This window comes from Dromiciops gliroides, chromosome 2 (assembly GCF_019393635.1).
Source record: "Dromiciops gliroides isolate mDroGli1 chromosome 2, mDroGli1.pri, whole genome shotgun sequence".
NCBI classification, from domain to species: domain Eukaryota; kingdom Metazoa; phylum Chordata; class Mammalia; order Microbiotheria; family Microbiotheriidae; genus Dromiciops; species Dromiciops gliroides.
Window position 1 is genome coordinate 612,765,462 of NC_057862.1, and position 144,179 is coordinate 612,909,640.

The 144,179-nt window shown below is 35.2% G+C and overlaps 1 pseudogene; it reads right to left on the reverse strand.

Annotated features, from left to right (window-relative positions):
• Positions 1–90,653: 90,653 nt before the first annotated feature.
• Positions 90,654–91,301, reverse strand: LOC122739377 (annotated as a pseudogene).
• Positions 91,302–144,179: the final 52,878 nt, after the last annotated feature.

Genomic DNA, 144,179 nt, shown 5'->3' on the forward strand with positions numbered 1-144,179 from the left:
AAGCATTTATTAAGGAGAATAAGAATTTGGTAAAGAGAGAGAAAAAGGCCTAGATTCCTATCTATTAAAGGGAGAGCACATTTCTAGCTCCCTTCTCCGCCAGAGTCCAGAGGAAAGAGCCCCAGAGTCAGTGCCAGTCTCTTCCTTCCTCCCCCCACTAGTCCGCGTCACTTCCTGACTCCTGAAGAAAAGACTCCTGGTCTTGCCCTCAAAGACCTTCCCTTCATGGGCAGAACTCTTCTACAGTAAGTATCCAGCAGGTGGCGTTATTCCAATCGTTACATGAGTAAGAATCAAAAAAGAGCCCTCTCCATTGAGAGCTTCTGTATCAATAGGGAAGAAGCCAACACAAACTCAGATGAGGACAATAGCCTCAAATTGCCTACATCTGAAGCCTCACAAGGGAAGGTGAATTGGTCACAAGAAGAAAAAGCCTTCCTGGAAGAGGTCAAAAAGGATTTTAAAAATCAATTGCAAGAGGTAGAAGAAAAAATGGGGAGAGAAATGAAAGCTAAACAAGAAAACTATGAAAAAAGAATCAGCAGCTTGGAAAAGGAAGCACATAATTTCATTGAAGAAAACAAAGCCTTAAAAAATTCATTTGGCCAAATGGAAAAAAAGGTACATAATCTCACTGAAGAAAACAAGGCCTTAAAAATTAAAGTGGGAGAGTTGGCAGATAAGGAATCCATGAGACACCAGGAATCAGTCAAGCAGAATCAAAAGAATGAAAAAATAGAAGAAAATGTGAAATACCTCATTGGAAAGACAACTGATCTGGAAAACAGATCGAGGAGAGACAATTTGAGAATCATTGGACTGCCTGAAAGCCATGACCAGAAAAAGAACCTAGACACCATATTCCAGGAAATTATTAAGGAGAACTGCCCTGATATCATAGAATCAGAGGATAAAATCATCATTGAAAGAATCCACTGATCACCTCCTGAAAGAGACCCCAAAAGGAAAACTCCAAGGAATATTGTAGCCAAATTCCAGAATTATCAGGTGAAGGAGAAAATACTCCAAGCAGCCAGAAAGAAGCAATTTAAATATCATGGAGCCACAGTCAGGATTGCTCAGGACCTGGCAGCTTCAACATTAAAGGACTGCAAGGCTTGGAATATGATATTCCGGAAGGCAAAGGAGCTTGGATTACAGCCAAGAATCTATTACCCAGCAAAAATGTGCATTTTCTTTCAGGGGAAAAGATGGACATTTAATGACATTGGGGACTTTCAATCTTTCCTGGTGAAAAGACCATAACTGAATAGAAAATTTGATCTCAACATACAAGACTCAAGAGAAGTTTAAAAAAGTAAACAGAGGGGAAGGAAAAAAAAAAGGTCACCTTATTAGGTTAAACTGTTTATATCTCTACATGGGAAGATAATACTCATAACTCTTAAGAACTGTAAATGTATTTGGTCAGAGAGAAGGACTTTACACAGAGGGTATAAATATAAATTGTCTTTGATGTGATGATACAAAAAAAAAGTTTAAGGGGTTAAAAAGGGAGTCTATGGGGAGGAGAGGAAAGGGGAGGTGGAAGGGGATGAATTATATCATATGAAGAGGTGAAAAAAAACTATTACAATAGAGGGAAAGAAAGGAGGGGTGAACATTGTTTCAACCCTATTCTCATTAGATTTGATTCAAAGAGGGAATAACATATACGTTCATTGGGATAAAGAAACTTAACTCATTCTTTAGGGAATCAAAAGGGGAAGGGAAAGGGGGGACTGATAGAAGGGAGGACAAAAGCAAGGGAGAAAAGGGTAAAGAAAAGAGAGGGGGGGTGATAAAAAGGGAGGGCAGATTGGGGGAGGCAGGGGTAAGAAGTAAAACATTGGTGTGGAGGAATAGGGTGAAAGAAGGGGGGGAAAGTACAAAGGGGGTAAATAGAATGCAGGGGAATAGACAGTCAGTAATAATAACTGTGAATGTGAATGGGATGAACTCTGCTATAAAACGGAAGCAAATTGCAGAGTGGATTAAAATCCAGAATCCTACAATATGCTGTTTACAAGAAACACATTTGAAGCAGAGAGATACACACAGAGTAAAGGTAAAAGGCTGGAGCAGAATATATTATGCTTCAGCTAAAGTTAAAAAAAGCAGGGGTAGCAATCCTTATCTCAGACAAAGGACAGGCAAAAAAAGATCTCATTAAAAGAGATAAGGAAAGAAACTACATCTTGCTAAAAGGTACTATAGAAAATGAAGCAATATCAACATTAAATATGTATGTGCCAAGTGGTTTAGCATCCAAATTCTTAGAGGAGAAGTTAAATGAGTTACAAGAGGAAATAGACAGAAAAACTATATTAGTGGGGGATCTGAATCTTCCCCTCTCAGAATTCGACAAATCTAGCCAAAAAATAAATAAGAAAAATGTTAAGGAGTTGAAGAGAATGTTAGAAAAGTTAGACATGATAGATGTCTGGAGAAAACTAAATGAGGATACAAAGAAATATACATTTTTCTCAGTGGTACATGGCATATATTCAAAAATTGACCATGTATTGGGGCACAAAAACCTCATAGTAAAATGTAGAAGAGCAGAAATACTAAATGCATCCTTCTCAGATCATGGTGCAATGAAAATTACATGTAATAAAGAGCCATGGAAAGGTAGACTGAAAAATAATTGGAAACTAAATAATCTCATTTGAAAGAATGAATGGGTCAAACAACACATCATAGAACCAATCAATAACTTTATCCAAGAGAATGACAATAATGAGACAACATACCAAAACTTATGGGATGCAGCCAAAGCTGTGCTTAGGGGAAATTTTATATCTCTAAATGCTTACATGAATAAAAAAGAGAAAGAGGGGATCAATGAATTGGGCAGGCAACTAAAAAAAAAAACTAGAAAAAGAACAAATTAAAAACCCTCAACTAAATACTTAATTGGAAATCCTGAAAATCAAAGGAGAAATTAATAAAATTGAAAGCAATAAAACTATAGAATTAATCAACAAATCTAAGAGCTGTTTTTTTTAAAAAACTAACACAATAAAATAGATAAAACATTGGTTAATTTGTTTAAAAAAAGAAAGAAGAAAATGAAATTACCAATACCAAAAATGTAAGGGGTGATTTCACCACTAATCAAGTGGAAATTAAAGCAATAATTAGGAACTCTTTTGTCCAACTGTATGCCAATAATTTTGATGATCTAAATTAAATGGATAAATATCTACAAAAATATAAATTGCCTTTGGAATTATGCCCAAAGGGCTAGAAAGATGTACAAACCCTTTGACCCAAAGGTCCCACACATACAAAAATATTTATAGCTGCTCTTTTTGTGGTGGCAAGGAATTTGGAATTGAGAAGATGCCCATCAATTGGGGAATGGCTGAACAAGTTGTGGTATATGATTATAATGGAATACTATTGTGCTTTAAGAAATGATGAGCAGGCAGATATAAGAGAAACCTGGAAGGATTTACATGAATTGATGCTGAGTGAGATGAGCAGAGCCAGGAGAACATTGTACACAGTATCAGCAACATTGTGTCAATCAACTGTGATATATTTGAGAAGAGTCTCAGCAATACAATGGTCCAAGATAGTTCCAAAGGACTCATGATGTAAAATGCTCTCCAAATCCAGAAAACATGAACTATGGCATCTAGATGTAGACGGAATCATAGTATTTCTATTATTTTTGTTTGTTTTTCTTTTTTGAGGTTTTTCCTTTTTGCTCTGATTCTTTTTTCACAGCATGACTGATGAAGGAATATGTTTAATGTGATTGTACATATACAACCTATATCATATTACTTGATGTATTGGAGAGGGGTAAGAGAGGAGAGGTCGGGAGCAAAATTTGAAACTAGGAATCTTATAAAAACAAATGTTGAAAACTATCTCTACATGAAACTGGAAAATAAAATATTTTTATGGAAAGCAAAAAAAAAACAATAAATAAATGGGTGGTCACAAGGAAAGCTGCTATGAATATTTTGTGCATGTGGGTATTTCCCCCCTTTTATGTTCTCTTTGGGATACAGACCTAGTAGTGATATTGCTGTGTCAGAGGGTATGCACAGCCCCATGGCCCTCTGGAGATAGTTCTGGATTGCTTTCCAGAATTGTTAGATCAGTTTAGTGCTAACATTTTAGTGGGGTTATGGGGAGGAAGAAAGTTACAGGTTGTCCTTTAGAACCTTAATGTCTTCAGAGAATGTTGGAGGTGTTGGATTAATTCTAGTTTTAGGGTTTGAAGAGTGATAAGACCAAGGGCAAGTTAAAAAAAAAAGTGTAGTAGAAAGAAAAGGTGAATCTTTATTTCTCATAATTGGCATACTTGAGAAGTATATATAAATACAAGAGATTGATCATAGATGTAAAAATTTTTGGTGTAGAAGTATATAAAATTCATGGTTAATGAGAATGAAATTTCTTAAATTCAAATGGTAACAGGGAACAGTTCATTAGGAAGGCTAAAATACTGGGGAGGTAAGTGTCATAAAAGAAAAAATATATCCTTATCCTAAAGTGGGGACTAAAAGTTAAGTAGTACCTATGATGTTTTAGATAGCCTTTTAGATAATTGGGAAAATTGTTCAACAAGTGGTGATCTGTGAATGTAATGGGCTATTATTCCACTATTGGATGTGATGAGAGGTGATTTCATAGAATCCTGGGTAGTATGAACTGATTGATGCAAAATGAAATAATCAGAGTCAGATGAATTTAAACAAGTATTTAAGGACAACATAAAGAGAAAACAATTTTGAAACTAATGAATACAATCAAAGAACCAAGTCTCCAGAAAACCTGGAAATACTCAAAAAATGTTAACCTTTTTCAGACAGAAGGGATGAACACCAGATAGAAAAAGGAGCATTTTTAGATGTGGCCATAGTATGGATTAATTTTGATTGTTATAACTTTCCACCCTCACCTCCTCCATTTGTGTTTTTAATTGGGGAGGAAAAAAGGTTAAAGGGAGTTGTAGTTAGTAATAATGTAATAGTAATGTCTTAAGAGGTCATTGTAATATTTCAAATTCACTCAAGGGAAGATCAAATATCATGACAAGCAGAACTTTAAAAATGAAAGTATAGAAATAAATACTTAGATCAACTGGTATGAGATAGAATTCATAATTTAATATACAGTCCTATTTTTTGCATGTTTTGATTTATGTATGGGAATTCTCCATACTTTTTAAATGCAGCAATAAATTAAAAAAAAAAACAAACAAGTCATAATTTAACTTTTGTGGAAGACCTTTAGTGATTGGGAACCTACTGGTTTCTAAAGCATTCTCTTTTGTCATGTTACTATAATATTTGTTATTTTCTTTACAACAACTGATGTGCTCTCCTAAATTTGGGTCCATGGTTTCTGGTTCTGTACTACTGCTTCCCAATTATTTTTTAACGTTAAATAAAAATGTTTATTTAAAAAAAGAATAAATGTATGGGGAATATGATGAAATAATGGGATTTAGCAGATACTCAAAGACCCACCTGGAGATTAATCTATACTGATTGAAACAAGTGAGAGTGATTGCCCGCTGATTAAGCCTACTTCAAGTTAATTGGATTATAATCACACCTGGCTATCCCTTAAAAAGGTATTGTTCTCAGAAACTAGACTGTGAACTCAACTTGAGAACACCTTCAAAGCCAATGGATTTCGATGACACCAACCAATCACCTTGAAGCAGTGTGTAAGGACCGCCTCTGTTCCAGATCTATAAAAAGCTTCCACAAACAGCTTGGTGTGTTGTGTTCCTGATTAAAGCAGGCTCGGGAGGAGGACTTCAGGAAGAACCCAACCAGGCTGGAACTCTAGGCTAGACTGGTGCTGAAGCTTCTGATTTAAGGTGACCACAATCTAGATTTTAAACATCACAGGATGTAGGAGCAATATCTATTAAAGTCACTGCCACATAGACCAAGTTAGGTTTTCCTCTAAATGAAGACAAAAGCATCATTGAGTAATATTTTGTCCAATAAACTTAAGCCTTAAAGGATTGGCATAGTTCAGGTTTCATAAGTACAAAAGCTCAGTGCAAGATGAGTCACTGGCATGTCAAGATTCACACATATACATTTCTGATGTGTTGTGCTTCCACAATAAATGTGGAAGCAGTCAATCATGCAATTAAAATTCTTTATATTCTTACTATGTTACAAGCAATGTGTTATTCCCTAAGGATAAAAAGAAAATTAAAAACAGCCCTTGACCTCAAGGATCCCATTTAAGACTCAGCGGATATTCCACTCCATACAAAATGCCTCCCCCAACCTTGACCCCAGAATGAATGTTTGCCTCTGAGATTACCTCTGACTTACTCTGTATATATATATTTTTATGTAAGTACTAATTTGGATGCTATTTTCCTGATTAAATCATGAGGTCCTTCAGTGTGGGGACTATTTTTGTCTTTCATTATATCCCTAGCTCTTAAAACAGTGCCAGACATATAATAAGTGCTCCTTTATCTTGTTATTCTTGCTATTGGTTTAATGGAGGATATGATGTATGAATAATTAGGTGTGTGTATATATATATATACATATATATATACATATATATATATATATATATACATATGTATACAGATACCATAACTAGGTATCTAATACAAAGTAGATGACAATAATATCAGAGACAAAGGCATGAGCACTTGAGAGCACTACAACTCATACCCACAGAAGGCAAAATTTAAGCTGAGACTTGAAGGAAGCCAAGGAAACTAATAGGGAGAGGCAAGAGAGGTAAAACCTTCTAAAATGTATTTTGGAATTGGATTGCATAGATGAAGTATGTGAAAAATAGCAAAATTTGGAAGAGTGGATACTCACTGTTAATATCTATGGCAAGAATGAACAATCAACAAAAGAGACTGATAAGATGTCATCAGAGACACTGAATCTGCTCCCAAGTGAAATGATGCAGTACCCTTAATGATGACACTTTCCATGCTATTATAAAAGATGCTTTTTAGATGTTAAATGATATATTAGCATCTCACTTCCTTCTATTCTTAGCCTCAACCCTTGACATGACTTAGGAAGGTCTGATTCTAAAAAGTGGAAGACACTAAATGTGATAAATAAAAATGTGATAAGCAATTTAGGAAGCTGTGTACTGAATCACTCCAAAAAAATTTCACTGACTTAGGAATTGAGAAATTCTCTCTAACTTGAGCACTTTAGACATAAGCTAGGTAATCATTTTATGTGTATATTGTAGAGGGACTTCTCTTTGAAATAAAACCTTTGCCTTCCCTTCCAACTGTGAAACTCTGAAGTAACCATAAAAATAAAGCCAAATTAGATGATTTCTAAGATTTCATTAAATTTTCACATTTTGTGATTCATATCAAGTTATTTGTTGATAAAAAGCTACTGAATCTGCTGCTTTATTTCTCTTTTCTCTTAGCTTTTCTATATTAAGAAAATATATCTTGAACTTCCATATGTAATAAGGATACTGGCCCATGAGGGCTCAGTTTATGCATCAATCCAATACATGGAATTTTGGACATCAATTTTATTCATGATAATTCAAAGTTAGTGTTAGTTGAGGCGGAAAACCATCTAAGTGGTGGGAGAGGATGGAAGGAAAGAAAAAAGGATGGATGGATGGATGGAAGGAAGGAAGGAAGGAAGGAAGGAAGGAAGGAAGGAAGGAAGGAAGGAAAGAAGGAAAGAAGGAAGTTATTAAATGCCCACTGCATTCCAGGTACTATGCTAAGCACTTTATGAATACTGTATCTTCTGCTGCTTACAATAACCCTGGTGAGTAAATACTATTAATTAATTAATTAAATACTATTAATATCCTCATTTTACAATTGCACAAACTGAGACAGGCAGCAGTTGTGTTTTGCTCAAGGTTACACAGCTAGTATCTGGGACTTTGAAGGATTTTAATTCGGGCTTTAATAACTCTAACCCAAGCACAATATCTACTCTACCACCTAGCTACTTCTGCAAATCCAGAAGAACTAATTACTCAAGAAAAGATGAGTAAGAAACTGAGTATGCTTAATACTCTGGAAATCATTCATGTTCTTCTACAACATATTTTAAATGAGGAGACTTCTGGGATCTTCTAGAAAAGAGATGTGAACTCAAAACTTAGGTCTCCAAAGCAACAGACCACTGTACCACGACACTAATGCTGCCAGCCTTCTCATTTTACACATGTAGAAAGGGAGTTGATGGAGTTAATGTATGTCCAAGGTCATAAGGTTAATAAATGTTGGAACTCATGCTTTTATAGGCCAGTGTTTCTTTACAGTACATTTTGATGGCTTCCAATTAGCCAAAGCATTATTCAATGATGAAAAATTAGTGCTTAATGTATACTAGTTTCAATAAGTTTCCTAGAAACAAACAAACCCAATACCTCCTTTATAATAGCTAATACTGGAATCAGAGGACTATCTAATATTTTTTTTTCATGTGGTTGTGAGAGGAATTCAAAAGATGGTCAGACCTTGGGGCAAGAGGATAATGCCTCATAGAATAGTGGCCTGTTGGGATTAAGCACATCCCTCACAGAGAAAAAAGTGTACTTCCTCAGATATCAGCACAGGAGGTAAGGAACTAGGGAAGTACTTCCTTTTCACCCCACTCCCCTATTAATGGCTTGTGGAAATAGCAGAAAAATCACATAGAGGGATTTACTAGAGAATATTATTTTTTAATCTGATAAATAAACATATGTATATGTGTGTACATATGCGTGTGTTTGTCTCTCAAATGCTACTGTACCATTAGGGGGGAAAAAAACAATCTGAGAGGAGAGAAAATATAAACCAATTTGTGGAGAAAAAAAGTCACATATAACCAGAGACAATATTTCAGGTTTTTTTTTTTTTACAAGTAGTGATTGCTTCACAAAAAAACAAAGGCCATTTTTTTCTTCCCTGAATTTCTACTTTAGAAAATAAATGCTCAGATTGAATGCAACGACCAAGGTTGCTGGTGGATTTTGCCAGAGGTGAGTTTCTGATTGGCAGATAAATGGAGATAGATTAGATCATTCTGTTGCTACATTACTGTTGACAGGAAACTGCAGTCTTGTTATCAGATCCCTAATTCAGTACCCCAGGCCTTGAAGAGTTTGATGGGTCTGTTTCTTTGACACTTAATGCAATAAAACAAAAATAACAATGTAGGGAATAGAGTTCCTGGTATATTTCATCCACAAATCTTCATCAAAATCTATTTGATTTTATATGATTTGAAGGAGAGTAAGGATGTAGATAAATTGTTTTTTCTTCAGCCAAGAGTAGATATTTCAAGGAATGAAAGGAGCTATGTAGGAAGATGCTTTGGCCACACTTGAATGTGATTCATATTGTATAAGATAGGTATTAATGTGGATTTCATGCCATAATTAGATATAATGAAAATAACTTTTAGATTATTACACTAAGACAGAAGTAGTGAGAATATATTCTGTCCATCAAGAAAGTCATATCATTTCAGAAGAAGTAGATATATTAAAGCAGGATTTAAAATAAAAGTTTTATTCATATCCTGGATTAATTTCACCTATATCTTCCATTACATATCTATTTCCCATTACCTCCCAGAAAACTGTCCCTCATAGTAAGGAAGGAGAGAAATGGGAGACAGGCAAAAGATCTATGAAAATAACAAAGAATTGAAGAGGGGGGTTAACAGTTAAATGATATGGATATTTTCACCACTTTTTTTGGATAACCCCATAGTGCTTGGCAGAATGATTGGCTAAATTCACAGCTTGACTAACTATATATTAGTTGTGCCTATCTTTCAACAACCTCATCCAATATTGACTAGTCACATATTTTGTCATGTTTATCAATTTTCTATAGGTAAAGTAAAAACTGTCATTTTTCTTTGTATTTCTCTTATTGTTAGATATTCAGAACACTCTTTTAGGTGGTACTGTTTGTGGATTTCTGGGCTTGGAGTTAGTAAGATATGAGTTTGAATCCCACCTCAGATACTTGTTCTCCATGTAACCCTGGGCAAGTCACTCAACTTGTTTTGTTTCCTCTTTTTCTTCATCTATAAAATGGGCTTAATAATGGAGTTTAACTTCCTAATTATTGTGAGGATCAAATGGGCTATTTGCAAGTCACTTAACATAGTACTTAACACATAGTAGACATTATATAAATTCTAGAGGCTGCTGCTAATGCTGTTACTTCATTTGAAAATTGCTTATTCATAGATTTTGACCACTTCTTTATTGGGTAAAAGTTTTTTGTCTTCTATATTTTTGTTGATTATCTATATAATTTGGATACCAGTTTCTTAAATAATACAAATATATTTTCAAAGTCAAATATTCCCCTTTATACATAGTTGTATTGGTTTTTAATAAAAATATTTTTCTAAACATATATACAGTTTTATCAACTTTATCTTCTGTAGTGGATTACATTTATTTTTCTTAAAGAATTTATTCTCACAGAAAAAGGAATTCATTCACTACTCAAAACTGTAAATATTATGTAATTTGTTTCTGTTCTAATGTCTAAATAATATGTTTAATATTCTGGTCATTTATGTTGAAATCATTACATAATATCATGTAATTGGTTGATTTAAGCCTACTTTCTACTTTCCATCCAGTTCTTAATAAATGGATTTTATGTTTTGGGGTGGGGGTTATTGAACACTTCCTTATGGAGTTCAATTATTTCTAATTGTCTTCTGATGCATTACTTCCATCTTCTTTATTTTGTTGTTATTGGGTTTTTTTATTTTTTAATCAATAACAGATAGTTCTGATGATGATTTTTTATAGAAGAGTCAGGTTTGGAAATGCAATTTCTACTTCATTAATAACTATGATATTATTTCCATTAATATCCTCTCTTTATTTTATTTTGCAAAAATCATAACTATTATACCAATGCTATAAAGTGTAGATTTTGTTGTTTAAATTGCATAATAACTAATATGAAAATTAATTTAGTATAAATGTAATTTGCATTATTTTTTATAAGTTAGCTTTGATCACTGAATATTACTCCAGCTATTCGTATTATTGGTGTTGTTTTTTAATATCACCTTGTAGTTATCTCCATTCTTGATTTGAGTTTACTGGAGTAGGTTTATTGCAAGGTATTTATTGGTAGCAATATTAAATTAGTCTTAACTTTTTGTTATTGACTCCTGAAATTTGTTATTCTTCTATATAATGCTGTCTATTATTGGGGGTTAATTCCCTAGCCTACAACTATGGTATAAATATTATCTCAATTGCTTTCTTTGCTGACTACCTGAAATTATCAAAGTAAACTACCATGTCTTCAAAAAATCGGGGCAGTTTTTTGCCTCCTCTTTCCCTATCCCAATACGGTTTATTTAAATCTCTACTCTTGTTGTTATTGCTTGCATTTCTTCAATTATGTCAAACAATGATAGAGAAAGAGGACATCTCGGATTTACTTCTGTAATTATTGGAAAAGCTTCTATGATTTTCTGATTTCTTATAATTTACATTTTGATTTGATAAATTATTTTATCATATCCCACAATATCCTTCATGCATTTTCATTTTCATGAAAATAATATTTAAAACCAAAAGCTCTTTATATATTTTCGATATTAGGTCTGGATCTAATAAACTATCAATAAATAAACATTTTCCCAATTTTCTGCTTTCCTTATGATCTTGGCTTTTATTATATTTGTGCAAATGCTTTTTAATTTAATATGATCAAAACTATGAATTTTATACTGAATTTTGTTCTCTATCTCTTCTTTATTCATAAATTGCTCACCTATCAATAATTCTGATAAATATATGTTCCATTTTCTTCTAATTTTGTTGTAAAATCTCTCCTTATAAGATATTGCTCTATGCCTTCTTTCTTCCATGCTGTTTTCCATTTTTCCCAAATAATGAGTTCTTATCTACAAATCTTAAGTCTTTACACTTGTCAAGTACAAGGCTATTATGGTTATTTGTTGCTGTAAATTGTATGTCTACTCTATTCCACTGATCTACCTTTCTAATTCTTAGCTAGTACAAGATAATTTTGTTAATACAGTTTAATATCTGGTACTGCTAAACTTTCTTTTTTTTTTTCATTTTTCCTTTGATATCCTTGACTTTTTGTTTTTTCCAAATGAATTTTGTTATTATTTTTCTCCAATTCAGCAGAAAACAGTGATTTAATTTGAATGATATTGAACATATAAATGAGTTTCTGTAAAATTGTTATCTTTATTATATTTTCCTTTCCTACCCATAACCAATTAATATTTCTCCAATTATTTAAGTCTGATTTTATTTGTATAAAATTTTTAGTAATTTTGTTTATATAGTTTCTTGGTTTGTTTTGATAGGTAAACTCCTGGGTATTTTATACTCACTCTGTAGAGTTATTTTAAATGGGGTATTTTTGTATCATTTCTTCTTGCAGAGTTTTGTTTTTGACATATAGCAATTTTGATGATTTTTGTGGGCTTACTTTATATCTTGCTACTTTGCTAAAATTCATTAATTCAACTAACTTTTAGTTGAGTCTTTGGGATTTTCTAAGAATATTACAATATCATCTGCAAAAAGAGATCATTTTCTTATTCCTAATTTCCTATTCTGATTCTTTCTATTTCTTTTTCTTCTCATTTTTATTGCTAGAATTTCCAATATACTATTGAATAAAACTGGTGACATTCATCTTCCTTGTTAAATATCTGATCTTACTGGGAAAGTGTTCAGTTTATCCCCATTACAAGTAATGTGTGGTGATGGTTTTAGAATTATTATTCATCAGCATCACCACCATAATCATCATCCCTCAATTAATAAATTGCCAAAGGATAGATACAGGCAATTTTCAAATGAAGAAATAAAAATATTATGTCATTATTGATTAGGTACATTCAAATTAAAAGCACATTCAGATATAATTTTACACCAACCAGACTTTTTAAAATGTTAGAAGAGAAAAGTGAGAATACTTGGTAAGTATGTGGAAAAATTTGGACACATTCATTATTGGGGGGATGCTAACCTGATACAACCATTTCAGAGAGCAGTCTTAAATTATTTCACAAGTGACCCATACTTTGACTCAGTCATATCATTGTTTGGTCTCTTTCCAAAGGTAATTGGGAAAAAAAGGAAAAACAAACAAACTATATGCTCTAAAATGCAGCTCTCTTTGTTTTGTCAACAAACTGTAAATTGCAGAGATGTCTATCAATTGTGGAATGGCTGAATAAGTAGTTCTATGATTATGATATAATAATGATGTACTATAATAAATCATTAGTTCAATGGTTTTAGAAAAAGTAGGAAAGAATTACATAAAATAATAAAAAGCAAAGGGGACAGAACCAAAAGAACATTGCATACAGTAACAAAAATATTGTTTTAAGAATGACTTTGAGCAAATCTGTTATTTTTCTATTATAAATACTCAAATTAAGTATAAAAGACATATGAAGAAAAACACTACATTCAGAGAAAGTGATAAATACAAGCATGCATAGAATAATATTCCTTATCTATATGTATATATGCACATATGCATATACTTCCATTCATATACATTCACATACACACATGTATGTATGAGTTTGTACTACTAAACATCCTTTTTCATTTTTTCTTTGATATTCTTGATTTTTGATACTTTTTCCAAAAGAATTTTGTTATTATGTTTCTCTAATTCAGTAAAAAACTGGAATTTAGTTGGAATGATGTAGAATATATAAATGAGTTTGGGTAAAACTGTCAACTTTATTTTATACATGTATATGTATATATGTATGCATAAAATTTGTGTCTCATGGTAGCCATGTCTTGGGCATGAAGGGAGAGGGAAGAAAAAAAGAGATAAAATACTTCCTGATCTTCCTGTATATTTGAAAGGTATAGCAAGCTGTGCATGGTAGATTTGCAGTTTTGTGAACAATTATCTTTTTTATTGTACTAAGTTATAAAAATTTGTTTTATTACATAAACAAAGGAAGGAAAGAACCAACAAAGGAAGGAAGGAAGGAAGGAAGGAAGGAAGGAAGGAAGGAAGGAAGGAAGGAAGGAAGGAAGGAAGGAAGGAAGGAAGGAAGGAGAACAAAGAAGAGGAAGGAAGAAAAAAGGGGGAATTTTTTTTTTTAGGTTTTTTTTTTTTTTTTTTAGTGAGGCAATTGGGGTTAAGTGACTTGCCCAGGGTCACACAGCTAGTAAGTGTTAAGTGTCTGAGGCCGGATTTGAACTCAGGTACTCCTGACTCCAGGGACGGTGCTCTATCCACTGCGCCACCTAGCTGCCCCTAAAAAGGGGGAATTTTTAAAAAAATGGTCTCTATTCAATGGGCATCTAGGTGACACAATGGATATTATGGCTGGCCTTGAGCATATTAAAACTAGAAAATGAGATTTCAAATCCTATTATATAGACCCATTCATTTTTTCTATTTTCCTCCTCCATGACTTTGAAGAGGTCACTTTATTTACCATGGCCTTAGATTCTTTGCCCATTACAGCAGGGCATACATACAGGAACTTTAAAATGCCTTCTAGCAGAATCATTTTGTAATTCCTTGGCAGTTTGATGGTAATTCATTGAGAATCATTTTAGCAAAACACTGTGGGAATTAGTCCAGTGTCAATCAAAGGGACTAGATCATTTGATGGAATTTACAATTATTAGATTTTAAATCTTAATTTATTAGGTAATAAATACTTGGATATACATATCTGTTCCTTAACAATTAGAATTTGGAAGTAATGGATCAGAAAAAGAAAAGGATAGTTAATATTTAAAACATCAGATTTAGAATACATTTTGCAATTTATCTTGAAAGCACACAACTCACAATTTTTATCCAGGTGCTGAGTGAAATGAGCATAACCAAGAGTACATTGTACACAGTATTAACAAAATTTTGTAATGATAAACTGAGATAGACAACTCTTCTCAGCAATACAATGATCCAAGACAATGATGAAATAATTATGATGGGAAATGCTCTCCACATTCAGAAAAAGCACTATGTAGTCTGAATGCAGATTGAAGCATACTATTTTCACTTTTGTTTTGCTTTTTTGTTATTATTCTTGTTTATAATTTCTTATGTTTTTTTCCCTTTGTTCTGATTAATGTGGAAATATGTTTAACATGATTATAATGTATAACCTAAAACAAATTGCTTGCTGGCCTTGGGAGGGGTGATGGAACGGAAAGTAGGAAAAAAAATTTGGAACTCAAAAAATATCTTTACATGTAATTGAGAAAAAATAAAAAAAATTAAAACAAATTTTAAATAAAATTATCAAGGGCAGAGGAGAAAGATTGGGTTTTAATACCTTATTTCAAAACAAATACTTACAAGGTCTGTTTCTACCCCAATGCACAATGATATACTTAGGGTTATTTACACAAATATCCTCAAATTATCTAATGGATAAATGATGAGGCTTCTACATGGGATGGGCATGAACCCTCCAATCGACTATGTTGAGGAATGCTGTCTCTGCAAGCTATGTAAGCAGCAAAAAGTGCAAATATTCTGAGGAGAGTTTCCTGTTGATTTTGTTCATGGAAATTGGCACAGGTGGATAATCTCACCATCTGTTTCAGTTGGCCAGTTTATACTTGGTCAGGAATCAGTAACGTGAAATATGTGTTTATTTGCCCAATAAATAAAATACATAATGGGTAAGTCTCCTGAATTATTCACAATCAAAGAATTATAGAGTTAGACCAGAAAGGACACCTGTGATCATTAGGTAAACTTCACTCTGCCCATTTTATAGATAAGGAAACTGAAACCTAAATAAGCTAATTGAATTGAGCAAGTTCATACAGGAAACAAGGAAAAGGAATAGATTAAAATTCAAGTTTTCTGAATCCAAATACAGTATGTTTTTAACTGCAGTGAACCATATACTTAATCATCAATTACCCTATACTACTCAATTAGTAAACATTAATTAAATACCTACTATGTGCCAGGAACTGTACTAAACCCAGGAAATAGAAAGAAAGACAAAAGGTATACATCGTCCAGGAGGATTTCATGATCTTATGGGAGAGACAATAAGTAGACAAATATGTACAAACAAGTGATATAGTGGAAAAATAGGAAATTATTAATAGAGGGAAACACTAGAATTAAAACGGATTGAGAAAGGCTTTCTATGGAAGGTGCACTCTTACTTCAGACTTGAAAGTAGTGAGGGAAGCCAGGATTTAGGGATGAGGAGGGAGAAGATTTCAGGGACTGGGGACAGACAGAGAAAATGCTTGAAGTTGAAAGAAGGGTTATGTTCTGGAACATCCAGGACTCCAATGTCACTGGTTTGAAGATTCTGTGATGGGGAGTAAGATGTAAAAAGAATGTAAGGGTAGCAGAGAGAGGGGAGTATGGTATGAAAGACTTTGAGCCAAGAGGTGATAGGGAGCCACTGGAGTTCACTGAGTTGGAGGGAGGGGGAGTTCACATGGCCAGACAAGAGCATTAGAAAAATCACTTTGGCAACTGCCTTATATCTTTCATGTACTTGTTTTGTGTATCCTTTGTCTCTATAACCAGATTATAAGCATCTCCAAAGTAGGAACCATGTTTTATCCAACTTTGTAATCCTAGTACTTATTCCGGGTTTCTATACATAGTAGTTATTCTATAAGTGTTTCATATTGATTCTAAATGCAGTGGAAAGGAATAGAACTACATTTTATGACTATGCAGTTTAAAGGGAGAGTGTTCTGGATGTTTCTTCAAAAAAGGTCTTTGGAGAGAATCTTCTGTTTATTTGCTGCCCAAGGTATCCAAAGGGAAAGTGGGGAAAAAAGATGTCATGGAGAGAGGGATGAGTGTGGGGATGAGAAAGAAAGTGTGTGTGTGTGTGTGTGTATGTGTGTGTGTGTGTGTGTGTGTGTGTGAGAGAGAGAGAGAGAGAGAGAGAGAGAGAGAAAGAGAGAGAGAGACAGAGACAGAGACAGAGAGAGACAGAGAGACAGAGAGAAAGAAAGAGACAGACAGAAAGACAGAGAAAGAGACAGAGAGACCAAGACAGAGAGAAAGAGAGACACACAGAGAGAAGATGGGGGCTGGACATTTTGAGTAGGATGCTAGGTCCTAAAGTGTTTTAGCACTTAACATGAGTAGACAAGATTTTCTAGAACACTTAAGCAATAAGAAATTACAAGGAGGGAGGGAGGGAAGTGTATCAACCAGTTGTAATTAGATATTTAAGAATAGTAGAAAAGGCAATTACCCCCAAAACAGCAATAAAAGAACCCCTGGAGCAGCAAAACCCACACAAAAGACGGGCCGAGATTATTTTCCAGCCAAAGATAAACTAAAGTGGACCATGCTGGGCTGTGAGCAAAGTCCTACTCTTAGATCTACCCAATACATACAACAGGCATGCTGCATCAGAGTAACCTATCCCCAAGCCCCAAATCAGCTGTACCAAGAGCATCTTCTGGAACTAAGATTAAAGTAGGGTGAGAGGTCTGAAGGGCTGGGTGGGGAAGGGGGGGATAAAGGGGTGTCTTTGGGACCCAAGGAAGAATTTGGCTATCTCACCCCACCATGAAACCAGGAAGAAATCTTGAACAGGCCAGAGGCCCAGGTAGTGGAGGGATGCAGGATTTTGAAGCTAAGAACCACCCCAGTAGTCTGCTTTGTGGTTAATTAGCAAGTTGGCTTGAGGTTATCTTCAGACCATAGAACAGGCCAGGTGAGAGATAAACCTGCCCTCCCTCAAACCAAAACACCTGGGACACTCTGAATCTTGGGACAGCATAGCTTGAAAGTAGGGCTCCACTGTAAAAGGGAATTCAAAGTCAAGTAAAAGATTGAAAGATGAACAAGCAAAGAAAGTTGAGAACTATCAAAAGTTTCTTCAGCAACAAGGAAGATCGAGGTACACCTTCAGATGTGGATAACAATCTCAGGGCACCTATATCCAAAGTTTCCAAGAAAAAATATGAATTGTTCTCAGGCAATGGAAGCCCTCAAAAGGGACTTTGAAGAGAAAGTAGGAGAGATAGAAGGAAGATTTAGAGAGGTGGAGGAAAGAATGGAAAGAGAAATGAGAGCAATGCAGGATAGTCATAAGAAAAAAGACAACAGCTTAAGAAGCCAAATGGAAAAGGAAATGGGAGGGGGAGAAGAGGGGAAGGAGGGAAGGGCAGATTGAGAGAGGGAGTGGTAAAAAGTAAAACACTTTTGAGGAAGGTGAAGATATTCTGCATAACTGCACATTTATGACTTATATTGAATTGCTTGATTTCATAGGGATGGTTGAGAGGGAGAAAAAAAATTAGAACAGAGAATTAGTTTAATGACCTTAAACTCATCAGAGTGGGCTCAAGGAGGGAATAATATACACACTAATTTGGGAGGAGTAACCTATTTAATCCTACTGGAAAGTAGGAGGGGAAGAGGATAAAGAGGAAAGGGGGAAAGAAGGGAGGGCAGAGTGGGAGGGGGGAGTTAGAAGTAAAACACTTTTGGAGGAGGAAGAGGGTAAAAGAAGATAGAAAATAGAGTAAGTATCATAGGAAGGGAAACAGGATAGAGGGAAATAGTTATGATGATTGATTATAGTGGCCAAACATATGGTACTTACTCTGCTGGGCTATTGTGAAGAAAATTCTTTCTCAAGCTTAAGGTATTATATTAAAGTTATGATTAACAGGATGCAATCAGAAAAACCTGGAAAGACCTACATGAACTGCAGCAGAGTAAAATGAGCTGATGGGAAGCACATGTTTATTCTCAGCAAGGTAATGATCCAATATAACTCAGAAGGACTTTTGAAAATTGCAGTCCATCTACAGATCCAAAGACAGATTGAAACACATTTTTTTTTGACAATTTCTGAATCTGAAGTTTTGTTTTTATCTGCCTTCTCTCACAACTTAGCTAATGTGGAGATGTTTTCCATGACTACTCGTGTTCAACTTATATTGAATTTCTTGAGTTCTTGGGTGTGAGGGGTGGGAAGGAATGGAGGAAGAAAATTTGCAACATAAAGTTTTAAAAAATTGATGCAAAAATTAAAAAAAGAATAGTAGGAAAGACTAGAAGGGTAAGTAGCCTAAAAAAGGTAGGGTCAGAATATCTTTTCTTCGATAAATGCTCTGCTATCTTGAGAGGCATTTTACTCCAAATAATTGACCATTGACTAGGCTAATCAATTCATTGGAGTGACAGAAAAAAAGAACAAAATTCATAGAAAGTACCAGTAAGCATACTCTTCTTTCACCCCATAACCATCTAAGGAAGGTATGAAATGATACATACCATATTAGGGAAAGGGAAATGCAGAGACAATATCAAAAGTATATTAAACTGGAGATTTATGAGAAAAATTATAATATGAGTGTCCACAACATAGAATATATCTTCAGATTCTTCCTCAAAAAAGAAGGAACACAGAAAATAAAATCATATTTTAAAAATATTCTCAGATAAACATACAAAAGAAAAAATGGCACAATAAATGAAAACCTAAAAGAAGTCAAGGCCAAAACCCCCAGAAGTAAAATATCTTAAAATGGTTCTACTTTATTATAGTCTCAGATGAAGAATGTATACTTTTCCCTGTAAAGCTAGTCTATCTATGTGTATACTTGATCATATTTCCTCATGTGTCCTCCAGTAGAATGAGTCCATTATCATCTCCTTACTGCCTCTATTCTTCAGTCTCTCCCTCTCCAATGGATCCTTTCCTGCAAAATAAATCTATGCCTAATTCTCTGTCAATCTCTGAAAATATCCTCAATAAAATCCTGCTATAATCTCAAGCTATGAATCTTTCATCCTTTTCAGTGACAAATTCCTAAGTGTGGGGGGGAACTCTTCAGTTGATATCTATATTTCTTCTCCTCTCACTCATCAACTATTTGCAGATTTACTTTTGATCTCATCACTTAATTGAAACTGCTTTCTTCAAAGTCACCAATGATCTCTTAATTCTCACATCCTATTTTTTTCTCAGTCCTTATCCTCTTCAATTTCTCTGGAGCTTTTGACATTATTGACCAAGGTCCCTTCCTGAATAGTCTTTTCTCTCTTGGTTTTTGTGACAATGTTCCATGTTGATTCTCCTCAACTTGCTCAAACATTCTTGCTCAATATCTTTAGCTAACTCATAATTTGTATCACTATCTTATGGTAGGCATAATAAAAAACTCTTTCTTGAGAATTCTTCTCTGTCTCTATCTCTAAATACCTATTAGGCATTTCAAACTGGAAGTATTGTCATGGTTTCAAATTAGTATGTCCAAAACAGTATATATCTTACCACCTCATAAAATTTAGCCCTCTTCAAGCTTCCCTATATCTGTAAAGGAGTCCACCTGCTAAAGCAGTTTCTCAAATTAGTAATCTCAATGTTATAGTGACACCTCAGTATCGCTTCCTCCACATAAATTTTTTTACAAATATTGCAATTTCGGGGCAGCTAGGTGTATACACTCATACATACATATATAGGTACATATGTGTATATGTATATATGTATGTGTGTATATACACACACACACACACACACACACATATATATATATATATATATATATATACATATATACATATACATGTGTGTGTGTGTGTGTGTGTGTGTGTGTGTGGTCATTTCTACTTCCATAACATCTCTTTGATATGACCCCTTTTGTGAGACAGTTGGCATTATAGTTTAGTCTCTTATGACTTGTTGCTTAGAATATAGTAATAGCCATCTAATAGGTCTCCCTATTTTAAGTCTCTTCTTCACTTCAATTAATCTTCCACATGGCTACTAAAATGATTTTCCTAAAGTTCAAGTCCATCAATTTTATTCTAGAGGCTTCCTAATGCCCCTAGCATCAAACTGTAATGATTGGAATGATGCCACCTGCTGGAGACTTACTGTAGAAGAGTTCTGCCCATGAAGTGAAGGTCTTTGAGGGCAAGACCAGGAGTCTTTTCTTTGGTATCAGAAAGTGACGCCAGCTAGTGGGAGGAGGAAGGAAGAGACTGGCACTCAGTCTCGCGCTCTTTCCTCTGGACTCTGGCGGAGAAGGGAGCTAGAAATGTGCTCTCCCTTTAATAGATAAGAATCTAGGCCTTTCTCTCTCTCTTTATCAAATTCTTATTCTCCTTAATAAATGCTTAAAAGTCTAACTCTTGCTAAAGCTTATAATTTATTGGTGACCACTCATTAGATATTTTAGACAGTTTAGCTAGAATTTTAGCCCTAAACAAAACTCTTCTTCATAGCTTGACCCTAAATGACATTTACAATTTAATTAAACAAATCCCACCCCTTACTGTACTCTACTACAGTCTATCTGTTCCTATCTTTCTTTATTTTCCACATTTCCAGCTTCCAACTCTATACTTTTGCTCTTACTGTATCTTATTCTTTAAACACATTTCCTCTGTACCTCCACTGTGTACAATTACTGATTTCATTAAAAATTCAGCCTATGTATCACTTATCATGGGAATCCTTATCTATTTCACATATCCATCAGTACTCCCTTTAGAAAATTAACATTTATTGTTTCATAAATATTTGCATAGGTTTCTGAGTAGTATGTAGACAAGATATACATATGCAAACACACACGGGTAAGCATGGAACTATTAATGTAAATATACACCTACACATATAATATTCCAAAATTCATTTCACAGTCCTTAAGGGCAAGTAATTTTGCGTTTGTTTTTGCATCCTCAGTGCTCAGAACAGTACCTGGCACATAATAGGTGTTCAATAAATACATAGTGATTGATCATTAAAACCAGCAGTGCAATAAACAAAGTAAGATGATTCTTAAGATAAAAAAATAGATAATTAATAAACTAAATGTTGAAAGTATAATTGAAATTAGGAAAAAGAAATGATGAGATAAAATAAATAAGATAACAAGCATTAAAGAAGAATATCGGGAAAGATACGATGAAACTAATTAGTTATATTCTTTTCCCCTACATAGTCACACAAATTCTGTAATCTCTAGTAATTTCCCTATTACCTCTCTGAGCAAATATAAATTCCTTGGTTTTCTTTTTAAGCCTTTTATAACTTGGCACCTTCCCATTTTCTGTCCTTATACATTACTTTGATGAATTCTACAATCCAAGATTACTGATCTACTTTCTATTTCTCTCACACAATGTACCATGGCTCCATCTCATGCCTTAGCACGAGCTATCCCCCATGCCTAACATGACTATTCTTCTCAGCTCCTCTTCCAAGAATCCTTGGCTTTTTCAGCAAAATCTCAAATGCCCTTTTCTACAGAAGGTCTTTCCCATTCTGCTAGCTTCAAATACATTCCATTTTAAGGGTACCTTCCTAACATTCTGTATTCATATTGAAAATAATTATATATATTTACACTAAAGTAAATATAAATTGATAATACATTAGTAACGAAAGAGCATGTGCCTTCTTTCTCATCTTGAATCCAGGGCTGGTGCTTTATCCACTGCACCACCAATTAGCCCCATTTTTTCATCTTTATTACAAAAGTATGCTTGAAAATATAAGAAAAGAACACAGGCATTTATACATTATTGTCTACCGCAAACCACAGCTTTACAATCACAAAAATTACCAAATTCTATAGAGAATCAAGGATCCCACTGTGTTTATAATTTGTTTATTACAGAAAATTATTTGAATCAGTAGAGTAAAATGTAGTTTTAAAGGTTCTCATTCAAAAATAAGTCTATTTTTCACATAAAGATCAGAAAAGATTTATTGATAAATTTAGCTATGAAGTTCTAGAGCTCTGTTAAATCACTACCTGATTGTTACTACCAAGCATAAAATAAAAGCATGCATTGTTTGTCAAGGGTTCAGGAAGGATGCTGCAGAGGATGAAAAACACAGGGCCCATTTGAAAATGAGGGTCCTAAAGATCATAAAATTGTACATATGTTCCCATTTGTGATAAAATAATGGAATTTGGCAGATGTCCAGGGACCCCACCTGATTGATTTAGTATTGTTTGAATTGGGTGAGAATGTGACATGTTGGCGTACTACTGGTGTCAGCAAGAGACCACTCTCAACCAAACAGCTTGAAGGACCTCCCCTTTAGGGGAGGGAGAAAGGAACTAGGAAGTGGATGCTCACTCAAAGAAAAACTCTCTTTTTGGTGAGGAAGAGGTGGGTGGTGAGAGAGGGAGAACAGGAGTCCCCCTTGTCGTTTGGGACATTGGTTTGATGGTGAGAGATTTCACGTCGGCTGCTAGGAAAGAAAATTGATTTCTTTCTCTCTGGCTATACCGAATTAGATCTAAGCTAGGACTTCCATGCCATAAGGAATCTTTTCTCAAACTCTCTCTCTCTCCCTCTCTCTCTCTCTCTCTCTCTCTCTCTCTCTCTCTCTCTCTCTCTCTCTCTCTCTCTCTCTCTCTCTCTCTCTCTTCACTAACTTATAATATATATTTAAATAAATCCTTAAAAGCCTAAACTCTTGCTGAATTTATCAGTGATTTTAGCCAGCTTCCCGCTTCTGCCCCAAGACTGGGGTGCAGTTTAGGACCCACATTTTAGGTTTTAAACAACACAATTTTTGTGGATGATACTGTATTGGTTGTATTAAGTCCCAGAACATGAAAAAAGACCTCCTCAATGTAATCTCTCAGAACTCATCAGAAAGTGCTCTAACAATCTATATCAGACAATAAAATGAGGTATGTATGTCTATTGTTCAGATAATGATTAGCAATTGATGCCCTGTCAAGTAATTTGGAAGAACAATCCAAATAGCTTGATAGAGACTCCAGGTATTCCGTGAGTTGGAGCAAGTTATATAACCATAATGAAACTGTGAGTTTTATTCAGTGATTAAGGTTCTTGAGACAAAAGTCATTCTTTAAACATTCAAATACAAATATTATACAATTGAGGATCACATTACAATTTCTGAAGGACCCCAAATGTGGTTGACCAAAAAAAGCAGTACAGAGACAACTAATAGACATAAAAATGATGTAACATATTTCAGATGGTACCTATTAAAGAGAAGTGATGTAAAGAATATAAGCAAGGAAAGATATAGTCAGAAAATGGGGTTATATTCATAATATAGAAAAGGGTGGGATAAATAAACCAGCTCATAAGATTCACTGGAATGAGTGAAAGATTAAGGGATCCAGAGGGAATCCTCTAGAAGTTTGGCTAGGCTCTTTGTGAAAAATCAATGAGATAAAGGACAAGAATTATAATGAGGACCATCAGTTATGTGTATCAATGGAAAAAAATACCTGCATGTTGCACAGCAGAATTGACACCTGAAATGTCATGGTGTAATTGCAAAACTACTCATGTCAGAGAGTTTAGTATTATAGTGATCAAAATGAACTAGCTTCAATTAAATGAATTAATTCATCAAATTTGATCTCAGTCTTCTTAGGGACCAGGTCCACTGTTATCATTTAAATTTGTTCATTTTTCTTGACAATGATTCTGACCAGATGAAAATACACCATTATGAATTGCCATGCTGATTCACAAAGGAAAATAGAACTATGATGGATTATGCCTACTTCACATCCCAAGGAGCAGGGGATAGAGAGAACATAGATGACTGGCTATCATAGAAAAGAGGACCCCACTGAGAATAAAAAGATCCTTATGTATCTAATATGTTTTTGGTCAGGTTTTTGTTAATGTAGTGCTTTGGGTCATATATATTGCAGTGGTTTTGATACTACATTGGACCACATAGTAAGGCTTTAATGAAAAATCAGAGATAACATCCATGAAGATGTTTAAGTGTCACAGTTGATGGTGTGCTAGACTTGGAGTCAGGAATACCTGATTTCAAATTCTTTCTCAGGCATTTATTAGCTATGTGACTCTAGGAAATCCATTTAATCATCCTAAGCCTCAGTTTCTTCACATGTAAATTAAAAATGATTATAACATATCCCTCACAGGGTTGTTGTCAGGATCAATTAAGACAATGAATGCTAGACATGATGATGAGGGTGATGAAAAGGATGATGTGGAAGAGAAAGATGAGGATAATGATTTACTAATTAAGGTTTACAATATCTTACAAACCCTAATGTTTAAAAGGACAAAGTTAACAGAAAGCACACCTAGAACACAGGGTTGAAGGCTAACAGAAAAGAAAATTATAATTAAAATGGCTCATTGAAAAATATTTATTAAATAACACCTTCCAAATAAGAATACACTGTATTGAAATTATATTAATATAAATTCAGCGTATCAAAATTTATGGGATGAAGCACTAAGCAGTAGTTAGCATCTAATTTATTTTTGAACATTTGTATTAAAAAGAAAATTAATGATATATTTAGTTAAATAGAAATTGAATAAATTAATAAACCACAAGCAAACATAAAACAAAGGAGGAGATTAAAAGGAGAATTTAATAACATGACCAAAAAATAAACATTTTCTAAAGTTAACAATAAACTTTTTTTGTGTGTGTGAGGTAATTTGGGATAAATGACTTGCCCAGGGTCACACAGCTATTAAGTGTCAAATGTCTGAGTCCAAGTCTGCATTTGAACTCAGGCCCTCCTGACTCCACGGCTGGTGTTCTATCCACTGTGCCACCTAGCTGCCTCTACACTAAACTCTTTTTTTTTTTTTTTTTAGTGAGGCAGTTGGGGTTAAGTGACTTGCCTTGGAGCCTAGACAGAGCTAATAAGTGTCAAGTGTCTGAGGCCAGATTTGAACTCAGGTACTCCTGAATCCAGGGCCAGTTCTCTATCTACTGTGCCACCTAGCTGCCCCTTAAATAATGTATTTTCAATCACCAGTATTTACTTAAGTGGTGGAGATGAGGAAAGATCTTATATATTAATAAATAGAAAAAATATGGGAAAAATACATTTGATTAAAGAAAAAAAATTGTTTTTACAAAAAAAAATCATCCAGTGCAAAAATCAAAGAAAAAAATTAGGAAAAAATATCATTAACATTTCAGATTTTAAAATATTTAAGCTGATACAAATTCAGAAGATATTTTTTTCATTTCCCAGTTGACATATGATCAAAGGATATGATGAATCAGTTTTGAAGAAAAACAAAATATTAATATTGATATAATATGAAAACATGTTCAAAATCATTACTAATAATAGAATTCCTATCAAAACAACTGTGAGATAATCTTTTACAATTATATGACAAAACTTTCAAAAATAATAAATGACATTTATTTTATATATATTGGGGACAGGAGCATAGAGTTATAGCCATAGGGATGTTTTGAATAAATGGGATATTGTTTATAAAGCAACATTGTAGTATATAATATGAGCCATGTGTTGTTTGAAAATTTATGGGAGTGACTATCTCCCAAGATTTAGGGAATTTAGCTGGGATTTCTAATATATTGTTACTTAGAAATTAGAGGCTATAGCACCTGTTTTGTATTAAGGCATATTAAATATTAGTTAAAAGGGAGCACATGACTCAGAAAGATCAGGAGGTGAGAGAGAGTCAAAGTACTTCTGCTCCCTTCAGAGTCCCAGGCCAATAGAGCCTTTGAGTGATTGTAAGCTCACTGCAGTCTGGAGGGGAGGTGGCCTTACACACTGCTTCAAGCTAATTGGCCAGCATCATTCAAATCTATTGGTTTACTGAATTTGAGGGTGGTCCATGAGCAGTAGGTGCTGAGGTCAGATTCCAGAGGACAGACCCTCTGAGGGGAAGGCTTTCAGGTGTGTTTGGTTTTAATCCCTAATTGTCTTTATTTGCAGTCCAAGGTCCAACTTGACTGACTCTGGGCTGGCCTTAAAAAAATCAGGCAAGGCTCTGGAGTTGGGGGGGGGGGGGGGCGGTGGCCTCCGGGAGCTCCAAAACTCCATTATTTTCTTACAGCTGCCAAAGAACATGCCATAGTATTGTTAAGGGCTAAAATTCTAGCTAGTCTGTCTAAAATATCTAATGAGTAGTTGCCAATAAATTATAAGCTTTAGCAAGAGTTAGACTTTTAAGCACTTATTAAGGAGAATAAGAATTTGGTAAAGAGAGAGAGAAAGACCTACATTCATCTGTCTATTAAAGGCAGAGCACATTTCTAGCTCTGCTCTCCACCAGAGTCCAAAGGGAGGAGAGAGAGAAAGAGCACCTGGCTCCCCCTTCCTCCTCCCACCAGCAATCGTCACTTTCTGACACCAAAGAAAAGACACATGGTCTTGCCCTCAGAGATGTTCACCTCATTTCTACAGTAAGTCTCCAGCAGGTGGCGTCATTCTAATCATTACAGTATCAACAATAAATCTACTCACTCATCACAGAAAATAATAATCAAATTCCATATTTAAGGGATATATTAATAAATGAAGGTGATATGAAATCAGAGATATAAATTGAAATCCATTTAAAATATTAATAAAAATATATGGTAATATTATTATTATTATTAAAATAAATAAGTAAATCAATTATCTACCACATTCACTCAGTGCCTAATATGTATCAGACACTGTGCTACATTCTTTTTTTTTTTAAGTGGGGCAATTGGGGTTAAGTGACTTGCCCAGGGTCACACAGCTAGTAAGTGTCAAGTGTCAGGCCGTATTTGAACTCCGTTCCTCCTGAATCCAGGGCCAGTGCTTTATCCACTGTGCCACCTAGCTGCCCCCTCACTGTGCTGTGTTCTAAGGATACAAATGCAAAAGGAAGATGTTTGCTGCCCTCAAAGAGTTTACATGTTAATGGACAAGATAAGGAATACATTATTATATAAGGAATAAATGTATAAATAAAAACAAAGAAATACTTTCTTAAAATATCCCTGTAATGTATGTGAAGCATGGAGAATACAAAGATGAAAACCAACAGCCCCTGTCATCAAAGAACTTACATTTTAATGAGCGGATATGCACATTTATTATTTTTTATTAAAAACATAAATTAAACTGGTTCTCTCTCATATAGTCATATAGTTGCAAGCATGTTTGATGCAAGAGGTCTCAACCCTTGCCTCTCTTCTGTTGAATTAAGAATTTAGGATCCAGTTACTCTTCTTACTCCATCACTGCTACCATTTCTTGGACCAAGTGGCTGTTCTCCTGCCTCTTTACATTTTTCTTGGGGGAGGGCTATTTGAACATACAGTTGTCCTCCCCTTCCCTGCAGGATCACAGTTTAACCTCTCCATCTCTCTCCAGATCTCTCTGAATTAGTTCACTGCAGGTTTATCATCTTACTTTTGTAAAACTAGCACAACGATTTTCGCTCTGACCCAGCTGAATCAATAATACATCCTGGGTGGCTGAAGCAATCACTTATCTTCAATGAATTTCATATAACTCCATTAGCACTGAGCCCCAGAAGATCTTAGGAGAGCCCAAGTTCTCTCATTGATTTGCCAATGGACATATATACCCCATCCATAGGAAGATATATTCAAAGACTTAACAGAAGGCTCATCTTCCTATAAACTTATCAGATGAAACACAGTTCTGCATTTGCAGACATTCTCACTGTTAATTTCATTAGAATTTACATTTTCATAGAGACATCAGATAAAGACATAATGGAGCTTAAACATTAAAATATATTTCTGTATTTCCTTGAAAACAACTATTAGATGATTAGTGCAACAGAATAACAAGTAGCATTTCAGTTAAAAGTCAGTATGAAGTGGAACAGATTTGTTCCTTCTAGTTTTAACTGCTCTGGACTTTGTCCCAAATTAAGGAGCAGAGTTATTTCTACATTTTCTTGGTCTCCTTCCAAAACCTTCTCAAAGGCATGGTTCAAACCAGAGCCCAGTTCAATCCAAGTGATTTCTGCCATTCTGAGATTTTCCTTTTTTTCTTCTTCCCTTAAAAAAATAACATTCTTTTCCAGCCCAAGGAAAAGACCTCAATTTCCCCATTGTAATTTTCTCTAGATAATTGTTCTCTACCCTGGAGCCTAGTCATTCCAGGAAGTCAGCCATAAATTATCTTATGTTTCCAAAAGACTAGATATGACAACTGGGGAGGAGGGATGGTGAGATAATGGAGAGACTGTGATAGAGAGGGGAAAGAAAATGGCATAACTTGGAAATTATTAAGAAAGAGGGGCAAGGAAGTTCCCCTATGGATTTTAGAAGAGTCAAACAATCTGTGAGCCTCAAAGAAAGATGAAACATAAGCTGAAGATATAGTGGAATAAATGTCAGTTTTTAATACACCAAGTAACATCTGCTAGCTTAATAATTATTCAGATGTTTAGAAGATATTTTATTCAATATGTTCCCAATTTATTATATAATTCTAATTTTATATAATTTCCAAATATATGACTTCATGGATATGGCAAAATTTAAATATTACACACAAAATGAATTCCAAAGGATCTACTAGCTAAAGAGCTTTTGTGAAATTCTAAAAGCCAGGAAACCTAGTGACATTCATTTATCTCTTCAAGACTGAGATCAAGTGGCTATTAGGGATTGATGACTATTCAAAATTAGTTAACTGTGGTATGAGGTCTGGGTCTCAAAACAAAGGTCAGATTCAACAGACATCAGACAATTTGACAGGTAGAATTAATTAATATGACTGAATAAAACAATAACACATATACATATTTTAGATATGTGTATATATTTTATAACATATATTCCACCTCTGTATATTTTACTCATGTACATATATATGTATTAATATCCATAACTATCTATATGTATTATATAATTTCTATAACTGTTTGCAATTTTAAGTAGTTTTTCTTGCTTACTGGTACACGAGGAAAGGAAGGGGGAAGTAATAATTCAGAATATAAAATGAAACAAGTTTCATGGAAAAATATAGAATAAACCAAGTCAGTGCTATGCTGGAACCAGCCAAATTCACTTTTGAAAGCTGATTTTTAAATTTTCACTGTGACTATTTATACCACAGAAATTACAAACTACAAATCAGAGTTTAATTTATTGTTTAAGAAATTGTCTAGACTTAAGAAAATTATAAAAATATTAATAATTTGAATAAAACTTTTATAAAAGGGAACATTTCTACATATTTTATGTTTAATATATTTTTTGAATAGCAAACATAATTTTTCTCTGTCTTTTACCCCCCCATATTGAAAAGGGAAAATTTTAAAAATAGAATTACAATCCTCATAATAAATATGCATGTCTAAGTAAAACAACATATTGTCATCATCCAAAAATTATCGTCTTAATATTCATCTTTGGCCTATCATTTTTCATTTATTTCCTGACTGACAGACAACACTTTCTTCATCAGTTTTCTAGGATTAAGATTGCTGTTTGCAATGATCAGAGTTCTTAAGTATTTCATAGTTGCTTTTTTTTAAATTAAAGTCAAAGAACAAGCATTATTTATTTACTTATTTGTGTGTTTGTTTGGGGGTTATGCTATAGTTTTCAGATTTTTTTTTCATTTATTTAAAATTTTTTCTCCCCCAATTACATGAAAAAACCTTAATGTCCATTTTTAAAACTTTGTGCTCCAAATCTTCTTCCTCTTTCCCTCACCAAGCCCCACCTATAACAACAAAAACAATTCAATCTAAATTATTATACATATTTATACATTAGTCAGGTTGTGAAAGAAAACAGACCAAAAAAAACTTAAATTAAAAAAAAAAACAAAACTAAAAAATATGCTTCCATCTACATTCAGACACCATCAGTTCTTTCTCTGGAGATGGATAGCATTTTTCATCATAAGTCCAGAGTTTTCTTGGATCATTTTATTGCTGAGAATAGCTACGTCATTCACAGCTGATCATCTTACGATATTGTTGTTACTTTGTATACAGTACATTTCATTTTTAATCAGCTCACTTAAGTCTTTCCAGGTTTCTCTGAAAGCATGCTGCTCATCATATCATATAGGAAAATAATGTTTCATGATAATCTCTTCCCACAATTTGCTCAGTGTGAGAACTAGCGTGCCACTCCCTGCTGAGAAAGACATTGTGAGAACTGGGGTACCACCATCCTGATGAGAAACTCAATCAATGCTACTAGCCAATTAGCTGGGAGCTTTGTGAGGGGCCACTCCTCTTCCAGTCATGCAGGAAGCTTCTGCTGGAACAGACTGAGAAACTGTCTCTTTAGTTCAGAAAAGAGCTCATTGTGGCAGAAGAAGGAAGAAGGTAGCCAGGTTTCCTAACTTTCAGAAGTTCACTCTCTTGGATAGCTAGGTGAAGGCAGATTTCTCTCTCTCTCTCTGCTAACCCCGAATATACTTTAATAAATGCTAAAAAACATAAATTAGTTCTGAATTTATAAGTAAACCCTGGTTGGGGGCAGGTAAGGACACACACATTAGATTTTAAACATCACATCAGCCATTCCCCAATCGATGGGCATCTCCTCAGTTTCAAATTATTTGCACTAGAAAAGAGTTGCCATAAACATTGTTGTACCTATAGGTCCTTTAAATTTTTGCTTTTTATCTCTTTTTTTGGATACCTACCTAACCATGGCACCAAGAGGGCAAGGAGCATTCATGGTTTTATAGCCCTTTGGGCATAGTTCCAAATTTCTCTGCAGAATGTTTGAATTAGTTTACAACTTCACCAGCAGTGCATTAATGTCTCATTTCCTCCATAGATCTTATAGCATTTCTCATTTTCCTCTGCTGTCCTATTATCTAATCCAATAGGTATGAGGTAGTACCTCAGAGATGTTTTGACTTGCATCCTTCTAATCAGTAGTGAGTTAGAGCACTTTATTTTCACATGGAGATAGATTGCTTTGATTATTTCATATGAAAACTGTTCATTTTTGATCATTTATAAATTGGGGAAAGGCTCTTATTTCAATAAATTTTACTCCATTCTCTATATGTTGAAAAATGGAGACTTTATCAGGCAAACTTGTTTCATATTCTTCCCCATATAAATATTTTATTATTTTGCAGTTACATGTAGAGATAGTTTTCAACATTTGTTTTTATAAGATTTCTTATTTTAAATTTTTCTCCCTCCCTCCCCCCTCCCCAAGACAGGAAGTAATCTGATAAAGTTATATATGAATAATCACATTAAACATATTTCTGCTTTAGTCATGTCATGAGAGAAGAATAAGAGCAAAAAGGAAAAAAAACCTCAAAAAAGAAAACAACAACAAAAGCAATAGAAATAGTATGGTTCAATCTGCCTCCAGATTCAAAGTTCTTTTTTTTCCTGGATTTGAAGAGTATTTTCCATCATGAGTCCTTTGGAACTACCTTGGGCCACTGTACTGCTGAGAAGAATCAAGTCTATCACAGTTGACCAACACACAATGTTGTTGATACTGTGTACAATGCTTTCCTGATTCCGCTCGTCTCACTAATCATCGGTTCATGCAAGTCCTTCCAGGTTTCTCAGAAATCTGCCTGCTCATCATTTCTTACAGCACAATAGTATTCCATTACATTCATATAACACAACTTGTTCAGCCATTCCCCAATTGATGGGCATCCTCTCAATTCCAAATTCCTTGCCACCACAAAAAGAGCAGCTATAAATATTTTTGTACATGTGGGTCCTTTTCCCTTTTTTAGGATCTCTTTGGGAAAAAGTCCTAATAGTGGTATTGCAGGGTCAAAGTGTATGCAAAGCTTTATAGCCCTATGGGCATAGTTCCAAACTGCTCTCCAGAATGGTTAGATCGGTTCACAGCTCTACCAACAATGCATTAATGTTCCAATGTTTCCACAGCTTCTGCAACATTTATTATTTTCCTTTTTTCTCATATTAGCCAATCTGATTGGTGTCAGGTGGTACCTCAGAGTTGTTTTAATTTGCATCTCTCTATTCAATAATGATCATATTATGTACAATTACTATTACTAAGTGTATTTCTCTCCATACTATTGCCTCCCCGTGCCATTTACTCTATTCTCTATCTCCTTTCAACCTTTCCCTCCTCAAAAGTGTTTTGCTTCTGACTGCTCCCTCTCCCAATTTTCTGTCCCTTCTAACACCCCCCCCCAACCTTCCCCTCCTACTTTCTTGCAGGGTAAGATAGATTACTGTACCCAATTGATTGTGTATATTATTCCCTCTTTGAACCAATTCTGATGAAAGTAAGGTTAACTAACTCCCCAGCACCTCCCCCATTTTCCCCTCTACTGGATAAACTTTTTTCTTGCTTCTTTTATGTGAGATACTTTATCCCATTGTACTCCTCCCTTTCCCTTTCTCCCAGAGCATTCTTCTCATGCATTAATTTTATTTTTTAAAGATATCATCCCTTTATATTCACCTCACACCTGTGCCCTCTATTGAAATATAGTAAATCCAGTTGCCCTAATAAAAAGGAAGATGTTATGTGTTACAATATTCATATGCAGGAATAAAAACAGTTTAAGCCTTTAATTTCCCTTATGACTTCTTTTTCTTGTTTGCCTTTTTATGCTTTTCTAGTGTCTTATATTTGAAATTCAAATTTTGTATTCAGCTCAGGCCATTTCATCAAGAATGACTGAATGTCCTCTCTTTTATTTCCCTTTTTTCCTGAAGGTTTATACTCAGTTTTCTGGATAGGTGAATTTTGGTTGTAATCCCAGTTCCTTTGCCCTCCAAAATATCATATCCCAATCTTTCCAAACCAGTAATGTAGAAGATGACTGTGGCTCTTCAGTACTCGAATTATTTCTTTGTGGCTGCTTGCAATATTCCTGCCTTAAGCTGGGAGCTCTGGTATTTGGCTATAATATTCCTGCAAGTTTTCATTTTGGGATCTCTTTCAGGAAGTGATAGATGGATTCTTTCAATTTCTATTTTACCTTCTGCTTCTAGAATATCAGGGCAATTTTCCCTGAAAATTTCATGGAAGATGATATCTAGGCTCTTTTTTTGATCATGAATTTCAGGTAGTCCAATAGTTATCAAATTATATCTCCTGGATCTATTTTCCGGGTCAGTTGTTTTTTTTTTTTTCCAATGAGATATTTCACATTGCCTTCTATTTTTTCATTCTTTTGGTTTTCCTTGATTATTTCTTGATTTCTCATAAAGTCATTGGCTTCCATTTGCTCAATCCTGTTTTTAAGGAGTAATTTTCTTCAGAGAGCTTCTGTACCTCCTTTTCCCATTTGGCCTATTTGGCTGCTCAAGGCATTCTTTTCCTCATTGGCTTTTTATACCTATTTTACCATTTGGTTTCTTCAGTATTTTGTGTATATCCTTTACCAAGCTGTTGATGTTTTTACTGATTTTCTTACATCACTCTTATTTCTCTTTCAATGTTTTCCTCTACCTCTGTTTATTTTCAAAATCATTTGTGAGTGCTTCTATTGCCTGAAACCAATTCATCTTATGGTATTAGTTCAAGTTATTTGGAGGGGTCTTGGGAGAGCGAGCTAAATCAAGTCACTGACTTTCCTATGCTATATTGGCTACAACTCTCCATAGTTGCTTTTCTTTAAAATATTATTTGTGTATAAACTGTCCTCCTGGTTTTGTTCAATTCACCATTCATAAATCCATACAAGTTTCCCAATTTTCTCTTTTAATTTTTTCATATGACAGGATAGGCAAGCACTAAAACAATTTGGGGGGGCAAGTGCAGGAATCAAGTAAGCTAGTAACAAGAAGGAGGGATACTCTTTGGTTACGGCAAATTATTTATTCCAAAATGTGCTGTTGCTAAACTAATTGTCTAGGCTTCATGATTTTATTAGTATTCTTCTTATACTAGTGCATATCATGATCTTCTCTGCACCTTCTAGTTAATAGAGTATAGTAAATACTAGAAGAATATAAAAAGCTACATAAAGTATTGTTATGACCTATTTTTGACACTATGAACAAAGATTGAGACAGATACCCATGTAAATTTTAGATATAACAATAATGATAGCAACACAGAAGAAGCAACAATACCAACGGCAACAACATCAACAATAATAATAATAACAGCAACAGCAGCAGCAACAACAACAACAATAATAATAATTCCTAGGTTTTTTTTCCAGTTGAGTAGTATTAGTCAACAAATAATTTCCATTGGAAAAATACCTTTCCTTAGTTTAGAGCACAGGCTACAAGTACTGACAAAGTTCATATTATCCATTCTGTTATCCCTGGCTCTGGGGAAGATTAAACTGTACATAACAATTTATTTGTGGACAGCCTACCTGTCAGTCAGCCTGAATCCTTAGGGAAATGCAGTTTCATCCAACTGTCAAAATCAAGCTAAAGAGCAAGACCTCTTGACATTTAATAATGCTATTTAAATATGTAACCCTAACATAATTTGGCAAATAAAAGAGGCCTAGGCCCTTGAAGGGTTATTACACATTGTCAGCTGTTATACAACTTGGCTTCATTCCAAGAGCCTGAACAGAGGAAAAAGCCCCAGTAGAGTGTTTTTCGTTATTGTTTTTGTTTTTTACCTTAACCCTTTCATTTACCTCTGAAAATAGTTGTCCTCTTACTCCAATCTTTTTTTTTGTTTTCTTTTCTTTTTGAGGTGCAATGAGTGTTAATGGACTTGCCTAGGGTTACACAGCTAGTAAGTGTCAAGTATCTGAGGCCAGATTTGAACTCAGGGCGTCCTGAATCCAGGACCTGTGTTTTATCCACTGTGCCACCTAGCTGCCCCTTTACTCCACTCTTAATGACAAGGGGTGACCCTTTTCTTTCTACAGTGCTAAATACTTTCCTTTCCAAAGAGACCAAAAAATCTTATGTAATTTTTTGCTTGAAAATATGTTGGCTCTACTCAATTGAGAGATAGTCAAAGGATATGAACAGGCAGTTTTCTTTTCTTTTTTAAAATTTATTTATTTATTTAAGTTTTCAACCTTTGTTTAGATAAGATTTCAAATTTCAAATTTTTTTCTCCCTCCCTCCCCTCCCAATCTGATATATAACATTAAACATATTTCTGCATTAGTTATGTTATACAAGAAGAATCAGAGCAAGAAGGAAAAAACTCAAAAAAAGAAAAACAGAACCAAAAACAAAAGACATAGTATGGTCCAATCAGCATCCATATTCCACAGATTCTTTTTTTTTTCTGGATTTGGAGAGCCTTTTCCATCATGAGTCCTTTGGAACTTTCTGGTACCATTGGATTGGTCAGAAGAATCTAGTCTATCACAGTTGATCAACACACAATGTTGATGACACTGTGCACAATGTTCTTTCAAGTTCAAAGATGATTTGATAAGTATTTGGGCAGGGGAAAGTCATTTAACTATTCCAAAGGTCAATTTCCTCATCTGTGAAATGGAGAAAATAATACTCATGGCATTTACCTATAGTGTTATTGATGGACTCAATAAGAAAATTAATATAAAGCGCTGAAAAGAAATTCAGTTGTTATTATCATAGGAATATTTCTTATGTCATCTCTGATTCTCACACCCTTTAGGTTTTCTTTTTTCTGAAAATAATGCATACAGTCTAGGACATATGAGGAGATGGAATGCCCCAGTGCTTTCAGTGGTATAGGGAATTCGCAGATTAGGAAATTCCTTCTACCAATGCAGGTCATTACTTTTTCTTCAAGTTGCAGTCTGAGAGCTGCCAAGATCTCAGATATATTAAGTGACTTGCCCAATATCACTCATCCAGTATATTTCATAATTTTAACTTGAATGCAGGGCTTCCTATCTCAGAGCACTTGTTTGTAACCAGTAAATCATATTGCCTCTGTCATACACTGATCTGTTCTAATTAATCTTCATTCTTCTACAAACCCAATTATTCCACCAATGGCTACATGATACCCTTCCTACCTCTGTGAATCTAGGGAAGTCACTTAAGCCCTTTTTGCCACAGTTTTCTCCCTTATGAATTGGGGATAATAGTAAAACCTACCTCCCAGAATTTGTTGGGGGAAATCAAATGTGACAATATTTGTAAAGAATTTAGCACAGTGTCTGACATATACTATGAGCTTAAAATATGTTTATTCCTTGCTCCATAGACAGTGTTAAGATATTAAATAAAGAGGAAGTAGTGTCTGTTTCTGGGCCTATGAAACATGATCACATGTTCTAAATAAATAGGAATACAATGAAATTCCTATTGAAATGTGTGATAATTGAATGTTTTGTATTATAGTTAAGTATTCTTTTTTTGTCACATAGAAATCTTTTTTGAGATTTACATATTCTTGAGCTAAACATATACCTGATTGTACAGAGAGCATGTTCTTAGTAGTTCAACATAGAGCAGATTAATATATTCATTAATAAAGTATGAATTCCACTATAATACATATTTTGATACTCTGATATTCCCCACTAAATACATCTCCTTCTAGAACAATATTATGAAGTTATTTTGTGGGTTCGGCTTTGTTGGCACATAAACAACAAAGACAAAATACCCTAGGAGTACTCACATGCTCATATATTTAAAGGTTTGGAAGACTCACTAACTAGTAAAACATTTGTTACATGTTATTTTTTAAATATAAAAGTTATAAGGTATATTGCATGTCAATATATTTACTTACTTATTTTGTCCCAATTAATTTGCATACCACAGTAATTCATTTTTTTTCTGCTATGCCAGAATGCCTTAGAGTATCTTAAATAGACTCTTTAGACCTAATATTCAGACTGGGAAAGAGGCTCTGTTAGACGAATGACTAATGAAATTCATCAATTTGAAGAAGGCACCTGGTCTGTCTTTTTCCCCAGAAAGTAGCAAATCCCCATATATGCATAAGAGCCAGCTCCTGAAAAGTACTTGCCAATTGTGCTGTATGTACTTGGATGTTTTGCAAAATGTCTTTAGGACCATTCATTATAATACTCTAAACCTCTTTCTTAAAATTCTCCTAACAAAATGAGTTTACTCCATTGACTATTAGGAAATTAAAATAACTATGAAGATGCTTTGAGAACAAGTTCTATTCTGTTGTGTGGGCAACTGGCTTGTAAGACAACTTTGGAAAGTCAGCTGAAATGCTCCTATGGGAGTAGGATAATAGCTGGGGACAGCTATTAGCTGTGTGCTAAGAGAAAGGCATGAAGGAGTAGGTGGAGAAGAAACATAACTCTTGACAGCAAAATAGTGGGTGATTAAATGGGTCTCATTTAGATTTAAGCAAAGTATAGTATGACTACATAGTATAAAATATGTTTGATTTTGATAAGTTCTCAATGTCCATTTGCTTTTCCCTAAGTGGAAATGATTCATTATGTAACCTGAAAATTCATGCAATTAGTAGTTACAAATGGATCAAAATGAACACAAATGTGCTAAATCCTTTTGGATAAGGAAATTCATTATCTCTGTATGAGAGACATAGGTGTGTGAAAGTAAAAAAGGTTTTGTAGTTTTACAAAAGTCTTAAGTTAAACCGTCCCCATGTCTGCTGAGAATAGATTTTCTTGACTCTTGTCTATATAACTCCAGTGAATAGGAAGAAGGAAGGAAGGAAGGGAAAAGAGAAGGAAAAGAACAGTAGAGAAGAACAAAGAAAAGGATGGAGAAAAGGAAGGGAGGGAAGAAGGGAGAAAGAAAAGAAGGGAAGGAAGAAGGAAAGAAAGGAAGGAAGGAGAGGAAGAAGGGAGGGAGAAAGGAAGAGAAGAAAGGAAAAAGAATAGAAGGGGAGGACAGGAAGGACAGATGAAGGGGTGAAAGGACAAAAGAAGAGAGGGAAGGATGAAAAAAGAGAGGAAAGGAAGAGAGGAAGGAGAAAGGGAGGGAAAGAAGGAAGGGAAAAGAAGGATGGAATTAAGCAAGGCAGGGTGGAAGGGAGAAAGGAAGAATGAAAGTAGTTATGAAAGAATGCAAGAAGGGAGGAAGGAAGGAAACAAATCCCATAAAATACAACTTAATAATATTAGGTGGAGAGCAATGGGTAGGCATAAGCAGCTGGAGTGACTTTTTAAAAGCTGAGATTTGCAGGAAGCTAGGGTTACTAAAAAAGAGAGGTGAGGAAAGAATTCATTCTATGCATGGAGATAACCTGTACAGAAATGGGAATGGGAATAATTTATGGGAGAAACAGCAAGGACAGTTTGGTTGCATTATAGAATGGGTGAGAGGAACTTATTTGTTATCAAGCCTGGAAATGTAGGTTGGAGACAAGTAGTAAAGGTCTTTAAATATCAAGCAAGGTGGTTTGTATCTGTGCTTACAGACAATAGAGATCCACTGTACCTTTTTGAGGAAGAGAGTGATATGGTCTGCTTTAATAGTTTAATTTGGCAGCTATGTGGAGGAAGGTTTAGTGAAAGGAGTGAATTAAGACAGGGAGAATAATTAGCATGATTTTGAAGGTTAAGTTAAGCTTGAAGGGCTGAACTAGGAAATAGCTTGGGAGAACTATGGGTCCCTATGAGATGCCTGTTTCAAAAGGCCAGGAATGAAGATGGAAATCCAAGATGTTTTTGCTGGTGTTGTTGTTGTTTGTTTGTTTGTTTTTGTTTTGTTCCATTTTTTGTTTTTGTTTTCTGTTTGTTTTGTTTGTTTGTTTATTGCAGGGCAATGAGAGTTAAATGACTTGCCCAGGGTCACACAGCTAGTAAGTGTGAAGTGCCTGATACCAGATTTGAACTCAGGTCCTTCTGAATGGAGGGCTGGTGCTTTATCTACTGTGCCACCTAGCTGTCCCTCTCCAAGCTATTTTTAGAGAAAATCACAAACATCTCCAATTCTGAAACCAACCTTAGAAGGACGCTATTATTTTCCCCACCCCAGGTAATAATGCATTTTCTTTATTTTCCCAATTTAAATAAAATACTACTTCAGAAAGAGAAAGAACAATGAGGGGAAATGAGAATACCTTGTGAAAAATGAATTTTGATTGAATGAAGCACAACATTGCCCACACATAAACACAGCCCCAAAGCTAATGAGTAAGCCAATTGCAAGCTCTAGCATCCTACGCTGCACCAACTGTTTACCAAAACTGAATGCAAAATTAAATGGTAGCTTAAAGACCAAAACTTTCCACTCTTCATTATTTATAAATTACTGAATGAGTAAGGCATTCTGATTACCCTGGGCATCAGCCATGTGCAAATCTAGAGCTGACTGTCAGAATACTCTGGGTGCTGAACAAAATCTGACTTTAACTAATATCAAGATATGGCATTATAAATGATTCTATTGTCTTCTTTACATGATCTTGTGGGCTGTGGAAATGCCTGTAAAGATGGATTGGAGTGAGATTCATCATTCACCACAGGTGTGAATGTAGTTGTTGCTGAGAAGTTTCGGTCATGTCTGACTCTTTGTGACCCCATTTTTAGGATTTACTTGGAAAAGATACTGGATAGTTTGTCATTTTCTTCTCCAATGCATTACATACGCGAGTAAATGAAGGCAAACTGAGTTAAAGTGACTTGCCCAGGGTCACAGAGCTAGTAAGTATTTAAGACCAGAGTTGAACTCAGGAAGATGAGTCTTTCTGACTTCAGGACTGATGCTCTATCCACTGTGCCACGTAGCTGCTTCACAGGTTTAAAAGGAGGTGTGTTATTTGGCACAATACCTCAAAAAACAGTGGGTTCCTTCTCATTGGACGTATTTAAGCCAGGGTTAGATGATAAATTTATAAGAATAAAACTATATTTATACAGTACTTAATGGTTGACAAAATACTTTATACACTCCATTTTATTTGAAACTCACAACAATCTTGTTAGCCTATAATTATGACTATTCCCATCTTATATGTGAGGAAACTTGACCATAGTTACATAGCTAAAAACTGTCAATGAGGAGACTCAAAACCAAATATTTCTGACTTTGACTCCTGCCCTAGCCTCACTATACTGAGAATTCTTAATCTGGGATCTATGAACTTAAAATAAATAAATATAAATAAATGAAGTAACCCTATTTCAATATAATTGTGAGTGGTTTTGCAATCCTATTTCTTTTTTTCTTATGCACTAAAAAAACATCATTCTGAGGGGAAAAAAAGTTCTTTAGATTTCAACAGTTGGATAAAGGGTGCCTGAGACACTGTAACAGCCTTCCTCTTTGTAAGGTACATGGTGAAAAAGAATCATTTGAAGAATTGGAATTGCTCTCTAGGTTAGAGTAAGCAATTGGTATGATGGAAAGGAAGCTAGATTTACTTTCAAAGCATCTACATTCAAATCCTGGCTTCACTACTTAATACCTGTGTAACCTTGGGTAAGTAATTTACTATCCCTTAGTTTCATTTCCCCAATTTGTAAAATGACAGGGTTGGACTGATTGTCCTCTAACATCCTTCCAGGTCTAAATTTATGATTCTATCATTATATTCCACTCTGAAATTCTTCGAGGAACCAGGAAATGAAATATTAACAAACCATTATATTTGAAGATGGGGGTGTAGTGTGGTATGATGAGGCATTTGGTTAATTTCTTGCTTCACCACTGCTGGTCCATCTTGTTTTGCTCAGAAGTTATTGACCTGAAGACAGCTAGGTAGCACAGTGGATAAAGCACCGGCCCTGGATTCAGGAGGACCTGAGTTCAAATCTAACCTCAAACACTTGGCACTTGCTAGCTGTGTGACCCTGAGCAAGTCACTTAACCCTCATTGCCCCACAAAAAAAAATGAAGCTATTGCCCTAACTATGCCAGTATTGTTACCATTCCAGCATTGTGGCATATAATTAGGTTATTTTAGTGGTGACATTGTTTAAGGATTACTTCTTTATCCTTTGTTTTCTCCTCCTCTTTTTCTCCTTCTCCTCCTCCTCCTCCTCCTCCTCTTCCTCCTTCTCCTTCTTCTTCTTCTTCTTTTGGTGGGAAAATGAGGGTTAAATGACTTTTCCATGGTCACACAGATAGCAAGTGTCAAGTGTCTGAGACCAAATTTGAACTCAGGCCCTCCTGAATCCAGGGCCATGCTTTATCCACTGTGCCACCAGTTGTCCTTTCTTCTTTTCTTCTTTTTTTTGCTTTTTTCTTCTTTAATTTTCTTTTTAATTTATGGAATAAAACAAGCATTTTCATAACAGTACAATAAAAAGATGGCTTTACATGAAACTGCAAATCTACCATTCATACAACTTTCTAATCCTTTCAAATATACAACAAAATTATCACCTGACTTAATTTTTTCCCCTTTTTTCCTCCCCCACCCTAGAGATGGCTACCATTAGACACAAATAGGTATGTGTGTATATCTATATGTATGTGTGTGTGTGTAAAATTATTTTATATATACTTCTATTTAGCAGTTCTTTCTCTGGATGCAGATAGTGTCTTTCTTCATATATCCTTTATAGTTAATTTGGACATTTATAATAAACAAACATTTATTCACTCAACGTTGTTCTTAAAACAATACTGTTGTTACTATATATAATATTCTCTTGTTTCTGCTCATTTCATGCAAGTCTTTCCATGTTTTTCTAGTCATTGAGCTCATCATTTGTGTGTGTGTGTGTGTGTGTGTGTGTGTGGGTGGGGAATGAGGTTTATGTGACTTGCCCAGGGTCACACAGCTAATAAGTATCAAGTGTTTGATGCCATATTTGAACTTAGGTTTTCCTGAATCCATGCCCAGTGCTACCTAACTGCCTCCCACTCATCATTTCTTATAGGACGGTAATACTCCATCACAATCATATAGCACAACTTGTTCAGCTATTCCCCAATTGATACATATCCCTGCAATTTCTAGTTCTTTGTCACCACAAAGAGAGACTCCATAAACTTTTTAGAACATATAGGTTCTTTTCCTTTTTCCCTAATCATATTTGGAAACACATCAAGTAGTGGTATTGCTGAGTCAAAGGGTATAGGTAATTTAATAAGTTTTTTTTTTGGCATAATTCCAGATGTCTCTCCCAAAGGGCTGGATCATTTTTATAATTCTACCAACAATTAATTAGTTTCCCATTTTTTCCACCTTCTGTCCAACATTTGTCTCTTTCTGCTTCTATCATTTTAGGTTTTCTAAGAGGAACAATAGCATCGCAGGTGACTTGTGCATAAATTGGATTTAAAGGAGTCAGAGTTCCTCAAAGTCATTAGTCTAACTCTCTTCCAGAGTCATTGAAGTCTAGTAGCAAGACAAAACACAACATGACTGGCAGTGGTCTGAGATGCAGTGGGTGAACTTGTCCTCTTCAATGTCTGACTAAACTCTAAGTCTCCTCCATAGCAGCTGGGACATATTGTTCTCATCTATCCTTCCTACCAGAGGAAGTTTTTGTATGCTTGGGGCAAACAACCCCCTAACTCACAGATTGATATGAGGCCTATTGGTTACCCTTACCCTAGTTGAGCCTATCTGCCAAGACAGTTTTCCCAGGGTGTGGCCACTGCTACAACTTCTTGGAGCCACGACTGAGAGTTGTGTGACAGCTGGACACCAAAGGTCTATGAGAAGCCCTGAAAAGGGCTCAGCAAGCCTTCACACAAGAGGTGCTAGTCTTCCTTAACCACTTCATAAACCTTCAAGGGGGACTTAAATAGTTGCTCAACTCTGCTGACTGTGACAATAACACCAACAGTCTTTTTGTGTTATTGTTTAGAAAAGCAATTTCAGTTTCCTGGTATAGAATAAACAAAATTTAGAAGAAAGTCAAAATGTCTGGATGGAATAAAAATATAATTCCCACAACTTTAGGGGAAAAATATGTTTCTTTTTCTTGTGATCTAACTAGACTTAATGAAAAAATTGCCAAAAGAAGGTGAAAGATGTCTAACAGACACAACATTTCCTACAGTGTGACTACCATATAAGAGAGCAGGGCTTCTTAAATTTTTCCCCTAGTGACCCCTTTTCACCCAAGAAAGTTTTATGTGACCCCAGGTATATAGGGATATAAAATAGGTATAAATAAACTTTTAATGCCAAATTTTTCACAACCCCCACATTTAGTTATGCAACCCCATAAAGGGTGGTGACCACAGTTTAAAAGTCATTATACTGGAATGAACTGGAATTAAATACCTATTTAATGCTCTTGGAGCAGCTAGTTGGTACAGTGGATCAAGCTCTGGAACTGCAATCAGGAAGATCTGATTTCAAATCCAGCCTCAGATACTTACTGTGTGACCCTAGTCAAGTCACTTAACCCTGTTTGCCTCAGTTTTCTCATCTGTAAAATTAATTGCAGAAGGAAATGACCAATCACTCCAATACCTTTTACCTTTGGTAAGAATAAAATGAAAGGAGGTTAAGAGTGAGATGGGGGGTGGGGGGGTGGGGGGGGTGGCTAGGTGGTGCAGTGGATAAAGCACTGGCCATGGATTCAGGAGTACCTGGGTTCAAATCCAGCCGCAGACACTTGACACTTACTAGCTGTGTGACCCTGGGCAAGTCACTTAACCCCCATTGCCGCACCAAAAAAAAAAAAAGAAAAAGAAAAAAAGAGTGACACAGGACTCTACAACAACCACAAAAGCTCTTCTGTGAAGGAGCAAAGATTTTGGCAGTGTTTTACAGCTTCTAAGTATTATAAAATGCTCCAGACTGAGCCAAAAATAAAATAAAATAAAATAACAACAATAACTAATTTTATGAGACTAAAAATGGAATTATTTCTTACTAATCTTTACTTATATTTTGGAAATGTGCTAATACGTGTAGTTAGAAACACGTGAAGGATTTAAATTGAGCGCAGCTAGGTGGTGCAGTGGATAAAGCACTGGCCCTGAATTCAGGAGGACCTGAGTTCATATCTGATTTCAGATACTTGACACTAGCTGTGTGACCCTGAGCAAGTCATTTAACCCTCATTGCCCTGCAAGAAAAAACAAAACAAAACCAAAGAACAAAAGAAAACAAAAAATGAAAAAGGATCCAAATTACAAAAGTCATCAGAATAAGTTTCTGTATATATTTTCCCAAAACAAACTCTAATTTCATTAGCAGGAGGACCTATGATTTGGGAAGTTCTTTCTACCTACTGTAGGTTAGCCCCGGCTTTGCACTTTATTGACTTGAATAGTTTTCTGTTGCAATGACTTGCCCAGAGTAGCACAGTCAGTACCTTCAACCCAGATCTTCATGTTTCCAAAGTCAATGCCCTAACCACTGGGGCACGCAGCTATTTTATTGATTTGATGCACTACTGTGTATTGCTGGTCTCCTCTTATGGACAAATAAATTCTTAACAAGTTTCTCAGTTCTTAGTCGTTTTTCCCTTGTTGGAAACATAATTAGCAAAGCACTGGGGAGATTTGCGAATAAAAAATGAGATGGAAAAGGGAAAGAGGATTTGAAGAAATGTGAGTGAAGTACAAGGCTGAGAGAGAACCAATAATAAGTCCTAGGTCAGAAGAAGATCACAGTTCCTTCAGAATTGTTTATTTTCATTCTATTTATGCACTAGTGAAAAAATGGTTCTTCTGGTTTTGCTCCCTTCACTGCGCATTAGTTCAAGGAAGGCTATTGCCCACTTCATGACAGAGATAATGCATGCTGAATTAGAAATAAATACATCAGTGTGAGTAGCAAATGTCGGAATTTGGTTTGCTTGATTATGCTGGTATGATATAGACATTCTGTATTTCTTCCTGTCTTATTTTTTTCTTTCTTTTTTTCTTCAATATGTGGGGGAAGAGGAAGGAAAATAAATGGTTGATGATTAAACATACATTGGAGAAATTAATTTAAAGAATTTAGAGAAAACTTTTTAAAAGGGAAAAGAGGAATATAAATTTAGACCTGGAAAGGACTTAAAAGTCATTTTGCCAAACTCCCTCATTTTTGTAGATGTAGCAATATCCAGAAAAGTTGAGACCTACCCAAAGTCACACAGGAAGCAAGTGGCAGAACCAAGAACTCAAGTCCCCTGACTCCAAATCTGGTCCTCTTTATATGACACTATGCAAATTTAGCTGAAACCTTGGAAACATAGGGATAGAGTTGTTATTTTGGAAAATGAGTATCATCTTATGATACACATGATTTTCACATGCTTCTTTTATTTCTGAAATGTAAATGCCCTTTTGAAAGGAAGGGACATCTAAGATATGGAGGGATAAAATGTTCTGTTTCAATACCACAAAACCAAGGAATAATAAGATTGTTGTTGGCCTCTCTAGTATTTCTAACTTTGTCAGGCCAAGGTAAGTAACTCTTCATGATGCCAGGTCACAGAATGGAACTTCCAGAGGACAGTATTTCTTGAGGCTAAATTTCAGGGGGTCAGTGTTATCAAAGGTCATGGGCCTGAGAAGAAAAATATAGGCTTCCTTAGAGAATCACCGTTTATCTTCCCTCATCCCATTTCTCTACTATTACATAGAAAGCTCTTCACTGGGGAAATTCACTCCATCATTGGGCTACTTCTCACATTGGAAGCACCCAATAACCATTTAACTTTTCCTTCTGATTTGTCAGGTCCTCTCAGACCCTCCATTTTAAGCAAGAAACCTAGGCCAAATGTGTCTTTATTCCTCCACATGCTGCACTCCTGACTCATTTCCATAAGATTTTCTCTACCATGATTTCAACACTACTTCACCATGGGAATTCTCTCTAACCCAGACTACTAAAGTTCCTTTTTATGTGTTGTCTTCTTTCATTAAGATGTAAGTTCCTTGTGGAAAGGGATTGTATTTCTTTCTGATTGTATTTTTTACCCACAGTCCTTAGCACAGGTCCTGGCATGTAGCAAATTTTTAATTATTGGCTTGGCTCATATCCTGAAAAAAAATGCAAATTGTTCCACAGTCTAGAATGTCCTCTAGAATAATCAGTGTGTAAGACTCCAAAGAAATCATGTTGTGCCCTATGGCATGGTGACTTGTTTTAACTGATATGTGCCTGTCCATAAAATAAGGGTGATTGCCTGGACAATTTCTAGATGGCTACAGTGAAGGCAGTATGATTTGGAGGTAGTGGCTAGGAAGTATGTATTAGAAGCAGTCCTTGAAGCTAAGTCTGTCTGGGTCAGAGGAAATGACAGCACCCTATGGTTGGGATTTGGGGAGGAATAATTATATATAATATGGGCTAAGGAAATGACTAACTATATGCTCAATAGTGAGACCATCATATTATACATTTCCTTTAATGGCAGAATAAATCTGAAATCTTTTCTAACAATGCTTCCTTTGGGCTTCTTATGCTTTTAGTCCTTATCCTAACTCCAGAACTTACCAGTTTGTGCAATTCCCATTATTAGTTATCATGTGGATTTATTTATTTTTATTTAAAATAATAAATGTATTTATTTAAATATTATTACACAAATGTAAATGATACTAGAAATGAGTCAATAGATTCAATCTTTATCAATTATTTTCACATGAGCTGATTAACATAATGAATTTCTCTCTCATATTTAAAGCAATCACCTTGTAGAACTTGGAGAAAACTATTTCACAGAGTACCCAATAAATATCGATGTGTCATAATATGGAATATGCAATGATATGTATAGGTGGTAGAACTATTTGATGGTAGACTTAGAAAGCAGAATACTACATTAAATAGTGCCATGTGGAGGCAAAGGAGGGAGGAAAATTAAAAAAAAAAAAACCTAAAGAGAGAGATAAGGGTGCCAAAGAACAATTTTGTATACTTCACATTTTTTTCCCTAATGTCAGTGTTGCATGGCACTGTTTTTCTGTTTCACATGTGTCTAATTTGACTAATTTGAATCTTTGAATGGCAAGAGATTGTGAGACTGGAATTTCTGTCTCTAGCCTTACATCTTCAAGTAATGTGTACAGATCAAGTGAATAAAAGTAACATGGGATAAGATGAATGTTAAATGTAAAGAATCATTGATTTTGAGTTTAATCATACTTAGAGGTCACTTTTTCCAGGTCCATCATAGCGGTAAGAAAAGAGAGGACCAAAGAAGTAAAATGACTTGACTATAAGATTATACAATTAGTAAGGGATATATTTGGGATTTGAACCAAGGTCTTTTGATTCCAAATCCAGTGCTTTTGCTAGAAAAAAAAAATAATCACAAATTTGACCAATAGAAACCTCTATGATCTGTATAATGGTCCTTTTGAAATAGATTCACAGTCACAAATACATGACTTTGGATATTTTATGTAATTAGCAAAATAATGGGAAAATGTCACAGTCCTACTAAACTGGCTCAAACCCAGACTTAATGTTATCATTTAATAATTTTAGAAATTACCTATGTAAATTGGACAGCACTAATGGACCACTTTGTTACATAAAGGAAAAAAAATCACTTTTTTATTCTGCTCATGGCAGAATTTTAAAATTTTAAAAGAATTTAAAATTTTAAAAGATTTGAATTTTTCACATGCAGCATTTGCTATTTCATTTAATGACTTAAAAATGAAAATTGTCCACACTCTTTTGCTCATGTTCACAATAGAGATATATGGTCATGTTTTAAAAAATCTATTCTTGATTCTTTCAATAACAAAAATAGGAATTTGCTTTTAAAGATTTCAATTCAAATAGAAATAAGTGAATGAAACCACACAGAAATCAAGTAAACATATATATGTTTAGATTTTAAAAGGTACAAAATAAAATTGCTTTTGTTGAGGGGACAGGTGTCAGTAAGCTGGGAGTCACAGTAGGATCCTTAACAAATAAATGAGTACAGAGATGTAATGCCCATCAACAACTAGTGTCAAACCTTCTTAGACTTAGAGTAATGTGGATGATGTTGTTTGGCCTTAGCTGTTTTTTTAATCTATTTCCTTTCCTAGCAAGACTTATTACTTTATGCAGAAGAACTCATTGGAAGGTACAGTATAAAAGAAATGTAGTTGAATTCTGGAGAGAAAGAAAAGACACTGAATATGCCCCCTAATCATTCAAATGTAATAGATATCTGAATAAATGAATGAAAGAGTATCCATTAATTCCCTACCATTTTCCAAGCACTTTGCTAAGCACTGGAGATACAAAGAGAAAAAAAGCACTATATCCCTTGTAACGATTGGAATGACGACACCTGCTGGAGACTTATTGTAGAAGAGTTCCACCCATGAAGCGAAGGTCTTTGAGGGCAAGACCAGGAGTCTTTTCTTTGGCGTCAGGAAGTGACGCGGGCTAGTGGGAGGAGGAAGGAAGAGACTGGCGCTCGCTCTGGGGCTCTTTCCTCTGGACACTGGTGGAGAGCGGGGCTAGAAATGTGCTCTCCCTTTAATAGATAGGAATCTAGGCCTTTCTCTCTCTTTACCAAATTCTTATTCTCCTTAATAAATGCTTAAAAGTCTAACTCTTGCTAAAGCTTATAATTTATTGTCGACCACTCATTAGATATTTTAGACAGACTAGCTAGAATTTTAGCCCTTAACACCCTCAAAGAGCTTGCATTCTAATAGGAGAAAGCTGCATACATATGGGAGTGGTGGTCAGCAAGGGGTGTTGTTGGTTCAGAGAAGTCACAAGGTGTCATAGTCGATAAAAACAAAGAACACCAACATTTCTTTAGTATTTACTATGTGCCAGACACTATCTTAGAGTCTTAATGAAGCCTATGCAGCAGTGAATGCTAATGTTAATTTAATATCATAAGTCTAAAAGGAGAAAATGTGGGCAGGCAGAGAGGAAGGGAACAGCTAGGAGATAGCAATGTGGCCAGTCACCAATGATGAGAGGGGAGATACCCATAACAAGTTATCCCTTCCACATCAAGAGAGTTAGGGGTGGGGATCCCAAGCCTTCTGGAAAAACTGCATAAAATTGGTTGGCCCTCCCTCCCTACCAGAGAAGTCTGATTTTTTTTCTTTTTTCTTTTGTGGGGTGTTTACAGTATATTTATTATTACTATAAAAAATTGGGTTAAGTATTTGTCATAGGCTCTGTGTTGTCTGCTAGCCTTTGTGAGTTATTCGTGGCTTCCACAAAACTCCCCCAAATTATTCCTTTTAATTTCTTACACCAACCTGTGATATATCAAAACTGTAGGGTCGGGCAGCTAGGTGACACAGTGGATAAAGCACTGGCCTTGGATTCAGGAGGACCTGAGTTCAAATCCAGTCTCAGACACTTGACACTTAACTAGCTGTGTGACCCTGGGCAAGTCACTTAACCCTCATTGCCCTGAAAAAACAAAACAAAACAAAACAAAACAAAACTGTAGGGGCAGCTAGGTGGAGCAGTGGATAAATTACTGGCCCCACATTCAGAAGTACCTGAAATTAAATCCAGCCTTAGACACTTGACACTTACTAGCTGTATGACCCTGGGCAAGTCACTTAACCCTCATTCCCCTCCCCCAAAAGAAAAAAAAACCTGCAGTGGGGAAAGTTGGAATATAGAAGGGATAACTGTGATCATTCTTCAGTATAGGGAAGAAAAAATGGAGGTAATCAACAGCAAAAGAATACAATGGAAGCGTAGGAAGCCCTCTCTTTCTAGAAAAACAAGGACCCAATTTTATGTATAATAGATTTCCTTTCACAGGTTTCCTCACTTCTTTTCCTTTTCTTCTTCACCCCATGTTAAATCTTTACTAATCCCAGTGTTATCTGCATTAGTATAGACTGAGGAACCTCAGACTGAGGTTTTTGTATTCACATAGATTTCCCCTCAAAAATAAGGATAATTTCTAAAAGTCAGCTCCTACATATATAATCAATTTAGTTTTGCTGCAAGTACTTCGCTTCCATTTCTCTCTCTCTCTCTCTCTCTCTCTCTCTCTCTCTCTCTCTCTCTCTCTCTCTCTCTATCTCTCTCTCTCTCTCTCTATCTATCTCTCACTCTGTGTGTGTGTGTGTGTGTGTGTGTGTCTCTGTGTGTGTGTGTGTGTTTCAGGTATAAATTTGGCTCTTCTGACTGTTAAATTGCAAGGCGATTCTGGGAAGATGCCAGAAAAAATGTTCACATGGCTCCAATTTATTTTGAATTCAGTAACAAGAGGGAAAAAAGAAAAAATAATTCTTAGAAATGTGAGTGATGAAATGCTGAATCAAAAACAATTAAGGTTTGATAGATGTTTATTTCAAAATCTTATAAATGATGTGAGAAAACCATGTGTCAAAATATTTGGCTCTGTAGCAAAATGGAGCAGAACTAAATTTGAGCTTTTTGTTCCAAATGACCAATTTGACATATTCTATGGGATCTGGAGGAAATTTTAATGGCACATGGCATCCTGTTATGTAATGACCCACCCATTACCTTCTTGGCACGTAGTGATGGAAAACAATACGCCCTCTTTTTGTCAGCCCAGCTATACTTCAAAGGGGAATTGCCTTTTCTATTACAAATAAATGTAAGGTCTTTAAAAAAATGCCCTATCAATCTGTTGGTAAATCACTACTTTGTCTCCATTGTCCCTAACACTCCTGAAGATTAGTGGCTGATTTATCTGTGCCTGCATCTTATCATGTTTCATTGTGTTAAATTATACCCTCTATTGAGAGAGAAGTATCTTTCATATCTAGAAAGCTCCTTCAAAAGAAAGGGCAGATCCTTCCTGCTCATAAGGGAAATCTATTAAAATGCAAGCTTGCTGAAGGTAGGTAATGTTTACCTCTTATTTTTGCATGCTATTGTGCTTAGTAATGTGGTGATTGATCGATCTGTAGCTATGAAGATGTATGATGGAACTGACAAAAGGCCCATATTACTGAGCCATGATTGATACAAAAGCTAGATTAAAAAGGAATATTAAAAAATGAAGTCTGAAGAGGTGAAGAAGTGTTTTTGTTCACAGATGTTTTGAAAAGTTAAGTATAAAGGAATAAGGCATCCAGCTTGTCAAAATTTTCCCTCGACTTTCGGTACTTAGTTATTTTTTTTAACTTGTGAATGGTCAGAAATCCATAGCATTATGGCCTCTATCTAATTCTTATCCTCCTTAACACTAAATCCCAATGTTGCATTCCAGATCTAACTTGCTACTTGCCTTCTGGAGCTTCTATTACATAATTAACACATTTTCTTTCATTTTAAATCATTTGCTGTTTTCATCCCTCCCTTTTCTGGCAGTCACTCTGTCCTACCTTCCTTAGCACAGCATCCTTGGCCATCTTTTGAAATATTTGTTACACTTTCAAAACTCCCTGACACTACTCCTGGTTCAACCATTTTTCATTCATGGCCAGCTCTTCTTGGCCCCATTTGAAGTTTTTATTGCAAAGACAATGGATTGGTTTGCCATTTCATTCTCCAGTTTATTTTACAGATGACGAAACTGAGAAAAACAGGGTTAACTGACTTTCCCAGGGTCACACAGCTAGGCAGTGTCTGAGGCCAGATTTAAACTCAGGAAGATGAATCTTCTTGATTTCAGGCCTGGAACTCTATCCACTGTGCTACCCAACACTACTCCTGGTAGGGACATTGAAACATTCCTTGCTTTCTATTATGTTTTAGACTTTTCCCTCCCATTTACCACCCCGCAATCCTCTATTCTTATCACTCAGCAATGCTATCTCCTTTGAAATTTATATATCCAAAATTATCATCAAATCCAGATCCGGAACATACTTCTTCTTTTCCCAATATTTTTTTCAGGGCAATGAGGATTAAGTGACTTGCCCAGGGTCACACAACTAGTAAGTGTCAAGTGTAGGAGGCTGGATTTGAACTCAGGTGCTCCTGAATTCAGGGCCCATGCTTTATCCACTGTGCCACCTAGATGTCCTTCCCAATGTTTACTGTCTAGTTCACAGCCTCTGTCCCCATACCAAAGATTGCCCTCATACTAACAAATTCAACATGTATGTTGATGTTATTTCAAATGACCTAATTTTCTTTGTTCATATACTCTACTCCCATGTCCTATTTTCCCTCTAAACCCCAACTGTATCCTTGTTCTTGTTATTACCTTAAAGATTTATGGTTCCATTTTCAAGAAATTAAAGGATTCCTTTATATAACAATATTATTTTATATTTACTCTAGCCAAAACTACTCTTTATATTAATTGTGACTTATAATCTCTTCATTCTGGTCATAAACTATTTTCTTACAAATTTTGACCAATTGGTGAGCTTGTTGAACTCTTCTACTATCTATCTTCTACTCTCCTCTCTTCTATAAAGCAATCCTTCTACTTGTCCTTAAACCATTCTCCTAGCAGAGCAGCTTCTCTCCTCAGCCATCTATCTTATCTTTCTTTTTTCATTTTATACTCCTCCTCTTAACTAAAATCTTTGAAGAAGAAATATGATATTTTAAATGGACTTATGAAGTCCTACAAAACAAATTGTCATATTAGCCATGTTGAAACACACATACAAACACAGAAGTAAGAAAAATAATGTGAAAAAGTATACTTCAATCTGGACTCAGATTTTATGAGTTCTCTCTCGGAAGGTGGATGATTTTTTCATCCTAGGTTCACTAGAATTGTTTTGGATCATTATCTGGATTAGGGTAGCTAAGTATTGCATAGCTGATCAATCATACACTATCACTATTACCATTTTCAATTTTTTTCCTGGTTCTCACTTCACTTTGGATAAGTTCATATACGTTTTCCCAGTCTTTTCTAAAACTGTGCTATTTGTTATTTTTTAATAGCACAACATTGTCCAATCATGATGATATACTACAACTGGTTCAGGCATTCCCCAATTGATGGGTATCCCTTCAATTTCTAATACTTAGCACCAATAAAATAGCTCATATAAATATTTTTATATAAAGCTCTCTTTTCAACTTTTATTTCATCTCTTTGGGATACAGACTTACTGGTGGCATTGCAGGGCCAAAGAGAATGTATAGTTTTATAGTCCTTTGGGTATTGTTCCAAATTGTTCTTTGGAAGGGTTGGAACAGTTCATAATTCCAACAATGGTGTATTGCTATCCCTATTTTTCTATATTCCCTCCTACATTTAGTTACTTTCCTTTTTTGTCATATTGGTCAATCTGATGGGTATGAGGTACTACCTCAGAGGTTTTTTTTAAATTTTCATTTCAGGGGCAGCTAGGTGGTGCAGTGGATAGAGCACTGGCCCTGGAGTCAGGAAGACCTGAATTCAAATCCGGCCTCAGACACTTAACACTTACTGGCTGTGTAACCCTGGGCAAGTCACTTAACCCCCAATTGCCTCACCAAAAAACAAAACAAAACAAAAAACAAATTTTCATTTCTCTAATCAGTAATGATTTTGATTTTTTTTCCTTGTGATTATTGGTAGCTTTGGGTTCTTCTATTGAAAACTGTCTAATCTGGTTTTCTGAGGAAGAAATCAAAGCTATCTATTACCATATGAAAAAAAATGTCTTAAATCACTACTAATTAGAGAAATGCAGATTATAAAACAATTCTGAGGTACCATCTCATTCCTATCAGATTGGTTAATATGACAAAAAAGGAAAATAATACATGTTGGAGAATCTGTGGAAAAATTGGAACATTAATGCATTGTTGATTGAGTTGTGAACTGATCCAACCATTCTGGGGAGCAATTTGGAACTGTGGCCAAAATGCTATGGGGTTGTGCATACTACTTGACCCAGTAATAACACTGTTAGGTCTGTATCCCAAAAAGATTGTAAAAAAAAAAAAAAGGGAAAAGGACCCACATTAAGTGGACTAATGTTCAGTGAAATGAGAAGAACTAGGAGAACATTGTACACGGTGACAGCAACATTGTGTGAAGATCAACTGTAATAGACAACTTATTTTCATCAATAAAATCCACGACAATTCCCAAGGACTCATGATGGAAAACATTCTCCGTATTCCGAAAAAGGAACTGTGGAATCTGAATGCTGATTGAACCATACTGTTTCTACTTGTTTGTTTTCTTTTTTGAGGTTTTTCCCTTTGTTCTGATTGTTCTTTCACAAAATGACTAATGCAGAATTATGTTAAATGTGATTTTTTTCCCTTTTCTTTCTTTTTTTTTTTAGGGGCAATAAGGTAAGTGACTTGCCCAGGGTCACACAGCTAGTAAGCATCAAGTGTCTGAAGCCTGGATTTGAACTCAGATACTCCTGAATCCACAGTCGGTGCTTTATCCACTGCACCAACTATCTGCCCCCTGTTTAATGTGATTGTACATATATAACCTATATCAGATTGTTTTCTGTCTTGGGGAAGGGGAAGGGGAAGGGAAAGTACGGAGGGAGAGGGAAAAATTTGAAACTTAAAATCTTATAAAAGCAAATGTTGAAAACTATCTTTACATGTAACTGGAAAATAATAAATTACTTTTTTTTTGTTTTGTTTTGTTTTTGGTTTTTTTAGTGAGGCAATTGGGGTTAAGTGACTTGCCCAGGGTCACACAGCTAGTAAGTGTTAAGTGTCTGAGGCCGGATTTGAACTCAGGTACTCCTGAATCCAGAGCTGGTGCTCTATCCACTGCGCCACCTAGCTGCCCCAATAAATTACTTTTAAGAATAAAAAGAGAGAAAACTGCCTATGAACATCCTTAGACCATTTATCAATTGAGTAATGGCACCTCTGTATATAAATTTGTCTTTTTTTATATGATTGATGAGACCTTGATCAGAGAAATTTGCTATCAATTTGTTCCCCAGTCTCCTGCTTTCATTTTAATTTTGACTGCATTGTTGTTGTTTTTTGTGCAAAAACTTTAAAATTTCCTGTAATCAAAATTAATTATTTTATTTCTCATGAACCTCTCTATCTCTTTTTTCTTTACCAACTCTCCCCTTAGATCTGATAGATACCTCTTCCCATGCCCCCAGATTTATCTATTAAATTATCATTTATCCATTTTGCCATTATCTTGGTATACAGTGTGAGATGTTATCCTTTCCCTACTTTCTTCCAAACTGTTTTCCAATTTTCCAAGAAATTTTTGTCAAATGGTGAATACTTTCCCCCAAAACTTGGATCTTTGAATTTAGTAAGTACTACTTTACCATGGTCATTTTGTGTGTTGTGTACCTCAATCTATTCTACTTATTCACTACTCTCTTTCTTAACCACTAACATTATTTTCATGATTACTACTTAATATATTTTGAAATTTGGTGCAACTTTGCTGTCTTCCTTCACTTTTTCCCTATTTATTCTAGTCGCCTTTACTTTGTCATCTTTTTTTGATGCTGAACAATTATGACTTCCTGTCTTTTCTATCTGCCCTACAACTAAATTTTTTTTAAGTTTTCTCCAATCAGTGCCAGCTCCTTGAGATTCAAGACTATCTAGCCTTTTCTGTTTCTATGCTAAACTTAGAGAAAAGAGTTTCACATAAAGTAATGTCCTTATAAATGCTTTTTCATAACTTTTTCTTCTTGCACTGCAGAGGTGATTCTTTTCTGTGATTATTCTGATAGCATATGAGATAGAAGAACATTAAGAACAAACTGAAGGGGACAGCTAGGTGGCACAGTGGATAAAGCACCGGACCTGGATTCAGGAGGACCTGAGTTCAAATTCGACCTGAGGCACTTGACACTTATTTACTGTGTAACAATGGGATTTTGAAATTAAGGGAGGCAGTGGGTAAAATTTTTTTTTTCTTTTTCTTTTCTTTTTTTTTTTTTTACCAGGTTAGTAACTCTTGGCTGACTGGCCAATAAATAATATGTAAAAAAAAAATTCTTAACTATATCCATATCTAATCTGAAAAATTATATAACTTGACTCAAATGAAAAATTATATTTATATGAAAAATTATAAGTGGGCTGTGTGTCCTGCCGTGGTTGTCATTCAAATGTAAAAATATTTTTACTAACTAGCTGGGCCCTAATCTGTGGACTTTTGACTGGCTGGCTATCTGACTGCTATTAATTTCCTAAGCCAGTCTGTTAGGGCTGTTTAAAATTTTCCCCACCACTCCTCCCAAATTAATAAGAAAAAAAGGATTAAAATGCCTCTTTTGGGCAGCTAGGTGGCACAGTGGATAGAGCACTGGCCCTGGATTCAGGAGGACCTGAGTTCAAATCTCGCCTCAGACACTTGACACTTACTATGTGACCCTGGGTAAGTCACTTAACCCAAATTGCCTCACCAAAAAAAAAAAAAAAAAAGACCAAAAACAACAACAACAAAAATGCCTCTTTTAATTAAAGCAAATATGGGGTTTATTTAGGTGAATAAACAGAGTTAAATGGAGAAACAAGGATAACAAAAGTAAAATACAACCTGTCAGCTTTTCTGCCAATGAACTCTCCACTTAATCTTTTAACCATCTCTCCTGCCTCCACCACTTGCGCTTCCTGTATGCTGTGCCTGGAACTTTCTTAGCGTCCTCCTGCATATCCATACCAACTGACCTTCTAGCATTCTCCCTTTCCATCTAACTTTCCTCTCTGCACCATAGTGACCCCTGAAAAGCCCCTTACTCCATCCTGTTGTGAACCCCTTTCTTTACTCTAGCCACCTTCTCCTTAGTGAACCCCCCTTTCTGTATTGTCACAACGACCCCCCAAGTGCTTCTCTCACCGACCTTGTTTTTGTGTCTCTACCTCCCAGGCTATATATCCTCAATCCTTCCTTCAAACCTTGGGCTCCCTGTGCCACCTCACACACCAAGCTAATTTTCTGGCTATCACCGTGGCCAGGGGGCTCAAGTGAGCTGTGCACACCACACACAGGGCTCCAGGGGCTGTGTCCCCTGCTGCACACCTGGCACCTCCTGCTGGGGCTTCTCACCTTGGCTGCTGAAGTGGAGGGGGACTGGCAGTTCTGCTTACACAGAGAAAAATCCTGAGGGTTTAAGGCTTTTTAATCTCAATCCAAAGGCAGGGTGCCCAAATCACAATAAATTCTCACAATATATACATATATACACATATATACATACACATATATAGATAGATAGATATATACACATAGATAGATATAGATATAAATATACATACATACTCTCTCTCTCTCTCTCTCTCTCTCTCTCTCTATATATATATATATATATATATATATATATATATATATATATAATATAGTACATGGTAGAGTAGCACCAGATTATGGAGGGCTTAGAATGTAAGACTAAGTAATGAAGCATTATTCAGTTGCAAGACTGTGCTCTTGAAGACATTTTGAGCAGTGGGTTGATATGATATGAACTGTTCATAAGGAAGATATGTATAAGGATTGTGTGAAAAAAAGAGAAAGAGAGCAGATGAAGGAAGATATGGAGGCAGTTGAGACAATGCAAAGGGTATAATTAGAAAAGCAATCAGATTTATCTATATATGGTCCCAGTTACTTGTGTTTCCACATATTTGCTTTAGTAATATTGATCAGTAAAATCTTCCTGGAAATTTGTTATCCTAAAAAAAAAAAACAAAAAAAAAAACCTTAGTGTGGTGGAAGGTTTGCTGAATTTGGCAAAAATCTTAATTTTCCTTTTTACTACCCATGTGACCTGAGGCCAATGTGTCATTTAACTTCTCTGCACTCTCATCTATAAAATAAAGACTAGGACTCGATTACTGAATCTATGTCCCTGTGGCCTGAGTGAATAAATTTAAAAGCAATGGTCTCAGGTCAGCTAGGTGGCGCAGTGGATAGAGCACCGGCCCTGGAGTCAGGAGGACCTGAGTTCAAATCCGGCCTCAGTCACTTGACACTAGCTGTGTGACCCTGGGCAAGTCACTTAACCCCAATTGCCTCACCAAAACAAAAAAAACAAACAGCTTATAATGGGGGCAGCTAGATGACACAGTGGATAAATCACTTGCCCTGGATTCAGGAGTACCTGAGTTCAAATCCAGCCTCAGACACTTGGCACGTACTAGCTGTGTGACCCTGGGCCAGTCACTTAATCTCCATTGTCCTACCAAAAAAAATGAATACCTAAAAGCAATGTAGCAGCTCTATTTGTGGGGGCAAAACACCCATAGGCATCAGTGGTTTCAGTGTGAAACACATTCCTCTTTTATGAGGACTCAATATTTGTTAAACCTGTCTCAGGATATGTATTTAGTTTATTTACATCATTGCCACATACTGACCTATGGAACTAGTGCTGGCTTTGATTCTGGTTTCTGACCTTGAACTCTCTTTATACCTCATTTTATTTCTTTCAACTTCTTTGGGAATAGATAAACCTGTCTTGAAGCTACATTTATCCATCAGGCCCTAAGCTTATTTGGCCTTGTCCAGAGGCAAGGAGACTGCATGTAGGGCATCTCAAATTGCTCATGATGCTGTGATTTAGGGGATGATTACAGCAGGGGATAAAATGGTACCCTTGTGCTTCAATATTACTAAAGCCTCAATAAATGTCCAACTTACTCCCCTGAGTAAAAGATAAATGCTGGGAGAATTTCAATCAGGGTCATCAGTATCAACAACTATGAGTATTTATGTAACTCTAGAAACTAGAAAAATAAAAATAATTCTAGTTTGCTTGAGTTTAATTCTTCCTTTTCAATGTGTAACTTGTCAGTATGCCCTGCAGTATCTGAGCTATTGGTTTTTGGTCCCCAGCAACTAGGATCATCTCTGACACAAAGTTGCCACTTAATAAGTTTTTGTTGCTGATTTCAAACATGGGATTTTTTGTTTGTTTGTTTGTTTGAGAATCTCATCTTTTCTTAGATCTAAAATTCTGTGGTCAATTCAATTGAAGAAGAAATTATTAATCACTTCCTATTAGTCGAGCACTATATGCTAGGTTCCTTTGATACAAAGATAAAAGACAAGTAGGGGGGCAGCTAGGTGGCACAGTGGATAAAGCCCTGGCCCTGGATTCAGGAGTACCTGAGTTCAAATCCGGCCTCAGACACTTGACACTTACTAGCTGTGTGACCCTGGGCAATTCAACTAACCCCCATTTCCCCACAAAAAAAAAAAAAGCAAGTAGACTTTGTATTCAAGGGGATTCTATTTTTCAGGAAGGGAGCTGTTGGCAGTAAAGTAAATAAAAATACTACATACAAATATAATAAATGTCAATACAAAAAGAAACCTGAATATGAAATACAAACCAAATATACTTTTATCTTCTCTGAGGGAAGGGAAGATTGCTAATTTTTTTTAAAGGAATGGGACATATTGAAATGGGGAGGAAAAGATAACCCCTAAAATAAGGGATAGAATTTGATTTGAGATTGTAAAAGATTTAGGTAAGGATTGAGGGTATTCCAGGCCTGTGAAAAGGTTCAGAAACTGAAGATGAAATATTCCTCTATGGGAAAGAACAAGCATGCAAGTCTGACTGCAATGTAAAGAATAGTGAGGATAGAGTGGTCTGTCATAGAATTAGTCTAGAAAGATAGCTTGAAATTAAAAAAAAATTAAAAACAAACAAATAAATTAGCTTAATGCATTAATGAATAAATGAATAAATAATAGATAAATAAATGAATGAATAAATTTAAAAAAATAGAAAGGTAGGTTGGAGCTAGATTGTGTTGGGATTTCAATGTCCAACAAGTATCTGTGTTTTATCTTAGAGAAGACTTCTTCACTTGGTGTCTGTGATTTTTTAATACTTTGATAACTATTTCATATGTATTTCAACATGAAGGATTACCTTTACAATCCTATATATTCATTTTATGTATTTGGATATATTTTGAGAAATGATCCATAAGGTTTTAGCAAAGCTCACAAAAGCATTCATGGCACAAAAAATGTTTGAATTATTGTTTTAGAGACAATCAGAAGCCTCTTGAGCTTGTAGAATAAGGAAGAGACATGGTCAGATCTGTGTATGTAAAGAGATGGCCTGGCTATCACACATCCTACACACACACACACACACACACACACACACACACACACACACACACACACACACACACTCACACCTGCTTTCAGAACTGCAGAGGTGAAAATAAAGTGATATGATGTTTAAAGGTATAATTTTTCTCCCCCCTCCACAAATCTTCTTCCATTTTCTCCCAGTCTACCCTGGTTTATATAAATAACAATCTGGAAGAGCTCTGCTACCTCTGACTCTAAATTTCAAAATCTTTTCAATGACCTGAACTGCTCAGGGAGGGATGGGGGCAGAGGAGGGGTGCGGGGTTGGTGGGGGAGAAAAAACAGAATCAGGACAGTTGCACTCAAAGAGTTAGGATCTCAGTGATAAGATAACATCATTAACTGACACAAACCTTGATGTTTCAAATAACAAAACACTACTTAGATTTTGCTTATATATGTGGATGCCCATCCTAATTCCTCATACTGGTTTACCTATGGAAATCCAGGCATGCATTCCTTTGAATTGAAACCTTAAAGCAGAGTTTCCCTGTTGCATTTTTGCTAGTAGGATGCCCATAATAATCTTGGTGTTACACATTGAGTGCAAATAATTAAATTGATATGCATAATCTGTCACTAATTAATATCTAAAAATATTATCTTTTTAAAATGAAGCCAGGAATTTTACAGTGTGGTGAGAGAAATGAAAATGTCCATCAGAATTAAAGTTTTATATACCTAAATATCCCTTTGTTTATAACATATTTATAAGTGCAATGTGAGGGCCAAAATTTCATATATGGAGCGTTATTAGGGTGACTCGCCTTAATATTGGGGTCCTGGAAATATGAGGAATTCTTTTAGGTTTAATCTCCCCTTTGAACTTTCCTTTTGATATATTCCTCCCAGGCCAATAAGAAAAGGAGCCTCTAAGCTTTAGTTCAAAAAGTATCAGGTTTTATTACTTGGGAATTAATTAAACAACAAAAGGGAAACTAATAAAAATCAAAGATAAGGAAATAGGAAAATAGAAATATAGAGAAATATTCTAAACTTAACCTATTCACTCCCAGACAGTTCTCAAATAAGCTAGTTCAAAGGAATTTAGGATTAAACTCACCAAACCCAGTCATTTTACTGTTGCTTGTAAGAAACTCAGTCGACCAAACAGAGCAAAACGTGTGCCTCCGCCAGGTCCCTAAACGCCACCAGACTGATTTACATACTGAAAGAGTGCGAACTCTTGAACATGCCCCTCCTCCTGGAAGTTTCCTCCCTTTGGGTTGCATTCAGTTTTTTCCTCCCCCAAAAGGGGAGGTCCTTCTCTGTAGCATACTTAATCTCAGGGTGGGCCAGGTGTGGCCCCTCCCAAATGATTCAGCTAAAACTTTCGATATTAATCTTTACCACAAATAATTTTTACCACAGCAATAAAAAAAAGTATTTTCCCCATCCTTGATAACAATGAAGTCAAAAAAGAAAGAACTGATACAATATTTTTTCACATCATTGAAAAGCTTATGGGTGTTAAAAGGTTAAACTGTTCACATTCCTACATGAGAAGATGATATGTCTAAATCATAAGAGCCTTCTGAGTATTAGGGCAGATGATAGGAGAAAATTTATACAGAAGACAGATGTGAGAATTGATTATGAAAGGATGATACCTGTAAAGCATTTATTTTTTTGTTTCTCTTATTTTTTGGGGGGGAGCAGGGAAGGGGGTCGGTCAAGGTTAATGAGTGTCTTGCAACTGAGGCCTGGTCATCTTGGTTCCCGGGCAGGTGCTTTGTTCACTGTGTCACCTAGCTCACCCATGATGACATCTTTTTGGTAAAATTGAGGGAGGAGAGGAATACACTGGGGGAGGGATAGGGGAGTGGCAAAATGGGGTGAAATCTTACATGAAAGAAACAGGAAAGGGCATATGGAGTGCTGGGAGAGAAGGGGGAGGTGTGGGAAAGTGAAAAAGCCTTATACACATCAGAATTAGCTCAAAGACCTTAATCTCATCAGAGTTTGCTGAAAAAGGGAATGACATACACATCCAATTGGGTGGAGTAATCTATCTAACCATGCAGGAAAGAAGGATGGGAAGGGCACAAGGAGGGAATGGTGAAAGACAGAGGGCACAGAGAGTGAGGGAGCAGTCAGAAGTAAAACACTTTTAAGGAGAAATAGGGTAAAATAAGATAGAAAATAGAGTAAATATGGTGGGAAGGGAAGAGGATGGAGAGAAACAGTTATGATGATTGACAACAATGGCAAAATATATGATACATACTTTGCTGGGCTACTGTGAAGAAAATTATTTGTCATGTTTAAGGTACTATGTAAAAGTTATGGGGCAGCTAGATGGTGTAGTGGATAGAGTACCAGCCCTGGATTCAGGAGTACCTGAGTTCAGATCGGGCCTCAGACACTTAACACTTACTAGCTGTGTGACCTTGGGCAAGTCACTTAACCCCAATTGCCTCACCAAAAAAAAAAGTTTTAAGTTATGATGAAGAGGATACTATCAGAAAAACCTGGAAAGACCTTCATGAACTGAAGTAAAATAAAATGTACTCTATACAAAAGAAAAGCGATAGTATAAGATGAACTGCTAGCATGTGGTTATTTTCAGCAATATATTGATCCAATATAACTCTGAAGGACTTATGAAAATTACAATCTATCCACAGAGAAATTACTGATGGTATCTGAAAACAGATTGAAACATTTTTTTAACAGTTCCTTCATCTGAAGGTTTGTTTTTGTGTGTTTTCTTTCATAAGCAGACTAATGTGGAGATGTTTTCCCTGACTACTCATGTATAACTTATATTGAATTGCTTGAGTTATTGGGGATGGGGGTGGTGAAGAGGGAGGAAAGAAGAGAAGTCAGAACACAAAGTTTTTTTAAAAAATTGATGTTAAAATTTGTTTTTACTTGTAATTTAGAAAATAAAATTATTGGGGGGGGGGCAATGGGCGTTAAGTGACTTGCCCAGTGTCACACAGCTAGTAAGCATCAAGTGTATGAGGTTGGACTTGAACTCAGGTCCTTCTGAATCCAAGGCTTGTGCTTAATCCATTTTGCCACCTAGCTGCCCTGAAAAATAAAATTCTAAACAGAAAAAATATATACTTATGGATGTGAGGGAAATGAGGCTGGGGTTGTGCACAAAGCCAATTATTCTTTGAAATATCTAAATAAGGTTTCCAATAAGTGATGGGCATTTATTTAATAAGATTTTCCCTATGAACCTTTTAAATAAAAACTTAGTTGTTAATTCTTAAAAGTCATTTCCTTTTGGTAAAATTAGCTCAATAACTAAAATTATTTAGAAAAAAAAGTATAAAAAGTTTTAGTTGAAGAATTCAGTCAAACAGAGCTATTGACAATATAGCTAACCACAAGCAAATTACAAGATTACTAAAGAAAAATGGTGAGCCTTTGGCTTGATAGTGCTACTTGTGTGATTTTGAGGCTCAGTGTAGGAGGCTTGCAGTTAGATCAACTAAAGACCTGATACCAGAAAGTGACAGTAGCACCTTCTGCAATTTCTACAAATGCATTATTTCTCTCATTCTACCCAGGAAAATTTCATGAATAGAGTGAGCTCAATTTTATTACCCCTCAAGAATTAGTAGCTCCACTTCATCGATGTATCTATACCAACTTTTGTCTTTGTTTTCTGATTATGTCTCAATTTCATCTGAACTTCCCTGTTGAGATCAGGGACAATTTAATTCATTTAGAAATATCCACTTAGATATTGATTTCTGATAATCAATTTAGGTCCTGACAAAGTGATGACAATCATATTTTGCAGGTAAAAGATGGAAATTATTTGGGAACATTTATGACATTCATGGCTTTTTCTTTGAAATGGGAATGAGAGCTATGGTGGTGTAGGCATTTGGAAATATTTTAGGATTTAGAAGTGAAAAGATTCAACCTAAGAACTGTGAAGAGAAAAGGAATGTAGACCTTTGACTTTCTATTATAATACTCCATGAAAATATCATTTTACAAGGTATGCAAGTCCCCTAAAATTTGAAGAAATACATAGAGACATGACTGTTTGGCAACAGGTAAGATTAACAGTCTGTCCATCTTTCTTGTTTCTTTCCATAATAAAGAGAAAAAATAGAAAAGAAGAGCCTTATATCAAATAAGTGTGGTGTTTGTTATACAGCATGATTTTCCCAGAGTATTGAGTGCATCACTTTAACTGATAGCAGAATTGAAAAGTGGAAGAGATTCTTAAATTTCATCTAACTTTGTCAACTTTATAATATATTTTGAAAAGAAATGCTAATTTAACATACTGTATGATAAATCACATCTAAAACAATCTTTCAAATAATGATAAGCCTGGAATATAAATTTGAGAGAAATTTACCTCAGGCTAGTTTGAATTAACTTGTGGCTATTCCACCCTATCTAATGAGACATATTGTGAAATTTCCTTAATCTTACTTGAAATAGTGTAATTACTTCTATTATTGGCATGCAGGAAAGTTTCCTCTCCCCTCTCTTTTTTCATATGGGATATCTAATCTCCTTTAAAAATACTTCAGTGATCTCTTATCCTTGGACATATGAAAATACAAATAAATAATTTCGATACAGTACTCTATTTCCTTGAGATAGAAAAGTGAATATAGTTTAGATATAGGAAAATGTCACCAATCTGATTGTTCAGGAAAGTTAGGATTTAATGTTTTTTGGTACGGATAGTTATTACTTTATGTCAGGGACTTTAACAACCCTCCTGTGATTCTTTTTTTCTTTTGTTCTGGGCAAAAATCATGTAATTATTGTATATTTAAAACATTGTGATACTGGATAAATTGTAAGATGTGAATGTAGATCATTACTTCCTCAAGTTGTGTGAAACTACTTAAGAATGAGTCATCAACATCCATACCTAGGGAATTGCGTGGTACTACCAGCTGGATAAGGGAAAGTGTGAATTGTTAATTGGACCCAGGACAGATCTATATTTCTAAATCCAATGAGAGTTAATGTCCTTTTCTCATCTTCTCTTCCCTCCACTACTAAGATAAAAATGATATAATATTTGAATCTAAACTTAACGATCTAGGGAGTCATTACAATTTACTGAATAAGAAAGTTATATGTTCAAATTAATTTTTAGGGAAGTCACATTGGCAACTCGGTGCAGGATAGATTGGAGAAAGACAGATATGAAACAAGCAGATCAAATAAAAAACACAGAGGGCCTGAGCTTGGGTAGTGAATGTGTGAGTCAAGAGAATGGAAGTTATATGAAAAAATTATAGAAATAAGAAAAAAAGTATTATTCATCAACTGAATATGTGGCATGAAGGAGAGTGAGAAGAACATGTGTTCACTGAGTTTGTAAACCTGGTTTATTATCAGTGTGGTGGTGCCTTGGTTCTCAACAGGGAGAGAGATAGGGTAGGGCTAAAATGTGATGTAATGAGAATGATGATGAAGATTACAGCTCATCCATATTCTCTCCTTTTGTCCCACCCAAAAGAAAAAGAGAAGATATGGATCCCATGCTGCCTTATCATTCCCTTTCAGGACAGCATCTACTTTCAACAGGTTACCTGCCACAATCACAAAGTGATATGGGAAAGGAGGTGCAGAATGGAGGGGTTAGATATTTGATGAGGTTGGAAATAGCAAGGATTTACCTAATAACATCTAAGCTGTTTGGGGTCTTTGGGTAATGGGATAAAATTTATATGAAAGGAGGGGCTGAGCCAAGATGGCAGAGAGAAGTCAGGAAGTTGCCTGAGCTCTCCTTCATTTCCCTCAAAAAGCCGCTAAGCAGATTCTGAAACTATAGAACCTACAAAAAGAGAGATACAATCTTCCAACTTGAGACAATTTAGAAGACTTCAGGAAAGGTCAGACTCACTCAGGAAAAAGGGGGAGCCCAGCACAGCTCAGCATGGAGGGTGTCTGGGCAAGTCAGCAGGAGGCTCTTAGCCACAGTAGAGCAACTGAAGCCCCTTCATCCAGGCTCAGCAAGCTGGTGGAACAGTGCTCCAGTTGTGAGATATGTTAGCACCAGCTGAGAGAGCAGGCTGTTAGCTGGAGGGCCAGGCATGGGGCAGGTACAATTGGGCCAGGTGATCCCAGCACCAGGAGCAAGCCCGTGGAGCAAGCCCAGGACGGTGAGGAATCCAGAAACCACAGAGGCCTCAGAGTAGAAAGTTAGTGATATAGCCCCTATCTCCCAACACAAGAAGTTTGAAACAGTGATGCTTGTATTCCAGGAACAGACCTCAACTTAAAAAAAAAAAGCCACAATATGAATAAGAAATAGAAAAAGGTTCTTACCATTGAGAGCTTCTATGTAGACAGGGAAGAGAAAAACACAAACTCAGATGAGGAAAATACTCTCAGATTGCCTATATGTGAAACCTTAAGAGGGAGGATGATTTGGTCTCAAGACCAAAAAGCCTTCTTGGGAGAGCTCAAAAAGAATTTTAAAAATCAATTGAGAGAGGTAGAATAAAAAACAGGGAGAGAAATGAAAGCATCACAAGAAAATTATGAAAAAAGAATGAGCAGCTTGGAAAAGGACACACAAAAATTTACTGAAGAAAACAATTCCTTAAAACCTTTATTTGGCCAAATGGAAAAGGAGGTACAAAAGCTTACTGAAGAAAACAATGCCTTCAAAATTTGAATTGGATAGATGAAAGCTAATAATTCCATGAGACACCAAGAATCAGTCAAACAGAATTAAAAGAAGGAAAAAATAGAAGAAAATGTGCAATACTTCATTAGAAAGACAACTGATCTGGAAAACAGTTCCAGGAGAGGTAATTTGAAAATTATTGTACTACCTGAAAACCAAGATTAGAAAAAAAGAATCTAGACACTGTATTCCAGGAAATTATCAAAGAAAACTGCTGTGATATTGTAGATTCAGAAGGTAAGAAGATAAAATCATCATTGAAAGAATCCACCCATCTCCTCCTAAAAGAGACCCCAAACATAAAACTCCAAACAATACTGTGACCAAATTCCAGAATTATCAGGTAAAGGAGAAAATACCCCAAGCAGCCAGAAAGAAACAATTTAAAAATCATGGAGCCACAGTCAGGTCTGAACAGGACCTGATAGGTTCAAATATGATATTTCACAAGGCAAAGGAGTTTTGATTGCAACCAAGAAGGAAGTACCCAGAAAAACTGCACATTCTCTTTCGGGGAAAAGATGGATATTCAGTGAAATAGAGGACTTTCAAGGTTTCCTGATGAAAATACCAGATCCAAATAGAAAATTTGATCTGAACATACAAGAGTCAATAGAAGTAGTAAAAAAGTGAACAGGGAAAACATGTTATTCAATAAGATTATTTATAAGGGGTGAACATTGTTTCAACTTTACTCTCATCAGGTTTTGTTCAAAGATGAAATAGCATATACACTCATTTGGATAAAGAAATTTAGCTTATTCTTTAGGGAAGTAAAAGGGTAAGGGGAAAAGGGGGACACTGATAGAAGGGAGGGCAGAAGTGGGGGAAGAAAAGGGTATAGAAAAGGGATAGGGGCTGATAAAAGGGATGGCAGATTGGGGGAAGCAGGGGTCAGAAGCAAAACGCTGGTAAGGAGAAATAGGGTGAAAGAAAGAAAAAAAGGGGGATAAATAGGATCAGCGAAAGAGACAGTTAGTAATAATAAGTATGAATGTGAATGGGATGAACTCTGAAATCAAACAGAAGCAAATAACAGAGTGGATTAAAAATGAGAATCCTATAACATGTTATTTACAAGAATATATTTGAAGCAGAGAGATACACACAGATTAAAGGTAAAAGGTTGGAGCACAATATATTATGTTTCAGCTGAAGTAAAAAATGTAGGGGTAGCAATCATTATCTGAGACAAAACAAAGGTAGCAAAAGATCTCATTAAAAGAGATAAAGAAGGAAACTACATCTTGCTAAGAGGTACTACAGATAATGAAGTAATAGCAATACTAAACGTGTATGAAAACTGTTGCAAACAGACATTAAGTAACTTGCCTAAAATCACAAAGCTAGTTAGTGTCAGAGACTGGAACTTCCTGACTCCAGGGCCTATCACTCTATCTCCTGTACCATTTTGCTTCCTCATCCCCCTATGATGATGAAAAAATAGTTTGTTTTTTTATTTAGCTAAATTACCACCCACTTATGCAGATATCCTCACTTATGTGTCTGATCATCTTAAATTTGACATGTCCAAAACTACTACACCCAATTATCCCCACCTAAATTATACTATCTCACAAAATTTACTTTTATTCTTGAAGTTACATCTATAATTCCATTTTCATACACTGAAATCATTCAGACTCTGTCCTCTCTCTCCCTATATATCTAATCAATGTATCAATAATGGTAAATGTATCAATTCTGAGTATATATCATCTTTTGTACCTGTGCGCTTCTCTCTCAGAACCTCTCTAGTTAAGACTCTAATCACCTCTTGTTTGGATTCTTACAATAGCATCCTAATTGGTCTTCCTGCTTCCTGAATCTCCTACTCTAATTCATTCCCAAAATAGCTGCCAAATTAATATTCTTAAAAAATATGTCTAAGCTTAAAATTTTCAGCAATTCCCTATTGTTTATGAAAGAATCTACAGGCTGCTTACCATTGCACTTGAAGGTCTTCATGTTCTTCTACCCACACACTATTCCACATTCATTTAAAAAAACGCCCCCATTGTTCTCTAATGTCAATGGCTAATTTCCCTTCTATCACAGTTGCACATAATAAATGTTTGGTGAGTCAAATTAACAATTACAAATCCCTGAAAGTCCAATTGTCAATGTCATGAAGGGAAAGAGTAGACAATGGCAAAGCAAAGCAACTGTCAGGAGGATGAGTATTAGAGACACTGTATTCCCTCAAACAAATATTTTAATTATCAAGGACTAGAAAGTAACTCTGAAATACAAGCCATCTGTTTACTGCAGAGGTCATTAATTGGGGTAGTTCATCAGCCAGTGGGGTGAAAGAAGTCCTAAGAAACTAAGAAGTAGATGGTGAATCTAGAACCAGAAGATGCCAAGGAACATTGGAACAAATAAAAAACATAACAATGCCTAACAAGCTAAATAGACTTTGGTAAAGGTGATACCTAATGCTAAAGTTGCATAAATCATCAGTGTTCAAGAATTAGAACTGATATTGATTGCTTAATTATATATAAGTACTGCAACATAAGAAAATTTGAAATAGATGGTAACAGTTATCAGCAAGGCAGGGCTTTGTATTGGAATTTGTCAACTTTACCTTTCTTTCCATGTAACACAGCAGTATGTTACAGGTCAACACGCAGAAATTTTAAGAAATAGTTTTATTATAAAACCCATATTAGATTAAATAAGAATCAAAAACTGAGGAATTAATTAAATCTGAATGGGGAAAAACAGAAGAATCTGAAAAGAACTAATCTCTCGAGGGGTTGGAGACAAGATGGTGGAGAAAGTGCAGAGATTTCCCTTACCACTCGCCAAAAGCCCTTCAAATACTTTCAAATAATGCCATAGGAAAACTGTTGCAACAGCAGAATCCAAAAAAAGGACAGGGTGAAATAATTTTCCAACCAAAGATAGCTTAGAGTGTAGATAGGAAGGGTCTGAAGTTCCAGGGTGAAATTGGAGTGTGCTGAGCAGACCCAGCCCTAGCACCAGAGAATCAGGCCTTGGGAAACTGACTCAACTGTGGCAGCAGCTGCTTCTGGAACTTATCCCACAGATGGAGAGAGAGCTCTGCATGCATTGCAGACACAGCCTGGGAACAGACCATGCTTGCAAACCAGTGAGGGGGTTTGGAGGTTGGCAGGGGTGAAGTGGCTGTGGCCTCTGCTAGAGTTCAGGCAAAGTGCCCAGGCTCTGATTCAGTGGGTTGAGTCAAGTGGTAGTGGCCTAGTCGGGGAGGGGCACAGACATGCCAAGCTTCTGACCATAGAGAATCAGATTTCAATCAGACATCCACCTCTAGGACATGATGAATAGGCAAAGAAAGCAGCAGACTATATAAATCTTTTTTTGGGGGGAAAGTAGACCAGAATACACCCTGATAAGAAAATAATAAAAAAGTCAAAGCTCTAACATCCAAAACTTCCAAGAAAATTATGAATTGGTCTCAGCCCATGGAAATGCTCAAAAGGGACATTGAAAAAAAAGTAGGAGAGATAGAAGGAAGATATATGGAGATGGAGGAAAGAATGGAAAAAGAAATTAGAGCAATGAAGGAGAATCATGAGAAAAAAAGTCAATGGCTTGAAAAGCCAAATGGGAAATGAGATACAAAAGCTCTCTGAAGAAAATAATTGCCTAAGAATTAGGATTGAACAAATGGAAGCTAGTGACTTATTGAGAAAAATAGACACAGACAAGGAAATCTAAATGAATAAAAAAATAGAGGGTGATAGGAAATATCTCCTTGGAAAAACAACTAACCTGGAAAATAGAACCAGGAGAGATAATTTGAAAAAAAAATATCATTGAAATACCTGAAAACTATGATCAAAATAAGAACTTACACATTATCTTCCCAGAAATTATCAAGGAAAATTGCCCTGATATTCTAGAATCAGAAGGTAAAATAGAAATTGACAGAATCCACCAATCACCTCCTGAAAGAGATCCCAAAAGGAAAACTTCCAGAAATTCCATAGATACCAAGTCAAGGAGAAAATATTGCAAACAGCTAGAAAAAAGCAATTCAAATATTGTGAAGCTACAGTAAGGATAACACAAGATCTAGTAGCATCTGCATTAAAGGAACAGAGGTCATGGAATATGATATTCTGGAGGGCAGAAGGACTAAAGCCAAGAATCACCTAACCAGCAAAACTGATTATAATCTCTCAGGGGCAAAAAATGGATTTCAGTGAAAAAGAGGACTTTCAGGCATTTGTGATGAAAAGACCTGAACTGAATAGAAAATATGCATTTCAAATACAAAAATATAGAGAAATATAAAAAGGTAAACAGGAAAAAGAAATCAGGAGGAATATTAAAAGATCAAACTATTTACATTCCTACATGGGATGATAATGCTTCTAATTCATAAGAACTTTCTCGGTATTAGGGCAGCTGAAAGGAATGTACTTAGAGGGCACATGTGTGAATTGAATATGAAGGGATGACATCTGTAAGCATTTTTTTTGTTTATCTTTTTTTTGAGGGGGGGGCAGGCAGGGTGAGTTGGCTTATGTCTGGGGCCGGATTTGGGCTCAGAGTCTCCTGGGTTTAGAGCTGTTGCTTTGTCCACTGTGTCACCTAGGTGACCCATGATCACATATTTAAAATAAAGTTAAGGGATAAGGGGAAAGCACTGGAAGAAAGGGAAAGGGAGCAGTAGACTGGAGAAAAGTAGCTGACATAAAAGAAACAAAAAAAACTTATGGAGTGGAGGGGAAGTTGGGGAAGTAGTGGGAGAGTGAGTGAACCTTACTCTCATCAGAATTGGCTCAAAGAAGGAATAACATACACACTCAAGTGCGTATAGTAATTTATTTTCCCCTGAGGGAAAGTGGGAGGGGTAGGATGTAAGGGTGGGGAGGAGAGGTGAATGAAGGAAGGGAAGATTGATGGAAAGGGCAGTTAAAAGCAAAACACTTTTGTGGAGAGATAGGGTGTAGGAAGATAGAAAATAGAACTATCAATGGGATGGAATAAGATGGAGGGTAATAAAAAAGGACTAATCTTTCATTTTTTTTTTGTGAGACATTAATGCACTGTTGTTGCAGGTGTAAACAGATTCACATATTCTGTAGAACAATTTGGAACTATTGCCAAAGGACTATAAAACTATGCATACTCTTTGACCTAGTAATACTACTATTATGTCAGTATCCAAAAAAGATTAAAAAACAAAAAGTGCAATTCAAAATTGAGGAGATGCTCATCAATTGTGGAATGGCTGAACAAATTTTGGACAGAAATTATGATGGATCACTATTGTGCTATAAGAAATGATGAGCAGGGTGCTCTCAGAAAAACCTGGAAAGACTCACATATGCTGTTGCAAAATGAAATGTACTATATACAACATAACAGCAATGTTGTAAGATGATCAGTTGTGAAAGACTGCTAATCTCAGCATTGCAGTGATCCAAGATAACTCTGAAAGACTTATGAAAAATATGATACATCTCCAAAGAAAGAACTGATGGTGTCTGAATATAGACTGAAGCATATTTTTTAAAATTCTTTTTCTTAAGTTATTTTTGTCTGTTTTCTTTCATAACTTGACTAATATGGAAATGTTTTGCATAACTACACTCACATAAATTGAATTGCTGCTGTTCTTAAGAGGGGTTGGGGAGGAAGGGAGAAAGAGAATTTGGTGCAAAGTTTTAAAAGTGGTCATTGAAAAATGTTTTTACTTGTAAATAGGGGAAAATAAAATTATGAATAGAAATAGCAATTTAAAAAATCTATCCCTCTAAAGTTTGTTTTGCTCTTGACCACTGCCTTTCTTTATCTGCCCTCCCTTTTGTCAACTCTTTTTTTGTTTTATCCAATTTCCCCATATTCTCTTCTTGCATAAGATAGATTTCTCTACCAAATTGAGTGTATGCAATTTTGCTTTTTGAAACAATTTAAAAGAATGTAAGGTTCAAGAGTTACTCATACTCCCACCATTTTCTTCCTTGTGCATGATTTTCCTCTCCCTTTCCTTCTTTCCCAAAAACCCTTCTTTTTCACCCATCCATTTTTTTAAACTTCACCAGTACATAATCAACTTTCTCCCATTACCTCTCTATGAAGAATCCTTCTAACTGCTCTGATAATGATAAAGTTCTTAATAATTACATCTATTATCTTCATATAGATGTAAACTCTTTATCATTATTGAATCCTTTATGATTTCTCTTTCATGTTTACCTTTTTATAATTCTCTTGAGTAATGTATTTGAAAGTTCACTTTTCTAGACTTTTTATCAGGAATGATTGAAAGTTCCCTGTTTCATTAAATATCTTTTTTTTCCTTATAATATTATACTCACTTTCCTGCATAGGTTATTCGTGATTGTGATCCTAGATGTTTTTGCCTTCTGGAATATTATGATCCAAGCACTTCACTTTTTTAAATGGTAGGTAATACCATTAAATACTCTGATTAGAGTATTTAATTTCCAATTAGTTTTTAATTTATGCTTCCTAAGTATTTGATTGTATTTAATTTTATTGTGTTCTAATCTGTAAAGGGTAAATTGAATATTTCTGCTTATCAGTATTTTGGGGCTTTTTTATGTTCTAATATATAGTCAACTTTATTTTTTAAAGTGACCTGAACAACTGAGGGGGAAAGTATATTCCTTTCTATTTCTATTTACTTTTCTCCAAAGCTCTGTTATAATTAATTTTCTAAAAGTTTATTTATTGTATTAACTTCTTTTTTATTTATCTTAGGATATGTTTATCTAGTTCTGAGAGGTATAAATTGAATTTTAGGCATCTAGGTGGCACAGTCAGTAAGGCACTGGCCCTGGATTCAGGAGGGCCTGAATTCAATTCAGGCCTCAGATACTTGACACTTACTTGCTGTGTGACCCTGGGCAAATCACTTAATCCTCTGTAACAATTGGAATGACACCACCTGCTGTAAAAGAGCTCCGCCCATGAGTCGAAGGTCTTTGAGGGCAAGACCATTTGTCTTTTCTTTGGCGTCAGGAAGTGACACGGGCTAGTGGGAGGAAGAAGGGGGAGCCTGGCACTCTGACTGGGGTTCTTTTTTTCCTGGGGACTCTGGCAGACAGCGGAGCTAGGAATGCTCTCTCCCTTTAATAGATAGATGAATGTAGGCCTTTCTTTCTCTCTTTACCAAATTCTTATTCTCCTTAATAAATACTTAGAAGTCTAACTCTTGCTAACGCTTATAATTTACTGGTGACCACTCATTAGATATTTTAGACAGTTTAGCTAGAATTTTAGCCTTAACACCTCATTGCCTTGCAAAACAAAGAAACAAACAAAACAAAACAAAAATAATTTGAAGCCTATAAATAAAATCAATGCAGTCAAGATTAGAAGGGAAGCTTGAAACTGGAGGGAAAAGTTTATAAGTGTTTCTGATAAGGCTGCATTTCTCAAGTATATACATTATTAAATAAAATTTATTAGAATATGATTAATTCCCAAATTGAAAAATAGTCAAATCATAGGAACAAGTAGTTTTCAAAAAAAGAAATCAAAGTTAGCCACAGTGATATGGAAAGAATGTTGTAAATCACCATTGATTAGAGAAATGCAAAATTAAAACAACTGTGAGATACCAACTTGCATTTATAAGATTGTCTAATATGACAGAAAAGGAAAAATCACAAATATTGGAGGGGATGTGGAAAAATAAGGACACTAATGTTCTGTTTTTTGGAGTTGTGAACTGATCCAATCATTCTAAGGAGCAATTTGGAACTATGTCCAAATGTCTATAAAACTATACATGCCCTTTGATCCAACAATGCCACTGCTAAGTCTTTATCCCAAAGAAATAGAAGGGGAAAGGACATATGTGTACAAAAAATATTTATTGCAGCTTTTATTTGTAGTGGAAAAGAATTAGAAATTCAGGTAATGCCCATCAAAGGGGGAATGGCTGAAAAAGTTCTTGTATATACCTGTCATAGAATATTGTTTTGTAAGAAATCATGAGCAAGATGATTTCAGAAAATTAAAAAATAAATATATATCCAAGGCCTCACATGAATTGAGGCAAAGTGAAATGAACAGGATTAGAAAGACATTGTATACAATGAATGACAGCTATTTTCAGCAATACAAAGATCCAGAACAATTCTGAAGGATTTATGATGAAAAATACTATACATCTCCAGAGAATGAAATGATGTAGTCTGACTACAGATTGAAATATACTTTTTAACTTTCTATGTAATGCTTTTTGGTGGGGGTTAGTGTTTTCTTTTACAACAAGGCTAACATGGAAATGCTTTACGTGACAATAAATGTATAATCTATGTTAAATTGCTTGCCTTCTCAAGGAAATCAGATGACAGGAGGAAGAAAATTTGGAATTCAAAATTTTAAAATGATGAATGTTAAAATTTTTGTTTGAATGTAAATGAGAAACAAATGAAATTAATTTTTTAAATGTAGCTTTAAAATAATGGGGGGGGAATGTGGATGTTACTCTCTCTGTTTCTTAACCAGCACCAAATTATTATGATGATATTTAATAAAGCTATAGCCCTGCATTCCCAGTATTTAAAAAAATATTTTTTCCTTGAGTTTCTTAACCTTTTCTTCTTTTACATGAACTTTATTTTTATACATTCTAAATTAATTTTGTCATATTTATTAGTATGGTACTTAATATGTAAATTAAATTGTTGATTATTATCATTAATATCATATTAGTTCATTTGATCCATGAACAAATAAACATCTTCTAATTATTTAGATCTGCCTTAACTTCCATAACCTGTGTTTTTAATTGTACTTATATAGTTCTTTGTGTGATTTGAAGGTAAACTTTGAAATATGATATATTCTGTAATTATTTTAAATGTAATTTATCTTTTCTTGACAGATGTTAATGATAAAATGCAAAATTTGATTGTTTTGTAATTAATTTTATATGCTACAACTTCCATGAAATTACTGTTTCAATTATTTGTTCATTCACTCTGCTGGATTCTCTACACTATGTTGTTATCTACAGAAAGAGATAATTGCATTTTATTTTTGCCTCTAATTATGCCTTTAATGTCTTTTCCCCATTTTATTGTTGTAGCTCACAGGTACTCCACAGGAGATATTCTTATGAACTCAGACAACAATATGTCAACAGAGACTTTAAGTCAATAAATCAGTTCTTTGCAACCACCCCAAAATAAAGCATTATCCTTACAAAATACAGATATTCAAAGAAACAGTAGGTGAGACAATTCTTGAATCTTTGTAAGATATGCACATCAAAAAAATAGCACCCAACAAGTACTTTGTGAGACATGACATGTTTACAAGAATTATATTTCAGAATCTCATCTCTTAGGGACTTACAGGTAACAAATCCTCATAATAAAAATATTGACCATAAAATATCCTTGAGAATGGAAACAATGAACTGTATTGTCTCTAGGATGTTATGATAGGCAGAATGTGCCTTGCTATTGCCCATATTTTTTACAATTTAATTATTCACAATTTCATTGGATATTGAATCATTAAAAAACCTTAAGAACATTATGAAATGTATCTCTTTTAATCTTTAATAATCTTTAAACTATATGAAATGAAAATCTTTCAAAATATAGAGATATAACAGAAGAAATCAGGATGTTATGGGCAAAGTAAAATGCATATATCATGCCTATCTATCTTCATTTTTGCTGCTGGAATTGTGTAGAAGATTCTTCTAGTTAGCTGACAGAGGATGAACTTGTACTCCAAATATTTTACTAAAATTTTAAAAGTAGGTAATTTACTCAAGAATCTATACAACATAAAAAATAAAATCAGAAAAACCAGTTTGTACTAAGAACATTTCTATGTGAACTCCATTAGATAAGATGAGAAGTTAGATAATATTAATAGTTATTGGTAATAATAACATGATATATTTATATTGAGCCTTTAATTTTATATTCTTTCTAATTTTCTATTTTAAAAACCCAGGAGGTAAGTAGGATAAATACTGTTAGTGACATTTTTTGAGATGAAAGAGCTAAAGGTACAGAAATGTTAAGATACTTAGTAGAAGTAACTTTCCTAATGGGATGCCATATAACTGATCAACTGTATGGTGGTCACTATATTAAACCCAGAGATTTAAAAAAAAATGCTTACCTAGTATTCCATTAATAGTTCATTAACTGAAAATCATTGGAAATTAAAGTTCTGATATAAAATTGTTTGATTTTTAAAAAATTAGAGGAATTTTCTTAATCAATTATATCAAGAAATAGAAAATATTTTAAGGTATAGAAATGTGATTAGAACTAAATGGAAACATTTTATTGATAAAACTAGAACTTAGAAGCAAATTCTCTGGTCAACAGAACAGAAAGAAAGGCATGCATGTTCATTAAGGGACAGTGTTTTCCTTATGTGTTAATATAAATTAGAAGATGGTAGAGATGGCCTCAGACACTTAACACTTACTGGCTGTGTGACCCTAGGCAAGTTGCTTAACCCCAATTGCCTCCCAAAAAAAAAAAAAACAGAAAAAAGAAAAAAAAAGAAAGAGAAGATGGTAGAGAAAGCACAGTGAAACTGACGTTAAGTAAGGGAAAATGGATGATCCGTTTTAAATTGTGAAAAAAGCAAACTTTATCTATAGGCTGATTTGCTCCTTACATTCTTTTTTTTTTCCCTTGGTGAGGCAATTGGGGTTAAGTGACTTGCCCAAGGTCACACAGTTAGTAAGTGTCAAGTGTCTGATGTCGGATTTGAACTCAGGTCCTCCTGACTCCAGGGCCGGTACTCTATTTACTGTACCACCTAGCTGCCCCATTCTTTCTTGATATTTAATAGTTAACGTTGATATTGCAATACAGTGTGCCAGGCACTGTTAAACCCTTGAAAGTTATTATCTCATTTGATCCTCACAACAAACCTGGGAGGTCGGTCCTTTTATTATCCCCATTTTATAGATGAGGAAACTGAAGCAAATAGAGATTAAATTAATGTGCTAGTAAATGTCTAAGGTTAAATTTAAATTCAAGTCTTCTGAATTCAGGTCCAGCAGTCCTTTACATAACCAGCTTCACCTAAATCCTACACTTTTTTCCTATTCCTATCCTATTCCTCCTGGTATTTAGTATGTTTATGTGTCCCCCTGGTTCATATAGCTCCATATTTGTGTTGCCCTATTTAGGCCTCTCACTGTCGCATTCATTTCCCCCTTAACTATCATGGAAAATTAACTATGTCTTTATTCATAAACCCTTAATAATTCATTTCGTTAGTGTCATGCTCTTTGTTGGAAAGATAATAAGCTATTTTTTTTTTTTGCTAAACTTTTAATATGTGCTATTAACAATGGTTTTCTGGAAACAGTGTTTCAGTTTGAAGGATATAGTTGTTTTATTTTCAAAAACCAGTAAATATTGAATGGGAGAGTTGATGAAGTGATATCTGGGGGCAATTATAACTTTATCATATCTCCTTAAATTGTACCATTTAGTACAGATTGAATAAAAACAAAGTGCCATCACAGCTATACGAACTCCATATTTTCTCAATAAAAATCTAAAGTCCTTATAGTTACTGAATGCTACTCCCCCCTGACTTCTTGGTTTCTTTCAAATTTCAGCTAATATGTCACCAACAAAAAGCATTTCCAGATCCTCCTTAATGCCAATGCCTTTCCTCTAAAGTTACTTTAAATTTATCCTCTCTATCTCCTATTTCTCTATAGTTGTTTGAATGTTGTCTCCCTCATTGAATTAGTTCTTCCTTGAGGGCAAGAACTTTTTTTTCTCAACTCTGTATGGCCAGCATTTATCATAGTGCTTGGCACATTGTAGGCATTTCCTAAATGCTTGTTAATTTGACTTAATGTGTAGTGATGAAAAACAAACTACTCTTAAGTATTGTTGCCATAATCACATATGCCTTGTCACGTTCATAAATATATCCTCACTGACAAATACTATTCTGTCTATCTTAGAATTATTGGGGGGGGATAACGTAACAGTTATTTAGCCCTTACATTTTGCATTTAAAAATGAAATTAAAATGACATGCAGAAGGAAGGAGATGGAAAGAATATAGATAGCATACTTCCCTTCTACTTAATATAGTATAATATAATGAAAATTTCTAAGGTAGAAGCCTTTTTTGCCTTTTAAAAAGGAATTAAAACCTAGTTTCAGTAACAAAAAAGGCTAGATATACTAATTTTATTCCTCATTACCTTGGTCAAATTCACATCTCTGAGCATCAGTTTCTTCTTCTGTAAAATGAGGTCATTAGATTAGATAATCTATAAAAAACAAGCTCTGCAGTCTAGGCAAAACTAAACAAATATGAAAAGCCTAATTTCAAAGGCCATGTCAGTCCATTTTCATGATAATAAAGATGCTTCTGATATAGTTTTAGAGGCAGGATTTGGATATATACTTCATAATAAAATAAGACTTCTAGCCTCCATGAGTTCAAGTCACCAAGTTCAGACAAATTAGATATTTGGTAAATTAATAAATTGGCATCTGGGTACTCCAGAAACAGATATGGGCCAAAGTGCTCAATTTTTTTTTTATTAAAAGAAGTGATCAATTTTCCAGAATGATGGTATATGGGTTTTGACCTTGATCCCTAGAAAAAATCTCAAAAGTAACCAAAGTCATGTTTGGTGAGCATTTAGAAAGGGATGTAAAAGGCATACAAGAAGAGAACTAACATTTATATAGTGATTATTATGTATCAAAAATTGTGTTAAGTGATTTTTATCCACTAACTGAACAAATGTTACTAATATATCAACAAGATGGCTCAATGACTTTTAAAGCTTTAATAGTATATCTATTTTTGTAAATAGTATTTTTTCCAATTACATGGAAAGAGAATTGTCAACATCCATTTTTTTAAGATTTTGAGTTTTGAATTTTTTCTCCATCCTTCTCCCCCATTTCCCCAAAATGGCAAGCAATCTGATATAAGTTATACATTCACAATCATGCTATACATATTTCCACATTAATGATGTTGTGATTTTTTTATTAAAAATTAAAAAATAAAAAATGATGTGAAAGAAGAAAAAAGTGCAAAATGGAAAAGCCACCCCCCAAAAAGTGAAAATAGTATGTTTCTGGTTTCAGACATGACACTAGCTATGTGACCCTGAACAAGTCACTTAACCCTCATTGTCCCACAAAAAAAAATAATAAACAAAGAAAATAGTACACTTCAATTTGCATTTAGACTCCATAGTTCTTTCTCTGGATGTGGATAGCATTTTCAATTATGAGTCTTTTGAAATTCCCTTGGATCATTGTATTGCTGAGAAGACCTAAGTTGATCATCCTTGATCATAATATAGTGTTGCTGTTATTGTGTACAATGTTCTCTTGGCTTTGTTCACTTCACTCAGCATCAGTTCATGTAAGACTTTCCAGGTGTTTGTGAAATCCACCTGCTCATCATTTCTTACAGAACAACAGTGTTACATTACATTTATATACCACTACTTCTTCATCTATTCCCCAATTAATGGACATTCCCTCAGTTTCCAAATTTTTTTTGCCATAACAAAAAGAACTGCTCAAAATGGTCTTGTACAAGTTGGTCCTTTCCCATTTAGTAGTGGTTTTTAGAAATTTTTTCTACTATATGACAAAAAGAGAAATATGTCCCAAGTCTATAATGGTTAAAACTGAATCAGCCATGTGAAAACAGAAGTATTGGTAGGGTCACAGCCATGGTAAATAAGTTCAGTGAACTCAAATAGTTGAAGATTCCATTCAACCAACAAATCCCAAGTCCAAACCACATGGATATATATCCACACTCAAAGACTGGTGATTCAGTGTCTAATTCAGGTAACTTCTCCTCTTACTGCCATGTGATGGGCTTAGTCTGAGTCTTCATTTCTACCCCAAAAGAGTTGAAATAGTAAACTGATTCTGCTCAGCCATTAAAAGGAAAGGAAACAGAATTATTTGGGGGGGAGGATGGGCTTTCATTCTTTCCCTCCTCTAACTTGATGAGTCTAGGAATGACTAACCTCAGTAGTCTTTTCAGAGAAATTCTATACACTAGAGAAGTAGGAAAAGGGGGAATAAAAGAGCAATGAAAGTAGCAACAATTAGTTTGATTCCACAGTGGATAAAGCACTGGGCCTAGAGTGAGAAAGACCTGAAATCTAATCCATTGTCATACACTTACTAGCTGTGTGACCTTGGGTAAGTCACTTAACCTCCATTTGCTTCACTTTCCTCAAATATAAAATAGGGATAATCATTAACAGTTCTCTCAAAGTTTTAATAAGGATAAAATAAGATAATGTCTGTAAAAAAACACTTAATAGAGTGGCTGGTACATAGTAGGTGTATACAAATGCTTATGCCTTTTGCTGGGGAAAAAACTCAGAGTTTATAATATTTTAGGAGAGAGGTCAGAAAAAAGTTTTATTGTTAGTATTGGTCATTTCAGGCAAAGGATCATTGATTCATAGAGTGTCCTTTATAAGTCAGATTGGATCTGATTACAAGTAATATCCAGTTAATACATTTGTTATAAAATGAGAAAGTAAAATGAAAGAAAATTTGTACTGCATCACAAACTGTTACTAAGTAGTTGGTAAAAATGTTCATTTAAGAAAAAGACAAGAAGACACAATTATCGAATATGTTTGAAATGTCTTCCATATTTGGTTATCACTGTGAAGATACTAGTATTTACCTTAAACCAAAACAAATTTTGAAAGTCTTAGCAAGGGACTGGGTTACAAGTAAATCCTCAAGGAGAAAAGTGAATAAGTATGCAAAATAAACAGAAGTGCAATCCAGTTTAAAGATGTAGTCATACATGTCAAGAGAAGGAAGATGAATACAAGATAGCTAACAACCAACCAAAAAAAAAATGAGATGAGCTGAATCTATGCCTTATAAACACTTCAAACAGGAAAATTTAAGAGAAGATATGCAATTATCAAGAAAAAAATAAGCAATGAAATCAGTCCTTTTATCTTATCAGACAATTGTTTGAAAAATAAATGGAACTAAAACTTCAGGGGAAAAAAGAATGTAGGATGTTCAAAGAATAAAACAATAATAAAAGGGGACAAAGAAGCCTAAGGATTTAAATGGATCTTCAGGAATCAGAATATAGAATGAAAGAAAAAGTGAATTAATCATTTATTATTTAAATCCTCACTTTCACTTGAGGTAAATCACTATCCATTATACTGTATCCATAAAAGACAAATTAATTAAATTGGAAAGATACAGATCAAGCAATATATTAATTTTGTGGGACTTTGATTTGACCAATTTGAATAAAGCTTTAAAAAATTAAACAAAAAAGAAACATGGATGACATCATCTGAATGGGAAGATTAGATAATACATATAATTTGTAATATTAAATAGTACTTTTATAGAAAAATGTTAGAGAAAAGTGAAAAATTATGAATAAATATTAAAATGTAAAAATATTAAACAGGTCCTTGACAGAGGTATCGAGTCCATTATTTAAAGCAAATTAGTATTATGTGAAGCAGGTGGCTAACATTTTCATAAGCTTTGTTACAAAGGTCATATATAATAATAATTCATATTTTATAATGTTCATTATGTGCCAAGCACTATGCTAAGGACTTTTCAAGTAATATCTCCATTGATTCTCATAAGAACCCTTGGAATTAGGTGTTATTATTTTCATTTCCATTTTCCAGATGAAGATACATAAGCCAGCAGAGATTAAGTGACTTGCCCAAGTCTGTGCATCCAGGAAGTTACTGAGCATGGATTTGAGTTTAAGTCTTCCTGAATCCAGGTAAGGCCCTCTATGCACTCTCCCACCTAACTGCCCAAGTATAACCCTCTATGTCTAGGCATATTTCCAAATGAAATCAAGTACAAAAGCAATGATTCTATATGCACTAAAATATCAATAGTGGTACTTTTTGTGGTAACAAAAACCTGGAATCAATGTGAATGCCTATCAATTTGGAATGAGTAAATAAATTTTGTCAGTTAATGTAATGAAATATTATTGGGACATAAGAAAGGGGAAAATAATATCACATAAAGAAATTAGAAAAATTAGAGAAACATAGGATCATTCATGCAACTGATGTGAAATGAAATAACCTAAAACAGGAAAATTATTTACATGAGAACTCCAATAACATAGATGGAGAGATAATTAAAAACAAACAAATATAATGCTATGTAATTTAAAAGGTCAAGTTTGAGCCCAGAGAAAACACAACTAATTGTACCTTCTCTTCATTGGAAAGGATGCAAAATGGTTATGGAATACTATAAGCAATATCAGATGTAGTCAATGCATCTTTTGGTTTAGATTAACCATTTAAATTTCTTTTTGACAAGGGAAGACATTGGAAAGGGAAAGGTGCAAGGGTATGTTAATATACCTCTATGATGAAAAAAAAAAGTTAGAAATAAGTACTAAATCTATGGTCTCATTGTTTAGGAAACTCCTAGGTGAGGAAATTCTCTCTACCAAAGCATACAGGCACCTTTTCTACAATTTATATAGTAAAGCAGTTTCCTATAAAATGTCGAAGATAAAAAAAAAGTTTCTGTAATCAGTATATGTCACAGATAGGACTTGAGTTCTTTCTAGCTTCAAGGCCAACTTACTATGAACTCTCTTGTGATAACTCATGTTTGAAAAATAAGACAAAATATTCCTAGGAGCCATAATATATATGTCAGACTAATTTGATTTAATTTCGGGGGGCAGGGGCGGGCTTACTAGACTAGGATTGTAGAAGAACTTCAATGTCATAAAATTCTTGAATTTCAGCAAGGAATTTGTGAAAACTGTGTGACCCTGAGCAAACAATTTTGCCTCTGTCTGCCGCAATTTTCTCATCTATAAAAAGAAGATGGTGATAGCATTTGGGTCAGCTAGTTGAAGTAGTGGATAGAGTGCCAGGCCTGAAGTCAGGAAGACTCATCTTCCTGAGTTCAAATCTGGCCTCAGATACTTGGTAGTTCTGTGACACTGAAAAAGCAATTTGTACCTGTTTGCCTCAGTTTCTCATCTGTAAAATGAGCTGAAGAAGGAAGTGGCAAACCACTCTAGTATCTTTGCCAAGAAAACACTAAATTGGGTCACAAAGAGTCAGATATCACTGAAATTACTGAACAATAGCAATAGCACCAAGCTCCAATAGCCATAATATTTGTCAAGAACTTTACAATCATTGAGAAATATTATTTTGTTGATGATGATTGACAAATTGTGGTCTAGATGAAATTATATCTCTAAGAATTCAGAATTGGTTGAAAGATTAAACCCTAAACATTGCTATTTATATAAAAATCCCAAAGACCTTCTGGGAGAGCCCTAAGGAAAAAAAGCATTGGGTATTGTTCTACTTTACATTTTTATCAATAACTTTTACAAAATAAAAAATGTGAATCTTAGATTACATAACATGAGAAGGACAGCTGGCATGTTAAATGACAGAATTAGGGTCACAAAATCTTTTTGGTTAGAAAGATATCACAACTCTAGTAAGATAAAATTAAATAGGAATAAATATAAGTCCTATCATTTGATTTAAAGAAAAAAGTTACATAAATAAATGAAGGCTAGATAAAAGGTGCATGTTTAAAGAAAAAACTGGGGGTTTCAGTAGATATCAAATGCAACATAAATCAGTAATGTGACATAACACCAAAACCAAAACAAAACAAACAACGATGATGACAACAGCATCAAAATGTTCTAGGATACATTTATGGATGCATAGTATTCAGTGGGAGGAAAGTGACAGTTCCATTATATTCTGCCTTTTCAAGAATACTACTTAAGACTCCTAAATATACATACAAACACATATATACACATATACACAGATATGTGTGTATATATATATATGATTTATCAATACATGTGTTCTTTTATTTTCTATTTTTTTATTTTTTACTAACTTTGTAATCTCAATGTTTTTATATCTTTCTCTTTGTCTCTGATTCTGTCTCTGTCCCTATGTTTTTGTTTGTCTGTGTGTGTCTCTGTCTTTATTTTACCTTTATAACATCATTGTAACATGTCTTATATGAGCCTCTTCTCTCTTTTGACACTGCTACTTCCCTTATACAAGCCCTCCTCACCTCATGTCTAGACTGTCAAAAGAGCTTTTAGCTTCGTCTACTTGTCTCAAGTCTGACTCTACTCCAGACTACACTCTGTTCAGCTGTAAAATTGATCTTCCTAAATAGAGAGTCTCTTCACATCACCATTCCTCTTCCATTCAGGAAAGTCCATTAGCTCCTTTCACCTCGAAGATCAAATTTAAATATTTATTTAGTGCTCAAAGCACTTTATAACATAACACACCCTTACTTTTCCAGTCTTCTTATACTTTACTCATGCCTAAATCCTTTTTATCTCAATGAAACTGGTCTCTTTGCTTTTTCTTGGGCTAGATACTCCATGTTCCAATTCTGAGTATTTTCCTTTTTTCCTTTGTGTTGGGGCTTTATTCTTTAATAACTCTGAGTATGTTCAAAGGTAATAGCCTGAAATTTTCTCCCTCCTCATCTGTACCCCTTGGTTTCCTTTCAATTCCCACTGAAAATCTTGCTCTCTCTACAAAGCTAATGCCTTCCTCTGTTTATTTTCTCCAATTATACACGCACATATGCATGGAAATATATACACACATTTGTGTACATACATAAGCATATATACATAACCATATGCATACATATACCATTTCATATTTGAAATGAACTGGTTCTAGATAATAACTGATGCACTCATATTTTCCCAGTCACCAACAGGTTGAAGCAGTGCTGTGTGGATGCCCCCACTCTTTTTAACATGATGTTTTCAGAGATCTTGTCAGATACCATCCATGAGGATGAAAACAACATCAAGGTTAGCCACTACATTCACGGTACCTTTTTTAACTTGAAAAGAATAAAAGATGACTAAAGTTGAGGGAGAGTTGGTGCATGATTTTTTGTTACCGGATGATTGTGCAGTCAATGCAGCGTCTGAAGCTGAGATACAGTAAAATATGAATCAATTCTCTGCTGCTTGTGCTATTTTTGGCTTAACAATTAACACCAAGAAAACACAGGTGCTCCATCAACCAGGATCACAGCAGCCATACTTGGAATAATTGGTTACATCAAATGGAAAAATTTTGAATGATGTTGATAAGTTCATTTACCTTGGCAATACACTTTCCTAGGATATACACGAAGAGGATGTGGTTGGCATATGCATTGCCAGAGCTTAACTAAGTGTTTGGGAAGCTTTGACAATTATGAGTGAGGTATCCTCACTTTCAGGGCACTTGGATAGAAGAGAAGTAGGAATAAGTGATAGAATAACTGTCAAGAGGGTGGGATGGGGAAAAAAGGCAATGATCCAAATTCAGTCTTTCTATGAAGATATCACGTCCAAGATCCTTTTTAAACTCTAAATAATAATAACTGTGATGTTCTAGAAAGGGTACTTTATTTGAAAAAAATAATCCAACTTCTGATAAATTAATAACTTAAATTCTGTATAAGGAAGAATTCCTCCACCAAACTTCTACTGCAGTGTTCCATCAAGACTCTCTCATAGTATGCCAATAGAATAAAAAAAAACAACTAATAAGTCTGTTCAAGCTGAAAAATATATTTTGAATATGGAACTGCAATAAACCATGTGTGCCCATCATTTAAAGATGGTCCAACTACATTCAGAAAGGTTGATCATCAGAACTTTGCTTAGTGGGTAACCACAGCATGGGAGATCTAGAGACAGAAGCAACTGTAGGAGAAACCTAGTCATATCCCTGCCCACAACAGATGAGGAAACTGAAGCACAGAGGGGTAAGATAACTTGGCAAAGGTTACAGAGGTAGTAAGTTGTACATAAGGACTAAGTAATAGAGAGGTATTTTTGTTTTGTTTTGTTTTTTGTTTGGCAATGAGGGTTAAGTGATTTGCCCAGGGTCACAGAGCTAGCAAGTGTCAAGTGTCTGAGGCTGGATTTGAACTCAGGTCCTTCTGAATCCAGGGCTTTATCCACTGTACCACCTAGCTGCCCCTAGAGAAGTAATTTAACTCCAAGCCATTTAACTCCAAGTCTGGTGCCTGGGTTCTGATTATTGGGGCTATCCTTGACCTTTCCTTCTACAGCACCTTCAGTATACATTTGCAAGCATACATAAATCCATAATATACCTCGAGTGTATACATGGAAGCATACACACATGCATACATATACCATGAGTGTATACATGTATACATACATACATGGTAGATATAGAGAAATAGAGCTGATAGTTATATAAGTATAGATAAATAAAGGTAGAGATACAGATCACAGGTATTAAGATATATATGTTGATCTACATATGAAAATATATAGAGAAAGCAAAATATGAGGAAGAGGAGGATAATGATATAGATAAAATCCAGTTCTACTTTTGTTGTACATGTAAAGATTTCATTAATAGAAAATTAGATCTTTGAAGAGATGGTTTGGTTTTTACCTTAGGCCTTAGTACCTACTATAATTCTTGACTTGCAGTGATTTTTTTCTCCTAAATGTTTATTAAGCTGAACTGAATTCCAAAGCACAAAATATTTGAAATATTCAAAATGATTTTGGGGCCTACAAATAAGAATATAGAATGTTAATACAGTAAGAGAAATATCCTATACACAAACAAAACTTATAGGTAGATTATTCTAGGATGATTCACATGAACAGGATAGCTAATAATGGTAAAGGAGTATTGATGACCATCCAGTGCAAAAATTCATGTTGATTGAAAAGGATTCCCATGATGTCAGTCCATCACTTCCAAAGATAATGATGATGATGATGATGATGGGTTTGGTGGTTATGAAGAAGAAGAAAGAAGTACCAGAAGCAGAAGAAGCAGAAGCAGAAGCAGAAGAAGCAGAACAAGAAGTAGAAGAACAAGAACAAGAAGAACAAGAAGAAGAAGAAAAAGAAGAAGGAGAAGGAGAAGAAGAAGCAGAAGAAGCAGCAGCAGAAGAAGAAGGAGGAGGAGGAGGAGGAGACTTGTCCAGGGTCATACACCTGGTAAGTGTCTGAAGCTGGATTTGAACTTAGGTTTTCCTAAGCCCATTGCTTTTTTTTTTTTGTGAGGCAATTGGGGTTAAGTGACTTTCCCAGGGTCACACAGCTAGTAAGTGTTAAGTGTCTGAGGCCAGATTTGAACTCAGGTACTTCTAACTCCAGGGCCAGTGCTCTATCTACTGTGCCACCTAGCTGCCCCAGCCCATTGCTTTTTAAAATCATACAAATTAACTGCCAAGTTTCCGAGTTATATCACCAGATAATCTCCAGGGCAGAGTTATGGACTATTTTAGCCAAAGAAACTCTAGAAGACTTTTTAATCAGTCGTGGGGGCAAAAATACATTTTGTTGACAGGAGGAATTACTACTTTGATGAAATATCCTTGAAGTCCAAGAGTATTTGGAAAAATAAACTGGAAACCCTCTTTGAATCAAAGTTCTCTCTTCTGTTTTAGGAAAATATTTTTAAATATAAACACTCTAAATAGAATGACAGATAATAGCTATGCTGAGTCTTCTTTGATCATGTGCATTATCTAATTGTAAAAATAAATGTCTTTAAACAACATTGTTGAACTACATCAAGTACATAATTTATGTGTACACAGAAGGAATTATCTTCACTAGTAATTCAAAATTAAAAGGATTAAGACAAAAGGAAAAGTTATTTTGTTTTGTAGCTTCACCTTCATTCACAATTTCATCTAATACATTTTAATATTTCTTATAGATTACTGTCTGGTGTTGGACAAACTCATTTAGTGAATTAATAGTAATTTTTCCTCTATTTTCTCTTTATAAGAGTACTAAATTTTATGTTCATAGATATCATTAATACTAGGATATAGTAGATATGATGACCTCTTTCTAATATTATAGGAAATTAAATCTAAGTCTTATATAAGCATTTAATTAGTACCTGCAATGTAAGATAAGATATTTAATGGATATCAAATTGGCCTCAAAGTCAGGAAAACCTTGTTTCATATCCCACTTCTAAATCATATTAAGTGTGTGGCCCTGAGCAAGTCAACTCATCTCTTTGCCTGCCAGGCAGTTTCTAAGTTTCTAAGAATATAAATTGCAAAGCATTTGGAGATTTGTATGGAATAGAGATAATCTCCTCACTAGAAATTAAGACTAAAGAAATTTTTAAGTGCAGACTTATTCCAGCAAAAAAAAAAAAACAATTTTGCAAGATAAGAGTTTAGGTGCTGGGAATGAAAAACAACAACTCTCCTTTACCTCAAGGACTTCATATTCTACTGAGATGATGCAGCAGTTAAAAGTTAATGCAGGGGGCAGCTAAGTGGCACAGTAGATAAAGCACAGGCCCTGGAATCAGGAGGACCTGAGTTCAAACCTGGCCTCAGACACTTGACACTTACTAGCTGTGTGACTCTGGGCAAGTCACTTAACCCTCATTTCCTGGACAAAAAAAACAAAAAACAAAAAACAACAACAACAACAACAACAACAACAAAGTTAATGCAAGAAAATTTGAGTAATAATGGCAATTAATATTTATACAATGCTTACTGTGTGTCAGGCTCACACACTGGGCTAATTACTTTGCAATTATTAACTTCTTTGATCTTTAGAACAACCCTGGGAGATAGGTGCTATTATTATCTCCATTTTGTAAATGAAGGAACTGAGCCAAAGATGTGTTTAGTAATTTCGTGGACTATACAACTGAGGAGGCTTTTGAACTCAGTTCTTCCTGATAGAGAAAGGACAGGTAGGCACTACAGAGGATAGAGTGCTGGGCCTGGAATCAGGAAGACTCATCTTCCTGAGTTCAAATCTGACCTCAGACACTTACTAGATCTGTGAACTTGGGCAAGTCAATTAATGCTGTTTGCCTTGGTTTCTGCATCTGTAAAATGAACTGGAGTAAGAAATAGCAAATAAATATGGTATCTTTGCCAAGAAAACACCAAATGGGAACATGACTTAAAAGGACTGAACAACAACTTCCTGATTCCAAGCCCTGTGCTTTATCCACTATGTCACCTAGAAGACAACACCAAAACTTAATGATATTTAAAAAAAAAAAAAGATTTCCAATAGGATGCAGCACCCAAGTCCAGTTTTGAAGTTAGCTAAGGATTTTAAGAAGTGGGGGTCAGGAGGAAATGCATTACAACTGTGAAGGGGAAGGGGAGTCTGTTCAAAGGCAATTGGACAGGGATGGAGAGCCAGTTTCTAGATATTTGTCTTTAAACAATTCTGGCCAAAATATATACTGTATTAGTGGAAGTATTAATAGGTTTAGAAAGGTAGACTGTAGTTACACTATGAAAGATCAAAATGTTAATCTGAGGAATTTGTATTTTATAGTAAATTAGGTATCACTGAATATTCTTTTTCTTTTTGCTTCCTCCACTGTATTTCATAATCCCACTACACCACCACAATAATAACTTCTTCTTACTTTAAACTCAAAACCACTAGGAGTTCTGGAAAAGTGTGTGTGTGTGTGTGTGTGTGTGTGTGTGTGTGTGTGTGTGTGTGTTCTGGGGGGAGGAGGGAAGGGGATGGAGTTACAGCCTGAGATGTTGGGGGGAGGGGAGGAGACAAGTCAGCAGATGGTCTTGACAGGACTCTTCAAGTTGCTGGCTGCCTGAAACTACAGCTGATAGGCCGTAGGGTGGATCTTGAAAGCCATACAGTCTAGGCACAAATTGGGTGGCAGGCCATTTGGGCCTGTACTCAGGATGCACCATGAAGAGCATGTGGGGAAAGCCAGTTCCAAAGTAAGTACCATGTGTTGGTGCCTGGACGACTTGGAAGTTTAAATATCCATGCACTTGGAGCAGTATCATTTCACCATGGCCTCTCCTGGTATGTCTGTAAGTCCAATGGGCAACATGGGCTAGTTTTCAAAATATACCTGGAGACAATAGTCAAAGTCTCCCTGCTGGTATTTTTCCAAAATCTGGGCGATGCCATGGTTTGTGAGGAAGTAGAAAGTATGAATCAGTCCAGACACCATCTCAGCTGCCTGCTTGATCAGGTCACTCTGGTTGGGGTTATCCTCCAACTCCTCATCAGGTTCCAAGTTGAGGATCATGTCTAATGCCTGCCTAGAGTGGGACACCTATTCTTTGAGCCCTATGAGGTTGAACTTGTCTTAGATATAGTCTTCATCTACCTCACAGAAGAATTCTTTGCCATGAAGCCCAGAGAATCATGAGATCCATGATACTTCCTCCAAGCTACTCATCTTTATGTCAGTGGGCCTAGGCTGGGGAGGAAGAGGGAGAAGTTGGTCCCGGGAGTGGTGGCAGCAGAAAAGCCATGCAGCGAAGGCCATGGACCTGACTGCCATCACTGAATATTCTTGAGAACGGCAATGATAAAGTAAAGACTATCAAGAGTATTTTGTCAGCTTGTAGAAGATGGTTTAGAAAAGGGAGATATGGAAAGCAGAGAGATAAGCTATGGAGATATCTTATATTTTTTATTTAGAATTTTATTTTTTTCCCAAATTACATGTAAATACAAATTTTGACATCATTTTTTTCAAACCCTGTGTTCCAAATTCTATTCCTCCCCGCCAAGAACTCAAGCAATTCAATATAAGATATATACGAGTAGTCATGCAATACATTTCCACATTAGCCAGGTTGTGAATAAAAACAGACAAAAGCAAAACTTCAGATAAAGGAACTAACAACAACAAAACAAAACAAACAAACAACAAAAAAAAACATGCTTCAATCTGTATTCAGACACCATTGGTTCTCTCTCTGTAAATGGACTGCATTTTTCATAAGGCCCTCAGAGTTGTCTTGGGTCATTACATTGCTGAAAATAACAAAATCATTCACAGTAGATCATCTTGCAGTATTGCTCTTATTTTGTACACAGTACATTTCAAGTTGCATCGGCTCACGCAGGTCTTTCTGGCTTTTTCTGATAGCATCCTGCTCATCGTTTTTTTATAGTAAACTACATTAAATACTGCTTTAAAGAGAGATTTCCTTACAATAAACCCATGATGTTGATTCTTGCAAAAACAGTAATGCAGACTTCTGGGGGTGGGGCCAAGATGGCAGAGAGAAGCTAGGAACTTTCCTGAGGTTTCCCGTATTTCCCTCAAAAACAACATTAAATCAAGCTTTTAAACAGATTCAGGAACTAAAGAAGCTACAAAAAGAGAGACATAATATTGCTACGTGAGATAATTTAGAAGACTTCAAAAATGGTCAGTTTCAGCTGCGTAAAAGGGGAGGACAGCTCAGCACTACCCATCCCAGCTGGCAGCTCACCTCAGCAAAGCTTAGCTCAGTGGGTAGCTCTATTGGCATAGGTTGGCTTAGTGGTCAGCTCAACACTGTTGCAACTCAACACAGCTGAGAATGGGGCAGCTAAGAACAGTAAGAAGCTTGTAACTGCAAACCCTGTGCCCCAGGAGCAGACTTCAACTTGATAAGTATAAAAATAGCCTACAACATGAGCAAGAAACAAAAAAGGACCCTTACCACTGACAACTTCTATGGAGAAAGAGAAGACCAAAACTCAAATGCAGATGAGTTGGTCAAAATGCCCACAAGTGAAGACTCAAGAAGGAAGATGATCTGGTTACAAGACCAAAACATCTTTTTTTTTTTTTTTTTGTGGGGCAATGGGGGTTAAGTGACTTGCCCAGGGTCACACAGCTAGTAAGTGTCAAGTGTCTGAAGCCGGATTTGAACTCAGGTCCTCCTGAATCCAGGGCCAGTGCTTTATCCACTGTGCCACCTAGCCACCCCCCCCAAAACATCTTCTTAATGGAGCTCAAAAAGGCTTTTAAAAGCCAAATAAGAGAGGTAGAAGAAAAATGGAAAAAAAATAAGAGAAATGAGAGTTACATTGCAAAAGGAAGCACAAAAAATGACTGAGGAAAACAATTCCTTAAAAAAATGCAATTGGCCAAATGAGAGAAAAAAATGGCCAAACAGAAAAAGAAGTGCAAAAGCTTACTGCGGAAATAAGGATTTAAAAGTTAAAATTGAGCAGATGGAAGCTGATAACTCCATGAGACAACAAAAATCTGATGAGCAGAATCAAAAGACTTAAAAATAGAAGAAAATGTGAAATACCTCATTGGAAAAACAACTGACCTGGAAAATATGTCCAGGAGAGATAATCTGAGAATTATTGGACTACCTGAAAGCTGTGATCAAGAAAAGAGTAGAGACACAATATTCCAGGAAATTATTAAGGAGAACTGCCCTGAAATTGTCGAAGCAGAGGATGAAATCTTCATTGAAAGAATCCACCAAACACCTCCTGAAAGAGACCCCCCAAAAGGAACACTTCAAGGAATATTGTAGCCAAACTCCAGAATTATCAGATGAAGGAGAAAATATTCCAAGCAGCCAGAAAGAAACCATTTAAATACCATGGAGCCATAGTCAGGATTGCACAGGACCTGGAAGCTTCAACATTAAGGGATCACAGGGCTTGGAATATGATATACAGAAAGGCAAAGGAGCTTGGATCACAACCCATGATCAACTACCCAGCAAAAATGATCATTCTCTTTCAGAAGAAAAGATGGACATTTAATGAACTAGGGGACTCCAAGGTTTTCTGAGAAAAAGACCAGAACTGAACAGAAAAAGTTGTTCTACAAATATAAGACTCTAGAGAAATATAAAGAGGTAGACAAGGGGGAGAAAGGGGTTGTTCAATGATGTTTAACTGCTTGAGTTCATATGAGGGAGGATAATACTTTTAACTCTTGAGATCTGTATCTCTGGAAAGGTATTGTTATTAAATCAACTTTGATGTGATGATATAAATAAACTTAAGGGGCAGAATAAAAGAAAACTGGGGGAGGAGAGGAAGGGGGAGGTGGAATGGGGTTAATTATATCACATGAAGAGACACAAAAAGAGCCCATTACAACAGAAGGAAACAAGGGAGGGGTAGGCATTGTTGCAACCTTACTTTCATGGACTTGGTTCAGGGAGGGAATAAAATATACTCCCATTTCTATAAAGAAACTTAACTTACTCTCTAAGGAAACAAAATGGGAAGGGGGGAAAGTGTTGTATTGATAGAAGGGAGGGCACAAGTGGGGGGGAAAGGGGTCAAGAAAAAGAAGGGCAGCTGATAAAATGGAGGGCAGATTGAGGGAGGCAGTGGTCAGAAGCAAAACAGTGGTCAAGTGGAATAGGGGGAAAAAATGAAAAAAGAGTGCAAAGGGGAAATGAAGATGGAAGGAAATAAACAGTTAATAATTTAAACTGTGAGTGTGAATGGGATAAACTCTCCCATAAAATGGAAGCAAATTGCAGAGTGGATTAAAAATCAGAATCCTACAATATGCTGTTTAAAAGAAACACATTTGAAGCAGAGAGATACACACAGAGTAAAGATAAAAGGCTGGAACAGAATATAATATGCTTCAGCTAAAGCCAAAAACAGCAGGGGTAGCAATCCTTATCTCAGACAAAGCAAAGGCAAAAATAGATCTATTTAAAAGAGATAAGGAAGGAAACTACATCTTGCTAAAAGGTACTATAGATAATGAAGTAAAATCAATATTAAACATGAATGCACCAAGTCGTATAGCATCCAAATTCTTTGGAGATGTTAAATAAGTTACAAGAGGAAAGAGACAGTAATACTATACTAGTGGGGAAATCTGAATATTCTCCTCTCAGAATTAGATAAATCTAGCCACAAAGTAAATAAGAAAGAAGTGAAAAAGGTGAATAGAATACTAGAAAATTAGACATGATATATGTCTGGAAACAATTGAATGAGAATAGAAAGGAATAAACTTTTTCTCAGCAGTACCTGGCACATTTTCAAAAATTGACCATGTATTAGGGCACAAAAACATCATAGTCAAATGTAGAAAGGCAGAAATAGTAAATGCATCCTTCTCAGATCATGATGCAATAAAAATTATATATAATAAAGAGCCATGGATTGGAAACTAAATAATTTCATTCTAAAGAATGAGTGGGTCAAACAACAAATCATAGAAACAATCAATAACTTTATCCAAGAGAATGACAATAATGAGACAACATGCCAAAATCTATCGGATGCAGCCAAAGCAGTGCTTAGGAGAAATTTTATAGCTCAAACTGCTTACATGAATCAAAAAGAGAAAGAGGAGATCAATGAATTGGGCATGCAACTTAAAGAGCTAGAAAAAGAACAAATTAGAAATCCCCAACTAAGTACTAAATTAGAAATCCTGAAAGTTAAAGGAGAAATTAATAAAATTGAAAGCAAGAAAACTATAGAATTAATCAATAAAACTAAGAGCTAGTTTTATGAAAAAACCAATAAAATAGACAAACCACTGGTTAATTTGTTTAAAAAAAAAGAAAGAAGAAAACCAAATTACCAGTATCAAAAATGAAAGGGGTGATCTTACCACCAATGAAGTCGAAAATAAATCAATAATTAGGAACTATTTTGTCCAACTCTATGCCAATAAATTTAACAATCTAAATGAAATGGATAAATAATTTTAAAAAATACAAACTGCCCAGGTTAACTGAAGAGGAAATAAAATCCTTAAATAAACCCATATTACAAAAAGAAAGCCATTAATGAACTCCCTAAGAAAAAATCTGCAGGGCCACATGGGTTTACAGGTGAACTCTACCAAACATTTAAAGAACAATTAATTCCAATATTATACAAATTATTTGGAAAAATAAGTGAAGAAGGAGTTCTACCAAATTCATTTTATGACACAAATATGGTGGTGATACCAAAACCAGGCAGAGCAAAAACAGAGAAAAAAAATTAGAGACCAAATTCCCTAATGAATATTGATGCTAAAATCTTAAATAAGATATTAGCAAGGAGATTACAGCAAGTGATCACCAGGATAATACACTATGAGAAAAAAAAATTAACAGCAATAAAAAAAGAAACAATGAGCAGGTGGATTTCTGAGAAACTTGGAAGGACTTGCATGAACTGATGATGAGTGAGATGAGCAGAACCAGAAGAATATTAAACACAGTTATCATCAACATTATGTGTTGATCAACTGTGATAGACTAGATTCTTTTCACCAATTCAATGGTCCAAGAATGTTCAAAAAAACTCATGGAAAAGGCTCTCCAAATCCAGAAAAAAAAGGAACTGTGGAATATGGATGCTAACTGGACTATACTATTTCTTTTGTTTTGGTGCTGTTGTTTTTCTATATTGAGGTTTTCCCTTTTGCTCTTATTCGTCTTTTATTACATAACTAATGCAGAAATATGTTTAATTTTATATATATATATATATAACCTATATCAGATTACCTGCTATCTAGGGGAGGGGGGAGGGAGAGAAGGGCGGGAGAAAAATTTGAAATTGCAAATCTTATATAAATGAATTTTGAAAACTATTTCTACATATAAGTGGAAAATAATAAAATAATTTTATTTTAAAAAGTAATGCATAACATTTATACAGTACCTTATTCCTGACAAAGAATTTTCTTCACAGTAGCCCAGCAAAGTAAGTACCATACATTTTACAATCATCATCAATCATCATTCAATCCTCCTCATCATCAATCAAACCTCTTCATCAAGTAATAATTTTTATCATCAAGCAGTCCTCCTCATCAATCAGTCCTCCTCATTCAATTCTCATCTTCATCCAATCATCATCAATCCATCAATTGATCAATCTTCATAATCATCTTACCTTACTCTTGCCTCTGCTTCAAATTATTTCACACTTACTATTGTTAACTGTTTCCTTCCATCCTTTTCCCTTCCTTATGTTCTGTACTCTATTTTCTATCTTATTTTAATCTATCCCTCCTCAAAAGTTTTTTGTTTCTGACTGCCCCCTCCCCCAATCTTCCCTCCCTTCTTTCACCCCTCCCTCCTTATCCCCTTCCCCTCCTACCTTCCTTCAGGCTTAGATAGATTTCTCCACCCAAATGAGTGTGTAGGTTATTCCCTCCTTGAATCAAATCTGATGAGATTTGAGCTAATTTTGATGAGTGTTAAGCTTATTCACTACCCTGCTCCTGCCCCATATCTTCCCCCACTCCATAAGCCCTTTCCTTCTTCTTTCCCATGGGATTTCACCCCATTCTACCTCTCCCCTTTTCCTTTTCCCAGTGCAATTCTCTCACCATTATTCCTATCATCTGCCCTAAAGCTAAGAAAGTTCTTATGAGTTAGACATATCATGTCCCCATGTAGGAATGTAAACAGTTTAACCTTTTAACATCCCTATTAATTTAGTTTTCCTATTTACCTCTTTATGCATCTCTAGGGTCTTGTATTTGAAAGTCACATTTTCTAATCAGTTTAAGTCTTTTCACCATGAATACCTGAAAATCATCTTTTTCATTAAAGTCACATTTTTACCCTGAAAGATTACACACAGTTTTGCTGGGTAGGTGATTTTTTGTTGTAATCCCAATAACTTTGCCCTCTGGAATATCATATTCCATGCCATCTAGTCATTTAATGTAGAAGCTGCCAGAGCTTGTGATGACTGTGGTTCCGCAGTATTTGAATTGTTTCGTTCTGGCTGCTTGCAATATTTTCTCCTTGACCTGGGATCTCTGGAATTTGGCTATAATATTACTGTAAGTTTTCCTTTTGGGATCTCTGAGGAGGTGATCAGTGGATTCTTTCAATTTCTATTTTACCTTCTGCTTTGAGAATATCAGGGCAATTTTCCCTGATAATTTTTTTTGGAAGATGCTATCTAAACTCTTATTTTGCTTATGATTTTCAGGTAGTCCAATAATTTTCAAATGATCTCTCCTGGATCTATTTTCCAGGGCAGCAGTTTTTCCAGCAAGATATTCCACATTGCCCTCTATTTTTTTTTTATTCATTTGGATTTGCTTTATTGTATCTTGGTTTCTCACAATGTTACTAGCTTCCATTTGTTCAAGCCTAATTCTTGAAAATTATTTTCTTCAGAGAGCTTTTCCATTTGGCTTTTTAACCTGTTGACTTATTTCTCATGATTTTCAGGCATCGCTCTCATTTTTTCCTCTAACTCTCTTACTTTATCTTCAAAGTCCTTTTTGAGTGTCTCTGTGGCCTGAGACCAATTATTATTTTTTCTTGGAAACTTTGGATATAGGAGCCCTGACATTGCTATCATCTTGTGAGGGTGTACCTCGATCTTTCTTGTCACCAAGTAAACTTTCTATGGTCCACATCTTTCTCTGTCTTCTATTGACTTTTTTTTGCAGGGCAATGGGGGTTAAGTGACTTGCCCAGGGTCACACAGCTAGTAAGTGTCAAGTGTCTGAGGCCGGATTTGAACTCAGGTACTCTGGAATCCAGGGCCGGTGCTTTATCCACTGCGCCACCTAGCTGCCCCCTTCTATTGACTTTTAACTGCTTCTTAAAATGTGGGCACTGCTTCCAAGCTTCACTTTCCCAAGCTTCAGGGGGCTCCAGGTGGTACCATTTAAGGAGGGGCAGGTTCTTCACTCACCTTGCCTATGCTTTGGTCTATAAATCACCCCAGGCCTACTTGATAATTAAGCAGTCAACAAATTTATTTTTTCTGTGCTTGTTAGTTCTGACAAGCCTGCCCCCCTCCCCTACCTGGGCAACTGCCACTCAAGATTTCTTCTTGGTTCCCTGCTCGAATAGAACAACTGAATTCCAACTCAGCTCCAGCAGAAACCCCTATAGTCTCCCCCCCCTGGCCAGCCTTTCAGTCAAGAGTCATTTCATGCTTTACCCACTGGACCTCCCACAAAGAGCACATACAAACCCAGGAAGCTGTGGCTATACCTTCCATCTGTATTGTGAAAATGTGTTCATTTGGGAGTTCATTTGGGAGTTCCCTAGACCAAAGAAATATTAGATATAGTCCCTATCCCTATCCTATATTGTTTATATACTTACATGTATCTCTGTTGTATATATTGCTGGCATTCCTAAACACAGGATACATGGAAGCAATGTGTTTTGTTTTTGTCTCTGTACCTCCAGTGTCTGGTACAGAGCCTGGTACACAGTGGGCACTTAATAAATGCTTGTTGTTTGATTTATTTATTGAATAGTTGACCACTACCAAAGGAAACAGCAGATTCATGCTTATGTGGGTCAACTGTGAAAATGAAATGAAGCCCATATTCTCCCTCGCTTCACCCTCAGACACATCAGGTGCACTGAGAATCCTGAGATTGTAGCTATGCATTGTTGCAACTCCAAAGTCAAGCACAATTAGGAATATTGATTATTTAGAAGCAGATACAGAGAGGAGAGACAGACATAGACTGAGAGAGAGAGAGAAAGAGAGAAATAGATGTAGAGTCAGAGACAGATAGGAATAGAGTTTGAGACAGAAAGAGATGGAGAGAGACAGAGAAATAGAGACTGAGAGACAAAGAGATGCAGAAAAACACAGATTTTATTCCGAAGCCAAATGCATTTTAATAACCTGGTGTTTCTGGTTGCTTTTGCTGCTGTCATTTCTTCTTACTTCATTACTTGTATGGATTCATATTCTCCTATGTGGATACTCCCTTCCCTCGTGTAGATGGCAACTCATTCACATTTTTTTTTAAAATCTTGTATAATGCTTGTCTGTATCTTTCCATCAATTCTCCATAGAGGATCTTCCCAATTTCTTAGAGGCATTTTTTCATGTTTAATCTTTAGTGGAAACCTGTGCAGTAATTGAGCTGTTCCAGGTCTTGCTCCTTATTCTTGTCTCACTTTAATATGTCCTTATGCCCCTACTCGATAGCTAGTTATCACCAATAATATTCAGTAGCCTGTCTATGTCTACTACGTGTCTCTCTTCCCTGTTTTACAAGTATTATTTTTCTCCCTGCCTACAATCTCTCCTTTATCTATTCCATCCTCTATACTCAAGTGATATTTCTATAATAGAAGTTTGACCTCATGATTCAACTTCTATGACAAAACAACAACAGACTCCTGTAACGTAGAAAGGCCCTCTTTCAAGGGGTTCTTAATCTGAGGTCCCCTGGATAGACTTCATTAGGATTCAGTGAACTAAATGGGAAAATAACTCCAACTTTATTTTCATTATCTTGTAAATTAAAATTTAAAATTTCCTTCAATTATTTAAAACATGAATGAGAATCAGCCCCTAGGATCCATTGAATAGTCAGAGTGGTCCATGGTGCATGTACACCCATGTGCATGCACATACACACACATACACACACACGCACATACACATAGAGTTAAGAAACCCTGATCTTGCATCAAAAGTAGACTACACACCTTGGCATTTAAAGTCCTTCACAGTACAGTACCAACCTGCTTTCTGTGTTGATTACTCCATTCATTCCATGGTCCAGCCAAGCTGCTATACTAACTTGCCCAACATTCCATTTCCCACTGCTGTGGGATACTGTGACTTTGGGAAGGCTGTTGTCCATGCCTAGAATTTCTCCTCATTTCAGTCTCAGAATCACTAGCTTTGTTCTAAACTGAGCCAAATTACCAGCTTCTACAGAAAGTCCTCCCTCATTTAGAAAAATCACCCTTTTTTAACTTTACATATATTCAATTTTTACTTATATTCTATATGTACTTTTTACTCTCATAGAATGTAAACTCCTTTAGGGCAGGTACTCTTTAATTTTTGTATTTGTATCCTCAGCAATTAGCATGGATCGTGGAACTTAAATGGTTAATTGGTCTCCCTGCCTCCTAGGCAGCTACTTGGTATAGTACTCTGCCATCTTTGAGCTATTTTAAAAGATCATGAGAGAAGTATGAAATATGATGTTTCCCAAGTCAGTGGAGAGAACATGATGGACTTGGGAAATGTTATTGAAATACAATTGATTTCACGCATATCAAATCAGATCTAAGTAATTGGAAAAATATCAATTGCTCATGGATAGGCAGAGTTAATATAGTAAAAATGACAATTCTACATAAATTAATTTACATATTCAGTGTCATACCAATCAAACTACCAAAAATTATTTCATGAAGCTAGAAAAAAATAATGGCAAAATTCATCTGGAAAAACAAAAGGTCAAGAATATCAAGGGAAATAATGAAAAAAATGCACAGGAAGGTGGGCTAGCTGTACCAAATCTGAAGCTCTACTATAAAGCGACAGTCATCAAAACTATCTGGTAAAAATTGGAACACTAATGCATTGTTGGTGGAGCTGTGAACTGATCCAACCATTCTGTAGAGCAGTTTGGAACTATACCCAAAGGGCAATAAAGCTTTGCATACCCTTTGACCCAGCAATACCACTATTAGGACTTTTTCGCAAAGAGATCTTAAAGAAGGGAAAAGCACCCACATGTACAAAACTATTTATAGCTATTCTTTTTGTGTTGGCAATGAATTGGAAATTATGGGGCTGTCCATCAATTGGGGAATGGCTGAACAAGGTGTGGTATATGAATGTAATGGAATTCTATTGTGCTGTAAGAAACAATGAGCAGGAGGAGTTCAGAGAAACCTGGAAGGACTTGCATGAACTGATGATAAGTGTGATGAGCAGAACCAGAAGAACATTGTACACAGTATCATCAACATTATGTGTTGATCAACTGTGATAGACTAGGTTCTTCTCAGCAATACAATGGTCCAAGAAAGTTCCAAAGGACTCATGATGGAAATGGCTCTCCAAATCCAGGAAAAATAAAAAAGAACTGTGGAATATGGATGCTGATTGGACCATACTATTTCTTTTGTTTTTGGTGCTGTTGTTTTTCTTTTTTGAGGGTTTTCCTTTTGCTCTGATTCTTCTCCTATAACAAGACTAATGCAGAAATATGTTTAATGTTTTATATATATATATATATACATATATATATATATATATATATATATATGTATATGTATATGTATGTGTGTGTGTGTGTGTGTGTGTGTGTGTATAAAGCCTATATCAGATTACCTTCTGTCTAGGGAAAGGGAAGAGGGAGGGAAGGAAGGGAGAAAAATTTGAAATTGGAAATCTTATAAAAACAAATGTTAAAAACTATCTCTACATGTAACTGAAAAATAATAAAATAATTTTATTCAAAATAAATTTTTTAAAAAATACAATTGATAAGATTTTTTGGCAACTGATATGGGAGGTGAAGGAGACTACAGTGTCAAGAATGATCCTATAGTTTTTAACCTAAGTGACTGGCAGAATGATGATGTTCTCAGTAGAAAAAAGGAGTATAACAGAGGTACAGGTCTAGAAGGGAGGGGATAAAGATTTCTGCTTTGGAAATATTGAGGTGGAGATTTCTTTGGAACATAAAAATGGAAATGAGAAGAATGCAGTTAGACTTTTGAATGGAAATGAGAAAAGAGCAGACATTTAATAACATTCTTTGAGATAATATTGGCCCTAATCTGTTTGTTAGTTGTAAAAGATTTGTGTCTGAATTACCTGTAGAATCGTTCCCGTTTTTATCTTTCCTATGGTTCTGGAAACTTGACTATAGGGAAGTCACTAAGTGGAATTAAATGTGGGAAGAAGTCATTAGATTTTGTTGTTTCCTTCAATGAAGTTCAGAAATGGAAAGGAGCTCATATTCCATTTAGTCCAACTTCCACCTGTTCTGACAGATGAGTAGCCCTATTCATGGGATCATTGTGAAAAACAAATGATATAATATTTATAAAACAATGTTTAGAACAGTGCCTGATACATAGTAGGAACTACATCAACGTTTAGCCTCCTTGTAAACAATGATGTCCTCTACAAAATAACCAAGTATTTTATCCATTAGTTGCTTAAAGACATTTAATTACTATTAAACCACTATCACCTGAGAAAGAGCATCACACCTGTGGGTACCGCTAAGTAATGTTTTCTATACATTTGTTCATCTTGAAGAATACCTAAGTTTGCTGCTTTGTGGCAGATGCTTGAATATATGTCTTATCATGTCAGATCTTATCATCTGCAAGCTAAATATCCCCAGGCCTCGCAACTAATCCTTACATGGTCTGAACTCAAGTCTGTAACCTATGCTAGTGGGCCTCCATTAAAGGATCCCTAGTTTATCTTTAACTTTCCTAAAATGTTGGAGGCAGAACTGAAGGAAACATTCTAGATGTATTCTAACAGAGGCAGAGTAGAGAAAGCATATTACAATAAGACTCAGGTACTTGTCCCTCCATTTTCAGTGGAGTAAAAGACAGTAACACCTTTCTTGCTTTCCATGCCATACTCTTTGGCTCCAATCAGTATTAGAGTACACTAATATCCTAATACCATATTTTAGATGGATTTGGATTGAGCTATATCTTACCCAATTTTATATTTACAAAATAGAATTTTGGATACCAAAATATAAGACTTTATATTTGCCAATGTCAAATTTCAACCTAATAAATTTGGAGAAATATACCAATTTGACAAGATGATTATGAAGCTTAATTCAGTCATCAAGTTTTATATATAAATTTATGTATGGATGCATGTATGCATGCATTATGTATGCATTTGATACATGTGTGCATGTGTATTATATATATATATATATGACATTTCCTTGATCCACCAGGATAGTTGAATGTTCAAAAAAGCAAATTGAACCTGACATTACCTCTTCTTGAGGGAGACATATTAGTTCTTTGGGTTTATCATTTATTTTTACATATGTTTCCTTTTAAAATGTCAATTTTTTTTTTCAAGAACAGAAGTCCTTCTCCTCATCTTACAGTGTTCTTTTTGGGATTACTATAATGTGACTGAAACTAGACCTCTATCTATCTATCTATCTATCTATGTATCACAACATATCAAAATCATAATGGATTTTCAGTGATCCCAGCTCTTTCAATTAATTTTCAGAAAATATTCCTTTGTAGACTTTCACCATCTTAGGTTCCCTGATCTTTTCACTTATTGAACTTGCAGTCTGTTAAATTCCCATATTGTTTTTCCTCAGAGAACCTGTTGCCTACTTGTATCTCCCACATCATTTAATAGTAAAAATTGATTTTGGACCCTGAGTTCAAAAGGTCAAATTTTTTTCTCTAATAAATTTCTTTTTCTTTTTCATTTTCTTTTTTTTTTTTGGTCAGGGCAAGGAGGGTTAAATGACTTACCAGGGTTACACAGCTAGTAAGTGTCAATTGTCTTAAACAGGATTTGAACTTAGGTCCTCCTGAATCCAGGACCAGTGCTTTATTCACTGCACCACCTAGCTGCCCCCTGCACTAAATTTCATCTTATTAAGGTATTTTTCAATCTGTTAATCAACATGTTACATTCCATTTCTAGTTTTGTGTCTTCTGAATTTGATAAGAATTAGAGTTATTACATTAGCAAGTGAGATAATATTTGCAAAGCACTTATCACAAAATGATTAATAAATTCTTATTCCTTTCCCTTTATCTAAGTCATTATTATCAAACTCAATGAGAAACCTGCATATTCATTACATTAGAAAGCCACATATTAGCATTATCTATGTTGTGTTGTATTTTTAGACTTTTTGTTAAAGATTACCAATTACATTTTAATCTGCTTCCAGTCAGCAGCAGTTTGGGCAGCCACTGCTCTGGCAAGGGATATGACATTTCTGATCTCAGTCATTGCTAAACAGAAAAGCACTAAACATAGGAACTCGTGGCACTCCACTGAATACTTCTTTCCAAGTTGACATCAAACCATTAATGATTGCATCTTGGGTGTGGTCATTTAACTCCTATTCAATCCAGTCAACTGTATAATGACCTAATTCTTAACTATCTTGTCCAAAAGAACATCATGAAGGACTATTCTAAAGCCTTATTGAAGTCTAGGTACATTATATTTACATTTCCAGTTGCTGATCTAGAATGGGAGTGAAATTAGCCTGGTACGACATAGATACACAGATTTCTAGATATATAGATATAGATATATATTGATTTATTGACAAATATGTACATATATATGTATGCATTTGAATATATGTGTACATATATACATTATGTGTGTTTGTGTATATATGCATATATGAATGTATTATGTACAGAGAAAGCAGAATCTTTCTTGATCAGTTTCCTTCTGCAGATTTTCTTTTACAGTATCATTAATAAGTCATTCATAAACCTTACTAGGGATCAAAGTCAAGGTCTCTGACTTCCTTCTTTTTTCCTTTTTTTTAAATATGTGAGACATTTGCCTTTTTCCAATGTGCCACTACCTCAGTTGTTCATCATGATCTTTTAAAGGTTATTTTTAATGGCTCAGCAAACCCATCTGTCTTTTTGTCAATACACTAGATGGTTACTCTACTAGCACAGGTGACTTGATCTAATTAAGGGGAGTGAGTGCTCCCTTACTTATCTTGAGACTCAATCACCTACTAGACTTTTTTTGCTTTTATTTTCATTCTAACATTCAAAAGATTGCTTTGTTCAAAGAAAACAAAAACAAAACAAAACTTTAATACCCCTATCTTCTTTCCATTATCCATTTTAATCATCTCATCTATCTGGCTTTTTTTTCAGGACCATTCAAAACTTTTGTATTTAATTTCTATGATTTTTCTTTAATTTCAACTTCTGAAAATCTATATTGATTGATGAGTTTTCTCTGGATCTCTTTATCTGTTGCTTTAGAAAACAGCCCTCTTTCCTCCTCACTATAAATGTTTCTCTTTGTTTCTTCAGAATTTCATCCTTGATATCTTTTAGGCCATGATAGTCTCTTAAAACTTGGAATACACATCAGATTGGAACTTGTTCTATTCTCCTTCTCTATAAAAAAAAATTCTAAGTTGTAAGTGGAATGTTGTTCTAAGGTTTCTATTATTTCCTATTAAGAAACTAATTCTTCCTTTTTGGGAAAGAATTAGATCCGGAATAAATGTCTCCCTCATTTGCTTCCGTAACTTCTGAAGGCTGAAATTAAAAATTAGTGTAGTCTAGGACTTAATTCTTATTTTGTTCATTACCACATCTCAACAGTCAGAGACAGAAAAGCAAAATAATTTATATCATGAATAGAGAATCAAGTGGGAAATGAATAAAGTTGCTTCACAGGAGCACTCAGGAAGTTCAGTGAGCATTACTCTGCTGGCCATTTACAACGTTTCATGATTATAGCTAAGCTTTGATCTACCTATTTGAAAACTTTCCTGGAGTTTAGCAGGTCTACTGGAAGAAAGCATAGAATGATTGATTTCCAAACGTGAAAAAAAATGATGTATATAAGCATGCTAAAAGGAAACTTGCCTATATAGCAGTTAAATTGTATAAATTATAATGTGACCATATGATGATCATGCTATTTCGAACATCATTTCCTAGTATATTAAGAGCCCAATACTAGTGCTTGTGAACAGTAAGTAGTTCATAAAAAAGTAATAGAAAAATTTCAACATTTGATTTGAGACTTAAGCTGTAATTCTGAGGCATAAAAATAGTGCATTATTTTTCAGAGTCAAAAAACAAATAAACATCTGGGCAATAACAAATTACACCCCCCCATACCCCCAATGAAGTTACAAATAAATCTAGTCAGTGACTATGGACAATAAGTTCCACAGATGGGGGTATAAACTTGGTTAAGTATATTCTATGGGAATCACCACAATGAAGACAATTCAACAAGGTTTAGTGGTAATAAGAATGACAGGAAATACATGACTGTAAAGAGGCTGAAAAAGTGCTTTTGTCTCCCATGTACTGAAATGTAGCCAACATTCTGTGGCTTTTTATTCTCAAAGAGAATAAAAATAAAAACAGTAAGTGTCCAGAAGAGCTAGCAGTTTTCTGAACTATAGTATATTTTGTGGAGCGATGAGGGTTAAGTGACTTCCCCAGGGTCACACAGCTAGTAAGTGTCAAGTGTCTGAGATCAGATTTGAACTCAGGTCTTCCTGAATCCAGGACTAGTGCGTTATCCACTTTGCCACCTACCTCCCCCTGAACCATAGTATTTTAATGAAAAGCAATTGAAGGCATAATCAATAGAAAGAAAATATTTAAATATGGAAATCAAAATTCAACAAAACTTTTTGAGCTAATTTACTTAATCTTTGAGTTACATAATGCCTGGATATTGGTAAGAAACATTTTATAGCAATTTATATTTATGATACCCATTTTTATGTATCTACTAGTTTTTAGTCACTATACTAGTAAACAAGCATACCAAAGAAAATGCAAAATTGTTCTCTAGTTCCTCCTGTCAAGGAGCTGATATTCTGGAGAAGAGGTGGGGAGAGATGGCAAGTATATAGTCAAGGGAATATTTAAGTTGAACAAAATTAATATGAATTAACTTCATACATGACCAAAACAATGGAGGACTAGACATTCTCGTCAACAGGACCACTCAAATGTCTTCCAAGTATGAATTATGCCCAAGAAATTTTTTAAAATCAGGTTTCTCTATAGTTTTATTGACCAAAACTCCAACAAGATAATAACAATAACAAAAAAGGTTAATCCTTGAGCCTTAGCTTACTCATTCACCTCCCCTTCCCCCTGACAATAATGCTGCACAAGCCTATCCAGGGGCTTGCTAGAAAATTCATCTCTACCTTCCTTCCACCAATATCCCCAACCCTTATTCCTAGATCCCTGGACAACCAAAAGACATAAATATGGTCTAGTTTGGATAGCAGCAAAGTTGAATTCTGTACTGTGACAGAGCTAATCCAGAGAACAGAGGTAAAGAAGAAACTGGGACAGGATACCCACATACATGTGTTGTACTCCAGAAAGCCTGAGTGAAAGAAACTAGCATGCACCTGGGGATGATTTGCCTCCCCCACCCATTGAAATAACTTGGGGAAGAGACTAAGGCTTGTGAGACAAGAGTTGACCAATGTACACAGAGGCTGAAATGGCCTTGAAGTGCAGCATTCATGGAAAAGACCATCAAAGAGGAGTCATTCAGTAAACAATATTGGAATCTAATGTTAAAAGACTGAAGTTATAAAAGATCTCAAACAGAAGAAAATGCTACTAGAGTGTAAGCATAAGTAGATAAACCAACAGAGAAGATATTAATAACCTAAAATATGTCGCCTCCAGATCATCCTAAAGAGTTCAGACATCATTGCATAAATATTGCAAGATGAAGGAGCATGCATCAATATGTAATAAGATAGATAGAGGACTCTGTTGATTCTCAAGAAAGCATGGAAAAGCAGGAAGTTTCAAAATAGTTTAAATGAGAAACAAGAATTGTGAAAGACAAATGTATGGTCTGCACAACACCAAAAAAATGACAGAATAAAAAGAAAAATCTTAATTCCACAATGGTAGGTCTCACCAAAGGGGGGTAAAAGAGACAATAAATCATCAGGAACTCAAATACACAGAAGTGAAGGACAATCCTGAAGAATCAATGCAAAAAGCAATGACAGTAAAAGAATATATGTTTTCCAGAAGAATGAAATATACTGATCTCAAGGAAAAGGCACCTAGAGAGAATTTAAGAATTATATCTCCCAAAACATGTTAAAAAAAAAAAACCTCTGAACATCATAAAGCAAGGAATAATACAAGAAAACTTCCCAGCACTTACCAAATACTGAAAACAATTTGAAAATCAAAAGGATCCATAGATTGCATAAAAAACCCTACCCTGCAAACTGCAAGAAACATGGTGGTTAAATTTTATAATCACAAATATAAACACCAAATTCTATAAACTATTCAGAAAAAAATCTTCAAATATAAAGGAAAAAAATTCAAATAACACAAGGCTATCCTCTACCCAACAGAAACTTCAGGACAGAATGTAATAATTTGTTCTGAATAGCAGAGAAATTCAAAAATCAAGGCAAGAAAACATACATGATAGATAATCTTAAGCCTAACTATTAAATAATACAGATATTTAAAGTTTTAAAAAGGCATTGAAAGCATTATTATAAAGAAAATCAGACCTGAACTAATTCTTTGCTTTTCCAATACCACAGAAAGGAAGATTTAAGTAAACACACAGAACAACTAAAAGCAGCAGTTAGAAAATAACAACAGAGAGATCTTTAAAATGTTCTTTCTAAATTCACTAAAGCAGATGAGGAGGAGGACAGAATTCAAATAGAAGAGATGGTGAAGAAATAGAACTGAAACATCATGGAGTAAACTTCACAATACCCCACTCTTAGGGTGAATAAAAGGTTATTATTGTTGTTACCATTTTTTAATAAAATACTACAGAGTAAAAAATGGTTAAGGAATGGAAGAAGACACTCGGACATATATGATGTGCTGTAGTAAAGCTGAAGGCTAACAATTAAGGGGAAATAACACCTTAGTCATTTGGGAAAAAGAGAGTCTGTAGAAAAATTGGTGAGGAAGTAATTGAAATAGTGTGAAAGAAAGGAGAAATTAATTTTAATGATGGGAGGTAGAAGCACTAATAAATATTTTCATGAAGGAATAACTTTTTCTCTAAAAGGAGGTTGGGGCTTTACAGTGGGTAAAACCTGCAGGGACTTTGAGCTTCAAGACTACTCATTCCACTTCAGAAGAAGAGGAATCAGAACTCCTGGGAACAACTGATACCTAGAAGAATAGGAGAACAATGACCCAGGATGAAAAATTTAAAGCAAATGGATAAAAACACAATGGGTCAGGCAAAGAATCATGGACATAGAAAAATTTCTATCAAAAGGCAATATTCAATCTGCCACCTGCAGAAATTTATATTTCTAAAAGTAAGACACAACAGAAAAAGTGAACTATAGGGCAAAATCTACTGGACAAAAATATACAAATTATATAGATAGGTAAACCCAAGTAGGTAATATAAAAACTCTAATTCCAGAAGGAATACAGTGCCTAAAGAAGGACTGAATTGGTATAAGGGCCATGAATCCAGAAGAAAAACGTCAAATGGAAAAAAGGAAGATAATTAAACCAGAATAAAAACTAGATAAATGATAAATAAAACTGAAAGCTGATTATGTATAAAGGCTAATAAAATTTATAAACCTTTAATCAAGATGATTTTAAAAGGCAGAATATGAAATCAAGTAAATAGAAAAACAATAAAGTAAAACCAGAATAAATCCAAAGAAATAAAGCCAAATTATCAGAAGATATTACATACAGTTATATGCTAAATAAAATTGAAAAGAAAAAACAATAGCGGAATACATTTAAAATATAAAATACTCAAATTAATAGAAGAGCAAATAGAAATCTTAAATAATTCAAACACAGGAAGCAAAACTGAACTCAATATAAAGGAACTACTAAAGAAAAACTCATAATTTCGATGAATTCACAAGAGAATTGTATAGCTAAATTCAAAAAACAATTACTACCAACAGTACACAAATTATTCTCAAAAGTTCAAAAAGAAAATCTGTATTTAGATTCATTTTATGCACTATTGCCCTAATGCTTTAACTGGGGAAGGCTTAGTTTAGCACAGGAGAACTACAAACTAATGTTATTAATGGAGATAGGTTCAAAAAAAATTTTTTTAAATATTCTCTCAGGTAGATTATAGTGATTCATCCAAAAAGTTATTCATCATGAACAAGATAATTTTACACAAGAAATGCATGAACAGTTCAACTTTACAAAACAAACAACATAATCATATAAATATAAAATTATGCAAAACCATATGATTGTCACAATAGATGCATAAAAAATTGATAAATAAAATACTCATTTATGCTCAAATCAAACAAAACCCTACAAAGGAGTAGCATAGAGAAAATACTTTTAAATATATGAATTACAAGTAGGAGAATTTCCTTTTTGAAAAGAACTGAAAATAAAACTAGAAAGCAGTATGACAAATTTAAGATCTAATATACACTATAGCCTAAATACACATATATCTTAATATAAACAATCATACTTTTAAAAGATACAAGAAAATCATTTTATACTTTTCATAGTTGTTGATTGGAGCTGTATTTTTAACTGAATAAACCATAGATGCAAATATAAAATGTAAAATAGATAACATTTCTTACAAGAAACTGAAAACCTATTGCACAAACAAAATTAATGCACCTAGGATAAGAAGGGAAATGGTCATAAAGGGGAAAAAAAAACAACAAACAAGCCTTTGTATCAGGTTTATCTGCTGAGAGTTTAGTATATAAGATATATAAATAATTACCATGTATACAGACATATACAATTATACACATATACATATGTTTATTTATCTATATCATCTATTTTTAAATGAATGTATATGTATAACTATATATACGTGTGTGTGTGTATGTGTGTGTGTGTGTGTAACAGGGCAGCTTGGTAGTTCAGTGGATTGAGTGCTGGGCCTGTAGTAAGAAAGATCTGAGTTCAAATCCAGCTTCAGTCATTTACTAGCTGTTTGACCCTTGGCAAGTCACTTAATCCCATTTGCCTCAGGTTCTTTATGTGTAAAATGAGCTGGAGAAGGAAATGATAAGCCACTTCAGTATCATTTCCAAGAAAAGCCCAAATGGGGTCACAAAGAATAAGACACAACTGAAAACAATTAAACAACAAAAACAATGACATACATGTATATCTATCAATATAAATGGATAATATGTATTTCCATATGTAAGCTTATATATATATACATATATGCATATATATAATGGATAAATATCCATTTTATAAGTGAACATTCTGAAATCTACTGTCACTCACTCTGCAAAATAAAGTCATAAACAAATTGCTGGGTCACAAATGTGGATGTTTTTCTTCCCACGGTGAGTTGAACTACATTTTTTCTTCTGAGCTTAACTGTGTAGAGAGGCAGTCACACAGAGATACATATACCCAGAGCTAAAATTTCCTGAATAAAATACAAATGTTCAATTACATTGGTCCGCAATTTTTTGTGCCAATTCTAGGCAAACTTAGAGTGAATTTAGTGCTTTAAGGCTTATTATTTATAAATAACATCTATTAGGTGCAGCTAGATGGCACAGTGGTTAAAGCACCGGCCCTGGATTCAGGAGTACCTGAGTTCAAATCCGGCCTCAGACACTTGACACTTACTAGCTGTGTGACCCTGGGCAAGTCACTTAACCCCCATTGCCTGAAAAAAAAAATAAATAACATCTATTAATATGACCCACAGAAGTTCTAATCATGGCTAACTTCCCAGTGACACCAGCTTCAGAACTGTTTTGAAACACAAATTTCTCTTATATGTGTGTCTACAAGATAGTCTTGACTCTAGCCAATGTATAGACACACAGATAGAGGTTAATATAAAAATAACTGAATGTTGAAACAGGGATAGCCACAACTGACCTTAAGCTTATGACTCTCAACAGAAAATACCCCATAGGATATCTTTATTTTCTTCCCATCTCTGTCTGGCTGTTCTCTCTTTCTGTCTGTGTCTCTCTCTGTCTCTCTATCTCTCTGTCTCTTTGTCTCTCTCTCCCTCCCACCCCCCTCCTCTCAACTTCACGAGCCTTCATTAAGAATTTTCCCTTCCAAATTCTAAAAGATCAATTGTTAGGAGAAATAAGTAAATCACTCCAAGATTGTCAGATCGAGTGCTTTTGAAATTGTGCACTCTCCAAAAGGAAAAAGAAAAGTGAATTTCATCTACTTCTATTCACAATCTTGCTTCAGAAACTGCTCACCACCTTATTACTTATTTATTTATTCCAAAACTACTTAGTGTGTGGTATGAGCCAGACTTGCTACTGAGCACTCTTTGATAGTTGGAAGGTGGATGAGAGATAAAGGCAAAATGACCTCAACTTGTCCTTCTTCTGTGTGAGTGGGTGTTGTGGATGTTATCCAGAAGACTTGTCTCTTATGACAGTTTGATCTTCTTAGTAGTCTCAGCTGAGTTGGCCATAGTTCCATCCTAGTTGGCCACAGTTACTTTTATTTCCTTGTCCTCCTTCACTACTACCGCAGATACACCTACACTGTGGCCAGTAGAAATTTCCTCTCGCAAGAAACAAATAACTATTTGATCCAATACAGCTCCCCTTTTATGTAGACACCAGGGGAATAATACTAATGTCTTTATTATTCAGTCTTACCCATTGGTCTATGTGTTCAGGGAGAGAGGGATATGAGACACTGAGCCAAACCCCTCTGTGACAGATGCTCCCCCAACAATCAACACTTTCTTTGATATGGAAATAGATATGCACATGTGGATATTATCCTCTCTATAGTAACATTATTCATGGAAATTGACCATATAATGTGTGAGAATAGTGTGACAACATATAGTTTTACTCGCCACAAATGTATACTGGCATAATTCAAAGAATTACAATGTTTTTAGTATCTTGTTCAAATAATTGAATTATTCCTCTAAATTGTAATTATAGTGGGTTGTTTAAAATCTAATGTGGAGGGGCAGCTAAATAGTGCAGTGGATAGAGCCCTGGCCCTGGATTCAGGAGTACCTGAGTTCAAATCCAGCCTCAGACACTTAACACTTACTAGCTGTGTGACCCTGACAAGTCATTTAACCCCAATTGCCTCACTAAAAAAAAAAAATCTAATGTGGGTTCTAATCTGCCCCTCCCCCCAGTTTTGGGGGGAAGCTGGCTAAAATTACTGATAAATTCAGCAAGAGTTTAGGCTTTTACGTATTTATTAAAGTGTATTAGAAGTTAGTAAAGAGAAAAAGGTTGAGAACAGATCCCTAATAGAATGGAAAACCCTAACTTAAATCTATTTGGTATAGCCAGAGAGAAACTTTATTTTTCCCTAGCAGCCCACATGAAGTTCTGACACCAAGCCAAAGTCTCTGATGAAAGGAGGCCCTCTCTTTTTTCCCTGTGTCCCAGCAAGCCAAAGCCCTGAACCCAAAAGAGACCCATCTAGCAAGCCACCCTCAGCTTCCTACTTACTGTCTCCCTTCCTGAAAGGGGTAGTCCTTCAAACTGATTGGTTGAGGGTGGTCTCCTGTTGATGTCATAGTCCACAGAGTTTGAGAACAACACCCTACTCAGGGTCTGCCATGAATGGTCTTGTTTTTATCAATGTTAAGTAGGTTCTCAGTGAGTTTCTCAATCTCACCAAATTCAATCAATTCCAAATCAATCTTCAGGTGGGGCCCCTGGGTGTCTGCCAAATCACATTATTTTATCACAATAGGAATAAAAGAGGATGGAGTATGAGAATTTATGGAAGTCTTCTTTGGCATTAGAAAGGGGGACAGAGAAAGTAGTTTTGACTTCTGACTCTGCTATTGACTTCCTGGGCCTTAAGCATTCTAATTTGTTGAAATTAAGGCATTAGAAGAGATACCTTTTCACTATTCTGGTTCTCTCCCTGTGGTCACTGACAGTATTGCAATAAAACTTGGGAAACTGAAAAAAAAATAAGGCATTAGATTAGATTGAAGATCCTTGTAAATCCTAAAATTCTTTGACTCCAAAAGGTAAATTTTGAACAGGATCTTAAAAAAAAATTTAAAAACCTTTGGAATTTCTTTGATAAAGAGGAGTGGGAGTACATTAGAAGTAAGGAAGGATATGTACAAAGGCATAGAGTTATTGTTTGCTTTTAAATCAAGAATATGCTAAGAAGAAAACTAAAAAAACAAATCAATTTTAAGAATGTGGAGGAATTGACTTCATTGTGGTATTAGGATGATATATAGCAATTTGTTAAAATGCAAACGGCAATCCATTATCTACTGTAAATTTGTAAATGTGCTAGCGATTTTTATTTGTATTGCTGTTTCCTCTTTTAGGCAAAGATATTTATGACTCAGTGTCAAACAGATTCAAATCAATATATTATTTTCTGTAGGTCTAGGAATTTTTCCCTTGAAAATGAAATATCTATAATAATGGTGATGATGATAACAATACAATATATTAGGTATGTACCATAAAAACGCCCTATAGAATTGACTAATATTTTTAGTAGAAAAACAGACCTCAGTTCAAATCCCAGCTTGAGTATAATAGGTAACATTTATATTGTACTTTAAGCTTTGCAAGAGCACTACAAATATTTATCATTTTCCAAGTGTTAATAGTTAGAATGTGTCAAAAACAGGAATTAAACTAATTTCCTCCTGGTTTTCCACTATATCATATGACCTCTCATTTGGAATATGCTATTTAATACCTGTGTTCTCCCAATCTTCTAAAATACTTGGTAAAATGAATTATATATGCCATATAACGATCATAGGTTCATACACTAAAAGTTAAACTGATCTGAGAGGCCATCTAGTCAATTGTTTTTATTTTACATATTTAAAAAACAACAAAAGAATTTACCTAGAAATACATGGTCAGTGGCATTCTAGGAGATATCAAAATGTTTCTGCCTATGTAAACATATTTGGCTTCTTTTTTGTTTTTTGGGGGTTTTTTTGTTTGATTTTAAAGGACAGGGTTGGATTGTTGTTCCTTAGTCATGACTGATTCTTCATGACCCCACTTAAGGTATTCTTGGTAAAGATACTGGATTGGTTTGTCATTTCCTTCTTTAGCTCATTTTACAGATGATGAAACTGAGGCAAACAGGATAAGTGACTTTCCCCTATTCACACAGCTGGTAAGTGTCTGAATTTGGATTTGAAGTCAGGTCTTCCAGATTTCAGAGTCAGCATTCTATCCACTGCACCACCCAGCTGCCCGTCTTGCTTGTTTTCAAAAAAGTTCTGAATCTGTATTTAGAGTAACATTAATTTATCTAAGCTAGTACCAAATAACTGAATGCATGACAATAGCAAGAACCAGCGATCAGGATGGATTTGAACATCATTATTCTCATTTAAAAAATAAAATATATTATCTAGATCAAAGATAATATTCAAGTTGTGATTTGCAGATGAGAAAACTTAACCAAACAGGGTGAAGTGACTTTTCCAGGATCACAGAGCTAGTAAGTGTTTGAGGCTAAATTTGAACTCAGGAAAATGAATATTCCTAACTCCAGGACCAGCGCTCTATCCACTCTGCAACCTAGTCACTCCTCTTCATCTATAACCTATCTTTTATAGGCCTTCTTTCTTAAACTTTACAGGGTGCCAGAGAATATTAGTCAGGACTCCCACAAAGTCACTTTACAAATGAATAAATTGAGCCTCAGAGATGTGATGTGTCATACACATAAGAAATGAAAGAATTGTTGTTTCCATGCATATTCATTTCTTCTCCTAGAAACATGCCTTACTCCAGAGTCATTGGATTTTAGATGGGAATTTTATTTCATTTCATTCACCTATTTATTTATGTATTTATTCATTCATTCATTTATTCATCCATTTATTTATTTATTTGTTTGTTTACTCATTCATTCACTTATTTATTTATTTGTTTATTTATTTATTCATCTATATATTAATGAATTTCTTCATTCATTCACTCATTCATTTATTTATTTGTCTATTTATTTGTTTGTTTATTTAGTTTTGCAGGGCAAAGAGGGTTAAGTGACTTGCCCAGGATCACACAGCTAGGAAATGTCAAGTGTACGAGGTCAGATGTAAACTCAGGTCCTCTTGAATCCAGAGAATTATATGGACAGTTCAAATTATATTATAACTATCCCATAGAAGATACAAAGAATAAAAAGTCATAATTCTCCTTAACATCTCCTTAACATCCAGAGGGTGAGGAAATAGCTTGAACTAATACACACTACTGGGATTTAGAGTTTTGATTCATCTCTAGAGGCAAAGCAATATCACATAATTTGGGAAGAGAGGCAAGATTGAAAAATATCTCTCAAAAAAGATTAAGAAAGAACACAGAGAAATTTCATCTTCTTGTGCCTTCTGTACATCTGCTCAGTTAAAACTCAGTAAGTAGTTAACTAAAAGCATTTTCCTCACCTAGAAATAAATGGGCATGGAACATTCACAGCATATATGTTCACACTCTAAAGTGGAGTGCTGATCCCTCCATTAGGAATGTCTGTAAGTAGGCTCACAAGACTCCTTGAAAGTTGACATCAGGGGCACCTAGATTGTGCAGTGGAAAGAGACTAGCCCTGAGTTAAAATTCAGCCTCAAGCACTTGACACTAGCTGTGTGACCCTGGGCAACTCACTTTACCCTAATTGCCCCACCAAAAACAAACAAAAAAAGTTGACATCAGACAGAACACAATGCCCATGTTCTTTTTGGTCAGTCATTTGTAATACCTCAATAAATGTATAATCTACATTATGAATTAATCTTTCACATTTTAAAAAGGAGGAAACCGAGCACCAAGTTGACATAGCAAAGCCAGGACTAGAACCAAAATTTATGTTATCACTCTTATGCTCATTGCATGATACCAGAGACTTACAGAGGAGGGGGAAAGAATTTAAAAAATAAAAAGTTTAGAGGGAGGGAATGGAGGAAGTAGGGAAGTTAAGAATGAAGGAGGAGGGGCAGCTAGGTGGTGCAGTGGATTAAGCACAGGCCTTGGATTCAGGAGTACCTGAGTTCAAATCTGGCCTCAGACACTTGACACTTACTAGCTGTGTGATCCTGGGCAAGTCACTTAACCCCCATTGCCCTGCAAAAAAAAAAAAAAAAAAAAAAAGAATGAAGGAGGAACTCTAACTCTCATGAAAATGAATGGTGAAAGGTACCCTTACATGTAACTGGAAAACAAAATAAATGTTTGTTGCTGAAAAAAAAAAAGAATGAAGGAGGGAGAAAGTAGGAAGGAAATAGGGTAGAAAGAAATACATTTCCATAAAAAAGTACAACTTGAAATGGCCTTCAGACTTATTTTCAATTGTTTGTCATGTCTTCCAAAACATTCCCTTTGGGCTTACATTTTTCATTCTTGGTCTCAGCCCATATGTGTAATTTTGTGGAAATGTTGAACAAAATCTGTTTAGCCATGTCCAGTGTTTGAAAATACGGTTTTGTATCTTTTTTTTTAATGAGTTTTGGTATGATAGCGTAATTGAAAAATCATTGCCAATGTCATCAGAATTTTAATTTCCATTTTAACATGCCTAAACATATTCTTTAGTCATGCATGAGAAAGAATAGCTGGGTGGCACAGTGCATAGCATACTGAGCCTCAAGTCAGGAAGACGTCAGTTCAATCTAGCTTCAGCTGCTTGCTGTGTGACTCTGTTTAAGCAACTTAACCTCTGTCTGCCTCCATTTTCCTATCTGTAAAATTTAGATTATAATAGCAACAACCCCCCAGGGTGGTAGTGAGGATCAAATAGGATATTTGTAAAACATACTCTAAACATGATGTTAGGGATTTATAATGTTGGAGTATAATGGTATATACATCACTGGCTCATTGTGAGATTGAATGAGAGAATATAATATAAAGCAACTTACAGAAATTAAAGTGTATGATAAATATCAGCAATTGTGGTCATAATTATGGAGCTGTAATTAATTACCATTATTAAATCATGCTTAAAAGAACTTAAAAGAAGTAAAATGACTCACCCAAGTTCATGCAAGTTCTAAAGAGTGGTGGAGCTAGAGCAAAATGTCTATTTTCCTGATGCTTATTACTTTCTTATTTTCTTTCCATGTCCCCATGTTCTGGAGAAGTTGAAATCTATAATTAGGGATTTATTCCATATAATAGGAGAAATGAACTCACCTTCAATTATAGAATGCTCATTTTTATGAAAATAAGCCTTATGTATGTTATATGTAAATATGTACATGTGTACAAACATGTAAACATGTACATGTGAAAATACTCATTTTTTTTATTCTAAAAATAAACACCAAAGTAGCATTTCAACATAAAACTCAAAAGGAATATTCTATATGAAACTGTGTTTCCATTTCACACACACAAGATTATAAATACACATAACTACATGTTACTATCAACATTGTCTTTATTGTTTATCTTTCCTTCTAAACTTTTTTTTTTCTGTACATTAAAAAAAAAATTTGATGAACCTCTTTTTTGGTGTATTATTATTACTGATTTCTCTTCTTACTTGATTATTACCTGAGAGAAAGAAACACAAACAACTTGTAACAATTAGTCAGGCAAAGCCAGGCAAAATAATTAGTCAGGCATAATCAGGCAAACTGAATCCACACAGTGAGTACGTCCAAAAAATTTCATCTCCGTATCTGAAGTCCATTACTTCTGTCAGGAGGTGGGTAACATGCTTCATCAAAATATGTTCTGCAGACATGTTTTGTCATTACTTTGATTTAAATTCTTAAATGTCTCAAAGTTGGATTCATCAATCTGTAATGAGCCATAAGTTTTGATGGACAAGAAATTTAAAAATTGGAAAACCAGTATTTCAGGAAAGAGAAAGTGTTCTAGAGAAGACAATGTGAACCATAATGCCATTTTAGAAGGGCACCTGGTCCCAAATCCTTATGTAGGAATGGGAGAAATTACAAGGGGATCAGTTGGATATAAAAAAAAAAAATTATGTGCAGAAAAACATGCTGAGAGTGAGGTTGATTCAAAAGTCCTAAGAAGAGAATCCTGGAGTCAGCACATTTCACATTGGTTTGAATATAAGCTTTTTGAGGGCTCACTTTCCACTTTGTCTTTTGTATCTACCAGGTTAATTGAGGAGCATTGTACACAGTATGTATTTAATAAATGCTTATTGGATCAAGAGGCAGCTGGGTGGTACAGTGGAAAGAGTGCCAGGTCTGGATTCAGAAAGACTCATCTTCCTGAATTCAAATCCAGCCTTAGACACTTACCAGATGTTTGACCCTGGGCAAGTCACTTAACCCTGTTTGCCTCAGATTTAGCTAAAGATGAAAAAGCCAAACCATTCCAGGATCTTTGCTAAGAAAATTCCAAATGGGGTCACAAAGAATCAGACATGACTGAAGTGGCTGAAGGGCTATTGGGTCAAACAAGTGCATAACAGAATGACTGTAGGTTTCAAAGGAAGTTATGTTGGCTAGCAGCCATGATGAGGGCATTCAGTGGCAGAATTGATACTGACAAAAGTATTCTATTGTAGCGACCACTAGAGATTTCCTTCCCCATAAGGATCAGATATGACAAAAACACATTTTCAGGCAGATACTGAGCAATAAAGACATCTAAGAAAAGACAAAAAAATGCTTGAGGATATAACTGATACTCAATTTCCAGAATGAAGGAATATTTCTTGACCAAGTTAAGGTTATTTTTCCCCTGTCATTTTTTCTCAAAGGGGCATATTTTGGTCTCATAAGAAAGTTCTTTGCCCTGTCTACAGGAACCAGGAGAAGATTGTATTGAATTAGGATTCATTATCTTTCCCCTGGCAGTGGGATAATTGATGGCCCCAGATGCTAACTCAGAAGCTGGCAGCTTGAGGCTGGCAAGCTGGAGAGCTGCTCTCCCTGTCATTGCCCTGCAGAAGCTGGCTAGCAGCCTGCACCCTTTACTCCACAGAGATAATTCCACCCCCCACCCCAAGATGATGGAGTCACATCTTCTCTCTTTGAATGTAAATACTTTGATATGTAAATATGAACAAAAGCACAATAAGTATGATCAAGTTGAAGCAAAATGGGCCAGTTCCCCAGCCTTAGAGTCAGCCTAGCATTCTTCCTCCTGATAAAATTTTAAAATTAAATGGACATGAAAAGTGATTCCATTCTGCATGTATCATAAAGTAAGCCCTTTCTCAGGAGGCACAGAGGGAAGCAATGGGAACTGGTGATTTTTTTAGCCCATCTGTGTGGTGAGAGGCTGGAATAGATGCTATTGAGGCTAAGATATATGATATTTAAGACATTTCTGATAGATAAAAATTGTGATATACAGTGCACCAGCAGAGAAGTATTTAACAGAGAATGGCATCTGGGTAAACAAGAGACTAGAAAAGGGCATGAATTCAGTACAAAGGCTCACTACAAAAGCAAACAGTGGATATAGACATCAAAGCCTTTTTTCCCATGCCAAATATAACTGCTGGGAACAAAATAACCAATTTCTATCCAAATGTAAAATAAAACTGACTTTAGATTAGGATCTACTTGCTAATCTCTCTATCTAAAGCCATGCTGAACAAATGTGATGCAGCTATTCTGACAGTGGGAAGATTAACTGTCACATCTCTCAGCAAGGTTGTGTCCTTCTTGTCCCATAGACCAATCCCAGAGACAAAGTACTTTAATGCTAGGTCATGGATCTATGTTTCTGAAGAAGCAAGAGGTTCTGGGGAAGGAAAAGCATTAAATTGGAATAAAACTGTATAGGAGAGGCACTTTTGGTCTGTTACTTTCAGAAATGTATGCTATCCTGCCAGATGTAAATAGGTACAGAAAAGTAAGAACAAACGAGAAGCTTGGAAAGTAGCTGCCACTCTATCTTAAATTGCATAGTGATCAGTATCAAGAGCATCATGGATATAGAAGAGAAAGGGACCTCAGAGGCTATCCAGTTCAAATTCTGCATTTTAGACAGGAAACAGAGGCCCATGGAGTGTCAAGCCTGACGTCAGGAAGACCTGAGTTGAAAGCAGGCCTCAGATACTTATTAGCTGTGTGACCATGAGCAATTCACTTAACCCTGTTTGCCTCAGTTTCCTCATATGTACAATGATCTGGATAAGGAAATGACAAATCACTCAAGTGTCTTTGCCAAGAAAGCCACAAAAGAGGTCACAAAGAGTTAGATGTCACTGAACAAATGAATAAACTATCTCTGAATTTACAGTATTCTTTTCAAGGTATGATACTTATTTTTCTTTTTCCAAGTTAATCTGCTTATTATTAATGGTTATTTTTAAAGCATTATCAATGAATTTTAAAAATAATACAGTTATGGGGGCAGCTAGGTGGCGCAGTGGATAAAGCACTGGTCCTGGATTCAGGAGGACCTGAGTTCAAATTCAGCCTCAGACACTTGACACTTACTAGCTGTGTGACAGGACAAGTCACTTAACCCTCATTGCCCTGCAAAAAACTAAAAATAATACAGTTATTTAGTGACATTTAAGACCCCGCTCCAAATATACTCACATATGAATAGATTTCTGTTGATCCAGAAACATACACTTAGCCAAAATAACCATCCCAAGCAACCATGTAAAGAAACTTCCTAACAATGTTATCTACATTAAAAGTCTCTTTTTCTTTTCCTCTCACTAACATCTAATCCCTTTGCTCACTGGCTTCCGATTTCATGATCAAACTGAAACTGCTTTTATCCATCTTAATTGTCATATCTAATGCTCTTTTTCTCAATACTCCTTCTGGACCTCTCCATCGCCTTTAACAAATGATTGTTCTCTTCTCCTGGTTACTCATTCTTCTCTAGGCTATCATTATACAGTTTTCTCCTGGATTTTCTTCTCCCATTTTTCACTGACCACTCTTTCTCAGTCTCCTTTGCTAAATTATACCAAAGCTATATCCTGAGATCACTTCTCTTCTTCCTCTGCTATCTTAATTAATGATGTCATCAGTTTTCAGGCGTTCAGTTATATTTTTCTATGTAGATGATTCCCAGATCTGTATAGCGAGTGCATACTTCTCTCCTGAGCTCCCATATTTCATCACAAATCACATTTTAGATATATTGAATTTAAAGTCCCATAAACATCTCTAACTCAACATAACCAAAAATGAAGTCATTATCTTCCCCCCCTGGAAAAAAAACACTTTCCCTCATCACAACTTTCCTATCAGCCAAGAGTGCTATTATACTTCCAGGTCTCCAAACTTTTATACTCAGCATCATGCTCAAAGCTTCACTCATGTTCACCTTATATATTCAATCCATTGCTGCCTTATTTCTACCATTATAATATCTCTTGTTGATATCCCATTCCCTATTCACTATCCTGTTTCAGGCTCTCATACTCCACTTCTTGAATATAATATAATAATCATGAGCAGGATAGATTCAGAAAAACCTGGTATGGCTTGTATGAACTTGTGCAAAGTGAAGTGAGCAGTACCAGAAAACATCATACAGAGTGATAGAAATATTGTAAGAATGATCAAGTTTGAAAGACTGAGCTACTCTGATCAAGAAAATGAGCCCATGATAAAAAGAGAAATAGTTCATACCACCTGGGACCCCCCTTGAAGCTTGGGACAGTGCAGCCTGGAAAAAGTGCCCCACTTTAAGGAGCTAAAATTCAAGTAAAAGACAAGCAAGATGCACAGACAGAGAAAGGTGAAGGGCACAGAAGTTTCTTTAGTGACAAGGAATATCGAGGTGCACCCACAGAAAAGGATAGCAACATCAGGGCTCCTACATACAAAGCTTAAAAGAAAAATCAATTAGTCTCAGGCCATAGAAGCACTGAAAAAAAGCCTTAGAAGATAAAGTTAGAGAGGTAGATGGAAAAATGGAAAGAGAAATGAGGGTGATGGAGGAAAGGCATGAGAAAAAATAAACAGCTTGAAAAGCCAAATAGAAAAGCTCTCTGAAGAAAATAATTGCCTAAGAATGAGGATTCAACAAATAGAATCCAGTGACTTTATGACAAATAAAGACACAATAAAGCAAATCCATAAGAATAAAACAAATAGAGGGCAATATGAAATATCTTTTTGGAAAAACTGCTGACCTAGAAAATAGATCTAGGAGAGATAATTTGAAAATTATTGGACTACCTCAAAACCATGATCAAGGAAAAAGCTTAGACATCATCTTCCAAGAAATTATCAGGGAAAATTGCCCTGATATTCTAGAAGCAGAAGGTAAAATAGAAATTTAAAGAATCCACTGATCATCTCCTGAAATAGATCCCAAAAGGAAATTTCCCAGGAATATTATAGCCAAACTGAAGAGCTCTTAGGACAAGGAGAAAATATTGCAAGCAGCTAGAAAGAAACAATTCAAATACTGTGGATCCCCAGTCTGGATAGCACAAGATCTAGCAGCTTCTACATTAAAGGATCAGAGGAAATGTAATAAGATATTCCAGATGGCAAAGGAACTGGCACTACAAGCAATAATCACGTATCCTGTAAAACTGAGTATAATCTTCCAGGGGAAAAATGGGACTTCAATGAAAAAGAGGACTTTCATGTTTTCGTGATGAAAAGACCTGAACTGAATGGAAAATTTGACCTTCAAATTCAAGACCATAAAAACTTAAACAGGAAAAAGAAATTAAGAGGGATGTTAAAAGATTGAACTATTTACATTCCTAAATGGGAAGATGATATGTCTAGCTCATAAGAAATTTCTCAGTATTAGGGCAGATGATAGAAATAAATGTAGACAGAGGGCATAGGTCGTAATTTATGATGAAGGGATGATATCTGCAAAGTATTATTTTTTTGTTGTTTTTCTTTCGGTGGGGTGGTAAGTGTTGGGTGACATGCCTGACATCATGCATTGGGTAAGTGTCTTGTGCATGAGGACAGATTTGGGCTGGGATCCTCCTGGATCCAGGGTCCACTGTGTCACCTAGCTGCCCCATGATGACATGCTCAGAGTAAAATTGAGGGGTGAGAGAAATGCAATGGGGTCGGGGGAAAGGGAGAGGAAGAATACAGTAAAATCCCACATGAAAGAAACAGGAAAGGGCTTATGGAGTGAGGGGAGAGATAGGGGAGGAGTGGGACAGTAAATGAACTTTACACTCAGCATAATAGGCTCAGAGACCTCAATCTCATCAAAGCTGGCTCAAGGAGGGATTAGCATGCACACCCAATTAGGTGAAGTAATCTATTTAAACTGAGCAGTAAATGAGCCTAACACTCATCAGAATTGCCTCAAAGGCCTTAATCTCATCAAAATTGGCTCAAGGGGGCAGCTAGATGGTGCAGTGGATAGAGCACCAGCCCTGGATTCAGGAGTACCTGGGTTCAAATCCGGCCTCAGAGACTTGATACTTACTAGCTTTGTGACCCTGGGCAAGTCACTTAACCCTAATTGCCTCACTAAAAACAAAAAACAAAAAATTGGCTCAAGGAGGAAAAAAAAAACATACACACTAAATTGGGTGAAGTAATCTATCTACACCTGCAGGAAAATAGGAGGATAAGGAGGGATGGGCAAAAGAAGAGAGGGCAGATTGGGGTAGGGGGCAGTCAGAAGCAATTCCTTTTGAGGAGGAATAGGGAGAAAGAAGGTAGATAATAGAATAAATATCATGGGGAAGGGAATAGGATAGAGGGAAACAGTTAACAATAGTAATTGTGAAAAAGAGAAAAGGGAAAAAATTGTACAAAAACTATTTATAGCAACTCTGTGGTGGCTAAGAACTGGAAATCAAAGGAATGTCCATCAATTGAGGAATGACTGTACAAGTGGTGGTCTATGATTGTAATGGAATATTACTGTGCTATAAGAAATGACAAACTGGATAATTTCAGAAACACCTGGAAAAAATCACATAAACTGATGTATAGTAAAGTAAGCAGAACTGGGAGGACATTGTGCACAGTGACAGCAGCATTTTTCTATGAGCAATTGTGAATGACCTGACTATTCTCAGCAGTGCAATGATCCAAGACAATCCTAAAGGGCTAATGATGAAGCATACTATCCACTTCCAGTGAACAAACTGATAAAAAGAAGACTTGTGGATTGTACATGTATAACCTATATCAGATTGGTTGCTGTCTTGTGGAGTGGGGAGGAAAGGGAGGGAGGGAGAAAAATTCGGAACTCTAAATCTTATGAATATGAATGTTGAAAACTACCTTTTCATGTAACTAGAAAAAATGTTTGTTAAAAAAACAAACAAAAACAAAACAAAAAGAATTTGGCAGTACTCGCCAATATTGTTGAACAGTAACAATTGAGAAAGGAGAAACCTTAGTAATGTTGGCCAATTTCCTCCAACTATCCATTTCAGGACATTTTTAATAGTCTATAAAAATCTTCTCAGCCTGTTTTACATGAAATCCAACCAGTCCTTTCCAAATCCAACAAACACTTATTAAGTAGCTTTTATGTACAGAATACTGTAACAGTCACAGGAAATACAAACACAAAACAAAGCAGACTTTACAATGAAAGAATTGATGTTCTACTGAAGAACAAAAGCAGAAAGTATATATGTAGTAATTTGAGAGGAAAAGAACATTAACTTTTAAGAAGATGAGGAAATACTTGGTTTCTTTTTCTTTTTGTTTTGGTGGAGGAAGGTGAGGGCAGGGGAAGGGAGAAGGGTGTTGAATGTCCTTGAAGGAATCTAGGGATTTTTAGAGGCAGAGGTAAGAAGAGCATGTATTCTAAACATGGGACATTTTGGCAGGCAATGGAATGCAGTGTTCAGGGAATAGCAAGTAAACAAGTCTGACTGGAATATAGTGTGCCTAAATATATAAGAACTATGGAAGTAGGGGAGCTGATCAAGAAAGGCCTTAAGGAGGCAGCTGGGTGGCACAGTGCCTGGAGCACCAGCCCTGGATTCAGGAGGACCTGAGTTCAAATCTGAGCTCAGACACTTGACACTTACAAGCTGTGTGACTCTGGGCAAGTCACTTAACTCTTATTGCCGTGGGGGAAAAAAACCTTAAAAGTCAAGCTTAGAAGCTGTTTTTGTGGGTTTTGTTTTTGTTTTTGTTTTTCCTTTTTAAACATTTTCCCTCCTATATACAGTAGGAAATCATTCAAATTATTTGAGCAGGGGAGAGACATGGTAAGAATTTTCCTTTTAGGAATATTATTTTTTCAGTTGTGTGTAGCATTGATTAGCCAGGGAATAGATTAAGAATTGTAATGAAATGAGATAGTAATATCTCCAATGATGTTCCTTTCCATAAATTGCTTAAACCCAGCTGAAGCACTTGTAGGAGCCTGCTCAAAAATAATAATTTCTAGTACTTTGCATATTTAATAAGTAGCTTATATAAAGTGCTGGGTTTTTTGACAAGGAACTGGAAGCACTTTGAAGCATTTTGAGATGGAGCCTTTGACAATCAACAAGCTCTTCCATTTAAATTTCTGTGGAAATCAATGTGGATTCTTGACCAAGATTTCTGGAGAAAAAAAGTAGGTGTTTCTGAATGGCTATGCTATGTGAATTGTCCTATTCTAAGTCCTACTTAAGAGTTCCTCAATATCAGAATTCATTCCAGGTCACCAATCATTGTTTGTAGAAAATAACCCCTTACAAGTGTTTCATGTGGTTTGTTTAAGATAACTTGAAAATTACCTTTTGGAATGTCAACATTGTTTCCCCATAAAAGTCATCCTTTCTGGAGAGATAATTCATGTTAGTGGTTTGTAAATAGTTTTAAATCCTTAGGCATTTTCTCTGTAGTACAAGGGTCTCTCTGGTTAACGACATGGTGAATTGTGCAATTTGATGAGTTCATAGAAGTAAACCAGGGAGCTCTTCTAATGTCAAAATTTCTATTTAAAGATGGCACAACAGGGGGCAGCTAGGTGGCACAGGGGATAAAGCACCAGCTCTGAATTCAGGAGTACCTGAGTTCAAATCCAGCCTCAGACACTTGACACTTAACTAGCTGTATGACCCTGGGCAAGTCACTTAACCCTCATTGTGCCACAAAAAAATAAAACAAAACAAAAAACAAAACAACAACAACAACAACAAAAAACCAAACAAAGATGGCACAATAGGATCTAAAAACATTTGTCAAAAGGCTTAGGTCATCAGTATTTAATATTGTTTTTCATGTTGTCAAATGAATAGTACTAATAACTCAGTAAAAGACTTCAGTGTTACATCTATGGTAAGGGTATAATGGACATGAAAGATAAGGCTAGTGATTCTATCTGTATCCATATCTATTTCCATATCTGTATCTGTATCTATCTATATCTGTATCTGTATCTGCAACTATATCTACATCTATATCATCTAGAGCTATGTGTTTATGTGTGTATATGTGTGTGTATATATATGTATATATGTGCATATACATATACACATGTGGGCATATGTATCTATGCATGCATACATATATACACATGTATACAACACATATATTGAATTATATATTTGTAGGCATGTGTTTATATAAATGTATGTGTATATATGTGCATGCCTATGCATGTATACGTATATACATATGTGTGCTATGCATGTGTAGAAATACCTATGCATATCCATATTAATAAACACGTGCATGCATGTATAGATATACATATGTGCAAATATATGTATATATACATATACACACTCGTCCATTCACAACTGTGCATATGACAATGTTGAGGCCTTCCTGAAGCAGAATGTGTTGATAATTAGGGAAGAACCCAAGTAATAGAAAAGAGCTGACAGTTGGAAAGGGGAGTAGGAGGAGTAGAGAGGAAAAAATGAAACTTGTGAAGACAGAAAATAGAAATAATAGAAGTGCTAAAATATTCTATTATTTGAGTGGTCATGGATGTTAATGTCTAAGGAGCTGAGACTAGAGGTTGGGCAAGTTGCCTAAAAGTACAATGAAGCATATTTCTTCTTCTTTCCTTGCTTCCTTCTTTCTTTTCTTCCTTGTTTTTCTTTTTTCATTTATTTACTTGAAGATTTTTTTATGTTTGTTCATCTGTATTTCTATCTGTCTGTTCATTAATCTGTGTATTTCTATGTGTTTTTCATTATTTTATTCATTTTTATTCCTTTATTTGGCTCATTTGACTTTGGAATTTTGTGTAGCCTATCATGACAGGAGTGTCTCTGTAAGGGTTAATCTTAATGTGCCTTCCTACTTTAACCATCTCAGTTTCATTGGAGAAGAATGTTTTGTTGATCATTAGTAACCATAAAACAGTGATAGGGAGATCAAGTTTTCAGACTGATGAATGAATTTTTGCAGAAATACTTTGGAAATCCCTGTAGCATCAACTATATAAATTTATAAAATAAATTTTAGAAACTTATGGAAGACAAAGTAAAACTAAATTTAACTACTGTATTCCTTCCTTCTAAATGCCAGTTTTCCTATGCATGACTTAATCTAAACTCTATTCTTCATTGAAAAAAAAAATAATTGCAATGTGTATGTTTCAAATATTCAACAATGGAAGGTTATTGTGAATTAAGCTTATCATACTTGTCTTACAGATGAGGAAACTAAGGAGCAAAGAGATTAATTGAATTGCCAAAAGTCACTATGGGCATCTAAGTGGTGCAGTGGATAGACCACTATGGTTGGAGTCAGGAAGACTCATCTTCTTGAGTTCACATCTGTCCTCAAATGTTAGTTTGCTTCAAATTCCTGTTCTGAAAAATGAATTGAAGAAGAAAATATGAAATTAACCCAATATCTTTGCAAAGAAAACCCCAAATGGGATCACAAATAGTTGGGCATGACTGAAAATGACTAAACAACAAAACACAAAAGGTCACCCCGATCTTTAGAAATAGATCTGGTATGAGAAAAATACTTTGTCAATTCAGTGTTTTTACTTCTTAGAACACTATATCTGAGTTGCCTTATTATTAAACAAACAGATCCAACAAGAGCTAGATAGGATCACAGAAAATAAAATAGGTAATTTGAATTACCTTTTTTTTTAATTTGCCAAGATTTTAAATATGACTTAGAATGTAAAGGAATAATTAACTGTAAGGGGAAAATATCTGCAGCGATTTTCTCTGATAAAGGTACTTTCTAAGATGTGTAAAGAATTTATTCAAATTAATAAGACTAAGAACCATGCTCTAATTGACAAATGGTTTAAGGATACAAACAGGAAAATCTCAAGGGAAGAAACCAGGGCCACACATAGCCATACTCCTTAGATTATAGCAATTCTTTCATTCTTTCTTACATCCATCAGGATGGCAAAGACACTTTAAAAAATGATAAAGGTTAGAAGATCTGTAGGAAAACAGCCACTTTGATGCAGTATTGGTAGACCTGTAAATCTGTGCAATTGTTACATATCTGTATAATTAAAGAAATAAGAAAAGGAGTATGTCCCAAAATAATTGTAGCAACAATTCATTGTGGGGAAAAAACAAACAAACAAAACTTGGAAACTACAGGGATCCCTAACAACTGAGGAATGGCTGAATAATTTGTGGTATGCAAATTTGATAGGAAATTACTGTGCTCTAAGAAAGTTTTGAAAAAATAGATGAGTAGATGATTTCAGAGCGATATGGGAAGACTTTTGGGAAGTGATATAGAGGGAAGAGAACAGAACCATAAAAACCAATTTGTTCTATAATGCCAACACCTTACTTACAGTTTTGAAGAGTTTTACCAATTGATAAAGAATGAAATTAGCAGATCCAAGATGAAAATTTCTTCAATAACAGTTTTTTGTTTTTTTTTTTTTTAAGAAGGGCAATGAGGGCTAAGTGATGTGCCCACGGTCATACTGCTAGTGTCAAGTGTCTGAGGCTAGATTTGAACTCAGGTCCTCCTGAATCCAGGGCTGGTGCTTTATCCACTGCACCACCTAGCTGCCCCCTGCAATAACATTTTAAAGGCAAAACCCTGAAAATTGTAAGAACTATGAACAAGAAAATGACTATTCTGAATCCCTGATTCCAGAAGACTAAATATAAAATACAATATACTTCTGAAAGAGAAGTAATAGATTCAATATATAGATATAGATATGGATATATAAAGATAATGATATATAAATATATATAGTATATATGTGCACATATCCCTATATGTACACACATAAATGTATGTATGCACACATACACATGCATATGGGTGTGCATATTAAAAGAAATAACTTAAGGTAGCATTAAGTTCCTACTGATTATTCTATTGATCTATTGTAGCTTATAAGGCCTAATTCACATATTTTTTTAATTAAGAAATATATAATTACTGTACTAAGATATTAAGATCTGCATTTTTACATAGCTGAACTGTGTAGCTGAGCTGCATTCCTGTAGAATTGATCTGGCCTGGTCTGTTCCTCATTTTGTGGTAGTCTTAAGTTTTCCCCTGTGATAGCCTAAGCTGACACTCTCAACTATGCTTATCACAAATACTTCACTTTCTAGCTAGCTCTATAATTCTATGATATCCATTTTAAATGATATAATGTCATGGGAAATCAGAAAGATACATTGATGATTGCTAAAAGCTCAAAATGCCTCATAATGGCCTCCGATATGCCCACTAGTCCAAAATCACAAATTCCCCAAGTTCTTTATTCCATTCTTAGTCAATCCCCAACCAATCAGCAATCAATCAAACATGTTACTCGGATTGGTTATAAAAATACTCTGTAAACCCCTCAGTTTGCCTTTGGCTCTTTGGACCCTTGGATCCCTATTATTGCCAATTGCTAGGCTCACTAATAAATCGATCATACTGATAACTCTGTACCTCATTCTCTTTATTACAAATTTTATTTTGATAATATATAATCCATCTATCTAACTATCTATCAATCATCTATTTCTAGATAGTCTATGTTTTACAATAGCATTGAGAGGCAGTATGATAAGTAAAGAGCAGGAGATATATGTATGTATGTATATATATATATATATAGAGAGAGAGAGAGATGTGTTTATACACACATATACATATATGTACACTTATAAGTATGCATATTATATATAAAATATAAACAAAATAATATATTAAATAATTAACAAATATATCTTGTATATTCATATATATGTGTGTATATATTTATTTTTATACATTTACATATTCACAATCTATCAATCCAATTAAATAATTCATCAAAAAGGAGCACATATAACTTATTCATATGTATGTATATGTAGATGATGAATAGATGATAGATATAGATATAGATATAGATATAGATATAGATATAGATATAGATATAGATATAGATATATTTGGGAGGAAAGAGATCTGTATATGCACACACATACATAATTGACAAATGATACTCATATTAATTTATATTAATTGTCTCATATGTCAAGCATTATGCCAAGTACTGAAGATAAAACAGACAAAAAATTGTAATGAGTTTCATGGAACACTTTTCCATTGCTGTCCTTGTAGATAAAGTTCAAAAGAACCTTGTCCCAATAGTCCCTCACATTTATGAATCAGGTACCCTGGAGAAGGGCTACATCTCCATCTCAGGTCCCTAAGGATATGCTTGAGAGTTTTGGGGTATCTTTTTAATGCTAACTCGTGGAGTCCCATTGTGTCATGTACTCCTTAAAATCAATCGTTAGTTATAATTAGAATTTCCCTTATATCACTGATACCCTTCAGTGAGTAATATTGCAGTAACATTTAGGCAATTAAAATCAATTAGATTTTACAAAAGATTTTACTACAGTGACATAGAAAGAAGAGAAATGTAACTCATTTCCCTGAACCTCGTTTCTGGGGTGAGTGGGTTGAATTTTTTTTTTTTAGTGAGGCTATTGGGGTTAAGTGACTTTCCCAGGGTCACACAGCTACTAAGTGTTAAGTGTCCGAGTCCAGATTTGAACTCAGGTACTCCTGACTCCAGGGCCGGTGCTCTATCTACTGTGCCACCTAGCTGCCCCGGGTTGCAATTTAAATTGGTTGCAATGAGGCATTTGCCTCACCTCCAAATTCAGGATAGTTGATGGACAAAATTGTTTAACTTACTTTTAGGGTACACTATCTTTGCTCAAGGTCAATTTGCTCTTGGGCTGAGTGACATTCACTCCTCTTACCTGCGCTGGTGATTTGACTCAGATGGCTGAAAATTCTGTCTTGTTCTTTTTGAATCCCAGACCCCTAGTGCCTCACTATCCTGACCTTTGGAAAACCAATTCTTCCCCTAAAAGCAAACGGAACAGAATACAAAGAAGCAAAGAACTGAGAGTGATACTTATGGCTCACATATCAATCCCAGGTGATTAGGATTCAAGAACTCTTCTTCCAGAGGCTTACAACATTCCTCCCTTACTCAAAAACAACACAAGAAAACGAAACTACAAGCCTGTTTAGTGCCTTTTTTATTTAGTCTGCTTCAACAGCCAATCAAAAGGCTCATTTTCTTCACATGATAAAAGATTAGAAATAATACCTATGCATGTTATTGTACAAGTAGTGATATCATTCAGAAAGCAAACTGTGCACATTTATAAAGACTGGGCTTGTTGGCCAGTCATTCCTTCAATAATCATTTATTAAGCACCTAATATGTCCCAGGAATTATGTCCATTGCTATAATTCCCCTGTTAAAAATTATAGGATTAAAAGGTGATAGATTTAGAGCTGGCAGGAATGTTAAAGATAATCTAGTCTACCTTGCTAATTTTACAGATGATGAAAATGAGACCAAGGAAGATTAAGTGAATTGATCAAAATTATATGGGCAGAAATTGACAGAGACAAGATGTGAAATCAGACCCACTGACTGAAAAAACATTTTTTGTTTTTGTACCCTGTTGCCATATTACCATATATGTTATATGTGTGTACTTTTTTCTAGTTCTTACAGTGAAATAATATTTTATTCCACTTTTGTCCTCAAATTATTTAGCTACTCTTGAATCAATGGGCAACAACTTTTCCATATCTTTGCTACCAGAAAAAAGGCAGGGCTACCATAATAAGTTTGGTGTATGGACACATTTTTTCCTCGTTTTCTCACTGACCTCCTTAGGGTATATGCCTGGCAGGCAGATGTCTAGATCAAAGGGGATAGACATTTTATAGAATAATTTTCAATTTCTTTCCAGAATGTTTTGGTTAATTCACAGTTCCACCAGCTGTGTTAGTATGTATATCTTCCTGTATCTTACATGTTCTATTTTTCAGAGGAGAAAAGGCCTCATGATTTTTTTTCATTCTTCTCTCTATTCTCTTTGTGACTCCCTGCAGCAATCAAGGATGGTTAGAAGACAAATACATCCATAGAGAAAGTTTTAAATCTTAAACTAGATTGTGAAATTGTGTTTGATCATTTCAACCACAAGACTTATCCATGATTAACATGGCACAACCTGAAAATGTCTATGCTCAGTTTGATACATGATTGTGTGATGGTATTGTGTGACTTATGACACAGACACTTTTGCTGCCCTCATTATCATAGTGGAAGATGTTAGATTCTCAGGACTATGGCAGTACATCTCCATGAGCTCTGCTTTTTCCCATGGCAAAGACTTTGAATTTTGTTTTGTGGTAAGACAGTATAAGGAGCATGAATTCATTAATCACTGAGACATGGAAGCAAAGCTCCAATCAATTTCTAAAAGTCAGACAGAGGAGGAGGAATGCCTTGCATGTAGAAAGCTGGAAGTGAAATGCTGTCCTCTTCTTTTGCTTGCTAGAGAACTGGCTCATGAATAATTCTCAGGAATCAAGAATATGGTGCCTCTATTTGGTTTGCCCAGTGCTGTATTACAAATAAAATAGTTTTGAAGGTGTTCCAACATAAGACCCCAAAGAAATATGCAACCAAAGAGGTCGGCTCATTGGCTTCTATTGTTTGTCATATTCTATTTGTGACATCCCTTTATCCCAAAGCAGATCCCTAACTCCTAAAGTTCAGATTTTATAGGGTTGGGGCTATAGGATAGGCCTCTACTAAACTGCCTTTCTGGTGTCAGCCTGGACCCAGACTCTTACAATCAGTGCCAAATATAAGCTTCAGAAGGACCTACTAAACTGGAAACACTTCATTGTAGCCATGAAGTTAGAATGGTTAGAATACCAGACCTAGAGTCAGGAACAACCAGGCTTAATCCCACCTCAGATACTCATTAGCTGTGTGACTCCGGGCAAGTTATTTAATTCCTGTCTGCCTCTATTTTCATCAACAGTAAAATGAGGATAATAACAACACACCCACCCTGCCCCCCCACACCTCTCAGTGTTGTTGGAAAGATAAAAATGTTGCTCACCCATATTAGACTGTGAGCTCCCTGAGGTCAGGGACTATCTTTTATTTTTCTTTATGTCCTCAGTACTTAACAGAATGACTAGAACATAATAGGCACTTAATAAATGTTTATTGATTCACTGATTGACTTATATGGGAAGGATAATCATGATGATATTTTTAAGGCTGTTTAGCACAAGAAAACCTAAACTGAAAAAAAAAAAAGTGTTCTGACTCTGTCCATGCCTGTCTTTCACCTGGAAAGTACTTAGTCTCACTTCAGCCTTATCCCTTCTCTATCCAGAATCACAGAATATCACAAAAGAGTTAGAATGTCATAACTACATGTAACATCTGGAGATTGATGTTTATATGCTTTCTTCTTTACACTGGTGGCAATTAAGATTGATGAGGAAATGAGGAGAGACTGGTCTAATCACATGGAGGCCAGGGAAACCAGACTATCTCCTTGAATTTATCACTAACTCATTATGTCAATAATACCTAAAGTCTTTCCCTCAAAGGGTTGTTTCAAAAGCTAATCATTATTTGAAATGCAATATAATTCTTGATCAGAGACATTTCTCAGACTTCTTTAGTGAAAGTCAATGCTGCTCACAGACATTTAAATTGAATACTACCTTAGGAATTAGGCAAGGATTCTACTTCCAAACTATGTTTTATAATCTCAATCATGAGATTCTTTGTGGAAATTTGGCTATTTACAGTGGCTGCAAACCCAAGTGGAGTGTACATCTGCAAAAGATGCAAGCACTCGTATATTTCAGACTTAACAAGTTCGATGAGTCATAGTCTAAAACACAGCCTTGCCATGTATATGGAAGTGAAAGCCATTCCCCAAACAACCACCACAGTCAAATTTCTTAACATTCTCCTTGACTATAGTGTTTTCTTTGCAATCCTGTGACATTCCTTCACCCTTGCAGATGGTGGGGTAAAGTTCTAGAATCATCATGCTAATTCTGGACTATATGTAAAGATCTAATCCAACCCTCTCATTTTACAGAGAAGGCAATAGGTCCAGCAAAGCAAAATTATTTGTCTAAGCCAAAGTTTCTTAAATGGTGGGTCACTACCCCATATAGGGTTGCATAGCTGAATGTGGGGGTTGCAAAAAATTGGTAACAGTAAAAGGTTATGTATACCTATTTTATATACCTATTTACCCAGAGTAATGTTAAAATTTACTAGATGAAAAGGGGTCATGAGTGGAAAAAAGTTTATGTAACCCTGGTCTAAACCATAGCTAAGAGATTAAGTTAGTAGGTTGACCCACAGACAACCCAGTATCCTGATTCCATGCCCACAATTCTATTTTCCCAATGTATCTGGCTTTATTTTGCCAATAAATAACTTATAAATCTTGTGTGTATGTGTCTGAAATACATGTCTCATAAATATTTTTTTATTCTAATTGACATATCTAAACCTTTTGCTATTGACCTTGGTGACAATAGAAGTTTATAACATAGAGAAGCCTATTGTCAAATATAGAAACTCCTTTAAATCTTGTTTTAATCAGAATTTCCCATTTCAAAATAAATACTTTAGCTAATTGTTTGACCCAGATTAAATCAAAATGCAAATTTATTTACAGTTGCTACCTTCTAACTCTACAGAGTGGCAACAAATGTAGGTACAAATATCTGGGTTGGGTGTAACAGCATAGATTGGGTGTTGGGGCCTAAAATCCTGACTTTTTTCCAGCTAAAATATTACATGGAAATTACATTCTGTTTCATTTTTACATTTGCTTATGAGATATAATAATCTACCAGGTATGCAGGGTGCCAGAACTAAAAACCCTTTTACATAGATGAATAAGCCTATTTATATCAGACTTTTCAACTAGATTCTTTCATAAATTGGCAATAATGGTGTTTATAATACAAAAGCTAAATTCTCATCTTGGACTATTTTACTTTCTGTCCAGGTTATCCATGAGGCAGTTGCCAATTTGCTTTTTGTCTATTCCTTGGACATCCAACTTTAATGTAGAACGGTTTCTAAATAAGGTAGTCCTGAATGATAGAGATAATGTCAGTTCTAAATTGTATTTTAGTCACCCAATTGCTATTGACATGCCATAATCAATATTACTCAGAATTAACAATGTCACAGGAGGAAAGTGTGGATTAAATCAATTATTTAAAACCTCTTTGCTAACTTCACACACAATAAAAGTAATTTCTTTAGAATTCTCAGGTTGGGACAGACTATGACTTTATTTGAAAGTCTATATTTAAAAGCACAATAAAAATGGTTGCACAGGGAAATGATATGCCTCCTAGAATGTGTATATTAGGCTTACCCCATCAACCTTTAAGAAAAAATTCAAAACAACCTTTGCATGTTCTTATTACTCCATTATGTAACTCTAGTATAATAACAATGACTGAAATTTACATAAAACTTTAGAATTAATATGTTTTATATATCTTATGTAGTTTACATATATTTAGTTTAGCATCCTCATTTCACAGGTGATGAAATTGATACTTAAATGATCTTTCCTAAATTCTCAAATAAAGTATAAAAGCTGGAATTCAAACTCAGGTCTTTTAACTACAAATCCAGTTCTTTGTCTGTTAAGCATATTGGTTCCTGAGAGAATTCCCCACATCGTAATGAGTAAATGTTTTATCATGTTCACTTATAAATTAGTAAAGGGAAATTCAGATCATATAGCTGATGGATGGTAAACTTGAGGGGGGAAAAAACCTTCCGAGAGGAAGTCCTGTGCCCTTACCAATAATATGCCATATAGTGAAGTTATTCCTGAATTTCCTTCATTTTCTTCATGAGATATTGAGAAATATAATTAATATGATCTGTAGCCAGAAAACCTAGATGCTCTAAAAAGTGGAGTGTGAGAAGGAGTTCATAATTTTATGTAGTTTATGGATTTATCTTTATGTAGCCACTCATATATGTAGCTACTTTATGTAGCAACTGGAATCAAGATTGATGAGACATCCATCAACAGTGAGATTTAGAGATCACTGACTGACTATTGGCTCTTCAAGTAGTGAAATAATATTACAGAAAGTATTTTGCTAATTTTATTTATCATTGCTGACAAAAATACAGGTGAGAGGATACTCTTATACTGAACAAATCATCACCTCACAAGGTCTGCCCTGGTCACCTTCTCTTAGGTAGTGTTTATTGTCACATAATGCCATTATAAATAAGTAGGTGAAACCAGCAAGATTACATGAGACCACTGCTGATGAGCATAAGGAGGTTGAGTATTTCAGTTGTATACAAAACTCTCTGACCCCATATGGAGTTTTCTTGGCACATATGCTGGAGTTCTTTGCCATTTCCTTTTTCAGATGATTTTACAGATGAGGAACTAAGACAAACAGGGTTAAGTAACTTGTCCACAGTCACCCAGCTAGAAAGAATGTGAGCCTCAGGGGCAGCTAGGTGGTGCGGTGGATAGAGCACTGGCCTTGGAGTCAGGAGTACCTGAGTTCAAATCCAGACTCAGACACTTAACACTTATTGGCTGTGTTACCCTGGGCAAGTCACTTAATCCCAATTGCCATACTAAAAAAAAAAAAAAAAAAAAAAAAAAAGAGTGTGAGCCTAGATTTGAACTCAGGTCATCCTGACTTGAGGGCTGCCACTCTATCCAGTGTGCCACCTAGTTGCCCTGAGACCACTGAGATTCTGGTTAATAATTCCATCCTTTGAAGAGAAACTTTAGATTGACCTATAGATTTTAAATCACAAAATCATGATATCCATGGTCATTGGTGTAACTATGTTCTTTGGGAATGGTATTCTGCACTAGAAATTACTGGTCAAAGGTCAAAATACCAATCATCTTAATATGTGATATGAGAAGGTTTTCAAAAGGACTATGATGTTTAATTGTGAAGGATCTTTTAGCATAGGATGTTGGTCATGAGTTCATACCATTCTTGGTGTATAAATAAATGGAGGGCTTCACACACATAATTTTTATAACTTTAAAGAGATTGGACTAAGCAATTGAAAGGGTGGAAGAATGTTAAGAAAACACAGTCCCACAATCTGTTGTTTATAACAAACACTTCTCAAAAGCAAAGGCCCACTCAGAATCTAAGTGAGAGGCTCGAATAAATTTAGTATTCAACATATGAATAAAAAAAGCAAGTTTCAATAATGCTATCAGAGAAAACAATCCTTCTCTTTTTAAAAATAATTATTTGAAAAGAGGTAAATGAGGAAATTGTATTTGGTTTAAAGGACTCATGATCAATGAAGTGATAACAGTGTTTAACATGTATGTACCAGAGTGGTATTTTTAAAATATATATCTATATATATATCTAGATAGATAGATAGATAGATAGATAGATAGATAGATAGATAGATAGATAGATAGATAGATAGATAATGTAATAGTAGAATATTTTAATATTTGCAAAAATCAATTTCATTGATGCATTGTTTTAAGTTATGTCTGAATCTATGTGACCCAATTTAGAGTTTACCAAAAAAGTTATGTAGAATTCTTTAAAAATGTAGAATTCAGAGTCAAAGATTTATGGCTTCCCAATGGAATATTAAATAATATACATATTACTCAGAACCAAATGACACTTTTCCAAAAATAGATCTTGCATTAAGACAGAAATAAATTGTTAAAATATAAAAAAATAAATTCAAATGAATATTTTAAAGATTATAACATGCCCAAATAGACAGCAATACAAAGAGCATAAGCAAAAGATATACACCAAAATAGAAAGAGTAAAAATTAAATGATGAATGGGTAAAATAAATCATGGAAATAATCAACAACTATATGGAATAAAATTATAATGATGAGAAAGCATAATAAAAAATTGTGATTGCAACTAGAGTTGCCCTCAGAGGGGGAAAAATACATACATGTATGTATACACACACACACACAGACATATATACATACATACACACATAGATACATGTATACATACATATACATATAAGAACATTAAAAATAAGATTAAGTGATTTAGCATACAATTCAAAAATAGAAAAAAATTTTAAAAAAACTAAAAATGAGCATAAAGTAATCTTGAGAGAGGAGAAAAAATAAATTGAAAACTAAACAAATTAAAAATTGATAAATAATTCTTTAAGTTGGTTATTTGAAAAGAATAAGAAAACAATTTTTAAATCTAATTAAAAAGGAAGTAAAAGTAGCAAAAAGAAAATTTAAAATTAAAAAAGAATTCTCAGAATCCATGATATGTAGTCATTTCAACCAAAATAAGAATTTAATTGAGATACACATATGTTTATATGTGTGTGGACATATCTATGCATGCCAAAAAAGATACCTTAAATAATCCAACTTCAGAAAAAGGAATTTAGCTAGTTGTAAAAGACTTACCCAAACTAATAAAGAAATTATCTGGAATGGAGAGTTCCCTCAATCTTATAATCCCCTCTACTGGAAAAATTATCCTCAACAAATTGCAAAGGAAAAGCTACCAAATTCCTTTAACAGGAGAAATATAGGTCTGATAGCTAAGCAAGGTAAGGATAAATCAAATAAAGAAACCTAGAGACTAATATTGGTAATGGCTATTGAATTAAATTTTAAATTAAATCTTTGTAAAAACACTACAGTTGGGCAGCTAGGTGGCACAGTGGATAGAGCACCGGCCCTGGAGTTAGGAGGACCTGAGTTCAAATGTGACCTCAGACAGTTGACACTAGCTGTGTGACCCTGGGAAAGTCACTTAACCCCAATTGCCTCACCAAAAACCAAAACAAACAAAAAAAAAAAACCCCACTACAGTTATTTATAAAGAATTACATTTATTTATCTTTAAAATGTGACATTATGAAATTAATGCACACAGATGATGCAAAGAATATTCAACATTAGGATAGGAGTTAATGTAATTATATTGCTTATAAAAACATCAAAGGTATATGCTTGTATAAATAGAACTAGAAAAGACCTTTAACAAAAGGCATTAATCCTGAATTCTAAAGAATAAAGGCAAAAAGAAAAAGATTATTTTGATGTCATAGAAAGTAGCTTTCTAAAAATAAAATATAACACTATTCAATGGGGAACACTAGAAATATTCCTAGTAAATAGAGAAATGGCCTTTTCCTTAACTATTATCTGACATAATTCTAGAAATGGTAGCAGTAATAAGACAAGAAGAAGAAAGTCATAAAGTAGGCAAATATATGTGAAATAACTTCTATATGCCTATGAATTGATGTCTTATTTAGAAAATCCTAGGAAATTAAGCAAATTAATTGTGAAAAATATAGTCTCAATAAAATAATACATTGAGAAATAAAACTATGAAAATAAACAGAATTTCTGTTTAGTAATAGTCAAAACAAGGAAGGAAAAAAATAAAGTTGGATTAATAATGAATATACACACATAAAATATTTAGTCATCAATAATCCAAAATATATTCAGTAACTGTATAGATTATAATCATGAAATATTTCTTTTTATTTTTCTTAAAAAATATTTCTTAAAGAAATAATGTCTCAACTTTAGAGGACCAACTCAAATTATTGGAAAAAATTAATGATCATGAAAATAATCTGCCAATATGATAAAGTGCAGTACTATTAAAATTAATTTATAACTAGGGTCCTGATACCAATCAAACAACTAAGAAATGCAAGAAAGTTGTTTTTACTAAATGAAACAAAATATTTTTAGAATTCATCTGAATGAATTAAAGATACAAAACATTAAGGAAAATAATAAAAGGAGGAAGTACAGAGCTCTATCCAATGGACTATGAGGTTGCCTAGAATGAGAATACATATGAAAGGATGGAAAATGAAGTAAGCAGAATCAGTTAACAATATACACAATGTTTATAACAATATAAATGTAATGTAACAAATCAAACTGCAAAACTAAAGGGTAGTTATACATGTTTAATGTTAAGTTGGCTTATTTCAACCTGAGAACAATGTGCAGATTGTAGGTGGAAGCACATATTTTGGCCTATTCAGTAATGTCATGACTTGCCCGTTTAGATGTTGTTCACTGGCCATTAGGTATGTCATATATTTAGATGACTTTGTAGTCATGACAATTATCAGGCATTAATATCTTATTGATGCCTATGTTCTACAGATATTGTTCTCATAGCATCTGAGAATAATAAAAATATATTCTAAGAAGACTTATCTAATGCAATAGGAATGTATCAATTGGGGGCAGAGCCAAGATGGCATAGGAGAGGCTGTGACTTCCTCAAGCTCCCAATTAATCCATCCACTCATTTCCAGATAATTCCATTAAAAACAAAACAAAACAAAACAAAACACCTCAGCGCAGCCTAACTCACATAGGAACAGAGAGAGACTATTTTCAAGCCAAAGACGGCAACTGAGACCACCTACTGATCAGGCTCAGGGACAAGCTTGGTGCACGGCCCAGACCCAGCCAGGAAGAGATCACACCTCCATCCCGTCAGAGTCTTCAGCACCAGTTGCTTCTTCTGAGGCTCATCTCATGGACAGGTAAGGGGTTTCAGTCTTTGGTCTGGATGAAATGGCTGTGGACTCAGCTGGAGTTGGGGCAAAGCACCCTGGTTCTGAACTAGTGGGCTGAATTGAGTGGTGGTGGCCCAGTGGGGAAGGGGCACAGGCACACCATGCTTCTGACCATAGAGAATCAGATTTCATTAAGACATCTGTTTCAAGGTTAAGATGAGTAGGCAAAGAAAACAGCAGATAATAGACAGCTTCTTTGGGGGAGGGGCATACCCATACCAACATCCAAAGCTACGAAGAAAAATATGAATTGGTCTCAGGCCATGGAAATGCTCAAAAGGGACTTTGAAGAGAAAACAGGAGAGACAGAAGGAAGATTTAGGTAGATGGAGTAAAGAATGGAAAGAAATATGAGAGCAATGCAGGAGAGTCATGAGAAAAGTGTCAACAGCTTGAAAAGCAAGATGGAAAAGGAGATACAAAAGCTCTCTGAAGAAAATTATTGCCTAAGAATTAGGGTTGAACAAATGGAAGCTAGTGATTTCACGAGAAACCAAGATTAAGTAAAGCAAATCCAAATGAATAAAAAACAATGGCAATATGAAATATCTCCTTGGAAAAACAACTGACCTGGAAAAAAGAACCAGGAGAAATAATTTGAAAATTATTGGATGACCTGAAAAGCATAACCAAAATAAGAATTTAGACTTCATCTCCTAAGAGATTGTCAGGGAAAATTGCCCTGAAATTCTAGAAGCAGAAGGTAAAATAGAAATTGAAAGAATCCACCAATCACCTCCTGAAAGAGATCCCAAAAGGATAACTTCCAGGAATATTATAGCTAAATTCCAGATGCCAAGTCAAGGAGAAATTATTGCAAGCAGATAGAAAAAAAGGAATTGAAAAGCAGTCAAGCTACAGTAAGGATAACACAAGATCTAGCAGAATCTACATTAAAGGATCAGATAGAATGGAATATGATATTCTGGAGGGCAAAATAACTGGGACTACAGGCAAAAATCACCTACGCAGCAAAACTGAGTGTAATCTTTCAGGGGAAAATTGGGACTCTCAGGCATTTGTGATGAAAATACCTGAGCTGAATAGAAAATTTGACTTTAGGGGAAGCTAGGTGATGCAGTGGATAGAGCACCAGCCCTGGATTCAGGAGGACTTGAGTTCAAATCTGGCCCCAGACACTTGACACTTAATAGCTGTGTGACCCTGGGCAAGTCACTTAACCACAATTGCCTCACAAAAAAAGAAAAAAGACAAAAGAAAAAGAAAATTTGACTTTAAAATCTAAGACCCTAGAAAAGCATACAAAGGTAAATAGGAGTGGCAGCTAGGTGGTGCAGTGGATAAAGCACTGGCTCTGGATTCAGGAGAACCTGAGTTCAAATGCAGCCTCAGACACTTGACATATACTAGATGTGTGACTCTGGGCAAGTCACTTAACCCTCATTTCCCTGGCAAAAAAAAAAAAAAGGTAAACAGGATAAAAGAAATCATGAGGGATAATGAAAGATTAAACTATTTACATTCCTACAAAGGAAGATAATACTTCTAATTCATAAGAACTTTTTCAGGATTAGAGCAGCTGAAAGGAATATATTAGAGGGCACTTTCCCTCTAATGTGAATTGAATATGAAGGGATGATATCTGTAAACACAGATATCTTTTTTTGTTTATCCTTGTTTTTTGTGGGGCAGAAAGGGTGGGGTGACATGTCTGGTGTCAGATATGGGCTCATGGCCTCCTGCGTCCAGGGCTGGTGCTTTGTCCACTGTGTCACCTAGCTGACTCATGATGTCATATTCAAAATAAAGTTAAGGGGCAAGAGGTATGCACTGGAAGAAAGGGAAAGGGAGAGGAGGACTGGGGAAATGTAGCTCACATAAAAGAAATCAGAAAAAGCTTATGGAGTAGAGGGGAAGAACCTTGCTCTCATCAGAATTCATTCAAAGAGGGAATAACATACACACTGAAGTGGGTATAGTAATATATTGTGCCCTGAGGGAAAGTGGGAGGGGAAGGAGATGGGGAGGAATAGGTGAAGGAAGGAAGGGCAGATTGGGGAGGGGGCAGTAAAAAGAAAATCACTTTTGAGGAGGGTTAGGGTGAAGGAATATAGAAAATAGAGTAAATATCAAGGG